The 117,021-nt window shown below is 50.7% G+C and overlaps 1 protein-coding gene across 8 annotated transcripts; it reads right to left on the bottom strand.

The window, feature by feature from the left end:
• Window positions 1-4,662: 4,662 nt before the first annotated feature.
• Window positions 4,663-89,817, bottom strand: PRDM11 (PR/SET domain 11). Of its 8 annotated transcripts, none has more exons than XM_047691739.1 (8): window positions 89,602-89,817; window positions 57,735-57,859; window positions 57,253-57,356; window positions 56,386-56,648; window positions 34,460-34,527; window positions 19,472-19,659; window positions 15,014-15,640; window positions 4,663-13,876 (listed from the first exon to the last, which is right to left on the bottom strand). In XM_047691739.1, the coding sequence occupies exons 2-8, from the start codon at window positions 57,851-57,853 to the stop codon at window positions 11,712-11,714; spliced, it is 3,534 nt and encodes a 1,177-aa protein (XP_047547695.1). In that variant the 5' UTR covers window positions 57,854-57,859; window positions 89,602-89,817; the 3' UTR covers window positions 4,663-11,711. The 8 variants fall into 8 exon arrangements, with proteins under 8 accessions (XP_047547695.1, XP_047547692.1, XP_047547694.1 ...); XM_047691736.1 differs by lacking the exon at window positions 89,602-89,817 and adding an exon at window positions 83,408-83,642; XM_047691738.1 differs by lacking the exon at window positions 89,602-89,817 and adding an exon at window positions 58,987-59,011.
• Between the last annotated feature and the right edge of the window lie 27,204 nt (window positions 89,818-117,021).

The raw sequence follows: 117,021 nt of genomic DNA, 5'->3' as shown, positions 1-117,021 counted from the left end.
TTGCTTGAGCACCAAATCCAAGATCCTACACAGGTGCTGGGATGCCGGCCTTGGTTCTGGCCTCTTGGGGGCTCTGCCTTCATTCTTGAGAAGAAAAATCAGGTAGGAACTAGAGACTTCTTTCTCAGACATCCCCCAAAGAAATACTCCTATCGCTGGAAGATCAGTGCATCAGCCAGTGGTTCTCCTGCACTCTAGAAGGTGGGCCGGAACAAGGGGACTTCTGGAGGCCTGTCACCCTAGGTCCTCCTGGCGGCTGCCACAGCCCAGCCTCTGGAGGCAGAGCCTCTGGCATCAGGCAGAGGGCAGGGCCTGAATTTTATAGTCAGTAGGGATTAAAACCAAAGTTCTCATAAAAGAGAAATGATCCATGAAGAGAGCCATGAGATGTCTTTGCTTTCCAAGTCTGTGTGTGTGCAATTCCTTATTTTATATGCTACACATATTTCTTATACTGTAATGACAACCAGAATTTTTAGTTTCATAATTAAGTAGAAGTCAGTCCTATCCCACAGAGAGCTAAGTATACAGACTGTGTTTCACGGGTAACTATGACTATGGCCCACAGGAGCCTAAAACTAACATCTGAGAGTCCGGAAGAGAGAAGAGTTCATTAATCACTTGATACAGGGCTTTCCACTGAACCGCCTTACATAATAAGCTCTGTCCCTGCATATAAAACCCACTCATGCCTAAAGCACTGCGGGTAGGAGCCAAGAACCTACATCCCAGCGTGGCTGTGTCACTTCGCGGCCTTGGGCAAGTCACTTGTGTTTGGACCTCCGTGTCCACGTCTCTGAAATGAATTTGGATCCAATGATCGCTTGCTTTAAGGTGTTAGGATTCTGTGACCTAGACCGGCAACGATCTACCTTTCTTACATAGTTTCGGTCTCCTGTCTCGTGCATGAAGCAAGAAAACCCACCCACCTGTGTTCCTGCCCTCTTCGCCCTGTGCCTGGGAGGTCCCGCCAGCATCTCTGACAGTCACCCACTCCCTGAGGCGAAACACAATGTCACCTGAGGCTCTGAGTCAGCCTCTCTCCTGTGCTCTACTCTTAATGGAGCTGGCGGTAATTTTCCACCCAAGAGTTTCTTTCTTTTTTTTTTTTTCTTTTTTTTTACTGCCAGTTAGAAGCACCACCATTCCAGAAGCTCAGAAGACCAGCATCTGTTCTGTCTCCCTTCCCCCTGCAGACACCTGGCAAGGCTAGAGCCACGGGAGGTGCTACGGATAAACTTAGGCTGTTCGGCATTTTCTTGGTGCAAGTGTTGAAGGACTGCACCCCCTTCTCCCCTCCTTTTCCTCCTGCAGGTGAGCCTGCACAGATGGTCCTTGGCATGAACCTCAGAAGCTTCCCCAAGCCAGAAATGGAGGCAGACACCTCTCTGGGGGGAGGTGAGAGGAAGTCGGTCTCGGGGCTGGAAGCCAGGCGTCGCCAAGGAAACCAGTTTAGTGGTGACCACCGTGTGCTCCAGTGGTCCCGGACGGTTTGTCTTCAGCTGGGTGTGGTCTTGCAAGCGGCCTAGGCTGGAGCAAAGTTTCCCATTCCAGTTTCCCAGCACTCCTCCTTGGTGTTTCAGGACCGCCCCTTGGCAAGTGGGTGTTGGCAGGAATCCTGCTTCAGAAACCCCGGGGGCTCAAGCCAGGGACAAGCAAGGAGAAACTGGTTTTTCCAGCCAAAAAACAAGCAAAACTTCTCTGTAGCCCCTTTTTTCTTTAAAAGACAGGTGGGGGGCGCCTGGGTGGCTCAGTGGGTTAAGCCGCTGCCTTCGGCTCAGGTCATGATCTCAGGGTCCTGGGATCGAGGCCCGCGTTGGGCTCTCTGCTCAGCAGGGAGCCTGCTTCCTCCTCTCTCTCTACCTGCCTCTCTGCCTGCTTGTGATCTCTCTCTGTCAAATAAATAAATAAAATCTTTAAAAAAATAAAATAAAATAAAAGACAGGTGGGATGTGCTCTGGTGGCAAAAGGAGCACCCTCAGGGTCTCAAGGCTGGGAGGGGAAAGGTGAACCCCCCCATTCAGGTAGAGGCGTCCAAGTCAGCAGGCAGAGGAAGTGTTGGTGGCTATGTATTACAAGTCACAGGCAGTCCCCTCATCCAGGGTAGCTGCAGGAATTCTGGGGGAACCAGGACGGCAGTGGGAAATCACACAGCTTTCTAGCACCTACATCCTGATCTAAGAGGTAACAATATAATGATAATGATGACATACGGCATGTAGTAGCCCACTGCTCTGTGCTGGGCACTGAAGACACAGACTCAGATAAGTGACAGTTTGTAAGAGGCAGGGGGGGACTGAATGGGGTGTTCTCGAACCCTAAGTCCAGGCTCTGATACATGGCCAGTGACCAAGACTCTTCACTGCAAAGGTAATTTAGATGCACTCACAGTGGCTTTCAAATGTTGCCTAGGACCGTGGACTGAGAATTGCCAAGCTGGAAAGAGCTGGAAAGTTCTCTTTCCTGGGGAAAAGAGGGGACACCTGCCTGCATTGGGAGGGACCATTATTCAAGGGACAAGAGCAAGTTGGAGTGGAGTATCACTCAAGGGAGCACCTCAGGGGCCACCGCCAGCATTGTTTAGAGAAGAGGTGGGGTCAAGGTCAGATGTAGCCAGGTCGGGTGCATGGTCATCCTGATCAAATGAAGAAACCAGTGCAGAGACAGAGGAAGTGGAAGAATCCAGGACTTCCCCCGGTGGCCAATACAGCATTAATGGGATTATACTTTTGTCAAGGGGCTGCTTAAAGTCATTTGTTCAACCTTTCACTGAACATTAAATACTTACTATGTGACAGGAGCTGCACACAGTGGGATATTAAAAACTCTCCACTTTTCCCTTGTGGGCTTTACAATCTCAAGGGGGAAGACTAGACCTAGAACAATCACACACACACACACACAGACACACACACACACACACACACACACACACACACACACACACACACACACGGTGGCACACAGAGATAATGTCATGAAAGGAAATACCAGGGGGAACACTGAACAGTGCCTTGAAGGTGGCTATCTAGAGAGGGACCCCAAAAGACGAGAAGAGTTGGGGCACCTGGGTGGCTCAGTGGGTTAAGCCTCTGCCTTTGGCTCAGGTCATGATCTCAGGGTCCTGGGATCGAACCCCACATTGGGCTCTCTGCTCGGCAGGAAGCCTGCTTCCCCCCTTCTCTCTGCCTGCCTCTCTGCCTACTTGTGATCTCTCTGTCAAAAAAAAAAAAAAAAAAAAGACGAGAAGAGTTCAGCCATACAACCATCCTGGGGGAAACCATCCCGAGCGGAGGGTGCGGGGTATTGGGAGGTCCTGAGGCAGAGAAGAGCTTGGTGAGCTTGAGGAACAGAGCAGGGCAGTGTGCCCGGAGCTCTGTGCGAAGGACACAAGCTGAGGCCAGAAGGTAGGCAGGGGCTGGACTACATAAGGCAATGGTCAAGCTCGTGGGCTTTGGAATGCACTCCAAGGGAAATGGGAAACACTAGAGAGGGTTAAACAGAGAGGACACCATGACTAGATCTGTGTTTTCAAAAGATCACTGTAGAAACTGTCCCATGGCGGGAGCTTCTCAGGTCTTTGGGAGACTGGCCAGCAACCTGAATGTTCTCTCTGAGTTGAACTCAACTTGTCCTTTGCATCTTGGAGAGGGTTGCTGGGGAGCTGCTTGGGAGAAAGGGGAAGGAAGGGAGTGGGCTAAGACTTCATGGTCTTTACCCCATCCTCCAAACCCTGCTTTGGGGAGAATGACCTCATGGCCAAGTGCAGATGGACCATCTTTCTGTTCTTTGCTTCCCGGTGATGGAATCATTCACAAACTCCAGACACGGTTGCCAATATGTCAAATCTGGATGGCCAGCCGTGCGGTGCAGGCAGACCCTGGTTCACCTGGGCTGCTCAGACATGGACAGCTAGGCCCCTTTGCTCCTTCCTTTCTTCTTCCCCCTCCTCTGGGAAAAGAAGAGAACCAGAACATTCCATGGGAACTGTGCAGTGGCTTTCACAACAGCCTCTGATTGACCAACTGGAGGGGCTGGGAGGGTCACAGGCTGGGAGGAAGATGGCAGGCGCTAAGAAGACAGAGGTTAAAAAAGGGGGAGAGGGATCAGCTCCTAAAAAAAAAGGCAGACTAAGGGAAGCAGACACTGAGAGTAGGAGAGCTTCGCATCCTGAGAAGAAGGAATAAAAACACTTATCTGTGTCTTTATTGAATTTATGCCGATCTTCATTCTAAAACAATTTGGGCAAAGTGCTGCTGATCGCCCATCACCAGGTCAGTGCCGTTAGCAAACCACCAGGGAAATGCTCTTGAGAATCGAGCAAGGCAGTCGGAGGGAGGGAGAATCAGAACAACAATCCGTTGGCAACAGCTCTGCGTGCTTCCTCCAAGATCTTTTGTGGCGTAAAGGCATGTGGGGGCAGTTAGATTTATTTTAAATGGTTTTAGTTACATCTCCTTTGGGTCAGATGGGTGGGTGAGGCATGTAGGTTACCTGCTGGAAATGGACTCCACTGGGGAAAGAGGAAGGGGCTTCTTCTAGTTCCTCCCAATGGGGCAGCAGGCAGGTTCCCAGCCTGACCCTGGAGCCCTTGAGATGGGACCCATTCTGAATGGCCTAGAGCCCAGGCCTGGGATGGAGGCAAGGAGGCAGAGATTTGACTTTGGCGAGTAAATTTAAATGCTTTTATTAACAATCTTCTTACATTACAAGGATAATATGACAAAAGGAAAGTTTCTGCGTACATATTATGATAAACCAACATAGCTCTATTTGTATCCAGTGTTCTAGGCCCGTCACACAGGTACTATAAAGCGTAGTCTGCAAAATAATAACACCGAGAGGTTTTTTTTTTTTTAAAGAAAGAAAGTATTAACATATTAATATGTATGTGATAATAGACTCCTAGGTATCCCCCCCCACCCCCACTTTATTTTTCCTTTGTGATTGAAATGAACCGGTTCAGCAGCGTGGGGGTGGAGAGAAGGAGAGAGGGCCCGAAAAAGAGCAGATTGGATTGCTGGCTCTTCCCCAGAGACCAAAGTGAAGACGGAGGGGTGCCCGAGGGCAGCCTGGCCCTTGTCTTCTTGCGAGCGGTATTGTAACCGGCTGTCCTCCCCTGGATGGGGGGCCCGGTGCCCGTGAGGTCCAGGCTATGCTCTCTCTCTCTGAGGTACAGTGCATCGTGGGTTGCTCCCCTGGGATGCCCACCCCTGGCCACGGCTCTGACCCACCGCTGTGGCAGGGGCTGGCCTGGTCTCTCTGGAGGCACTGGAGGGTGTCCCGGGCCCCAGCTGGCAGCCAGCTGTGGCTCAAGGAGACCCAGGCAGATGTGGAGGGGAGAAGAGGTGGGCATTGGCAGAACAGACCCGCCCCGGACAACAGGTGTAGGGGTGGGTCTGCTGGAGACTGAGGTACGTTGGTAGATGGCAGGAGAGAGGAGGACGTGGCGGTCAGAGGAGGCTCGGGGACAGAGGTAAGTGCCTTTGGAGAGCTGAAAGGCCTGGGCCAGTCCAGGGAGCAGAGGATGCAGCCAACGCGGGCTGTCTCCCATCACGGGTGGCCCCATCAGCCCCTCCTCTCCTACCTGCAGGGCGGAGAAACGGTAGAGAGAAACCTGGAAGCTACACGGGCTCCTGATTCAGTCAGGGCCGCAGGAGCCCTCCGTCGGTCTGCCAGCCGCACCAGTGCCCCCCACCCTGCCTGCAGGCCTCCAGACATGCCCTTCCCGCCTCGGGTGGCAGCAGGGACAAGCCAGGGATGGCATCCTCCCCTACGGAAGCGGATAAGCTTGGGGCACCCGGCTCAGCCGCTGCCCCGAGTCACAGAACGAGAACAGTGTACATGAACTAAACCTGCCGGTTATGGTGGCGGTGGGCTGCGGGGGTCGTTGGACCTCCACGCGGGAGAGGGGGGAGCGTTGTCCTGAGTACGGCCAGCAGCAGCAGCTGTGCAAAGTGGGCTGAGCCAAAGCCCGGCTTCGGAACTTGAGTTGCCACTGAAGTTATGAGTGTGTGGGCAGGTCTGTCCCACCTTTCTCTGGTGCCCCCCTGCCCGGGCGGAGAGCCCCCGCACGTCAGGCAGCACTGGCTGGCGCTCCTGCTGCCCGCCTCACCCCTGGACGGGGCGGGGGGGGGGGGGGGAGGCCCGAGGCCGAGGGCGGTGGAGGGGGTGCTGGAGGGGGTGAGGGAGGCTGGGCCGCCCTTCCTCCAGAGGCTTGGCCTCTAGGGGGCAGCAGAAGCACCTAAGGTGGGGAGGGCGGCCTCCTCCCTGGGCACCCCCGGGTCCAACTGGCACCTTTCCTATTGCCACCAGTGCTGCTCCTTCCGGGGGGAGGGGTGTGGGATGGGAGGGCATTGGGGAAATTGTGCAGTGGTCCCTCCACCAGGGCCCAGAGACCACGTCCTCGTGCCAAGCGGCACTGACAACCAAAGCGTTGGATGGCGCGGGGGCGGCGGGGGGGGGGGGGGTGACAGGTGAGGAGGAATACGGGGGAGGGGCGAGGAAGGATGGGGGGCCCCTGCGGCTGGAGCGCGAGTCTCCTTCTGCCTCAGCCCAAGCCTGCAGGGAAGGCGAGAAAGTGCATGGAGAGGGCGGGGAGCCGGTCACTGTCCCCTCCTCTGGGGAGGAGGCCCCAGGCCCTGCACACCTGCCTCCCACCGCAGAGGCTCCGCCTCCTGCCACCCCCCCCCACCTCAGCCCGGCTCTGCGACAGGCTTTCCCGTTGCTCTCCCAGCTCTCTATAGACTCTATTTTTTATATCTATTTAAAACATAGAAATGTATAAATATATAGGATATTATTTATAGATATATAGACGTGATTTAATCTCATACTCGCGTGTATCCGTACTGTATATGTCAGTATATACAATATATATGCTGTAATATTTGTATTACACACTGCACACACCCCCTGCTTCCATGCGCTCACGCTCCTAGGGAGACTGGATTGCATAGGTATTTGCAGAAAACACCACTTTGGGGGATTGGGGGTTGGGGGAGGGAAAGCCAGATGGAAGAGGAGGGCCGTACCATTTTCCTCCCCAAAGGGCACTTTTTCTCCCTCTGGCTAACGCACAAGGATCACCTCAGAGGCTCCTTAAAAATATCACAGCTCCATCCACTCAGCTAAAGGACCCTGTGAACAGAGAGCAAGAGAGGGGTCTCCCTCCAAGCAGAAGAAGGGCCCTGTGTGTCTCTGGACAAAATCCTCCCTCCTTAGGACGTGAGGAAGAAACCAGACCACAACCCATGACCCAGCACCACCTCCCCCAGGAGGCTGGTGTCTGGAATGGGACCGTCCCAAAGTCACCTGCCTTCCAAACATGCCACGCCCACCTAAGGAGGCCTGGCCTCTCTGCCCACGGCTACCCCAGGCTGGCCAGGCTAGGGCAGCCACCTGAAGGGGTCAAGGGGCGTGAGGTCCAGTGTCACTGGAGCCCTCATCACAGACTGGGTGTGGGGCCTAGATACAGCACCAGTTCTACTCGGAAATCAACCCAGACCACATGCCAAAACCAGATCCAGATGCAGAATTCTCTTTCTGGAAGGGGGGAGGGAGAAAGGCAGGGAAAGGAATCTACATGTACTACTTCAACTCCCAGGCTACCTCCTGGACCCCTTAGGGCTCCAGGTGACCAGGAACCCTACACCTGCCTGGGCCAAGCCTGTAGTCCATTCCGGAGTCACCACAATCATTTTCGGCATCCAACATGCTTTTTCCCTCTTTTCTCTTTCTTGGTATCACGTCCAAACATAGGGAAAATATTTAAACACGACTTTAAGTAATTATAAGCTTCTTCCTCCAAATGACAGGGTTGGCACAAGTAGGTCAAGGAGAGGGGGCTCAGCAAGACGACTCAACATGGAAACATACAGCGGGGGCTGGGGCGAGACCCCCGAATGCCCTAGACTCAGGGCCAGCACCCAGGCCGGCCATGCAGACACCCTGGAGCTCGAGCCTGCTCTCATTCTCCAGAGAGGATGAGAAAGTAAGGATCTGCCCTGCATTACAGGATGTGAAAAAAAGAAACAGAAAAAGCAAGTGTATTGGATGCCTGGACTCTTACCTTCAACCAGGCAGGCAAAACGTGGGCATTCCACATGGTAAGAGTTGTAGACAGGGCTCGGCTGTCCTCAGGGTTCACGGACACTGGATGGCTATGGTTGTCTCTTTCCTCCATGGAGGGGAAGCAAACCATCTTCGTCACGAGGGCTTGGGGCTCTGCAGTGTATCTGCTTGACATAAATGGCCATGACCCTGAACTCGCTTCCCACCCGCCTCTATGAGCCAAAGAGAGTCACCAGTCAGCCAGCCCTACTAGGACAAGTCTCAACCCCAGAGACAAACATGTCCTTCGAAGCCAGGAGCTGAGCTGCAGGGCTCGATCGCATCTGAAGTGACCACATTCGAGATGCCAGGACCAGCCGGCCACAGCGTTTTATGCCCATCAAAGGGAGATTAGGCTAGGTAAGCATTTGGTTCCCGAGGCTAGACCCCGTGGGTCTCAATAGCCCAGGAGTCTTTCCCAAGGAGGCCGAAGAATGGAAACGCCTAGGCTAGAAATCACAGGCAGCATTCACGGGATGGCAGCACTGCGCCTCCTGGGAGCATCCAGCTTGAAAAAGTCCCTGTGTGAATTGCAGTGGTATGTCACCCAATTTGTTCCCCGGTTACTCCTGTCCTAAGGCACAGTGACCTTCAGAGTGCCTGACACAGCCCAGGCCTGGCTGGATGCAACAGAAGTCCTGAGCTCCCCGAGTTTTAGAGCACCTTGCCCAACTTCAAGACCTGATGCATGGACACTTGCTGTGCAGCGCTGCCAGCAGCTTCTAGCTTCTAGCCCCGAGGCAGCTTACCAGCTCCCAGCTCTCTCAGGAGACACCGGGTGGTTGCTGGCATAGGCCCAAAGGATTTTGTCCTCCACCCCAGATAAAAATTTGAGGTCATTTTGGCCACGGCCGTCTTAAAACAGCCAGAGCCCTGACTAGTGCTCAGGGAGACATAAATGATTGACCCAGGGGATAGCTCCCAGTGTTGGGGGTGAAGGGGGGAAGAAGGGGAAAGGAGAAGGTGTAAGGCATCTGGTGGCTAGAAGAAAGGATCCCAACCTACTGTTTCTGGCCCCCACCAAGGCCCCCTTGCCAGCCATCTCTGCCCTCAACCCAGCTTAGTTACTCTGTGTGATGTTCAAAGAAAGCTCCCACGGACGGGACAGTTTGTGTGTGTGGTGGAGAGGATGTCGAAGAGGGACAGGTGAAACCTTGTGCTTTGCAACAGTATCCATGTGACCACAATTACTGACCCGGATGGGGAAAAGCAGGCAGTGGAGGGAGTTTAGTTGAGTGGGGGGAGGCTCATCAGCTTAAACTAGGGACACAGTACAAGGTTGGGAATTCCAAAGCCTCAGAAAGAGCTCTGGGCGTTTCCTTGCTAGTTCCTGCTCTCTCCTTGTTCAGAGGACAGTGGGGAAGAATGTGGGACCAGGGAGGAGGCTGGCGGGGTGGGGGGTGAATGTCACCAGGCAGGGGTGCATTGATTTGTTGAAGAAGGCAGCATATGAGGCCTGGCAGTGGGACAGTCGGAGAAAACCAGTTTTTTTTTTTGTTTGTTTCTTGTTTTTTTTAACATGCTACATCACTGTTGAAAATGAACAAAAAAGTTTCAAAAATAATATATAATATATATATATATAATATATTTATATAATGAAAAGCTATCGACTAGCAGCAATGATTCTAAAGTTATCTTAGCACCAAGACCATAGGGGTGAGGGAGGGGACGTGTGGGGGGTGAGGGGACTGGGCAGGACAAGGAAGGGGGAGTGACATGTTCAGTGTTGATGACATTTCCACTATGGTTCTCGACAGTGGCATGAGGCCTCGGAAACAAGATAAACCCAGAAGGAAGAAGCCACCACAGTTTCATGTTTGAGCCAGGCAGGTTGGGGACACGTGGGCCTTGCTTGTGGCCAGATCACACCGTCCTTCGCCCGCCCTCTGCCATGAGAGAGGGGCGGGTCCCTGTAGAACTGACCATGGACGACACAGCTCTTCCTCCCTCCCCCACACAGGACCTGTATCCACAATACAAGATCTCTGCATACCCAATATGCATAAATCAGACATGGAAACATGAACAGAAGTTCTAAACAGCTCACGCACATTTTTTTTTTTAAAGAACTCCCTTGCGAGGTATACTGTTAGTTAAATGAACAAAAGAGCATTGATCAGACTCCTCTAGCTTAAACCACTGCTTACCCCAGGGAGTAGGCAAGTGGCTATTTCTAAAGCTTATATCATGGTTGTGTGTGTGTGTGTGTGTGGGTGTGTGTGCGTGTATGCTCACGCATATGTGTGTGTGTATGTGTGTGTAGGCTGATGCCTTGAGAGTCCTGTCTGACCTCTTGCTTATTCCTTTTCCTTTAGGACATCTCTACCCTGTTCAAAAGAAGGAAGCCTTCCCCGGCGTGGGTGCAACGCCTGTTTTCCCACTGCCTTCTGCCAGGTCCAAGGGTTCATTACCAGCCTTGTCACCAAAGAAGGCCTTGAGCTCTAGAGACCCTCCTTTGGGTCACGCATAACCCAGGGCACAACTTGCATTGACATCTCCTGCCACTGAACTAGAGCAGGCATTTGATTATTAAAGGAACAACAACAACAAAAATACCCCCGACACATTCTGTGATTATAAAGACAGCATAAATAATTCATGTAAATGAAATACATACCTTTCATTTTACTTGTTTTTAGCCCCAAATCCCTGCCCTGTTAGGGTCTGGATTTCTTGGCTCTTCATTTCCCCCATAGTCCTGGATCTGACTGGAATTATATTATTTTACCCCACACTACGTAAGAACAGGAATGCAAAAAATCCCCCCCTTCCCCATAGACACACACACCTTGTCCCTTCCCCAGGATTTCAAGCTCGGTGGTAAGGCAATTTTGCCTTCAGGATAACAGGTAAGATCTTTAGGATCGGGGGTTCTGGAAGGAGGGAATCCATAACCCAGGGATGGGAGAGGCTACAGAGGTGGGCAAGTAGTGGGTGTCACAGTTTGACCGACACATTTGTTTCTAAGACAGTGAAGGAACACTCCTCAGGAAATGCATACAGACCTGTTGAGCTGAAATCAGGGGGAGAGGGAAAGAGTCACAAGCCCCGATCCAGATACACCACCCACCCTGTCCCAAATCAGAGATGGGATTCAGCTCCACCAGCGTGGCCACGAAGGGGCCGACGACCCCGTCGCAGACCGAATGAGAAAAGGAAAGGCAAGAACAGAAACCCAAACCCAAACCGCTCCAGCCCCAAGCAAAAACGCACAACAAACCACCTCGACCGGATGCCAGAGACCAGTCACTTAAGCTTCAGGCTGTTGGTTGGCTGTGAGGCGGGAACGCGTGTGGCCCCAGCACGGGCTTCCGTGAGGGAAAAGGATGGCCACAGAGGCTACAGCTGCCAGATCATGTAGAGGAGAGTCCGTTTCCAACATCATTCCTTTCTGAAAGCTCCCAGTGGCTTCTGGTGGATGCGTCACCTTGGTTTTTAAAAATTTTCAGTGTGGGTTTATATATATATATATGTGTGTATATATATATATATATATATATATAATGTAATATATATATTTATATAATATATCAAAGCTTATGAGTATAGATTAAAAAAATATTCAACAGCTTAGTGAACTCTGGGTCGCCGGCCCCCTAGATGTCTGGGTAAAACTCGGACCCGTGGTCCACGGTCTGCAGCACGGGCTTCTGCTCCAGCACCGACATCCTGCTGAGGACCTCGGCGGACAGCGCGTAACTGTTGCCGGACTTCTCCTCGAACCAGCTGTCCAGGGCTCGCTTGGCGTCGAAGTTGGCGATCGGCGGGCCGTTCACAGCGATGGTCAGCAGGTCGCTGAGCTGCTCCAGGGTCAGGCGGGAGCGGTGGTTTTTGCGGACTCGCTGCAGGGCGTTACGGCCTTTCTCGCAGCAGGCAGTGGACGTGGGGAGGACTTTGAGGACCTGGATGATCTTGTTCAAGAGCGGGAAGCGCTGTTTGTACTTGCAGATGTGGCCGATCAGGTCTTTGAAGCCATTTTTGGTATAGTAATCCGCCTTGAGCTCCCGCCACTCCATCAGCAGGCTGCCCCGGGGGTCCAGCCCCTCCCTGCAGACATCCCGGGAGAAGGTCGGGATGGCCTCCAGGTGATCGAATATCTGCACCATGTCCTCCTTGCCGTAGCTCAGGAGCTCCTCGCTGTTCCTGGGCCAGGCGGCCAGGTCGAACACCTGGCAGGCCTTCACGAAGATCCGGCTGCGGGAATCAAACCTCTGAGCCAGGATCACCTGGGTCTTCTGGCAGATCTTCTCCCTGACGGACTGGAACTTGGCCTCGGCCACCCTGAGGTTCTTCATGGCGATCCCGTTGAAGCTCTCTCGGAAGTTCTCCTCGAACTCCTGCAGGTACTCGCCGGGGGAGTCGGCCAGGCGGCTGACCTCCTGGATGGCCTCCTCGATCTTGTCGTCCACCTGCGACACCAGGAGGTACTCGCCCTGGAAGACGTAGGCCAGGCGCGAGAGCACGGCGATCACGTCCAGGAGGAAGTAGATGAGCTTGATGGACTGGTAATCCATGAGGAACTGAAGCAGGGCCAGCGCGATGGCCGACGCGTCGGCCCGCTGCGTCTGGCTGCTGACGTCCTTGAGGTGGGCCACCACCTCCAGGTAGTCTTTAATGAGGGCGTTGAGGACGTTCTGTTCCCCGATGATCCACCTCACGGCGCGGATGTCCCCCAGGAACTCCGTCTCCTCACACAGGGTGGACGCCGTGGACCGCAGCTCGCCCATGAGGCGTGGCGAGTACCGGTAGAAACTCAGCAACTGCTTCAGGTTGTTCTCCAGCTCCTCCAGGCAGGGCAGCTCCTTGCCGCTGATGGCGTCCAGGATCTCCAGGTGGGGCCGGTGCACCATGAAGGGCAGGCACAGCAGCCAGGGCAGCGTCTTGCGGATGGTCATGAACATGCTGGCTCGCAGGCTGGCCGTGACGTTGGCCCCGTCGATGCCCAGGCCCACGGTGGGCTTCTCGTCCTGCAGCCGGATGCCCAGGGCCGAGAAGGCCCGGTCGAGCGCCTGCAGGTAGCTCTCGGTGCTGGAGAAGCCCAGCTCCTGCAGGGACAGGAACTCGGTGGCCGGGGGTCCGTCGCTGCTGGTGTACTGGACGTAGACGGCCACCGTGTCGGCCAGCAGGTCGTCGCTCTGCCCGTCTAGGATGATGCTGAGGCAGGGCGACTGGCGGACGCGCTCCACCAGGTCCTCGCGCAGCGCGCGCGCGATGTGGTGAATGAGGATCTGGCAGTCGCCCTCGTTCATGTACTGGTCCACCACCTTGAGCTCGCACTTGCGCAGGAGCTCGGCCAGCGGCCGGAAGTCCAGGTAGGGCCGGCCCTCGAGCGCCAGGTGGTAGGCGGTGTTGAAGAGCAGGGTCATGTTGCGGCACATCTCCTCCGTCTTCTCGGGGTGCATCCGTAGCTTGTACAGCTGCAGACACTTCTTGTGCAGGTTGCTCTGGCTGTGCAGCTTGATGGTGTGGATCTTGAACTGCTTGGAGCCGATGATGAAGGCCGACGTGCGGGACGACTGCACGGTGTACTGGCGGCATACGTGGCACCACATCTCGTTGAGGGTCGGGGAGTACCGCAGGAACCAGAACTTCTTCAGCCACTCCTGCTTGAAGCGGCGGATGCGGCGCCCGCTGGCGGAGGACAGCTTGGAGGGCTCATCGGCGGCGGTCATCATGTCGTTGGACACAGACTCGTCGGCAGAATCGACCTCCTGGTCGTCGTCCTCCATGAGGGCGGGGCCGGAGACCAGGCTCTCCGAAGCTGGAAGACAAATGGGAAGGAAACATTGAACCCCGAGTGGCCAAAATGGCAGGCGGTTCCAGAATGAGCGGGGGCTCCGGCGAGAGGTCGGTGGCACACCGTGTGAAACAGAGGCCAGATCTGGGGACAGACTGAACCCCAGCCTAGAATTTATTTATTTATTTATTTATTTATTCATTCATTCATTCATTCATTCATTTTAATGCGCACTCCTGTTCTCCGCGTGTGACCTTTGCTTTCCGGGGATCAGGCTTGGTGGCCTTCCTGCTCCAGGCGGCCTGCCTTTACCCTCCACTAGTGGGCGCTCAAAGCCAGCGGGAGAGAACACAGCGCACCCAGCCTGCCCCGGTCACACAAACAGCCAAGTCGTGGAGCTCCGTTTCTCTGGGCGCTAACGTGGTCAGGGAGCTGTGCTGTCCTCCAACGCAGGCAGCTTGCCACGGGCCCAGCTTATTTCCGGATCAGAATGCAGCTGAGTTAAGACGCATGCTTTGAATATCTGAAACACCTCATTCTGAGCTAAGGGATGTGGTTAAAATAGGAAATGCTATGTAAATACGCGGTCTCAGCTGCAGCTGTGTACTGAAAAAAACCTTCCTGGTTGTCGACGGGCTCTAGAACATCCAGGCAGCCAACAGAAAAGGGCCAAGGTGTGCAGCCACGGGTCGTATGTCCCAGGCCTTCTGGAATTCCAGGCAGGGGAGAGAGAACCATGTGTGGCAGAACAGCAACTCGGGAGGAGAAGAACGAGGTCGTGTCCCGGGGCTGAGTTCGAGAAGGCCGGGAGCTCTCCCCACCGACCCAACTGTGAGCTGCCCTGCTTGGGCGGGGGCAGAGACAAAGATTGGGTCTGGAAGTTGAGCATGGGGCTAAGACACCCCCAGGACCGCCAGAGAAGGGCAACGGGTCAAGAACACAGCACACACCCCTCCTGCAGTGGAACTTCCTTTATTGACGAGGAGGATACAAGGGTGAGACACAAAGCACCCCCCGGGGGCTGCGGAGCAGCCTGTCTGAGGCAGGCACCTACGGGTGTGGGGCTCCCCAAAGGTGGCTCCCACAGAGCGTGCCTGGCCCCCTCACACTGGCCACAGGGCGCTCTTCCCTCCGACCACCATCTCAACCACACCAACTTACCTGCAGGGTCCGAGAACTCTGGGAGCTCCAGTACCTGTGTTGGCAATACGGGGGGCTCGGGAAGCTTCCCGGACTTAAGCATGTCTAGTTCGGCCTGGAGTTCCCGGACCTTCTTCTTTAGGCGGATACAGTTAGGGCAAAAGGAGGTGGTGGGAAGCTCGTGAGGGTCGGATGCAAGGGAGGCCTCTGCGGGACTGTCAGCCTTGAAGGACGAAGGCTCCTCCTCTTCATCCTCCAACGGGCCTGGCTCCTTGGAAGCCCCCTGCGGGATCTTCCAGTCCCCTTCCCCCGGGGTCCGGCTGACATTCTGCACGCCATGGGACACGCTCATTGCACACCGACTGTAGGCATCGTCCTGGTACTTGGGGACCTTCCTGATGACCAGCGAGGTGCTCAAAGCCAACTGACGAGCTTCCGCCTTTGCAGACTCCAGTGAAGCCTCCAACACATCCTTGAAAATGAGGTCAATCTTCTTCTTCTTGGCCTGGGGGTGTGCATCCCCCTCATCAAAGCCACGCTTGTACAGACTTTTGCCCTGTCTCAACACGGGGAGCTGAATGGGACCCCTCAGGTCTTCTGGGTTATCCAGAGCCTGCTCAGACTTCTCCCTCTGCAACCTCTTCTCTCCTAGGAAGGAAAACCAGGGTGTGAGGATGTGGGGAAAAGCCCCGAGGTGGGAGAAACCGACAGAAAACAAAGCAGGCCTCCTGCTAGCCAGTTCACTGGACACATTCCTCTGGGGCTGGCCCTGTGGGGGGCAGGTGTGACAGAAAGGGAGAGGCGAGTCACTCAGTGGGTCATAGGATCTAGAGTGGGACCCGAAAAAGTGGGAAGAATTCTTGAAAAAGACCGTTTCAAGGGAGCCTTATGTCTGTACGCTGCACATTTATAGGTCCAGGGAATGCTGGAGGGGAAGGCAGTTGGGAGTGCGGTCACCCTAGAAGCGGACACCCCACCAATCAGACCGGGCAGGTGGGAGCAGACCTCAGAGCTCAGCTCATGTGGATCCCCACCCTCCGGGCTTCTTGTCCAGGCCTGGCAATCAGAAGATGTCTGCTTCGACTTGGTAAAAGGTACGCAGGAAACACTGCGTCCGCTCCTCCCTGCTCCCTGCCTGCTTCCAGATGGCCCCGTAGGGTCAGAGTGGCATGATCGCACTGACCCAAAGCATTCTTGAAATATAGCTGTGTCTCCTTACCTGATCCTTCAAGGGACGTTCCCTTTTCTATCTCTTGCCATCATGTGACTGACTTCAAAGATGTTGGTGAGCTCCCAACAGTAATTTTAGCCTGATTCTTTAAAACAGCCGACATAGTTTCATAAATGGCTACAGAAGTGGGTTCCCTGGGGGGTACAGATGCTCAAGGGGAACCCTCAGAAGGTCCTGACAGCAGCCCATGGGACTGGGAAATCACAAAGCCTTCCTAGATCAGGGCAGGGCCTTGGGAGATGACTCTGGCCAAGGACTTGTCCCAAATATACATTGCCATTAGGCTTCTGGAAGCTGGGTTTGCTAAAAAAAAAAACCTCTGAATGAAGGGCAAGGGGTCTTTGTGAGTGATCCAGGTGTTCCAGAAGACAGAGCCCTGGCTTCCCACAGCTGGCAAGGGGGGCTGTGCCCTGGGCCATGTAGGAAATCCGTGTTTCCTACAGGTAACAGCAGAAAGAGGCTACCTTGTTCAGGACACCCATCTTCTGTCCTCACCAGAACACCTGAGGAGCAGCCTCATGTTCAAGGTCGCTGGAAGTCAGGTGACTCTCACAGCCTACACTTCCATAACAGCTGAGGGGCAGAAAGCGTGAAGATGAACGCTTGTTTAAAAAAAAAAAAAAAAAGCCACGTTTGTATTACACATTAGATGTGACACTTGCCCATTTAGAATCTCTAAACATCAAGGGCCACCCTGTCACTTCTCACGGATCAGTCAGGCAGCAAAGAGCTGAGGATGTCGGGAGGTCAAGGCTACACATCACCAGGGAGTCCTCATGCCTCTCTGCTCAAAGACAAGGTCATTCAGATTTTCTAGGATGCATGGGAGACTTCTTGGGGGCTCAAGCCTTCCAGAAAAATCTAGGGGCTGAAAAAAACCTTGAAGCAGCAATGGAACTGATTTCAAACCCTCCATAAAATATGGGGGAAAACACCACAAAGTGAATCAGTAACTCAAAGTAGATCAAATAACATAAATTTTTTGAAAGCACTGTATCAGATGCGTCCTGTTCTTACAAGATAACCACAAAGGCATAATTTACACTGTCTTCAGGGAACAGTTCTGGGCTCTGAGTAATGTCCCTACTTAAGAAGGACTAATAATTCATGCTCTGGCCTTTCTCAGGGCCCCATCCTCCAATTACAAAGAAAGCTGCTTCCATGCAAGACCTTCAGTGATTGAGGGTAGGAATCCCCTTTCCGGAGCGAGGCTGGCAACAATCTAAGACAACAGTCTAAGCTTCCACCAGCTAGCTATTCAGTCCGCCGAAACTACCGGCTACAGAGCCACCGCTGCATCCAAAGGCCACTGAGCTCACCACTGCTCCCAAGGGCTTTAGGACCAACACCCCCCATCCCCCCTCCCCCTCTCTGGCCCTGACCCACAGGGTGCCTTTTGGTGTCCTTCCTGTTTCCTACTGCCCAGCCTGGCCAGCCTCCTGTATCTTTGCAAGTCTTCATGGATCTCATTTCAAATCTCTCTGCCACGCCTCCTTTGAACCACTCCTGAAAGCTCACTCCCTTCTCTGAGCATTCCCCTTGGGTCTCAGAGCTCTCTCAGGACGACTGCAGCTTGAGGTACTTTGGAGAAGACACTGGGAGGGGGGAAAGAACATTATAAATCCTGAAGAATTCAAGAAGATTACGGCCAAGGGATGAAACCTGTGTCCTCAGATATGACTTCTCTTGGTTTTCTTTTCTTCTGGTGATACGGTTCTCGTGGAGACTTCTTGGATGTCTTCATTCATTTCTTCTTTTATCCATTCGACAAAGATTTATTGAGCTGCTACTAGGTACCAGACATGCTTACATAAGGCATCTTCAGAGGTCAAATGGAAACCGTGGCAATCTTATCATAGAAACATGCCTTCCCGCGAGAAATCGGCCTATGCCCAACCCCCAGATCCGAAGAAGACAAGAAGTGGGTATGTCTACTGGGCCTTGTCACTGCCCATCCAATCACAGATACCTTTTACCAAGTCAGGCAGTAGCTGTGCATTCAATGTCCACAATCTGCTTTATTCTGTTTTGTTTCTAAAAATAGCTTAATTGCAATGGGCCACCCCACTCCCTCTTCCTCGTCTCCACTCACACTCCACATGCAGATTTATTTCCAATAAGTAGGTTGCTCAGGAATGTGATATCGTCGGGCCTGGGGATAGCCCCGGTTCCTGGAACCACATGGACTCTAGGTATTTGAATGTGTGTTTTTAGCACAAGAAAGGTCCCCTAAAAAGAAGGAGCCAGACTCACCAGTTTGCTTTGGCCAGAGTGAGGATATGGTAGAGAGGCAAAGGGCTAGGGGCTGGGGAGTATTTTAAGCCACCTTCCAATGACTCATTTAAATGGAGTCTGGATGGACATCTCACCCACCAAGCCATCACCCACACCTATGGTCTCCTTCCCACCTCCCTCCAGCCTTCTTCTAATAGAGACTGTTCGTGCACAGCATGGGACTTGGCCTTCCAAGGAGACCAGGAGGTAGTAGGGAAGAAACTAGTTTGGTCAGAGAGGCCTATAACACTGTAAGTTAGAGGCTAGACCCTGCACTGAGACCGATGTGCACGAGAAACCCCTCACTGCTCTTCCCAGCCACGTGACCCCGGGGCGGGGGGGGGGGTGTGTGGGGTGGGGGGTCACCGTATTTATCTGGTGCTAGGTTTCTGCAGTTGTGAGATGGGGATCACAGTCCACAGGGGATCATTAGAATCAAGAACTCACAGCTGAGGGCTTACAGGGGTCAAGGTGGACATTGCTCTCGATGTGTTCTGTGTGGTACCTAATTCTCCCGGCATGCTCATGAGGTGAACACTCCTGTCCTGAGAAGCACGTGCACGCTACAGAACAGCAGCTTTGTGCATGGGACCCACTTAGTCAATGTTTGCTACTACTGAGCCAGTGGCACCTTCTAGCACCTTTCCGTCCCTTTGACTTGGGCAAAGAGGATCAATTTTGATGAAACGTACGTGCTTAGCTCTGGGGCCTCGTCTCTTTGGATACTCTCAAACGTCTGTAACAGGGTTTCCGAGGGAGGACAACACGCAGGAGTGCCTGCCGCCCTGCCCAGAGCTGTCGCTCACACCCAGACCAGCTGCCCATCCCCCCACCCCACCCCCTGAAGTCCCTCTGGGTCTCCCCATTGCTGGTAGACTGCGTTTCCCATTGGTTTTCTTAGGAAGCACCCAGAGAAGCTGGCTTCCCCTGTGTTGGGTGGCAGGCGTGGCCCTTGCCTCGGGGTGGGCACTCACCTCTGGCCAGATTACGGTGGATGGTTTCCTGGGACATGCTGTGTAGACGCCTCATGTAGTCCTCGCTGTACCAGACCCGGAGCCGTTCCCCAGGCCGGATGTCCCGGCACGCTCGGAAGTAGATGTGCTCGCTGTGCTGGAAGGCCAGCAGGTTCTGCTCCCTCTCCTCCCGGGAGATGACCACGTACCTGGGGGTGAGGGGGACAGGTGAGAACACACAGGCCACTCATCGCTGAGTGCCTGCCGGGGCCAGGCATGGTGCCGGGCAGGCGTGGGAGGTCAGAGGTCCACCAGCATGTGGCATATGTTGAAAAGTCCAGGGGCAGCTGCCTATCCAAGATTGGGACACCAGCTAGGGGCCCATCCCTGGTCTCAACCTCACCTTTTTGTGTGACCTTGAGCAAGTCTTTGAGTCCCTGAGAATCTGTGTTTTCTGAGCCTAGAAATGACAGCTGCCCTGCCTACCTCCCAGATTCTGGTAAATATACAATTCAACACCAGATACAAAAATGACAGCAAACCGGAAAGATTAGGTCATTTCTTCCTCACTAACTTTTAAGTGCAGGGATTCCCAGACACCCGCAGGCCTCCGATGGTGGGGAGTGTGGGGTTCTCGGACTCTTTCCAGTATTTCACAAAGCCCAGCAGAAATAACTCATGTGATGAGGGTGCCCAAAAGGGCAATTAATTAATGTGGAAGATTAATATCTTTAAAAAGTGGGTGTCCAATCCAGACAGAAGATGGAGGTAGATAAGTGACAAGAAAGGATTAGCAACCACTCACTAATCTATTTTAAGGTAAGGAAACTAAGGATCAGAGAAGGTAAGTGACTTGCCCAAGGTCACACAGTTAATAAATGGGAGGTGGAGTTTGAGTCTATTTTTTCCCCTGTAGAACTCACGGCTCCTCCGTGAGTCTGTGAAGCACCAACCCAGTGACACGCAGATAACATTGAAAGTTCCACCAAACCCTCAGTATCTCTCCCTTCCCTAGCTCTCCCTGAAATCACATTTCCGACATCCAACCTGCCTCCTCTAAAAGATGAGATGACATAACACGTACAGAGAAGTGGAGGCATAGAGATCAAAAGAGGAAATTATTTGACGTCTTAAGGATCTAGGAAATTTGGAAAAATAAACTTTTTTCCCTTAGGTTATGGTTTGTCTCAAAGGACAGGGAAGAAATCAAAATCTGTCTGACTGCCCTAACCCAGAGAGCTGTCTGTAGAGCAGTCCAGGGTAAGGAGTTATTCACAGAAAAATATCCACGGGGGTCATGAACACATAAACAAATGGAAAGTATTCAGCATCACTGATAAGAAACACAAAGTAGCAACTTGTCTCATTGGCACAGATTTCTCTCCTTTTTTTTTTTTTTTTTAAACAATAAGATCCATATTGGCTAGAAAAGCATTTCCCATCCTAATGGTAGAGAGTAAATTGGCCCGGCCCTTTGGGACACAGATTTGGTAATACGGACTCGAACAAGTATTCGACACCTTCCTAGCAGCATGATTCCTTATAGTCGGGTGGCGGAAGCAACCCCTGCGTCCACTAGTGGATACATGGATAAACAGAATGTGGGGTACGCACACGCTGCGTATTACTGGGCTTGAAAAAGGAAGGAAATTCTGATATATGCTAGCACATGAATGAACCTTGAAGATACATACGAAGTGAAATGAGCAGGTCACAAAAGGACAAATACCGTAAGATTCCATTTATATGAGGTACTTAGTCCGAATAGAAGAGTTAAATTCAGGGAGACAGAAAGTACAACAGTGGTGAGTGGGATGGGGCAGGGGTAGGATGTGGGGGTGGGGCGCGGGGGGGGTGGCGGCTGGGGAATGGGGAGTTAGGGTTTAATGGGTATCCTGTCTCAGTTGGACAAGAAGAAAAGAGCTCTGGAGAGGGATGGTAGTGATGGGTGCCCGGTGTAAATGAAATGAATGCCACCGAACTGTACACCTGAAAAAAAAGAGTGGTTAAAATGGTCAATTTTATGGTATGTATGTTTTGTCACAATTTTTGCAAAATTTAAAAAGGGACCATGAGATGCAGACCAAGTAGACAAACTGTGCTCCCATCACCCTGCCTGTGCCACTGTTTACAATCGTGCAAAAGCAAAGACATTGAAACCTCTAATACTGGATAAACATTTCAGTAAACCATGGTATATCCGTACTATGGGATGCTGTTACTCATCTAAAGAAAATGTTAGCAAAGGATTTTTCACGACGTGGAAAGACGGTCCTGATAGAACGCTGGGTGACAACAGTAGGACTGGAAACTGTTTACTTTACGGTTCCAATCATGCTTTCAAAACACGCCTCGGGAAGCTACTTGAAAGAAATACACCGCTGTTTTACCAGTGATTGATTACCCATTACAGGGGGATCTGCTTTATCAGTTTTTTCTCTGTATTTTCCAAGTTTTCCTTGCTAAGCAATTACTACAGTTACTCCCACAGCCACCCCCTAAAAAAAAAGACATGCACGAACGCCAATTCCAGGACTGGTGCCGTCCTGGCGGCCAGCCGCATTGCCAATCTACATTGCCCTGTTTTGTCAGGGACAGTCCCCTGTGGACTCTGTTCTACTCGACCCTGGAGGAGGCCATGAACTTACAAGGGGACAACTAGAGACCAGGGACCAATCCCCCTAGCAACCGGCTGCAGCACGGGTCCCCAGGTTGTGGGAGTAAGGCCAAGGATGGCCGGAGGGCAAACGTGAGTTTTTGGCTGCTTCACCCCTGTTGAGAGAAGAAGCAGCCTCCACCCTGCCAGGGGGCGGTCACACTTGCAGGATTTTTGGATTTTAGATCCCCAGAACTTGCTTGGGTCCAGGAACTTAGCCTTAACGCATCTGTGCTTGTCAGCATCAGACATGAGCACTGGTCTCCCTGAGCTGTGACGATAATACTGTGATATCCACGACGCCAAGGATGAACTTGGGGAAAGGGAAAGAGGACCCCTGGCCTAAAGAAGCCTTTCCGAAAGAATACTTCTGAGTCACAACTCTCTAGCACAGGGGTCTGCTTTCCTCCAGAACTGAGATTTCTTCTGAATGTGCAAAATGTTTTCCAGTCCCCAATTTAGTGAAAGCTTGGGGTTTGACATCCACAATTAATCACCCTTGTGGTTAGCACAGAACTAGGGTAGATCCAAAGTTTCCTACTCCCGGATTCGGAAGGCAAACCATTCATTCATCTTCCCTCACAAGAATCACTTGGACCACAAAGCACAAGGAAAGAGACACTCTTCTCTTTTTTGGGGGATATTTACGCAATCATCAAGCTCTAAAACCTAGAATTATTTTCTCTGGCATTCAACTTTAGGAGAAAAAGAGATGAGGAACATGTAACTCTCAGGCATTTCTTCAAAAGAACAACTTCTAGACTAGGTCCAAAGCTTTAGAAAGATTCAGGTCAATTTCCCTTTCTACGTCTGGTGGTTTCCTGCCCGATAAGAATCAAGGTTTAGAAGAGAACTCCAAGTCTTTGTAGCGATCCCATCTTCCAAGACAGATCAGAATGTATTAAGCATCTGATTGTATTTGGTTGTTCTGAAACTTGGCCCTTGAAATATGACATATATGGCAACTCCCAGCAAATTGTTAACAAACCGTCCCCTCAAGATGGTAAATGGAGCCAAGCTGAGTCCCAACACAAATGACTTCTAATTAGACCTCCCTCTTACCAATATTTTGCAGTAACACCCAATGGTTTGATCTACTCCCAGAATCCTCCTGTCCCCATACGACAATCCCTTTATGAAGAGCCACGCCTGTCCCATTCTGAGAGCCCTTCCCTGGAAGACAAGCCTTATGGAGAGTGAAAATCTCCGGATCTGTTGTTTCCGGGTCACTACTTTGTTGGAGAAAAGGCACAGAGTATGTCAGAAGGAGGCAGAAAATGGCTAACACAGGCCACTCTACAAATGCTAGGGCTCATCTGATGGCTTTTCAAGTCAGACCCAAAAAGCTGACGCCCTTTGAAGCAATCAAGGGGATGGGGGCGGGGGGCTTGTTCTCTGGACTGAACGTTTCATGATGAGAATCGATTGTTTTTATTCTGAACTCCTTGCGGACTTTGGGTACTGGATAGATAAGCACTAAGACAACACTTTTTATACATCACCCACTGAGTCTTATCAAATGCATCGTATTTTCTAGCTGAGTCAGGAAATGACTATCAGTTCCAACAGAAGAGAGCAAATAACCCACGGGGCAGCTGTTTTGTTGGAGTGGGGGCACATAAAGGCCAGGCTCAGACGGTCCTGCTCAGTGGGTATGTCTCTGACAGAAAGGAAACTACACCAGCCACGGAGCCAGAAATGGGAAGGAGGGACCAAGAAGGAGCTGGGTTCTGTTTTCTCACACATCTTTAGGTCTCTGAGCAGGATGGGTCTTTGGGTCAGATGGACACCCAGCCTCCGCCAGAACATCACCCAGCCAGCTCTCAAAGCGGCTGGAGGCATCAGGCCCTTAGGTGGGACTTCCCTATCTTACGCCGAAATTGGCTGTCCACTCACTTCCAACCACTGGCCCCAGTTTCGCCTTCCTGTTTTGATGAGCTAGACCCACAGTCCCCACTAAAGCCAACAAAAAGAAACTAAAGAAACTTCATCTCAAGTTCACAGGCTCTTCATCTCTCTGTCCCCTTTGCTTCCAACTTGATCCCTTCCCTCCCCAGGAAAAGAGGGAGGGGCCTGTCAGTTCCTGCTCAGCTCCTGGATGGGGCTGGAGAAGATCCCAGCTTCCCAGTATCTTTGCCTGTGGCAGAAATGGGATTACGTTTGATTTCCACCGCCCTGCTTTCCCCGAGAACAGAAGAGGATGAGCTGGATTCCAGGAGGTCAAAGGGGCGCTGGAACCTTCTAGAGAGGGGATAGATCCCTGGTCGGGAGTTGGGGATTTCCTGCTTGGGAGGACCTCTCTGTGTGACTGGGAGGAAGCCTGGGCAACACCCGGGTTAGGAGGTCCCTTCTCTTCTGAGAAGGCTCCCAAAGGGACCTGGAGGAACTGCTCTGGCTACTTTGAAAGCCTCAGCTCTCGGTGGGCGGGGTCCTGCCTTGTGACAGATACCAGGATCAGTGGGGAGACGTCCCCCCAAAAAGTTCATGCTGCAGGCTGGTCCCTGAAGTACACTGGCAAATGGATAGCCCCTGACCCTTCTCGAGTCTCCTGTCAGAAATGGTGACTTTTGTTTTTCCAGGACCCCTAACTGTTTTTAAGGAGCAGAAGGTAAAAGTCACTTAGTCACGCCCAGCTTGTGCTGTGCAGAGACTTCAAGCATGGCTGAACGGTTTCCTATGTGGCTGCTTCGTCTCGCTCAGCTCCTCAGTTCCGTTCCTGTCCTCACAGGGCTAGCTAGCACGGCGCCCGATGCAGGGCATCTGAGTCCTTTCGGAACCAGGAAATGCCGGCGGCGCTGGAGCCCCTCTGGCTGGCATGCTTTCCCTCGGTCACCTAACCCCTGCTCTGTGGGCCTTGAGGTTTTCACAGGAAGCAAAGAAAGAGAATATACACCAAAGAAAGATCCTGGAGACTGGGTGCGTTCCAAGTGTGAGATCAATTTCTTTTTATTGCCATCTTAACAAAAAGACTTGGGAAGGCAATCTTGGATTCCAGCATTGGAGCGCAGGGGATGCCAGGCAAGGATCAAGCCACTGGGCTGTCGGTCTGGGGTAGCAGGAGCCCCCAAAGAACCACAGAGTGGGGAGATGGAGCCGAGGACACAGGGACATTGCCGGTGTCCCCCATGCTCTCAACATGGGACAAAGCGTGGTCTGGCTTTAGAAGCAGCACTCTAGGAACAGCCACAGCAGGCACTGGGGAGAGCAGTCCTCCCACCCCCACCATGGCTCTCGGGGGCGGACGTGGGAGAGGGTGGGGGGGCGGGCAGGAGGAGAGCTTCTGCTGGGGTCAGCCTCGGGCCAGGGAGCAAAGAGGACACAGAGCTGAGCTGCACGTGGGGGAGAGCTAAGCTTGCAAGTGCCACCCCACACCCTCCCTGACTCGAGGAACCTGGCTGTCTGTCCACACTCCGCAATGAAACATGAAGCTAGACACGTGGGTAGCTAATGCATATGCAGCCCAAGCAAGCGGAGGCGAGGCATGCTGGAGCTTGGATGGGACAGGAGCCCTGCTGGGTTCTTCTAGAAGCCACAGGAGGAGTCACCCTGTGGGTGCCAAGGCTTGGGCCCTGCCTCTCCCCAGCACCCCGGCCTTAGTGCCAGGGTGGTGTCAGGGACTCACTTCCTAAATGCTGCTGTTGCCTCCTAGGGGCACCCAGGAGAGCGAAGGCAAGGAGCACCACCCCTCCCAACTCCAGATCTGGCCTCTGACCAGGGGAGCCGGGCGAATCCACAGACCCGGCTTCCGGGACTGCCTGCTCCCCACCCCACCGCCCCACACCTGGACTAACTGTTGCGTCATCTGTCATCTATGAAATGCAGGTGATGCTGGTCTTGACGGTGCCGGAAACACCCGGCTCGGCTGCCTCTCCAGCTGTCCTGAGGACCCACTGAGATCACACATCTGCAAATGAGGGAAAGTGGAAGGTGCCCTGAGAATGCCAGGGCATCTTCTCCTTCCTCCGACGCCATCCCATTCGTCTCCCCACTCCACAAAAGGCAAGCGCAGCAGCTGAGCACACGCACCACAAGGGCAAGCGCAAGGCCAAGGCAGGGGCACCCTTGGGCGCGCTCGGAGCCCCAGAGAAGGAGAGCACGGGCCCCTCGTGGCGGGGGCTCCGCTCCCCCTGCCCGTTCTCAAGCTTCACCCCCTTGGGAAGCAGCGGGATCTGGGCGTGGGAGGCGGCTATGGCAGCCCTGAGGCTGGCAAGCAGGATTCCCCATTCAGATGCTGCCCGCTCCTGCAGCCTTCGTCCCCACGAGGCCCGCCGCCACGGTGCAGACCCGGGGAGGCCGCCTCTCCGGCACGAGCAAGCTCCCGCAGGCAGCTTCGTCCACATCTTCAGCCTCGGCCAAAGACGAGGGTGCGGGGCTGGAGCACACTCTGTGGGAGCCCAGGGCCACTGAGCTGCACGTGGGGAGGAGATGGCGGGCTCCCCAGTATCCTACAGGCGCCATCAGTCCCGGACACAAGACGAGCTCCTGTGTCAGAGCCGGGCCCCCATCCTCCGTCTCTCTTCCTCCTCCTGTGGACGGGCTGCGCTACAAATTGTGCTTTCTCTTCCGAGACCTGGTAGTCCGTGCCGGGGCTGGGGCCGGGGCCGGGGCAGCCTGCGGGAGCTCTGCCGGGGGGGCCTCAGCCTGAGCGGTCGAGCCTGTGGGCGCGACCCCCTCGGGGCCCCGCTGAGACGCCCGAACACCGTCTCGGATCTCTGTCAGCGTCTGGCACATCTGACCGACGCGGCTGGTCAGCTCGGCCATGGTCTGGCCGATGGCGTGCATGCTGTTCGCCATGTCCCGGTGCACGGTCACCAGCTCCTGGCAGATCTGCTGGAGCGCCTCAGTCTGCTGGACGTGGGCGTGGAGGAGCTGCCAGTCAAGGCCTGTGCTGGGCGGGCTGAGGTGTGGCCGAGGGGTCCTGCAGGCGGCCTGGGCCTGGGGTGAGGGCCGAGGCAGGGCCTCCGGCTTGGGACCCACCATCTCAGACTGGTCCGAGGAGGAGGAGGAGCGGAGCAGGGTGGGCCTGGCCAGGCGGACCTCTTCCTCCGCGGACCGCTGCAGGGACGCCCGCAGAGGCTGCCTCGAGGGCCCGGGGGCTTCCTCATCTTCATCATCTTGGGGGACAGAAACAGAGAAGGGCAGATGATTACAACAGAAAGACAGGAGGCAGCCCTAGGCTTGGGCCCACCCCCAGGTCACTCTCTGGTCCCCCTGCCCCACCACCCCTGAGGCTCACTCAGCGCTACCCACTCCCAGAGAAGCACCTGCTCCCCAAATCCCTGAGGTGCGGGAGCCAGGCGCCCCCGGGGGAGAAGGGCAGGCACGAGAACTGCCCAGGTCCCCCTCCTCTTGCTGGAGCGGCATCACTCTGGTGGGATAGCCCAGGTCAGGGCTGTCTTGGGGAGCCCAGGTCGATCCTGCGGCTCCCTTCATCTGTCTGGGACTCAGTTTTGGCAGAGCAAAGCTGATACCTGCTCTGTCCACCTAACCAACCACCTGCCCACCTAGCAGGGTTGCCAGGGAAACTAAACAAGAGAGTGGCCAGGAGGGAGCTTGGCAAAAGCCTCAGGAGCCACACCTGCCAAAAGGCTCCAGCCTCCACGCGGCCGTGGTGGACTTGCTTGCGCCCCCTTGTGGCCTGGCAAGAATCTGCAGCTCTAGGTGGTCACAGGGGGCGGATGCACAGGGTGGCGTCGGAGGGAGCTGACGGGAGGGTGTTTAGCAGGGGAGGCACCCCGGCGGCCAGCCCTGATGTCCCCCTCGACCCGCCCCCTTGGTGGGCCACCCAGGAGTGTCTGACAGCTTGCAAGCGCCCTCACACAGACGACTCCTTGCAGCCAGTCACAGGGAGAGGGGCCGCCCTCACACACTCAGGCCTCGGCTCTCTTGGAAGCCGGATCAGGAGCGGGTTCCCATGGCAGGAATAAAAAATATACGGGTTCCCTGGGCATCCCAGGGGGGCTAAATGCGGAACCACCCTCAGGCGAGGTGACAGGGAGGACAGACAGACTCATGCTGACCAGCCACACACACACGGCTCCACGGGGTTCCAGGGCCTCCCTCAGGCGGGCTCGAGAAGAGCCCAATTACTCATACCGTACCCGGTGGGACAGTTGCCATCCTCCCCACCCCGGGGATCCCAGGACACCCATTCTGGCGTGGCAGGGCTGGAAGGAGAGGGTGGGGCTGAGGTGACGGTGCTCTTTCCCTTCCAGGGCCTCCTTCCACAGAGCCCCTGGCCTCGTGCTGTAACAGCTGGTCCACTGACCGGGAAAGGGGGACTAGCCAAGCCTGCAGGGGAGGGGTCCCACGCCCCCTGCCCAGCTCAGGTCACATTTGGTAACCTCATTACCTTCTGTGTTAGAGAGATGGAGGAGAGAGCAGGGCAGGATGGAGGGAATAGACCTCACTGGCTTGTAGGCCCCCTTCTTTTTCTCATAACTGGGCGGAATCACCCCACAATTTAGCAAAACACAGATTCATGGGGAGCTGGCAGACCCGGGCTTGAGTTCTGGTTCAGAATCTAGCTCGGGGGCTGCCTCATCTCTGGAGCTCAGCTGCCTTGTCTACATAGCGAGGAAGTCAGATGGGACGGTCTCTGTTCCTTTCTGAGTCCCGAAGAACTGACCCCAAATGGCCACCTGTCACGAGCGCTAGCCAAACAGGAAACTAGCACAATCCCAATCCCGACAACGGCATGGGGCCTTGGAAGGGAAGCAGGGTCTTTGTGAATCACCCTCCCCAGGCTGGCCAGCCTCTGACTTCCCTGGAGTCCTCCTGCCCTGCTCCCTTTCTCAGAGGCCGGGCTCCCATTGGGACTTTGGCCTGAGGGTGGGGGGCGGGTGTGTGCAGAAGCCAGAACTGAAGGGGGTGAGGCCCCAGCACAGAAGGGTCTTAACTGCTCCCCTGCCCCATCAGGGGAGCCTCAGCTCGAACTACAGCCCCAACTAGAGCCTGCTGGGCCTGGAGATTCCAGTCAAGCCCATGGCATCCAAGTCCATCCTGGGACACTGGAAGCCCAGGAGAATGGGGCAGAAGAGAGGTGGGGGGAGGCATGGGGGCAGTAGGGACAGGGATTGGACCTGGTGAGACAGGCAGATCTGAGAGTGCCTTAGCGGGGAAGAGAGGCAGAGGACCGTGGGGAGTGGGAGTGGGCAGCCGCAGCAAAAGAACGCAGAAGTCAAGACATTAGGAAAAGAGAGAGAAAAGACTGATTCCCCCCACCCCACCCCCTGCACCCTGGCCTGGGCCCTGAAGACTTGGCTGGCTTCCTCCCGCGCCCCCTCCCCCGCGCCTGCTACACTGGGTTTCCCTGGCTCCTCTCAGTCCTGGAACGTGCCAAGCGCCTTCCTGATGCGGGGCCTCTGTACATGCAGTTCTCGGCCTGGAGGCTCCCTGCTCCCCTCCCCGAGCCCCACGCTGCCGAGGCCGGTTAACTCTTACTCACCCTGTGCCTCCCAGTTCCAAGGCTGCTCCTGGGAGCCCTCCCCTGCCCCCAGGGAGAGTCAGATCCCGGGTCCCTGGCCATCAGACAGGGCAGTGAGGGAACTGGCAGGGCCAAATGCAAAATGTGAATGCAGGGCCCCTTGTTCAGAAATGACTATGAACTTCGGGAAGGCAAGAGCAGCCCGGTAAAGTCAGCACTGTGACCTTGTGCGTACAGAGCCCAAGGGACACGGAGCAGGTGGTCTAGGGCGTGCGCCTGGGAAGTCAGCCTCGCTCTCAGGACTTCCTGCGTCCACCCTTGATCTCTTCCTAACGGCTGTCCTTGTACAACGACTTAAAGCTCATGTGTTCCCACGAGTCTAGGGACGACCCAAGGGCAGGGGTGCTGTAGGTTTTATATACAACTCTGTCTTCCCAGCTCCCGGCACAGCTCCTGGCACAGAGTTCAGGAAATATTCTAGAATGAATGAACGGAAAGGGGCGGAGAAGACCAAGGAGGAGAAGGAGGGAAGGGTACACGGGAAGACTGGATGAGATGGGGAGGGACAGAAAAGAAGAGAGGGCCAGGGAACGGGGGGGGGGATGGCCGAGGAGGAGGAGGCCGGGGAGCAGGCAGTGGGGAGGCCGGGAGGGGAGGCCGGCGGTACTCACAGCTGGTTGACGGGCTGTCGGTGCCATCCAGTTCTGCCCTGGGGAAGCTGTGCCCAGAATGGGCTGTGAGCAGGGTTGACTCGATGGCCCTCTCGTGGGCAGTGAGCACGATGGTGGGGGCCCGGCCCCCAGCCCCGGGGCCCGACAGGGACTGCTGCATGAAGGCCAGCTTGTCCTTGGTCCTCCGTTTCATGTCATCCCATCTGTGCTTAATGTCCTTGACGGAGCGGGGGACCTGGCTGACGGAGGTGATTTTCCGAGCTATGCCTTCCCAAATCTTGTCCCTGTCGGCATGGGACAGCCGCATGGTCTCCCTCCCAAAGAGAACCGCTTCGTGGTGGGTCACCTCCGTGACCAGAATGTCCAGCTCCTCCTTGGAGAACTTGGGTTTCCTCTTGCGCTCGGCCAGGGGCACCACATTCCTTGGGTTGAATATCCCACAAAGCACAATTGGGTAAATGACCATCAGGGCTGGTGGTCCTCCTCCTTCCTAATTGCCGGCCCCCAGTGGGGGAGCCAGGAGGCACCTGGGTACCCTCGCCCGCTCACCACCACCACACCCTCCTCCTAGCCAGATGCCCCTTCCCCTACTCCTCAGGGGCAGGAGAGCAGGAGGGGTGTGGCATAGCGGGTGGGAGCCTTCCGTAGCAGGCTCTGCCTCAGCCCTGGCTAGAGGGGAGAGCCCAAGCTGTGCACTTGGCCTCTCCCGGATCCCTCTCCCCGCCGGGTCAGAAGTTAGAGGCGCGCAGACCTCGGGGTCGTTACTAGGGAGCGGAAAGCAGAGCGACATCCAAGAGCTTTAAAGCCCTCCAGAAGAACAAAGCGTCCTTACCGGGCAGACCATTGCCCCTGCAGACGGCTCACAGGGCGACTATTTACAGTGTGGCCTTGCTGGTGACGCCTGTGATTAGGGTGTGGTCACAGAAAACTCACTGTCCTGTGGATCTCTTCATCTCCCTCCCTGGCTCCCCAGTGCCCCACAGGTCCCTACCTCTGGGGGTGTGGACACTCCCCTCCAACCTTGGTGCTGGCTAGCAGCCACTCTCTGGGGGTAGGTCACTATGGCCTTTTGGCAGCTCCGGGGGAGAACGTGAGCAGCCCGTGAGCGCCCACTGAGAGACCAGTTCCACTCTGATGCAGGCCAGGAGTGACCCTGGCTTCCAACTGCACAGAGTAGCCAGGGGCTGTTTGACTGACTGAGACCTTGAGACCACCCAAGAGAGGAACCCCAAGCCTGAGTCCCTCCCCTGCCACTCCCACAACCGCAGCGAGAGGCGGGGGGCGCAAAGATCCTTCAGCCCTCACCTCCCCACCCCACCTACTCAGAGCACCATAGCTCGGGAGAAGGGAAGGCTGGGGCTTCATTACCAGGCCAAGATGGTGACAGGGGCCCGCACCCGCACGCAGACAGACCTGGAGCTAGATGCAGAGTCTCCTGTGCCAACCAGCCTCCCACTCTATTAAATGAGGGCGGTAGTTCTAGAATCGGCTTCTAGGGCTGCCAGGAGGAATTCCTGGGGAAGGAATTCCAGGGGAGGTTTTTAGTCTCTCCACCATTGGCATTTGGGGCTAGAAACTTCTCTGTGAGTGGGAACGGGCATCTTGGGCCATGTGGGATGTTTCTCAGCATCCTTGGCTTCTGCCTGATAGAAACCAGTAGCATTTGCCTGAAGACTTGTGACCACCCAGCATGTCTCAAAGCAAAAGAGTCCCTGGTTTCAGACCACCAATCTCATGAACGCAGAGCCCCCAGCATAGGGAGGCCATAAGGTCAACAATCATTATGTCGATGCCCATTATCTTCCCGGCCCGCCACTTATTTTGAAAAAACTCATCAACTCCATTCAATCATGCACAAGACCCGAAGTTGTCACGGTACAAGAGAGGATGTCTGCACAGTGGAATGAGTAAGCGCAAAAGGAAGTTGTACATTAAGGGGAAAGGCAGGTTCCCAGGATGGAACTGGCTTTTCCCCTCCAATTATCACCAGAGGGACATCTCCGTGGCAACAAACCACACTCCCAACCACCCCTACTCCTTGACTGTTGAAAGAGAGGGGCCCCACCTGGCACCATCTTGCATCAGATCGGGGCTGGCTGACAGGCCAGACCCCATGCCAGCAAGGCTGCAGGAGCAGAACCCCCCCCCCCGCCACAGAGCCCAGGAGGTCCTGCTTTCGCCTGGGCCCTGTGCACAAGCAGAAAGAATGCAGGCCCAGAAGTCCAGAGCTGGGTTCAGGTTCTGGTTCTGCCCCTGACGGTATGACCTTGCGTACGACCTTGCCCCACTCTGGGCCTCAGCTGTACCGCTGTGGCAGGGAAGGGCAGGATAGAGTAGGGGCTCTCAACACGAGCAGTGTGTCAGCCTTGCTATGGCGAGCTTTAGAAATACCAGTACCATGGGCTCATCCTTGGCCCGATGAAGTCAGAATCTCTGGGGTGTCAGAGGATCGTCCAGCTAGTTCAGATGATGTCTTTCCTGGGGGTTGTGGTCAAGCCTGTCCCCAGAGTGAAAGATCAGAGATGGGTGGAGGCATGGCACGGAATCAGCTCAGCTGGCCAAGCTTCCGGTGCAGAAAGGCCCTGAAGCCAGGCTGCACTCAGACACACTCTCCTTTGCTCATCTAGAGCCAGGCGGGAGCCACAGGGAAGATGCCCAGGCCGCCAGTCTGGTCCCCATTTCTGTGTGGCTGGTCACAGTGCCCTCAAATGCAACCCGGCCCCTGGGAGGGTCCAGCTGAAAGGCCCCCTGCTCTGTCCTCTGGGCCCTGGGCCCGTGCCTTCATTCAACAAGTACGGTACAGAAAATGATTTCCACGGTGGAAGGAGGGAGTCAGGGAGGACTGGGAGGGCCAGGCCGTCGAGGGCAATCAAGGGCTCCCCGTTCCAAGGTCAGCTCTGCAAATGGGTGGGGACTTCCAAGGGCCAGGCTGACCGGCACCCAGGGGTCAGGGAGAAGGCGGTTAGGAGTGTGACCATGGCCTTCTTGGAGCCCCCTGCAGGGCACGAGCTCTCCAGATGATGTGAAAGGGCGCTGGAGGGAAGGGTCCACCTGTCCTTGGGCACCTCTGTTTCTGCCCCTGTTAAGTGGCAGTGAGAACAGTCGCCCCGACAAATAAAAGAGGACGAATCCTAGCATGCTCTGGAGAGTGTAAACCACAGCCCCTCTTTCCCTCCCCACCTCCCCATGCTCCCCATCCGCAGCTCTCAGGTGGGGAGCACAGGTGGGCAGGAAGTCTTGGGGAAGGAGACAGCAGACCTCATCATAGCTTCCTCACCTCCAATCAACTTCTTGTTTGCTGGGAAGGTGGCAGAGTTGAAATACAGCACACTCCCTCTCAGGAAGTTCCCGATGGCCCTCCCTCCTGGCACAACCTCTCCCACATCCCCCAGCCACCAAGGGTCACAGAACCGCGCAAATGCCCACAGAAGGCCCAATCCGTGGTGGCCCTGGTCCAGCCACCCGAGCCCCTCCCCTCCCTCCCAACCCAGCTCCAAACCCCCTGTCACAGCTTCTGGGGCCTAGAGAGAGGCACCAGGGAGGTGCCAGTGCAAGTCTGACCTCCCACACAGCGCACAGGGAACCTGGCAACCCCTGCCCGGGGCCAGCAGCACAGACGCAACAGGAGGGCTGTGGGCAGAGTCCTCAGTTCCAGGCTCAGTTCTGCCGCCCCTAAGCAGCCCTGGGCCAGTCTCCTGCTCTCGCTGGCTGGCCAGGAAGGATCCTTCTGGCGCAAACTTCTGTCCCAAACACGCAACACAGTAAAACCACTCTTGAAAGTACTCATGCCTGGGCGGTGAGTACCATCGAAAACTGAACTAGACTGTGCCAGAAGCCTTCTTTTCCACGGGGCCACTTCAACAAGTGCTGGCAGCTGCACTGGGATGAGTCCTGCACCCCCGCAGCAGGAGACGGCCCTGTGAGGGGGTCAGAGTCTCAGGGGAGGGACACCCCCTCCTTGGTGGGAATGCTGCCCAGAGCTGGGGGCCCTGGGCACTCCAGACGCAAGGATGAATGTGCAGACGTTAGGGGTCCATCTGTAACCCACAGGCTTCCTCCAGAGCGCCCTGATGGAAGGCTGGGGAAGCAAAAGGGTCCTCCCAGAGCTACATACATCCCAAACCCTGCAAACAGCAGTCCCGGGGCCTTCAGGGGCCTCCACCGCTGGAGACCTCGTAGGCCCCAGCACACTCCCTTGGCTTCCTTTCTGGAGTTTGGGAAAGACTCCTGGGAAATCAGCAGAAAGCAGGACTCACCTCATCCAGTTGGCTTTAGTCTCGTCTGACCCATCTATAGACTTGTAGCGGTTATTCTTGTCCACAATCTGGAAGACAGAGAGAGAGTCTAGAAGGCGCCACTCTTGAGTGGCTCTCATGTCCCTGGGCTCCTCCCCAAGCCAGGGTCTCCATCCCTTCCGCTTGCCCTCCTGTACAATGCCTCTACTGCTGCTGGACTGAAAACCGAGCAGGGGCCAGGAATCCCATCTCCTTCTCCTGTCCTAACGGAAGACCAGAAACATGGCGGACAAGTAGCACTTCCAGGAGTCCTGTACTACAATGATGAAAGTTAGATCCAGCCCTTCTTCTTTCCCTCTAGCTTCCCCCAGCACTGGATGTCCGAGCACACGTGAGAGGGGCTTCCTCCTCTCCCCAGTCTCAAGCTGGTCGAGAGCCATAGGGATGGGCTGGTCCCTTCTCTTCTGTAAAATGTCCTGATTTCCTCATTACTCTTGAATCAGAGTTCAGCTGGGTATGGAGTTCTAGGCAGACTGTTTAATTGTCTTTCAGCCCCTGGAAGATTGCCCAAAAGGCTGCTATAGGCTGTTCAGGAAACTACCGTTGTTCTTTTGTGGAAAGGCTATCAAGGGTGAAATTTAAGATTTTCCCTTCATTTTTTATTTAGTGCAATTTCCCTCTATTTTTGAAGTGGAGGATTTACTCCCTTAAAATTCTTATTACTCAACAAGCATATTACTTGGTGAGCACATATCTCTTCTTCCATTCTGGAAATTCTGAGAAACTCTTACATTTTTTTTTTAAACATTTTATTTTTTTTTATTTTTTTATTTTTTTTTAAAGATTTTATTTATTTATTTGACAGACAGAGATCACAGGTAGACAGAGAGGCAGGCAGAGAGAGAGAGGGAAGCAGGCTCCCCGCTGAGCAGAGAGCCCGATGTGGGACTCGATCCCAGGACCCTGAGATCAGGACCTGAGCCGAAGGCAGCGGCTTAACCCACTGAGCCACCCAGGCGCCCCAAACTCTTACATTTTTGAGTACAGCTTTTTAGTCATTTTCTCCAGTAATTTTCTCTTTGTGTAGAATTTCTATTAAACATATTTGGGACTATCCCCCGTGTCTTTTGACTAGCTTTTTCTATTTTTCTCTCTTCCCTTTTCTGGGCAGTTCTCTGAAAATATTCCTCAGAACTCTTTTCCGATTCACTAATTCTCTCTTTGACTGTGTCCAGTCAAGAATTTACCCCCTTATTAACGTTCTTCTTTTCTTTTTCCTTTCTTTTTAAATGAGCACTTTTAATGCAATGAATATTTTTCATTCCCAGAATCTTCATATCTATCTTTTCTTCATTCTACCTCTCTGTTTCACAAAATCACGTTCCTTCTGTTTCCCTCTCTTAACAGCTTTACTGAAATGTAATTGACATATAATGTACCATTTGGTAAACTTTGACAACTGTGCACACCCATTGCCACAATCAAGAAAACAAACATACCCATCACCCCCAAATTTCCTTGTGCCCCAGAATCTTCCCCTCCTCCCTCCCTCCATCCCTCCTACCCCAGTCCACAGGAAACCAGTGAGCTTCTTGTCACCGTAAATTACTTTGCATTTTCTAGGATTTTATATAAATGAAATCAAATAGAAGCCATGTTCTCAGCTCAATTATCTTGAGATCTGACCATACTGATGTGTGTACCAGACTTCACTCCTTTGTACTGGGAAGTAGTATTCCACTGCTTGGGTGTGCCATAATTTGCTTTTTTATCTACTTCTTGATGGGTATTTGGGTTCTGTCTAGTTTCTGGCTATTACAAGTAAATCTGGTAAGAGAATTCAGTTATAAGTCTTTCTATAGACACACACATCTCTGGTGGCAAATACCTTGAAATGGAATGGCTGGGTCCCATGGTAAGTATATGTATAACTTTTAATAAACTGTTAAACTGTTTTCCCAAAGTGGCTGCAACATTTTACATTCCCATACAACAGCGTATGGACCCACCAGCTGGTCCACATCTTTGCCAACACTTGGTATGGACAGTCTTTTTAATTTAGCCATTCTGATAGGCATGAAGCAATATCTCTGTGGCTTTAATTTTATTTCTCTGATGATTAATGATTTTGAGCATCTTTTCATGCAGTTACTTGTTAGCTACATATCTTCTCTGGGGAAGAGTCTACTGGAATCTTTGCTCATTTTAAAATTGGTTGTTTTTTTTTCTTTATTATTGAGTTTTGAGAGTTCTTTAAAAATATTTTTTGGATCCAGTCCATCATGAGACATAGGATATATGAATACTTTCTCCTAATCTAAGGCTTGTTTATTCATTATCTTAATGATTCCTTTCTAAGAGCAGATGTTTGAAATTCAAACAAACAAACAAAAATCCACTGTTTTGTTCTTTTTAATGTGTACTATCCTTCCTTTATTTCTTCAAGGATCGTAAGGCTGAGGCTGCTAATTATCCTTCATTATCTATTATCTCCTTTGTCCACGGTAACAGAACCCCTGGATTAGAATTGGGCACCCGGCTATTTGTAATAACACAATACATTTTGGGACACTTGACTGGCTCTATCAGGGGAGCATACAACTCTTGATCTTGGGGTCATGGGTTAGAGCCCCACGTTAGGTGTAGAGATCACTAAATAAATAAATAAGCTTAAACAAAACAAAACAAAACAAAACAAAACCAGAATATGTTTCTTGGTTTCTCTGCTAGCTAAGTTCTGGCCAATAGGATGTAGGTGGAAGGGTTAAGTGTCAGTTTCCCAAAAACTTCTTCGTAAGGCAGCTGATACATGCCTTTCCACCATGCTACTGCCTGGAATGCAGACGTAATGGCTGGAGTTCTAGCAACCAACTTACACTCTGAGGATACACTCTGAGCTGGGGTCAAGCTTGGTTCCCTGAGTGCTTAGTGGGGCAGAGCCATGACACCAGGCCTAGACTATATTCATAACAGAAAATTTAACTCCTATTTAGCTCGAGCTACCATTATTACTCCCAGTCAAACCCGTTCCTGATACAGATCCTAAACAGTTATTTTAAATTCACTTTCAGAATATAATTTTCATTTTAGAGTGAATTCATTTGTCATTGATATTCAGAGGCTGTCTTTTTAACACTGTCTTCATTAGTTTTGGAGATTTGGTTTGGTGGGAGGGTTCATCTTTCTTGGCGGCGGGGGGGGGGGGGACTCTCACTGTAATGTTTGGGGAAAAAGGGGTCGGGGCTGGTCAAAGCATGAACTCTCAGTGCATTGGACTAAAAGCTCCTTTGCCCCTTCCACACACACCTTCTTTACTCATACTGTTCCTCTGGATATTCTCATCCATCTCCAGACTCTCAACTTGTTCATTATTCACAATCCTCAGGCCCTTGCTGTGACTATCTGACTTCCCACGTGACTTCCTTTCCTTGCCTGTCTCAGGGGCACCTCAAACTTACCTCCCCCAAGGTACCCACTCCCCCAGGACTACCCCCAAGCCCGGTCCTCTCCTACTTTCCTCATCACAGTATCTGAAACCACCACACACTCAGGTTGCAAAAAGAAAGCCATCCCTACTATCAAAAACCAGTGAATGGTATACTTCCTATGGGTGAACTGTATAGTATGTGAATTATGTCTTGAAAAGGCTGTTAAAAACAAAAACAAGTTACCCATCATCCCTTGCTCTCTCAAGCCCCCCATCCAATCCCTCAGCAAGTCCTGCCATCGCATGTCAAAACTTCCCCTCTAGTTCCACCGTGTCCTGCTTCCATGCTGGTCTGAGCCGTTAGCTCTCTTCCAGACGAGCACAGGAAACCGTAACTTCCCTCCCCTGATGGGGGTCCAGATGCCCCACCAGTTCTCCTCGGAGCAGCCACTATCATCTTTACGAATGTCACTCACCCAGGGTTGTCTGCAGTGCTTACAATAAAATCTGCACCTGGGTTCACAGCCTCCAAGGCCCGTGTCTCCCTACCTCCCCGACGGGCATCTCCGTCCTCCCCTTCACATGCGGCAGCCACAGGCCCTGACAGTGAGCCTTTGTTCACTGCCTGTGACCTCTCTGTCCCACTCTTAAAAAATTCACAATCACGGGGACGCCTGGGTGGCTCAGTGGGTTAAAGCCTCTGCCTTCGGGTCAGGTCATGATCCCAGAGTCCTGGGATCGATCCCTGCATCCGGCTCTCTGCTCAGTGGGGAGCCTGCTTCCCCCCTCTCTCTCTGCCTGCCTCTCTGCCTACTTGTGATCTCTGTCAAGTAAATAAATTAACAACCTTTAAAAAAAATTCACAATCACGAAATTTTTCACACATTCAGAAATTATAATGTGGCCGCCAACAAGAATGACCTCCAGCTGTATCTATCCCCCACCTCGCTCGCCTCAAGAAAACACCTCACCATAGTTGAAGACCATCTCTGCCTCCAATTTTACCCCCTCTCTCCAAGGTTAACCACCATCGTGAGGCTGGTTGGGAGCCTTCCCATTTTACCACACGAGGAGTTTTCTAGAAAAAATTTACAGAATAGTTTTGCAGGTTGTGCAGTTCAAAAATATGGCATCCCACTGAACCTACCCTTTTGTACCTTTTTCCCACTGACTCTTGCATTACTGGTCCCTTCTTATCTTTTGGGTCTCAGTTACTGTCACCTCCCCTGAAGAAGCTTTTCCTGACCTGAACCTAAAGCAGGCTCTCCCCTGCCATTTCCTGCCTGCCACACACCACCCTCCCAACAGCATTATCTCTATGACATCACCTGTCACTTCCTTTTACAGACCCAATTGAACGGTGCAATTTTGACATTGACAGTGTTTATCTGTAAGCTTGGCCATCGACCGTCTCCCTCACTGGACCATAAGTGAATGAGCGCAAAGCACGTAGCTATCCCATTCACGATGGTGGCCTGGTCCTGGACCCACCCACAGCACATGGCATGGAACAGAATCCTGGTTGAACAAACGAATGGTTGCCTGAAGAGCCTTTTAAGTAAAAAGCAAATTAAAGGGGAAAGAAAGGTCTAAGTTAATATTTTAGGGAAAACGAAATGAGTGGTGTGCTGGAGCTGGCTTGCACTGGCTAATGAGCACAGACTCTGGAATCTTCCAGAATTTTATGAACCAGCTGTTATTAGAAATTTAATTATATAAACTTACAATTCCAGAAATGCTATTTTGAGGGTAATAAATACAACGCTTACCACTTCCTAATTATTTTCTATTTCACTATCATCGGTGTTCTTAAGGGAAATAGGCCTCTGCTGTACCTGCACAGGAGAAATGCTATGGAATAGTGGCTAGCGCCTGTGTCTGCCCACCACCTGCTTCTGTGACCTCACGTGGGTACCCTGAAATCGGCCACGGTGGGAGCATTTACACCACCAAAATTGGCACGTACTCCTCCTACCCCCACCGTCACCACGTGACTGGCACGTGTCTGTGTGTGCACAGAAAGTCTGGGAAACACATTTCAAGCTCTCAACTCTGGTTACCTCTAGGGGAAAGCAAAAGAAGAAAGCAGGATGAGGCTTTTGCTTCATTTGTCTATTTATGAGGTTATACTGCTTTTGTGGTTTAAATTTCGCAGATAGTGCTCCCTTTGGCAGCAAATATACTAAGATACGCAAATAGACCAAAAGAGGGAGCATGCAGCTCAGGCTTCACACTGCCCTGCATCCGTGCCCCAACAGCCTCCCCAGATGGTGCCCCAGTCCTTGGGGACCTTCCCCTGGAATGTCGCAGAGCCCTGTACTTTATCATAATGAGTTCCCCTGACATTATCATTTTCTGATTGTTCCTCTCCCTCCTGGGGAAAAAGAAAAGCATCTCTCGGCCCTGCAGCCAGTAGCGGGAGCTCTCAGCAGGCACTAAGAGCTATGGAGCCAGAGGAATGAGCTAGAATGTTGGCTTCACCATTTACAAGTGAGTGACCTTGGCCTCAGCTTCCACATCTGTAAAAATGGGGTAAAGGCCAACACAGCAACCCTGCCATAATGACCCATGTGGGAGGCTCTCAGTAAACAGTTGTCATGACTGGAATTTGGGTTCTGACTGGAATCACAGTCTCTGGGCTCTTAATGAAGAGATAAATTGTTAATTATCATTAATTCTGGGCAGTGGGAGGTATTCAGGTCAACAATGAGTTGTTGTAATCTGCCTCTTTATGGCTTCAACTGGGCAGAGGGGCTCTGGGGGAGGTGGGAGCTGGGAGGGATGGGGGGACTCCCTCAGGCCTCTGACGCTGGCTGGCTCAGATCTAGAGGTTTGCTGAGGGACAGTTCTGGCCTTATCTTTCCCACCCATCAGGATTTTCTCAAACCAATCATTCATTCATTCACTTAACAGCTATCACTGAGGGGGATGTTACCATGTCTGGCTCTGTGGATAAAATGGTGATCCAGGGAGACAACGCTTTTGCTCTCACAAACCTCACAGTTCAGGGAGCCACAGAAGAGAGACCACTGTGACAGTGCATGGGCAGCACGGTGGCGGGCAAATCTGTGGAAAGGGGAGCTCAGAGCTGTGGCCAGTGTCTGGGAGTCAGTTGAGGACCTTCCTGGGAAATGTGGAATCCAAGAGAAGGTCTTGGAGAAGAGGAAAGTGAGGGTGTTCTGGGCGGAAGGAGCAGGAGGGGCAGGATCTCACAGAGCTTGCAGAGCATGTCACATGTTACTGAGAAACCCAGGCCACCCTGAGTAGACAGCTGAGACCAAGATGGCTCAGGAATGGTCAGCCAGGGTCAGATGCTCAGGTCCCAGACCGCAGAAGGCTGGTCTCCCTGTGCTTCTCTCATCGTAGTAACGACTAACAAAAACATCGGTAACGAAACGCCAGTGGCTACCATTCAAAAAGCCATTTCGAGAGCACCTGGGTGGCTCAGTCGGTTGAGCATCTGACTCTTGATTTCGGCTCAGGTTGGTGGGATCGAACCCCGCATCAGGCTCCGTGCTCAGCAGGTTATCTGCTTGAGATGCTCTCTCTCCCTCTCCCTCTGCAGCCCCTGCCCCTGGCTAGTGTGCAGATGCATGCACGTGTGTTCTTTCTCCTTAAAATAAATAAATAAATAAATAAATAAATAAATAAATAAATAAATAAATAAATATTTTTAAAAAATAAAGAGCCAGTTTAAAAACACAACCAAACCAAAAAATCAATCTCACTGTGCCATGGAGTCTGACACACTGTTTCATGGATTCTCACAACTCTGTGAATGAGCTACCATCATGCTTCCCATTTTGCGGATTAGAAAACTAAGGTTCAGGGCCACTCAGTAATTTGCCTGGGGCCACAAAAGAAATGTGTGATGAAGCCAGAGTTTGTTCAAATTCCGGCCTCTGCTGGTACAGCTTGCCTCTTACGCACTCTGCCTCTTACGCACTCTGGATAAGATGGGCCTTATCCCCTCACTCCCCTTAAGGGCCTCATCAGAATCGACCAGGGAAGTCCTGGGGACCCCCTCAGAATTTCCAGTTTTGCTGCAGGCTTGTGGAATTTGCTGTGTGAAGATCTGCATTTTAACAGAGGAACATTCTGCTTGGTGACAGAACATTCCCTGCCGTCAAGTGTTCACTGTTGGGCTCCTCTGAATGGTGCCATCATGGGATGCTGCAGAGATTAGATTTTCAACAACCTGATTTGCTTGCAACTTTCCAGGAACCCACGGATCCATAAAGCATTCTGATTTTCAGCCCTGCACCTCTTCTTAAAGCAAAGCTGTTAAAAAATGATTGATGAAACTATTCACAGTTGAAAAAGCACTTCTGTGCATCTCAGATGCTCCTCCCAGAACCCCAGGAGGCAGACAGCATCGCCTCTGTTCTCCAGCCACTTTCCAGCCTAGTGAACTGAAACGGCAGAGCCAAAAAGAGGCCGGCCCGAACCTGAACTTGAACTGAACACTTGGGCTGGAAGCAGGGGTTAAGGGGGAAGGCGGGGGGAGTGGCTCTGAGATTATTTAGGCCCTGGCCTCCTAGCCTGATGTCTACAGATGGGCTTTGGCAAGGCGAAGGGGAGGCCCCTTAAAATGTGAGCAGCATTTGGGGAATATTGGTATATAATTTCCTAGGCTACTCTGGGGGCTTGAGTACCAGATCGAACCCACCCTCCCCCGTCTTTTAACTGCTAATGGAGTTAGTGCTTCCTCTTATCATTCTAAAACTCTCTTTTATCAAATTTCAAAAAAAGGCCTAGAGGCCTGATTAATGAGGCATGTTTACATACAACCCCAAATCCCACATCCAGGTTTTGCACTGTAATATCGCTCACCACGCCCCTGTGACACTAACTGAAGGTAACACGGAGATCCCTGATCTGCTCATCACCCACTAGGCACCTGCCTACAACAAGCCTCAAGACTCACAACTCACAAGGGTGTGTTCTGGTGGACTCTGTATCCCCATTTTATGCAGAGGAAATCTAGGGCTCCAGGAGAGTAAGCGCCTAGCCCCAAGATGCACGTCCTGCAAGCGGTAGAAACGTCTTGAGTCCAAAGCCCTGTAAGCAACTCAGACAGGTCTTCCCCACCCAGGTCCAATCAAGGTCCTCCCCACCCCCAGCCTCGTTACCAGCCTCAGGGCCAACTACTCCTTAACTCTGAACAAGCTCAACCTCCATAAATCTGCCCATTGGTGAAACCAATGGGCTGAGCCCTTGGGCCAAAGGACTGGAGTAGCAGCAGGGTTAGAATGGGCCTGTGGCCAGAGGGAAAGGGAATAGAAACCAACTTTAAATATGTCACAGATGTCAAGGGTCTTCCAGATTGACAGGGCAGAGGGAAGCAGCGGACAGGGGTGATGTGAACAGCACCCACAGAATGGTCCAGAGAAAAGCAGCCCCTTCGCCATGGGCGGCTTGCCCCCAATCACCAGAGAAATGAACAAGAGTCAGAAAAAAAGCAGAGAACAAAGCAAAGCTCTGAGACAACATCTCACATCCATGAGGTGGCTAGGATCAAAATGCTGGCCACCTGCAGGTGTCGGCAGGGACGAGAAGGACTCTGTCCTCACAGACAGCCAGTGAGGGGCAAAATGGTCCAGCCCCTCTGGGACACGGTCTGGCAGGTCCTCAGATGATTAAACACACAGTTCATTAACATGGGGTTGATTAACCCAGCAATTCCGCTCCTAGGTAGACGCTCGAGAGGAAATATGTCCACACAGAAACTCGCACACCAGCACGAACAGGAGCAAAGAGCCAAAGATGGAACCAACCCCGCTGTCTGTCGACAGGCAAATGGACGAACCAAATGTGGTATGTCCATGCTGCGGAACAGAAAGGCCACAGAAAGGAACGATAATGCTACATCCACAGGGACAACATGTCACAACAGGGAGGCACCTGGAAAACATCAAGCTAACTGCAAGAAGCCAGTGACGACGGGCCACCTACTGGTTCACATGAATCCCCTGATCTCCTACGATCTCCTTCGTAGGGAAGTCCAGAACTGGGACATCTCTAGAGACAGAGCAAATCAGTGGTTCCTAAGGGCTGGAAAGGGGAGAGGGGTGATGGCTAAAGACAGAGTTTCTTATTGAGGTGATGAGAGGGTCCTCCCGCTGATGGGGGCAATGGCTGCATACAGAGGAGAATATACTGAACGCCACGAAATTACACACTTTAATTAGCAATAATCGCGCCTCGGATTGGCTACGATACTGCCACTGTGCAAAGCTTGAAATTACACACTTTAAATGGGCAAACTGTGTGGTATGTGACTACATTGGAATAAAGTGGTTTTAAGAAATCTGCCAAGCGGCACCCGGGTGGCTCAGTCGGTTAAACATCTGACTCTTGATTTCAGCTTGGGTCTCAATCTCAGGGTCCTGGGATCCAGCCCCATGTCAGACTTGGTGCTCAAGGGGGAAGGGGGGACAGGAGGGTGTGCCTGTCTCCCTCTCCCTCTCCTCCCGCTCATGCTTGCTTGCTGAAATAAATAAATAAAATCTTAAAAGAAATCTGCCAAATATTCATCATCAGCAATCAGAGAAGGAAAAGGAAACCATGTTCTACTATCTGCTTGAAAAGTTCTCCCTAGAGAAACAGGAGTTTCTGTGTGAGTGGGAGTACCAAGGGGATGGCATATGGGCATTCATGTATGGGGTTGGAGATGAGCTCGAGTTTTGGTTTGAGGTCCTGACCCCCACGATTAGCTGCATGGCCTTGGACAAGCAACCTGGCCCTTGAAGCTCCAGTTTCCCAATTGGGACAAAGGGGAAGAGGGACACCTGTCCACTGGTACCGTTCCAAGGATACAGAATTATGGCTCACAAATCCTTCAGTGGCCAATGAACAGACTGGGTGGCTATTAGAGGTATTGCTGTCCGCCAAGCCTCATTAGCTTTTGCTAAGGACCCCCCGGGAGTTTAAGGCTGCCAAATCGGGCTCCAACAAGACCCATCCTAAAGGAATTTTCAAACACCAGAAGACCCCAAGTCCCCTATTATTAAAGCCATGAAGTTCACTAGAAATTAGTGTCTCTCAAAACGAAGGCCTTTGGATATGTTCTCAAGATCCAAAAGCTCACACTAAGAATTTTTAATTCAACGTTTTCATTAAAAAAAAAAAAAAATCAGTATATGGGAATCACTAGGAGATTCCCGTCCCAAAGAGTACTGTGCTTGGAACTCGGTTGGCACCTGTGGTCAAATGAATTCTTGGCCCCGGTTCCTGCCCCTCCCCATGGGCCTCAGCCATGTGATTCTGCACGGGGCTCTCTCTTACAGGTGGTGGGGACTTCTTCTCTAGGTGCTTCAGCCGTGTGACTTGTCTGGCCGAAGGGATGTTAGCACACACCAAGCAAGCAAAGACTGGAAATGTGCTTGCAAGGGTGGGCTTGCCTCTGCGGCCTCTCTGCCTTGACTGGGAGATGAGCTTCCCCAAGGAGCCCCTGCTCCTTCAGCCCATGTTCCAGAACATGGAACAGATTTGGCTTCACGGTGAGGCCACAAGTTCGCCCCGTGGCTTGTGGCTCAGCGGCCCAGCTGCACCAGTGAAATCAGCCCCTCGTGGTCCCCCAGCAGACACCCCAGACACCCCAGACTATAAATGAGGACCGGCAGCTGGGCCAGCAGATACACGAGCAAGCATGCAAGACTGCTACTCTACAGAGTGGGTCGGCAAACTATGGCCTGCAAGGGAAATTCAGCTGCCGCCTGTGTTGGATGGCCAAGCAGCGAAGAACGGTTTGTGCATTTCTCAGTGGCTGGAAATAAACCAAGGGAAGACTATTTCATCATGCAAAAGGTATACGGAATTCAAATCTTGGCACCTGTAAAAAGTTTTACTAGACCACACCAGACCTGACTATTCTCCCGCTACAAGGGCAGAACTGAGGACATGTGGGGTTCATGGAGCCTAAAATATTTACGATCCAGCCCTTTACACAAAAAGTGTGCAACACCAGTTCTAGGTCACCGAACTCTGGACACACAGCTGACCAGACGACAGTATTTACTGCTGTCTGCCGCGAGCTAGCGAAAGAAGAGTAAATGCAAACTTAAGAAACATGAGACCCATTCTGGCAAAGAATAGGTTAGGAACCATTGAGGCAGGTGCACTAAAAGATTCCCCAGTGTTTTAGAGACAAACGAAGAAAATGAGGGGGTCACCCGATAAATGGGAGTTTTGTTCCAGGAAAACACCATCTGACACACTACACTGATTTCCTTCGATTGAATTATGTTGGTTGGTATCGTTCTGTTCATTTTATATTTGTAAGTCTGTCTTGGGTAGTTGTAGCTGTTTAAGAGTTAGAAGAAATGGGGGCGACTGGTTGGCTCAGTCGGTTGGGTGGCTGCCTTCAGCTCAGGTCGTGATCTTAAGGTCCTGGGATTGAGCCCCATATCGGGCTCCCTGCTCAGTGGAGGGCCTACTTCTCCCTTTCCCTCTGCCTACCGCTCTACCTACTTGTCCTCTCTCTCTCTCTCTAATAAATAAATAAAATCTTATTTTAAAAAGAGAGAGAGAGAGAGAAGAAATGTTGTTTCATCTAGATCTATGTTCATACCTTTTCAAATTACGTTAACCTAAGATTAATGTAACATTGGGACACCACCAACACCCACCCCCCGCTACATTAAAAGTCACCTGACCAACAGATACAGGAAAAGGTGCTGAAGTTCTCTGGTCAGGACGGAAATGCAGATCAAAACCACAAAGAGCTACCCCTGCAGGCCTGTTAGAACGGTTAGCATCAAGGTGACAAGGGAGATCAAGCGCTGGCCAGGATGTGGAGAGAAGGGAACTCCTGAGCGCGGCTTTGGGAACGTACACGGACACAGCCACCACGGAAAAGAGTGCAGAGGTTCCTCAAACACTTAAAAATAGAACTACCACGTGATCCAGCAATTTCTTTCTTAGAAACAGAAACACTTAATGTGAAAAGTTTTGTGCCCTCCCGTCTTCCCTGCAGCATTGCTTACTACGGCCAAGACACGGGGACAACCCAGGTATCCCTCGGCAGATAAAGGGACGGGGAAGGTGTGGTAGAGATCTAAAATGGAGTGTCATTCATCCATGAAAAAGAATGAAATCTTGCCATTTGCAACGACACGGATGGACTTCCATGTATGATGCTGAGCGAAACGAGTCAGACACAGGCAAACACCAGGTGATCTCACCTATATGAGGAATCTAAAAAAGAAAAACATCAAAACCCGAACTCCTAGATATGGAGAACAGATTGGCAGTTGCCAGAGGCGGAGGGTGGGGGGTAGGGGAGTGAAGATGGTCAAAGTGAAATAAATAAGCCCTGGCCATGTAACAGACAGCACAGTGACCATAGTTATTCCTATATTTAAAAAGTCACCTCAATACGAACCAGGTGAGAAAACCACCACAGCAGAAGTGCTGAGAAGATGAGGCATGGTGAAGGTCAAGTTAGGAGCTCCTTTACACTGGACATACTGTGCCAGCTCAGAATAGTTTTTCTCGCTCTTTTATTCCAGAATAATAGATTAGGAGAGTAACAGACAGTTCTAGCCAAAATGGGTTCACCAACATAGTACATATTTGTGGGGAATCTTTGGTTCGGTTTGTGATTCATAAACGACCAGCATTTGTCAAATAGTTATATGAGACAAGTCCATTTAATGCTTATGATCTTAAGTGGAATCTTAAGACTCGGGTACATACTTTTTTATTCCTGGAAGAGCTGATATTGAATTGATAGTGTTTTTTTTTTTTTAAGATTTTATTTATTTATTTGACTGAGAGAGCTCACAAGTAGACGGAAAAGCAGGCAGAGAGAGAGAGAGAGGGAAGCAGGCTCCCTCCTGAGCAGAGAGCCCGATGCGGGACTCGATCCCAGGACCCTGAGATCATGACCTGAGCCGAAGGCAGTGGCTTAACCCACTGAGCCACCCAGGCGCCCCTGAATTGATAGTGTTTTAAGGATCCCTTGCATGTTAGAATACGAGAAAAGCAACTTTTTTCTAGCATCATCTTCCACTCTTCCTTCTAAGCACACTCTGTACTTTCACTATCCCTTATCACCTTTCATCCCTCAGTGTGTCCCGTGTCCCCTGCTGCTCACGTCCCTGTTCCCTCAGTCCCCTACGCCATCAGCCACTCACTGCAACTCATCCCTCGACACCTAGTTCAGGCCTAAAAGCCAGGAGAGGGGCACCTGGGTGGCTCAGTGGGTTAAAGCTTCTGCCTTAGCCTCAGGTCATGATCCCAGGGTCCTGGGGATGGAGCCCCGCATTGGGCTCTCTGCTCAGCAGGGAGCCTGCTTCCCCCTCTCTCTCTGCCTGCCTCTCTGCCTACTTGTGATCTCTGTCTGCCAAATAAATAAATAAAATCTTAAAAAAAAAAAAAAAAAAGCCAGGAGACCCCAGTGGCCATGCACACACTTAGTGCCTAGGGATCTGGTGTTCTGCATGCCATTTCCACTAAAACAAATTAGGACTCCTGGGAGAGATGGCCAGGACATCTTGTTGCTCCAGAAAGTAAGGGAAGTATGAAAATAAGGACAAGGAGCCAGTCTGAATGGGCTCCCGCTGGCCAAATCTAGGGCAATTTAAACATCAGAATGAGTAATGACAGGAATGGACTAGAACACACGGAAGAAAAAAAAGGATTCAAGAGTCCATCCTGATGCTAAAAATAACTTTAAATAAGAGGGATGAGGTGGAGGAGAAAGTTGAGCAATTTTTTTTTTTTTTTAAACAGAAGGATGTCCCGTAGTAAATGTAGAATGTAAATCATTTCAAGCCATGAATCATAATTGATGATGCGGGTAAGAATCATCAACAGTTGCTAAAACGACTGGGTAAAAGGTAAGACAAACTGACCTCACAGTGCCTCCTGCTATCTACAGGGAGAAAGACACAACACCCTCCGTGCCAAAAAGCTACAATCTGCATCGATCATGAGGAAACTATCAGGCAAACCTAAACCGGGCAACGTTCTGCAAACCACTGCCCAGGACTTCCCCAAGATAGCAATATCCTGAGAGAGAGAGAGAGAAAACAAAACTAAACTAAACTAAAAAACGACGCAGGGGAACTCTTCTAGAATGAAGGAGACTAATGAGACGTGACCATTAAATGCGGCATGGGATGCTTGAGTGGGTCCTGGATGGGGGAAAGACTATAAAGGCCACTTCCCCAGGGCCACAGGCACGATGGGACTATGGTCTCCAGTTGAGACAGTACCGTAACCACGGTTAAGTTTCCTGCATATAATAATTCTATCGTGGGGACAGAGGACAGCAGTCAGCAAACTAGCCCCCTGTCTGCTTTTGTACAACTGGGAGTGAAGCATGGTGCTTGCAGTTCTTAATGATTACAAAAAAGTTTTTTTATATTAATTTCATTTATATGGTTTTATGTGTGAAACGTAGAGGAGATGTGAGTTGCATTTGAAGTTATAGGATGTTCACATCTGGCGTTCACAAATAAAGTTTTATAGGAACACAGCCACGCTCGTTCATTCACCTACTGTCTCTGGCTGCTTTCGCCCCACGACTGCAGAGTTGCATAGCAGTGATGGAGAGCACGTGGCCCATAAAGCCTGATGTCTATGACCATCTCTCAAGCAGTTCAGAACACAAAAACAAAAAGAAACAAAACACAAAGGAGCATGCGCATGCATGCGCACGCACACGCCTGTCGGTATATATAGGAGAGATTCAAGCAACTCTTACAAAATGTTAGCAATGAGTGAATTAGGTGCAGGGTATGTGGGTGTTTATTATATTACCCTTGTAACTTTTTCATGCAGTCTGAAAATTGCAAAATAAAGAGTTAATAAAAAATGAGCAGACAAGCATGGGAAGTACCTGCTCATACACATACACCCACACACACGTCCACCTGTCTCAGGTGTTCCTTCTTTTCTTCCTGGACAAACCCCTTATTCTTGCCTTCTCAGAGCTCTCCCAAACTCGGTGACACCTGCGTGCTCCCACTGACATCTCGCGGCATTGCTACTGTCGGCTTCTATGTCCCTCTATCCCAGTCACTCGGGGGTTTTCAGACTCTGTTCTGGATGCTGTGTCATGAGCTTCTGCACATTTTACAATGGAACTTGAAATGGAGAACACTGGGAAATACCATTTCACCTCGGTTTCCCCCAGGAATAGTAGGAGCTAGCAAGCAGAGGGGCTGACCGACAGCAGGTGAGGAAGGCTCCCACACAGTGTCCTCATTATAAGGACCCCCGGGAAATCTCCCGTCCAGTATCAGTACCCAGAAGGGAAGACCTCCCCAGGAGCTAACTGGGGACTTTTCACGAGATGGACAGAAGGTGCTGGTAGCTGACCAGGCTTCCCTTTTCCCCAGTGGCTGCCGGCTTGGGACCTCCTAGAGCTAAAAGAGCATACAAGGGTCGTTCTGGTCTGCATTTTTAGCCTCATTCCTGCCTGGTGCTTAGGGTCTCTGTTCTTGCTTTTCTTTCTTCTGTCACTCCCAATTTTAATATGCTATGATGTTCTACTTTATGTGTCCTGCTAAGCTACCCTAAATCCCTTCTGGAACAAGATGGAGTCTAAGCAAGAAATGTAAATAGACACCCTGTGCTGGCCTCCTCTTTCCTCCTCCTGCTTCCAAACCACACGGCTGCCCGCACTCCCAAACACCCCAGGTCTGCAGCATGGTCGCTGGCCGCCGCTGGCCGAGGGCGGCCTGGCAGGCCCAGCAAGAACTTCTGGGGTTTATCATTTCCAATGAGATGAGAAGGCAGAGGAAGGGGGCATTTCTTTTCTAAGCAGCCAGAGGTCCGGGCAGAACTCTGGCAGAGGAGGCCAGGACATGAAGAGATGCGAAACAGACATGGCCACCGAGCTCATCTAGAGACAGGCCCTGGCCTGTGGGACCAGGTTTCCTCTGGGCAGAGGGGAGACAGAGAAGGAACGAGTACTGGGCGGGAAGGATGAGTAGAATAAAGTCAGGCGAGGCCAACAGGGAGGAAGAGGCGAGATAAGGAAGGCAGGCGGAGAAGGCCCAGGAGGCAGAAGAGAGGGCAGGTTCTGGAGTCAAGACTACTAGGTTAGAACCCCAGCTCTGCTACTCATCAGATGCTTAGTTTTGGGCAGACTGACTTCCCTCTCCAGGCCTCAGTTTTCCCAGCAGTACAATGGGTAGAATAATATCACTTCCCGGGGGCATCGTTAGGATCAAATGAGATCATGCTGTCAAGTGCTGAGCACAGACCCAGAAGCTTCGCAAGTGCTCAAGAAGTGGGAACAGGCACGCTTCTCCTTAGCTCTGCCGCTATTTCCACTGCAGTAGAGTGTGCACACTGAGGCCCCGTGGAAGGAAGTGTGCTGGATGAAGGCCAGAGCTTTAGAAGGCAGGCAGAAGGTCAAGAAAGACATCGAGAACGGCTGTGAGACAGCATCTGACCAATGAATGCAGTTTATCTGAGATACCATGCTTCCATATCCCGGTCCAAAATCAGTCGTTCATCCCAACTTTCCCCACCCCCTTCCGTTCAACCAACGCAGCAACTGAACGGGCAGAGCTGTTCCTCATTCCTGCTTTTCCCCAACTCAAAGCCTGACTGAGGACCCGCACGCGCACGCACGCGCGCGCACACACATACACAGGGCTCTGCTTTCTTGAGCCATCTTGCCTATCTGTTCTCTCAGAGCCTCTCACCTCTCTGGATCACAAAGGTCAGAGACTCCACATGGCCCTGTGGCCTCTGGCCACTCCCTACCCTGCACCCATCCCCATGTCACAGCTCACAGCAGCCCCAAGGCCCTAGGAAGGAACCTCTAGCAGGGCAACAGGGCTGCCCACCCCCTGGGCTCTGAACTGCAGGCCATGCCCACTCTCCACTGGTAGAGCTGGTCTACCACCAGGTTGCACACTCCAGGGGTTCCTCCTCTTCCTTTCCTCCAGACCGCAGCCCCATGTTACAAACCGGGGAAGGCTGCTTGCCCAGCTGGGCTGTCCCAAGGTGTAGGTTCTTGTGGGCGGGGGAAGGAGCAAAACCCTAGATTTTTGCCTCTGCTGAACCTCTACCCATCCTTCAAGACCCATCTCCAGTCTGCCCAGTCAAAAGCCACTCCCCTACTCCCTGGCCCCACACCATTCTATAAGGACTACAACCACCGGCGACACTCTGCCTCCATGGTACCTGGTTGGGAATAGAGCTCCTCGCCTCCCATCCTGAAAGCCTGGCACTGTGGAAAGGCGCTATCTTTGTGAGAAGCCACAGTCTACCGTGTGTCAGCCTTGGGAGTTGGGGTCACATGCTTAACCTCTTTAGTCCTGGGCTCCATCCTCAGAACCAGAAGGCCAGCAACCTTCGCCTGTGGGGCTGTCAGAGGAGTAATGTAGCACCCAGCTAGCCTAGAATCCTTGCTTTCGAGCAGCCAGACTTTGAAAACAAGCCAGCCAGCCTTGCTGGCTCTCTCCTCCCCTCCCACTCATATCTCCATCCCCAGCAGCGTGGCTTCCATCTCGAAACTGCCTGTAGCCAGGATACAGAGCCCCGTGCCCTGCGCAAGCCCAGTGGCTTTCAGCACCCCCTGCTTCTCTGCCGCCAGGAAACCACAGCCCATCCTTTCCAGGGGCCTCAGCTGCACCCAGGCAGGTGCTTCGTGTGCCCTCCGCCCAGGCCCCTGTCCTCAGCTGACCCGCATGCGCGGACCTGTCCTTGGACCGGCCACCTGGGCGTCTCCTAGCCATGGGCACCTGCAGCTCACTCACTGCGCCTGAACTCACCTTCGCCACTCCCCTGGCTCAGGCCAGCAATCTCCCGCTCTCTGCATGTGTCGACAGACGTCCCCCCAACCCTAGACACGCAAGCCCACTGCATTCACCTCCTATCCCTTCTTAACAAACTGCCACAACACCGTAGCTTCAAACACTGCCCGTTTATTACCTCACAGTTCCAGAGGTTGGAAGGCCTAAAAATCAAGGTGTTGGCAGGGCTGAGTTCCTTCTGGAGGTTTAAGGGAAGATTCTACTTCCTTGCCTTTTCTAAAGGGAACCTGCATTCCTTGGTTCCTGGCTCCTTCTTCTATCTTCAAGGCCAGCGGGATAACATCTTCCCATCTTTTCTGAGTCTGATTCTCTTGTCTCTGTCTTATAAGAATACTTGTAATTCCATGGGGCCCACCTCCATAATCCAAGATAATCTCCCCATCTCAAAAGCCTTAATGTAATACCCTCCGGAGAGTCCCTTTGGCCATCTACGAGGACATAGGCAGGGATCCAGGGGTCAGGACACGGCCATCCTCAGAGAAGCCATGATTAGGCCTACTACACTCCCCTCCCTCTAATCGCTCCGAGTCTCTAGGATATCCCTCTAGCGACAGCAAAACTGTTGACCTGTCTCCCTTCCATAGGCAATGTCTCCATCTGAACCTTCTTGGTCATAGAAGAGCTTGTCCACCCTACCTCATCGCTCCTCTGGAGTCAACCAGCTCTCCAGGAGGACAGTCCCCCACCAGGTTTTTCAAGGATGTTACTGTCTTTCTCTGAACAAAGCTCTCTGCCCCCGGGTCTGCTTGCAGTCATCTGCTCCCAGCTCCCGTCTCTCCTGCACTGATCTCACCGCTGTTCCAGCTTCCGAGAAGAGAGTCTACTGGTCGCCTGGGTTCTAACAGTGTTCCCACCTTGCCGCTCTCTCAAAGGGCTTCACCACAGCACCATTGGCTACCGAGACCAGATCATTCTTCGTGGGACGAGGCTGTCCCATGCACTGTGAAAGATTTAGCAGCATCCCCGGTCTCTGCCTTCCAGATGCCAGTAGCATATCCCCATCCCAAGTTATGATGGCCAAAAATGTCTTCAGATGTTACCAAATGTCTGGGGTGGGCAGGGCGTGGGGGGCACCAACTCCCCCAGGTCAAGAACCACTGTCTGACCGAGTAGTTCTTGCCAAGGTCGCTGGTGACTTCTCTGGCACTAAATCCAGTGGACACTTCTGAGCCCTTCTCTTATTGGCCCTTCTGGCCTTCCCACCTCTCAGGCTGCAATTCCTATCTCCCTTGCAGGATCACGTTCCCCTCCTGGACCACTAGCCCTAGGCCCTCTCCACCTCTCGTTAACCTGTTCTCCCTGGGGGCTGCCCTCAGTACCCTCAGCCCTACCGACACCTACATCCGGTGACTCAGGAACTGACATCTGCAAACCTCCTCTCCCAGCTCCACACACACGTAGCTAACTGCCTAGTTGACAGGGCCACTGGGGACCTTGCCGTCACTCCAAACTCTGCGAGTCCAAAACCAGAAAGGGGATCTCGCCCTCCGCCCAGGCCCTGCCCTGCATTCCACTTCTAAGAGTCCCCTTCCTGACCTACTGAGAGCAGAACACTGAAGGACTTGTTCCGGCCAATTCCCTCTCCCTTACTTAGGCCAATTCATCTGTTTGCCAGTCAATCTCACTCATCCCTGAACCGGGTCACAAACCAGTTCACCTTTCTCCATGTCGTCACTCCACTCTCGCTCAAGCCTCCACTATTACCAAAGTAGAGAACGAATGTAGCCCTCTAAGTGGGACGTGGGCATCCATTCTCCACCAATGCCCCCACCCCTGATCTGTTCTCCAGGCTGCACCCAAAGTCACCCTTTCAAAACATAAACAAAACTTTTTATTGTTCTTAAAGAGCAGAAGTCCCTGTTTGGTCTACTGGGCCCTAGACTTCCAAGTTTCTCTCTCCCCCTCCCGGCCCCTGGTACTCCAGGGGCTGCACTCCAGGTATGAAGCTGCACTCTGGGTACAATGACTTTCTTCTAATCATGCAAATGTGCCACTCTTTCCTGCCACAGGGCCTTTGCACATGCTGTTCTGTCCATCTGGTGGGCATTCTCTCACAGCTCCACTATCAGGAAACCTTCCCCGACCTCTGGTCACATCCATTCCTCCAGTTGTTCCCTTCTCTCCTAGCCTCACTGTCTCTTCATCTCCTGAATCATGATTTTACATTTATTTATCTTATTGTTTGATTCATTCTAGCTTCCCCATAAGAAGCCCTGTGAGGGCAGGACTGATGTCTGATCTGGCCCATCACTATATCCCCAAGGCCAGTTCAATGCCTAGCACAGAGGAGCCCCACAAGAAGGGTTTAATTAATGACTAAATGAGTGATCTTCCTACTCCCTTAGCCTGACTTTCTCTACTGGCTCTGCCTTCTTCCCTCTCTGTTCAAGCTTGACTCCCGAGAGTCAAGAGTCATCCCTAATAATCCTTCCTCTTCAGATCATTACAAACCCTGTTCCTCACCTCCACATCCCATCCGTTAATAAATCTCGGAGATTCTCCTTCCTGAACCTCTCGCGAATGTGCCTGCCCCCAGCACCCAAGCTGAAACCAGCATCTTTGCCTGCCCATCCCGGTTCTCCATTCTGCTACCTACCCTGCCCATTCTGCAAGGCCTCTGCCTGGCCTGCTTCAGTGTTTTCCCCCAGCCCACAGTAGAAGCACACACTTACCCAGACTCAGGAAATGTAGTGTGATCTGCCCCTGCCTCCTTCTCTGCTGATTTCTCACCACACTGACTCTTGAGTTCATTGCTAACACCACACCGGACCTGCTGGGAGCTTCCCTCACTCAGCTGCTTTTGTGCCTACAGCATTCTTCCATCTCCCGTCCCCTGACTGCTACTCAGTCCTCAAGTCTCAAGCTGAAGGAAATCCTGCCCAAACCCCTCAAGGAGGCCAACGACAACGATAATAATAGCTGATACTCACTGCATGCTTCCCGAAGGCAGGCATGGCTCTAAAAACTTCATAGTATTGACCTATTTCCTCTCCACCATCAATTATAATTATTCTGTTATTCTGTTATAGAACACAGGCACAGAGAAGTTAAACGACTCGTCCAAAGTCACGTTTGATAGTAAAACGCCAGCAAAGCTGGCTGACAGAACGAACTTGGGCTCCAGGCCCCAGATCCCCGAGCACCACGAATACTACCGTCTCCCTCTGCTCCGAGAGTGTCCCGTCTTCCCCCTTCCCTAGCAATGATCATGTGTGCACGTACCTGTCCAGTATCTGTTCTCCCCACCAGACTGTCCCCTCCCTGAGGGCAGGGGCGACTTCCTCCAGTACCCAGCCCAGCACCCAGCATCACTGCTTTTTGGGCTGAATGTCATGCTCTGCATTCCCACAGCCCCCAGACCCAAGTCACCCCTGTGGAGGAGGGCCTGGGTCAACCCTTTGTAAATGCCACACAATGGCCCGCCAGACACACACATGAACATTCACGGGGAAATAGCCCTGAGTTCCGCCTGGCTGGCCGGCCATGGGTTCCCTAGAGCCCCACCGATTCTACTGACGACCCCAGCCAGACGGGCCCCTCAGCATGGCCATCAGCCACCCAGGGTGGCACACCTACTCAGCCAGGGCAAGGGGATAGCGAGATCCATCATCCCCACATCCTGGGCGGATGGCAGGAAAGCTCTCAGGCCAGGCTGGGCCAGCATATGGCTCCCCCTGCTGGTTTCCTTCCATGCTCCTTAGCACCCTCTCCCACGGCACGGGCCAGGGGACACTCACCAGCCAGGAGAAGAAGCCAGCTGATTTGTCCTGGGTGGAGATCTGCCCCTCATAGGGGCCGAAGATGTGGCCCTTGGGGATGACCTCATTTATGCATCGCACGTCATTCTCCCCACTGGCTTCCTTGACCACCTCCATGCCCTGCGGGATGGTGAGGGCAGCCCTGTCTGGGATGCCCACGGGCACTGGCGTGTCGGACACAAACACTGGGGGACCGTGGTTCGGGCACTCATCCACAAAGTACTCCTGGCAGGACTCGCAGACTGAAGGGACGGAAAGAGCGAAAGAGCCTCAGTTGGTGCGGGGAGGCGGGACGCCCACGGCGGAGGCTGAGGGGCTGCAGGGAGGCCCACCCTGAGGACGGCATCAGGCAGTGGAAAGCACACTGCATGGGACTCACGAGTCCCGGCCCTGGCTCCACCCCAGCCAGCCACAGGCCCCTGAGTCTTCAGTGGTAAAAACCCATTCCCCTCCCTGGGGGCTCGGCAGACACGCCTGCCAGTGAGGAGGAGGCCAGGAGCTCCCTTTGTTTCAAGTTCACAGCCTAGCTCTGGAGGCAGATAGGCCTGCATTGGAACAGCAACTACGTGCATCTGAGGGCTGTGGGACCCGAAGCAGGGCTCTCAGCCCCTACCAAGCCCCAGCCAGGGTCCTCACCTGGAAAATGGGACCAATAAGGGCCACTTCAGTGGTTAAGGGTGAGGATTAATGGAAGCCTGGACCGGTCTCTGATACATCATAGGCAAGTGCCTATCATTAGTCCTATGGCTGCAAATTCCCTAAGCAGAGATGGGGTATGGGTGTGGGGGAGCAGGGTGAAGGGGTGAAGGGAGGAGAAAGCCAGGAACAGCCCCAGGCTCCACTTACACCAGAAGTCCACTTGCTGGAAGCTTTTGGGCATGATGAGCTCACGCTTCCCCTTCAGTTTCTTGGGCTCCACTTCCATGGGTGAGGGGTCTGGTCTCCTAGAGCTGGCCAGGCCAGGGGCCAGTAAAGGAAGCAAAGAAGCCATCAGAGAGTGGGAGGCTGGTGGGCAGAGAAGCCATGGACCCGGCCAGGAGGCCACAGGGACGTGGGGATGTGGGGCGGGCGATGGAGTGCCAGCCTGTTCAGGGCAGGGGATCGTGAAAAGGTAGGTGTTCTGAGACCTGGGCCTAGGCCTTCTAGGGCCACCATGTGGGTTCTTTTGGTCTTCTAGGGCCTGTGCTCGCTCACATCTGCTCCCAGGAGCTGCCCAGAGCAGGCGAAGGACTATGGGCCAGGAGTGGGAACTCTTCCCAGGGCGTGCAACCAACCCAGCCCCGAGATTCCCCACTTCTCCCTCTCCTGCCCCCACGTCAGGGCCTCACCAGGGCTGGCCATACTCCTGGTCTCGGAGTGGGGAGCAGACCTCGGTCTTCACCACAGTCACCATATCCCCCACAGCCGCCTTGGTCTGGGCCAGGCACTCCTTCATGTTGTCAGTCATTCTGTCCTGGGGACACGAAGGCGGGACCAGCACAGGAAGAGGATCAAAGAGACAGGGGAAGAAGGGTGAGTGTCAGAGAGGGCAAGCGGGGGTCCCGTGGAGTCTGGTTACCCTCCCTGCCATCCCCAGAGGAAACGCTTGAGAACAGAGACAACAAAAACAGCTGTAGCCCGGCCAAGAGGAAATGCCATTTCTATCCTGGGCTGGTCCTGGGGAAGACTGGAGCCACCAGCCCCATGGGGTCAGAGGCCGAGGGGCAGCTCAGGCCAGGGGGCAGGACTGGATAGCACAGCATGGACCCCAAGACCAAAGGAAGGGCAAAGGATGAGACTTCCACAGAAGCCTCCGCACAAAAGTCTGCAATGGGGGACCGGGAGAGGGACCCACTCGGGTCCAGCTGGGGCCAAAGACGGACTGACAGAGGAACCTGGCCCCTGCGCACCGGGCTGCGCAGCCCCCTCACTCAGGGGCTGCCAGGGAATGTGGCCAAGCCCGCTCTGCCAGCTTAGAGCAGGTACAGGCGGGCCTGGGGGTCCTGGTTCGGGCCGGCAGGGCCAGCCCTGACTCCAAGCCCCACCCGCTCTCTCTAGGGGAGTCTCCCCAGCCCGCCGCTTACCGCCCTCCTCCACCACCGCGCCGGGCTTCAGCCCCTCCCTCGGCACCCCGGGATCCTCATGCCAAGCCCGGGGACACTCTTCGGGCCAGGGCGGCGCGCGGCTCGGACTGGGGCCGCGCTCGCGGCCCGGGACTGGGCGAGCTGCGTGTGTGACTCACTACCCGGGGCCCCGCTGGCCACACCCCTGCTCCTCGGCTAATCAGCCCCCTGCTCCCCACCGGGGCCCCAAAGCCGGCGGCGGCTGGGAGGGGTGCGGGGAAACACGACGGCCTGCCCCCTCCTCCGAGCCGGCGGGGCCTGGGGGCGCGCGGAGGGGGGCGGGGGCTGCCCGGGGCGGGCCGAGTCGCCCCTCCCCGGCCCCCGGGCCGCCGCGCCCCCCCGCCCGCCCCGGCTCCCGCAGCCCCGCGGGGCGTCCCGCCCGCGCGTCCGGCGGGGCAAGTGTGAGGTCCCGCGGCTGGGCGCAGGGGCGGCGCGGGGGGCCGGGGAGGGCGCGGGCCGCTCTCTCCCTCTCACCAACCTTCCCGGCAGGGAGCTCCCTGCCCTGCCCGGCCCGGCCCTGCCCAGCGCCGCCCCCCGCCCGCCAGGCCCGGCATTCCTTGCGGGGGCATGTGGCTTCTTGCCGGCCCCGGGGGCACGCAGTTGGCTGGCGGCCGGGAGGGGGGCGCGCGGGGAGCGGGAGGGACCGGGCGCCCGGGAGGGGCGGCGGCCGGGGGCCCACCCGGGGGTAGGAGGGAGTGCCTAGCCCCCCGCGGGGCGGGGAGGGGGGCGCCCGGCGGGCGTCTGGGGTGGCCGGGAGCGCGGGGAATGGGGGGGGTGGTGCCGATCCCGGAGAGGGCTGGCGTGGGGAGCCGGTTGGCGACGTGCGCGGGCGGCCCCCCGCGCTCCCTCCCTGCGACCGCAGCGGACTCGGAGTGGCTGTGGCGCGGCCTGCGGCGAACCGGGCCACACCACTGATCCCTGCCTGCCCCCCAACCGCCGGGCGCGCGGCACGCCGCCCCTTCCCCACCTGCGCGGTGCGGGGTGGGGAACCTGGGCCTGCGGCTGTGGGAGGGGGACACCGACCTCCTGGCCCACCGAATGGCCCCCAGCCACCTGTCAGGGAGGAGGGTTGCGGTCACCAGACGGGAACCCAGGGCGGGAAGATGTCGAGGGACTCCCCCAAGGTCACGCAGTCCCTTCCGATGGAGTCTAGACTGGAGCTGGGGGCCTGCTCTGAGTAAACTGGAAACAGGAGAACCCCCAGATTCAAGCGTTACGTTTCAGGTCTGGTACACCTCCATGCCACACTCTCAGCCCAGCCTCTTCCAGAAGGATCACCGGGATCACCCTGGGGTGGGATCGGTAGCCCACAAGTCCAGCTGCCAGGCGGGGACAAGGTCCTAAGGATTTGTAAACGATTGCTGAAGGCTTCCTTCCCTGAGGAGCACTTCTCACTGGGAGGGGCAGCATTCACACACAATACATCCCGAGGTAGTGAAGACTGGTGGTTAGAGGCCTAGGTTCCCAAAAGGGCACCGTTTATGTTCAAATCCCAGTGACTGGCTGTGTGACCAGCGCCCCCCCCCAACCCGCAGGTGTTAGGGACTGGAAGTTTGTGTGCTCTCCCACCCCCTATGTTGGTGCCCTAAGCCCTAATGTGACTTTATTTGGAGACAGGACCTGTGAGGAGGTGGTAAAGATTAAATGAGTTCATAAAAGTGGAGCCCTAATCCAAAAGGAAGAGACACCAGAGCCGGCTTTCTCTATGCCCCAGGTGAGGATGAGAAGGCATCAGTGTGCAAACCAGGAAGAGAACTCTCCCCAGGAACCAAATTGGCTTGCACCTTGATCTTGGACTTCCCAACCTCCGAAACTGTGAGAAATAAATCTTGTTTAGGCCACCCCATCTGTGGCCTTTGTTCAGCTGCAAAACGTGGCTAGCGTTAGAGTCTATCACAGACATTGCCGTATGGAAATGGATGAAGATGAATTTGGAGGGGGTTAGGCACAGTATCTGCATACCTGCCCAGGAAGAAAGCTGATCAGGAAGGTAGGTATGAGTGACCTCATTAAGGGGTGGCTTTGAATTCTCTCCATTGGATTGGATTTGTTTTTTTTAAGTCAATCATTTGCAGACTCTGGCAATTTATTAGAAACAGACTGCTTGGGACCATTTTGCATTTCTCCTGTTCTGGCCCCTCCATCCTTCACCAGCACACGCCTCCTCCTCCCCGGGCCCTGCCCCCATGCCACCTCCACCCTGCTGTGGTGCCTGTGAACTTGCTGTGTCCTCTCCTCGGAGCACACCTGAAAAACGCCTACGGATCCTTCAGCTCTCACTGTTGTTCCCCACCCCCCTCCACCCCCGCTGCTATAACACCTCTAGCCCCATGTCCATTTCTGCATGGCACTTGTCACCCTTAGAACAGTCTTTTGTTCGCGTGACTATTTGATTAATACCTGTTTCCCATAATACATGGTAAGTTCCACGAGGGCAGGCACTGACTACTGAAGAGCCAGCACTTGTAACCGTGCCCGGTACCAGGGCAGAACTAGTGAAAGGCAAGCAACGTGCCAGGGCAGAAACTTTAAGGAGACACCGCCTCTCCGGGTCCTGCACTTGTAGGAACGGCACCTGAAAGTGAATGCGTCCTTGAATTTGGCACCTAAGGTACCTTATTGCCGCACCCTAGTCTCAGCCTTGCCTAGCACATAGCTCATTCTCAATATTTACTAAATGATTGACCAGATGGCCCATGTCGCAATTCACTGCCCCCCTCCATAGGTCCTGCTGGCCCCACTGAGAATCTCAGCTCTTAAAGAGATCTCAAAAGGATGGGGAGGTTATTGTTTTGAATCCTCTTCTCTCTGGGGGTGCTATCAGGGATCTTGGCCAGGCAACGTGGGTGGCCTGGTGGGTGAGGCTGGCCTTGAGAGGCAGTGAGGTTCAGCGGAGAGTGTGATGGAATTAGACTCATGAGTCCTGGATCTGAACCTGATAGGAAGAGTGTATGCTGTGAGCATGCGCACATCACTTAAACTCACCAGGCCTTAGTGTCTTCCTGGTAAAATGGAAATCATCATAATTGCCAGGCAATCCCCATGAGGAATAAATGAGGTAAAGGCTGAGGCGAGGCCTTGGGAAGAGCCAAGTGCTACGGATCTGTAAAGGATGTTAGTATTAAACTCGCCACCCAGAGGAAGAGGCAAGGGGTGAGCAGGAAGAAGATGTGTGTTGGGTGGGGGGACCCAACAAGGGGAAGGGAAGGAGGGAAAAGCAGGAGTAAGAGAATAAAGGATGGAGGGTGAGAGAGAGAAGGGAGGGAGAGGAGGAAAAGAGACGTACAGCCACTTTTCTGAGTCTTCAGCAGAAAACCATCTCTTCTGAGAAAAGCATTTCTATCTCAAAGTAGAGATGTCTACTGGCCATTTTCTTTCATGTTTAATTTTTTACTAACATCCCACCTTCATCACGTAAAAAGCATTGTGATGATTTGTAACACAAACAGAATACTTAACGGGACAGAGATTTCATGGAGAAAGGTTGATGCCAATCATACCAAGCATCTGTTATAAGATGGCTAGTCATCTAGCCGCCCATTCACTTCTGAGCCTCCCAGCAGCTAGAGCAAAAAGGGAACTACGATGGGTTACAGAGTACACAGTATTTGATATTTATTTATTGGCCGCACAATTAAGTTCTCTTCATTCTTGGAAGAGTCCGGCTGCCTGGGGGAACCAGAACCGAGTCTCACTTGCATGACTGATGTGCACTACAGCTGCTTTCTGTGTCTGTAATAAAGGCTGTGGGGGCGGGGTGGGATGTGGCAGGACTTCCATCTGGGAAGAGAGAGAGAGAGAGAACGCCACGGGCTAGTGTCCTTCGCTGGGTCCATCTCAGTGGGCACCATAAAGCCTGAGCCAGGAGCCATGTCTGCGGGCCGCTCTGGACCTATTCGTCCAGCGAGGGGCGTGGGGGAGGGGTGGTCAGCAGGCCTCGTGGAGGACTCCGAGCTGCTGGCAATGCTTCCTCTCAGCTGGCTCCTCTGAGTCTGCACACGCAGAGATTAGGCATGTTGCAAACCCAGCAATGAGATGCAAACCCAAGAGGAGGGGGCAGAAGGCAACTCGGGAAGCAGCAGCTCTGTTTTCACCCTCGGCGGGGTGCCAGGGTCCTGGAATGCCCGGCAGCCGATGTAGCCCGAGGACTGGGAATCCATGCCCACTCGGTTTCCCTAGCCGCTGGCACCCTGAGAATGTGACGGGTCCACACCGGGACCAGCACAGCATCCTTGTCCTTCCCTCTGATACCCAAGGGACTGGAGATTAGAAGGCAGGGCCAAGCCACACAGGGACCTGGGCTGGATATCCCTAGCTCTGGGTTTCAGTCGTGGCTGTGCCGTAAACTTTCTAGGTGACCTTGTGCAAGTTCCTTCCTGCCTTGTCCTGAGCCTCGGTTTCCCCTTCTTGAAAAAATCAAAGGTCCAACGTGGTTCTTAACGGTAAACCACGGGGGTAATGGAGGAAGAGCACAGAATCCTTACAGGGAGTTGTTCAATTATATGTCCAGCAAACACTGCCCTTAGAGCAAATATATGCCTTTAATTTACACATAAAACAGATTTGTAAATGTATGGAGATACTTCTAGGATGAATGAATGATACATTTATTTTAAAATGTTATTGAATTCATGGAAGCCGAATGTCACCACGCATTTGGTTAATCAAACGATACCCGAACAACCACTTACAAGCTATGTAACCTGGAGAAAATGAACCACTCCTACCTTAGTTTCCCCATCTGTCCAGCAGAACAGAACCTGTCTCATAAGGCTGCTTTACACAGCATAACGCCTGGCATATAATAAGCTCTATAAATATGTCTATTATATTATACTATATATTATAATAACTCTATAAATATGAGTTCTTGTTATCATTCATTTTACTTGTTGTTTTAAAAGTAGAGCATCAGGTGGGCACATTGATAAAAATTTTTTGACACCAAAAAGGGGGCATTTATAAGCAGTTACTACCTTTAGGAGAGAAACACTTTTAAAAAAATCTATACTACAAAGATGCTCATCCCAACAGAAAAAAATGGGAAATACTATTAAAAAAACAATTTGTAAAAGAAGACAAATGGCCAGTATGCTTTATGGAAAACCACAAAACTTTCATACCCAGATAAATATAGATTAAAATAAACATCATTTTTCCTCTATTAAGTTAGCGAAGATTTTAAAAATCTCAGTAATATTCCAAGTTGGCAAGAGTATGAGGGAAAGACCCCATACTCTTCTGGTCAGAAAAATTAATCAGTATGAACTTTCTGGAAGGCAATTTAGCCACACATATCAAAAGACTTGAAATGAGCAAAAACTTCGTAGGAGCAACCCCAAGTCTAGGAGTTTCTCCAAAGGACGTAATTAAGCGGTGTGCAAAGATGTACCCACAAGGCTGTCCTCTGCAACACTATTTTTAGTAGGAAACAAACAAACAAACAAACAACCCAGGGAAAAATACACACCATGAAAATAGGAGCGAAATTAATATATAGCACACAGTGAAATATTAGACAGCAATTAACAGTGCTTTAGAAGAATATTTATTGACACGGAAACAACACGCTCAACATATTGTTAATGAAAAGTGAAAGTCACTAAGTGAAAGAAGATAATTTGAATGGCTCTCTGCTGTGTGATTCCAACTATAGGACATTCTGGAAGGCAAAACGATGGAGATGGTAAAAAGTTCAGTGGTTACCCAGGGTTAGCAGGAGGGAGGGATGAACAGGCAGGAGCACAGAGGATTTTTAGGGCAGTGAAACTACTCTGTGTGGCAGGATAATTGTGAACCCATGGTCCACAATTGGGTACGTCTGTTTAAATCCACAGAATGTCGGGCACCAACAGGGAGCCTTGATGTAAACCACAGACTCTGGGTGAGCATGGCGTGTCAGTGCACGTGCATGAGTTGTAACAATGTACCCCTCCCCATACTCTCCCACGGCAGGGAAGTAGGGAGGTGCGGGCCGGGGGGGGGGGGTGTTCGGAGGGTGGGAAGGGGTGGGAGGAGGGCCCATAGCAGGTGTGTGGGGACAGGGGGAATGTGAAAACTCTATGCTTTCTCCCCCTCACGTTACTGTGAATCTAGAACTTCTCTAGAAAGTAAAATCTCTTTTTAAAAAATGCAAATTGTGAAAAGATAGATACAAAATAATCCCATTTTAGAAATATATACACATATGGATTTGCACACACAAGTCTGGGAGGATATATTCTGGGGGATCGCTTGTGGTTACTTGGAGCAGCGTGTTAAAGAGAAAGAGTGTCTCTTTCTTCTTTTTGCTTAGGAGGAAAAAAAATGTCACTTAAAAACTGTTTCAGGGAACTCTTTACCATCATTTAATTTAGAAACTGCTGGAGAAGATAATGTTTAAGGTTCTGCCTCTTCACCCACTTGTCCCTGGCTGCTAAGACCCAACCAACTGACTGGAGGAAGGAGAACTCCAAGTTCGAGGCTGAATGCCAAGCATACTGCCCATTTGATGAATGAATGCAAATTGACTAATCGATCAGTAAGGACCCCGATATTTCTACCATGAAAGACTTCTATTTTTACTTTACTTTATGATTCCCATTTTGAAAGATTTCGTCTACCGAAAAGGCTGTATACATTGTATGATCATTCATTCATTTTCAGGGCACCTGGGTGGCCCAGTCAGTTAAGCATCCTGACTCTTGGTTCAGGCTCAGGTCCTAATCTCAGGGTCATGAGATCTAGCCCCGCATTGGGCTCTGTGCTCAGCAGGGTGTCTGCTTAAGACTGTCTGTCCCTCTCTTTCTGCCCCTCCCTCAGCCCCTCTCTCTCGGTCTCTGAAATAAATAAATACATCTAAAAAAAAATTCATTCCTTTTCCTAGCTTTTCCTATACACACTGACATGTGATAACCAGCTACCACACTGCTTACTTACTATCATCCTAAGGAAAAGCAAAGAGATCTGGCCCGCTCATTCATTTGTCTTGCTGATTACAGGGAACTGTACAATATTCATTAAGCTTCTTTATGTTTACAGAATACCTCGATGGGTCAATTACTATGCAGCAACGAGACTGAACAAACCACAGCTCCGTGCTATGGTATGAAGCCGCAATGCTAAGAAGTGAGACCCCAAATGTACATACTGTATGGTTCCAGTTATATAAAGTTAAAAAAAAAAATGGGCCAAACTATGGTGTTGTTGGAAGTGTGCGTGGTCATCCTTGGGAAGAACTAGAAAGGGATAAGCCAGGGGCTCCTCAGAGGCTGGCTCTGCTCTATTTCTTTTTTTTTTTTTTTAATTTTTTTTATTTTTTTTTTAATAAACATATATTTTTATCCCCAGAGGTACAGGTCTGCGAATCGCCAGGTTTACACACTTCACAGCAACTGCTCTATTTCTTTATCTTGATGCTAGTCCACTGGGTGTGTGAAGTTTGTGAAAATAGATTGAGCCGTGCTTTTATAATATGAGGATTTTTCTGTGTGTATTTATACATTGGTAGAAACAAAGGGAAAATATCGGCAGGGGCCCTAAGGGCCAAGAGCTCCCGTGGGGGGGAACTCTGGCCCAGTCAGTGTAGCCCCTGATCATGCAGCTGCAGAACTGGGGTCCAGCCAGCTGGGTTTCAGGTCTTCATCTGCGGAGCAGTTTCCAGTGAGCGCAGCTGGCTGAGGGGGGAGAGGGGGAAGGGCAAGAAAACACATTCTCCCAAGGTGGTCCCTCCTGAGGAACCTTTTCAGGGTAACAGGTTGACTCCATCCTTGATCAGATTTTGACAGAAAGAGGTTGGAAGAGCTCCCTGAGCCAAGCACAGAAGTGGTCAAGGGTGGCACCTTTTATATGTGCGTGCGTGCGTGTGTGTGTGTGTGTGTGTGTGTTTGCTTCACACAGTAGACCCTGCTGGTGGCTTACCTGGATCCCATTCCCCCATTCCTCCCCACTAATAGAACCGGACATTGTTCAGGTGCGACATGTTCCTCCCAGGACCTGCTGAGCCTACCCTCGGCTCCAGGTGTGGGCTTCCAATTAATTTAAGCCTATTACGGTGATACCATCCCCCTCCCCAGTTATTAGATCATGAACCTGGTCTTTCATTCATCAGCACCCTGACATTCCCCTCCCCAGGGTCGAGACACCTGACCTTACTTAGGGCCTGTCCGAGGAAGAAAGGGACTTCTATTTCATGACTTGGACGGGGAATGGCACGCAGCCATTGTCGCGAAATAGCAGCCACGTTGTGCAAAGGCCTTTGGCGGGAAGCCCCCGAGGATGAAGCTGTACCAGCTTTGTGTTGTAACTTATGTGTAATAACCTTCATGTGTACTTATGTTATGTGTAATAAGTAATGTTTGTTCTTTGTCCCAGTTCCTGGCACGAGAGCACCCTAAAACCCCTGGAATTCCCAAGTAATAGGAGTGTCTTTTGTTATTCATAAGGAGCCCCTTTCCAGCTCCCCTGAATTTATGCTGGTAAGTGACTAAGGGTGGGACCACTACAGAGCCCCCGGATGGGACTGCTCACCAGAACCAGGTTAGGGTTAAGAACCGGAAACTCAAAGTTAGAACTTCTGGCCCCATCCGCTGATCTCCTGGGAGGGGAGGGGCCTGGAGATGGGGGTCTACAAAAGTCCTTTGGTTTTTAAATTGACAGATGATGGACATACAACAGTATATTCGTTTCAGGTGCACCACATACTGATCTGCTATCTGTACATATTGCAAAATGATCACAGTAAGTCAAGTTAACATCTATCATGGTTACAGAATTCGCTTTCTTGTGATGAAACACTTAAGACCTACTCTTGTAGCCACTTCCAAATATGCAACACAGTGTTATTAACTATAGCCACCATTGCACATTACATCCCCAGGACTTCTTTATTTTATAAATAAACTAGTTATAAAGTACACTAGAAGTCTGTCCCTTCTGTCGCCCTTCCACCCCTTTCCCCTCCCCCCGACCCCCCACCGGCAACCTGGAGTCTGTTTTCTGTATCGTGAGCTTGGTTATGATTTGCTCTGATTCCACGGGAGATCCCACCATATTGTCTTTGTCTGACTTGTTGGACTTAGCCTAATACCCTCAGGGTCCATCCATGGTGTCGCCAACAGCAAGATTTCATTCTTTCATTTGGATAAATAATATTCCATCATATATCTCTACCACATCTTCATCCATTCATCTGGCCATGGGCAGTTGGGTTGTTCCTAAGCCTTGGCTCCTGCACACGGTGCGGCTGTGATCATGGGGGTGCAGATACCTTTCAAATTAGTGTTTTCGTTTTCTTTGGGTAAATACCCAGAAGTGGAATTGCTGGATCATAGGATATTTCCTTTTTTTTTTTTTGAGGGACCTTCATATCGTCTTCCAGAGTGGCCACACCAGTTGATATTCCCAAAGCAGTGCACGAGGGCTCCTTCCCTGTTACCTCCCGGCCAATGCTCGTGCTCTCTCTCGCCTTCCTGATGACAGCTGTTCGGACGAGTGTCGGGATATTCATTGTGGTTGTGATTTGCAATCCCCCGATGATGAGTGATGTTGACTCGTGTACCTGTTGGCCCATGTGTCTTCTGTGGAAAAATGTCTATTCAGATCCTCTGCCCATTTTTGAATCCGTGTGTTTGGGTCTTTTGGCTGTTGGGTCATAGGAGTTCTTTACGTCTTTTGGATATGAATTCCCTTCTCTGATAGACGGTTTGCAAATATTTTCTCTCATTCAGTAAGTTGCCTCAAAAATTCTTGAGCAAGATTCAGAGACCTTCCTGGGTGGTGAACAGGGAGCAGTGCTGGGAGGGTAGTGGAGGGGGCCTGGAGGGGGCAGGAAAGCTCTACGCAACCCTCCCGCACACCCTCCGCTGCGCATCTCTTCCATCTGGCTTGTACCCTTTATCGGAACGGTTGATTGTTCGTAAAACCCTTCCTCAGTTCTGTGAGTCATTCTGGCAAATCATAGAACCTGAGGAGGAGGTGGTGGAAACGCCCGATTTATGTTGGTCAGAAATACGGGTGTCCCAGGACGCTCAGCTGGTGTCTGAGGTGGGGACTGTCTGGTGGGACTGAGCCTTCCATCTGTGGGATCAATGCTTGGCTCTGGGTGCTAAGGCTTAGAACTGAAAGGAGTCATTGGGCACCTCATTGGTGTCACAGAATTAGAGAATTGGTTGGTGTCAGACTGTGCCTAAGAGACCAGGACTTGAACTGACAACAGAAACGACTACTTCTGGAATCTGTCCTACTTCACTTCCTGTTCGGTCCCAGTGTCACTCAAGCCCCTCCAGGACAGGCCTCTACTAGACACAGCCATCACCATCCGCCCCACAGGGACAGCCTCCCCACAACCTGCTCTGGCTGGGGTCCCGATCTCTGGCTGTGCCTCTGTGAGGAGTCAGCCTTCACAGTGCCTTGACCTCCAATGGGGCAGATCGGGAGGGCCTGCAGCATAGTCCACCAGCCATGGCTCTCCCCAAGCCTGAGGCCTGACCGGAAGCTATAACCCGAGCCCTCTCTCGCTCACCGCGCTGCCGGTGGGAGCAGAAGCTGGTGTATTTATGGAGTGCTCTAGAAGCCTGGGAACCTTTACAAGATGCACATAATCTTCTGTCCTCCAATTTCACTTCTAGGAATTTCACTGAGACACATGTGCAAGCGGATTCACTGCAGTATGGTCTAGAATAGCAAAAGACTGGAAATAACCAACGAGTCCATCTGGAGGCCGGGTAAGTCAACGACAGGGTCTCTGGACAAAGCAGGAAGGGATGGAAGAAACGCCACCACCATGGCCTGAGCCCCTTCTCCCTCAGGCCAGAGGGGTGTAGGGGCAGCCTGGCTGTCTCCCTGGGTCCACTCTGCCCCTGCTGTCCATTCTCCAGCCCGTAGCCAGGGTGAACCCATTCCAACCAGTCCGATCAAATGGGCCCCTGCTCCAAATCCTTCCCAGAGCCCATCACATGCCCAGCACCCAGCAAAGCTGCCCAGAGAGATACAGTCTGCCCTCTGCGACCCCGTTCCTACTGCTGTGCCCCATGGCATGGCTCCCGTCTTATGCCTTCGCACTGGCTGTTCCCTTTGCCAGGAAGGCTCCTTCCCCAGATACCCACAGGGCTCATTCCCTCATCCCTTCAGGCCTTTACCCAATGTCACATTCTCTGCCACCTGGACAAAACTATAGTCCCTGGGCAAGTCCTACCTCGCTTTCCTTGCTGTATTTTTCTCCTGCACTTGACTCACATGGGCAAATTTACGTAGCCCTCATTTATATTCTTTGCCATCTCCCCAGCCAGCATGTAAAGGCCAGGAAGGCAGAGATGTTTATCTTCTGTTGATTGCTGTATCCCCTGCAAGTAGGACAGTGCCTGGTGCAAAGTGAGCACACGATAAACATTTGTTGAATGGATTACATAATCGGTGGTAAAAACAAAACCAAGGTAAAGACCATATGCTTCGTGAGAGAAGAGAGCCAGCAGCGAGTCCTGGTTGAGAGCATGGATCCCAGTGCCCGGCTGCCGGGGGTTCAACTCCCAACTGTTTCACTTAACATTGTGTCATGTTGGGGCGGGGAGCTTAGTTTCTCTGTGCTTGGGGGACATGAATAAACCACCTACTTGGTTAGGCTGTTTGGAGGACTGAATGAGTTAATATTTGCAATATACTTAGAATGGCATCGGACGCAAAGCGAGTAAGCTGGATAAATGTTATATAAAATAAACATGCCCTATTTCCATAAAATAGAAAGCACGTACACAGGTATTTGTGTTCATGTCTGTGCACAAGAGCCATGAGCTATGACAGCTGCTGGGGCTGAGGCCTAGTGGAGGAAAGGGCCTTACTTCTTACCGGGTTTTCCCCAGATGCATGCGTTTCTGATTTAAAAAACAGATAGTAATGCTTCTGAGGTATGGATTATGGAGGAAGTTATTACGCTCTCCTATCTTTTTACCAAACAACAAATTTTAAAAGGCATCTTAGTATTCATGGTATCAAAAGTAAGCTGGGGGCAGTCTTGCTCCCTCCCAGGCGGGGAGCAGAAGGGGAGAAGGCATCTGTTGATGGAGGGGGGCAGGCAGAGGGGGCTCCTTCCTACCACCTGCTGGCCCCTGGAACGGGACTCTGAAGTCCATACCCATTCCCCCCAGGCTGACGTGGCTATAAGATCCCAAGTACCAAGCTGAGCACAGATACATGAGGCTTGGGGGAGAAGAAGGGGTGCTTGTGGAGGGCCGGGGTCCAGCTGCCCCTGTAGAGTCTCCGGGCTGGGGCAGCCAGGGTCTTGGGGAGGCCACACTTGCACATGACACCTCAGGAGGGTAGGCGGCCATGTGTGAAAGAGGCCTGGATGTGTAGATTCATTTAAGGAAGGTCAGGGCCATGCCACACTGATGTTCCCCAGTATGACAGATGCTGGAGACCCCCAGAGCCTCTAGTTTGATTAGTTCCTCAGGTCCCCTCTCCCAGATCCTAATGAGGAAGGCAAGGTAGGGAGTTGAAGCCCTCTGTGCCCAAGTCCCCTCTGGCTTTTAAGGTGTAGGGCTCGGGAAAGCGAACTTGAACTTTTATGTCCCACCACCTCCTCTGGGCTATTGGAGCTGAAAGCCTGCCCCTAGACCACTGGGTCCTAGGACCTCCTTTCCTTGCAAGGAGCTGGAGGTCTGGAGTGGGAGTGACTTGCTCAAGGCCTCCCAGAGGAAGGCGGTGGGAGATAGGAACCCACAGCCATGGTCTGTGCTGGGCAGCTGCCTCTCACCCAGCCCTCCTTTCTCCAGCCCCTGTCCAGGGTGTCCTGCATTTTCTCAAACCTGCACTTTCCCTGCTCCAAGGAGCTGGAGCCTCCATTTAGCAAGGTAGGGCCCTGGGGAAACCCCACATGGTGTTTTTGGCTCCAAGGAAAGGGTCCTACTGCACTGTGAGATCAGAGAGAAAGGCCCAGGGAGGGAGTCGCTTGGGGACTGTGGGGGACCCAGTGGACCTGGCATCCTCCTTTACCTCTCCTGAGGTTTCTTCCTCCTCCTCCCTCACTGCTCCTTCCCGCCCCTGTCCTTCTCCCTGGCTATTGTTCTATTCACCCTGTCTTGCCCAGAATCTCAAAATTAAAAGAAACCTCAAAAGTCACCTAAATCCTGGTTTCTCAGTGTGTGGCCCGCAGACCAGCAGCAGAGGTGCTGCTTATTAGAGGCTGCCCTAGGTGACGGGCACGAGCAGAAAAGTTGGGAAGCACCCATTGCAACGGCACAGTGCCCAAAGCCGCGGCACCTGTCGTCACCAAGCGTGATGACTACCTCCCCCAGAAGCTCACTGTCAGTAGCCAGGCCGCTGCCCCATCTTTGCATAAGTAAGGCATGTGGGGGGTGGGGTGGCGAGGCAGTCTGAGGGTCCTGAGCATCCTGCTGAGTATGTGAACTGTTAAGGCCTCCCCACCTACGACGCTGAGCCATGTTGGTCATGCAGGTAATTAAGTAGGTCAAAGCAACGGCAGCGCGGTGCTCAGGCCCAGAGGAAGGGAACCGGCTTGTTCATTGCCGGCCACCCGAGGTGCCGGGCCCTTAGCACCAAGTTCTTCTGGCACTGTGTGACCCACTGTCCACACAGTCACCGTCTGGGTCCACCATGTCACCCCACGGGACTTGGGGTGCAGTAACCAGCCCCCCCATATAATGACCTTACTCTTCCCCATGCTGGAGTCAATCGTCCTGCTGATCCGTAGAGTCCTGGCCAGAAGACTGGGGTCCTTCCCTGACTCTCTGCATGCACGTATGGGCGTGTCTGTCTGTCTCTCTGTGTGCCCCCCGTGGCCATTCACTAAGGTCACTGTGGAAAGACTCCTGGGGGAGACCTTGATCTGAAGGCATTCACAGGGAACCTGGGCTCGCCTGAGAACCCACTTTGTCCAACCCCTGCGCCCCTGGTGTTCCACCTTTTCATTATGTCGCCTAATCCTCCCCACAGCCCTGTGGTGGTTTATGGCCCCTTTTTACAGCTGCTGAAATTGGAGCTCTACCTGTAGCCCGGTCTCAGAACAGTAACAAACATAAATCATCTGGACATGCGCAGTAAAGAAGGAACGAGAGGATTTGGGGGAAACGATACCTCTGAATGCAAGGGGCTGTGATCACCAATGAGTATAATTATACTTTGTCAGGATGGTCCTAACAAGTGGGTGTCCCAGGGCTCCCCCAGCTCAGCTGGCAAGCTCCGTACTGAGCGGGCCCTGCAGAACCATGACACTCCATCAGACAGGTGAAGCTGGTAAGGGTGCAAGACCATTATCCTGACCCTCCAGGAAGGAGGCAGGAGGGGCATGGTGTGGCTCATGAGAGGCTCTGTGCCAGGGGCTCAATGCACTCTGTGGAGGCTATTCACTCGCTCTTGACTTTCTTGCCTGCCAGGCACTGTCCTAGGTGCTAGGAACCCCAGGGTGAACTGGGTCCTCGCCCTCATAAGGCTTACAGCCTGGGTAGAATGTCTGTAGGTTTTCCTGCTAGCCTCCAATCCCCCCTTCTGGAACCAAGGAGCCTGGTGTCCTTGGAGAGTCCCCTTCTCCAAATGTTCCATTCTGGCATAGGACCAACCAATCAGCACTTAAATCTGCAACTCATAGGGAATGGTGCAAGGAAGGGTAAAGGGCCCAGCCAATCACGAGTGGCGATTTGGGGGCTTTGGAGGAATCTGCTGAGAAGAGGGAGTGCTGAAAAGATGGGATGTCACTATGGATCTGCTTGTAGCCAGCCACCGTGACACCATGGACACTAGCCTGCCTAGTGTCTCCTAGTGACACAAGGAGCCTAGTGACTCCTTGTACTAGAGTCAGTACAAAAAAAAAGCAGAGTAAGATGAACAAACCAAGTCCTGAGGACTCTGTGTGAGCCCTGGATCCAACTGTTCCTGAAGCTGTACCTGATCCTGGACTTTGCATAAATTCCATGTTTGCCTAATCCTGATTGACTTGAGTTTCTGTCTTATGGTCTTTAGTCCTTTCAAAAACCCAGTGAGTACAGTTTACCTTACTTGTTTTTCACACTTTCCTGTGTGGAGAGGCTCAGAGAAGACAAGTGCCTGGAGCAAGGCTGCACAGCAGCCGTCTGGAATCTACTCAAGTCAAAGCCATGCTTTCGCCACTACTCCCAGGTGGCAGTCTTGCATGGAGGGTGACCAACAGCAATCAGGGGGTAGGGTACGGGGCTTTGTGACAGGTAGTGAAGGATTTCCCAAGAGAGGTGACCCATGGGGGGATAATTAGAACCTGCTCCAACCAGAGACAGGTCTGTAGAAGGGATCCACATGTTAAAAACTGGTGGCTGATTTTTGGTTTTGGTTTCCAATTTTTATTTTTGCTTTAGTTGCTAACTCTGAAGAAACAGACAATTTTAGGTAAAATTCCCATGTTCAGCTTTTTTAGGAAAATCGGAAGCCCTGGCAACAGCAGGCAGGTGGTCCCATGTGGCCACCGTGTGCCAGAGCTGGGGCAGGGGGCGGGGGTGCTCCTCAAACAGGCAAGGCGCTAACTCTCCAGATCTCCAGCTGGCTTGGGCCACTCGGATGCGTTCCCTGCCCGGCCCGACATCTGATCTGAGTTCACAGCCCACGTGGCTGAGACCACCAAGCTGTGCAAACGCCCAACTCTGGGCACCTGGCCTCAGGCAAGATGGGTGCTGCGGTGGGACCACGCCAGCCTCCATCTGCTCCGGCTGCTCCCAAATCTCCCTGGAGACAGGAAGGTCCCTGATAACCGGCAGGGGTTCATCACACACTTGGTGAGTGGACGAAACAGATGAGAGGGTGTGAGCAACCTTGTCAGTGCACTCGGTGGGGCAGTGTGGTGCAGAACTTGGGGCTCGGGGGTGAGACAGCTCAGGGCGGATGGTTGCCCACCACTTACAACTGTGTCACCGGGGGCAGCAGGAGACGGGGAGTTCTCCTCCTTTCTGTGCCCTCAGCTACCCCTCTATAAAATGGGAATCACTATAGTCGAGTAAGGTTCTGCGAACAAAGGGGTAAACTGTCAGTAACTAGTAGCCTGACGTCTTCCACTGATCGAACAGACCTTAGACGAATTCCTTCCCCGGTCCAAGTGTCAGTTCATCCAGGTGCTTGGGTTTGATTTCATCAGGGCCTGCCAGCTCTGGCCCTGGGTCACTGTGAAAATTCAGCATTTGAGCAAACTCCTGGTGCTGGGCAGGTAGACACACCTGAGGCCACAGGGGTCTCTCTGCACCACTGCTTTGCCACCGAGGTCAAAGGGACCCTGGGGCCATTATAGTCAGGCCCCATGTAATGCCAAATTCCTTTAGAGTTAGCCCAAGTTCCAGCTCCGGGACCTGCTGTGGCTCACTGACTCCCAATCGTGATAACCAAAGGCCCAGGGACACGGCTGAAAGGAGCTAGCCCTCGGGGGCCCTTCGTGGGGTCCCTGGGTGTCCTGTCCTTGCTTCGGAGAGCATGCAAGCAGGGCCCAGCACGGCCGTTTCACCGCAGCTGGCCCCAGGGGCATCCAGCTGGCAAAGCCGCTGCCATTCCTCTCACGCGCCCCCGGATGGGAAATGATTCATGAAAACCAAGAAGGTAAAATTAGCCCAAAGGCTGCTGAGTAATTTATGCATCCAACAGGCCCAGGAGGGAGGGAAGGCCCACGCTGCCAGCTCAGTGCGGCCTCCTGGGGGCTGGCAGAGGCCGGCCTGGCCATCGGAAGCCTCTGTCTTTGGGGTCTTCTATTTCGGGACTCAGCCTCCGGGGCTGTTGGCAAGGCTTCCAGAACGGTCCCTCCCCCCCCATACTCAGCAGACCTGTGCCTGCCACCAGGGACCTGCGAAGTGTCAGCGGGTTACTGGGGAGAAGCTTGAGCATCCCATCCTCATCTCAACCTTGGGAGGACGGTTTCACTCTCCCCATTTCCCAGGTGAGAAACAAAGGCGCTCAGAGGTCAGGTAGATAGCCAAAGGTCAGGGGCAAAGCCAGAATTCCAACCCAGATCTCATGCACTCCAAAAGATGTGCTTTCCCCCCATGCTGGGTGTTGTCTGCCAATCTTCAAGTTCTCAGGGCGGGCCAAGGGCAGCGGACCCAGCGGGGATTCCCTGGCAAGTCCTCAGACGTTCTTTTCACCATGTCAGGACGAGTCAACACCAGAACCAAGCCCTGTTGTCCCAGCTTGGCTAGGTGGAGGGTCCCCAATATCCCAGTCTCTTAAAAAGGGGTCGAGAAAATGAGGTATAAATCATACCCCTAATGGCAGCACAGAACAGTGGAGATCAGTGAGCCCCATGGACTCACTTTCCAGGGCTGTCCTCCAAGGCCCAGAGAAGGGAAAGGGCTTACTCAAGTCTACACAGCAAACCTGTGGAGCCTGGGATGGAATTGCAGGGAGCCTGCCGTCAAAACTACTTATAAAGATAGCAAATCTGAGTGAGAGGGGTTCCCCAACTAGGGGGAGAGCTGAGGCAGGAGTCATCCCGGAGACCTCCTGGGGCCCCGTGATCTGGTTATGTCTGATACCCACCGCACTTTTGGAGCCCACAGGGGACACATGAGCACCTGGAGTGGGGCTCCTTAGAAGGTCGTTGTTGGGAGCAGACCGGAATCCCACTCTAGGCCTGTGGGAACCTGCAAGTCCCCTCACCTCCTGAGCCTGGATGAGAAACAGACTTGGGAAATTGACAAGAAAACACGTGTGTTTTCCCATAGGCCGCGAGTGCTGAATAGGAATGCAAGGGTCCCTCACGATCACAGTCACAGTGCTCACCCTCAGGCCTCTGGCCCCTGGCTAGGCCCAGAGGAAGCCCGAGGCCAGCCATGGGACCATCCCACAGCCACCCATGCAGAAAGAACTCACCTCTGCCCCCCAATCGCCGGTGCGGTAGCTCAGAGCAGTACCACTCACCCATGGGACAGGGTTCTGAGCAGCTCAGTGGCAGCGGAACCCCATGTCTCCCCAGCGGGACCCGAGCTTGCCATGGCCCAAGCCCTGAGCTCGTCAGCACTCTGCACTATCAACACACTAAGTGGATCCTTCCCAGCAATGCTGGGGGAAAGGCACCTTTGACTTCACTCCGCTGCCATCTGAAAAGACGCGGTTGCTTATTCACTCGACATGTGTATACTGAGCACCGGCCGTGGGTCAGGCACTGCCAGGAAGAAGACAGGTATGATTTGTCCTGGGTGTGGGGAGGATCCTCCTGGTCCTAAGAAGCATTGGAATGGTTCACACACAACCTTGGGGGTCACGCTGCTGGGATTCAAATCCCACTGTCATCCCCATTAGGACTCTGGGGAGTCACTTAGCCTGTCTGTGCCTCAGTTTCCTCAGCTGTAAATGGAGAATAATAATGGTATCCACTTCATGAGGTTATTCTGAAGATTAAGGGAAATGTTATGGGTCAAGACTTGGAATAGCACCAGACACATAGTAAATGTTCATAGTAAATTAATATGAAGTTATTATTGACCCAGGACCCAAGCCCACATCCCCCTGACCCCAACAGCCATGCTCGTAACTCAAAGCTCAAGGTCTTTGGTGTGACTCAATGGCGTGACTGGTAAGGGTTCTATATCTGGAATCGGGAAGTGGGGGTCTGAGCTTCCCCTCTGTCTACTGCCAGCTCACAGCAGCCCCTGCCCTCTTTGAGCCTTGCTCTCTCCAGTCTTAAAAAGGGCCCAAGGATGGCTGAGCTCCTGCTTCTCTGGGGGGAGCACCCCAAGTCCCGAGGGTCACTGCAGTCTTCTGCCTACACCACAGGAGACGGGCTCAGAAAGCAAGCCCTGTCCCCAGCCACACTCTGTCCCCCACTTACCTCGGGCCACCAAGAGGGTTTGTGGCCAGATCTAGGGAAGAGCAAGGCCCTGGGCCAGCTACAGTGCTTCTCCTTTCTCAGGAAGTAATCCCAGCTCTCTGAGCTCACCGACCACACAGGCCGCGAAGGTGTGTCACCTTCTGCCAACACCCTCGCATTTGGTGGCCTCATGACAAAGAGCTGGACACGAAGCCAGAGAGCCTGGGTATATTCTCAACACCACTGGCGCCCCACTGTGGGGCTCTGGGAAAGTCACTCCATGGCTCTGAGCCTTAGTGTGTGCATCTGTGAAATGGCCTCAGCCAGGCTGTCCGTTTCACAGGGTGGCTGTGATGAGCAAGCTGGAGGGACGGTGGCATGAGAGGTGGTTTAGAACCTGCAGGGTGGGAGGAGGAGGGGAGGAAAGGGCAAAAGGGCCATCCTTTCCAGCACTAAACATACCATCACGGGCAGAGACTCGCCTCCCGAGCAGAAAGGCAAACCCAAACCAGGGCCAGTGTGGCCCAGAGGGGCCCCAGGCCTCTCCGGGGAGAGGCTGGCCCCAAGCTGCTTTCTTCTCCTGCCCACCCTGCAGGCCAAGGGAGATCAAATCCCCGGGCCACAACGGGCTCCATTGAGAGCTGGTAAATCTGCCCGAGGTGTGGGGTTACGTTACCCAGGCTCCCGGTCGCCGCCGCCAAGTGAAGGGTCAGGCTGACCTCCTTCCTTCCCTGTAGGTCCTAGTCCAGGACCTGCCGGGTGAGCCAGGAAGGATTCCAATCACCCGCCTCATTCCCAGGCAGCAGCCTCCTCTGGGAAATCAGGGAGTGGACAGTGGGATGAAACCGTTGCTGAGGCCACAGTCATCCCAGGCTGCCCACCGGGGACACAGGGCCCCTACCTGCAGTGTGGGGGCGGGGGGAGGCGGCTGCAGCTAACACAGACCAGAGACCCCAGGACAGAGTATTACTGGGATTTGATGAAGTGCCTGGCACAGCATTCTTCACGCTGCACGTGTTCGCTTCCTCCGTCCTCACGGCGGCTCTGTGACAGAGACACTATTGTCCTCTCCATTTTACGGAGGCTGAAACTGAGGCACACGGAGGTCGAGGTTAAGGAGATTTTCCAGAAACAACCTGGACTTGAACAACCAGGTCAAGTGATCCCAGAGTTCACTTACCAGACAGGCGCGCTCAAGAGATGGGTCACTCCAGAACATGCCCTTTGAGTGAGGGTAGAAGCACCCAGGTGTGAAGGAGAAAAGTCTCCAGGGGCTGCGGCTACTATTTCCAGCCGTCTGGGGACTGCCTGGGGACAGGGGAGCGGCCTTTCTCTTTGCCTCTAAAGAAGAGACCCAGGAATAGTTGGGGCCCTACAGGGAGACATTTGGTTCCGTGCAGAGAAGTCTCCGTGGACGGCTTTTAAATATCGTGCAACCATTTTTTTAAAATGCCACAGGCTCTCATTCCCAGCAATAGCTACTCTAGAGAGAGAGGACAGAGAGAGAGAGAAGAGAAAGAAGAAAGAAAGAAAGAAAGAAAGAAAGAAAGAAAGAAAGAAAGAAAGAAAGAGGATTATGACAGCTTGCTATGTAAAACCATAATTACATTTCCTAGCTCCAATGTTAAGTGAGAAAAGTATTTACAGCATGATCTGTAACCATTTGTTTAAACACACACACACACACACACACACGCATGCGTGCTGGGATGGCATATCTCCCTTTAGGTTCTGTGAGTGGATGTATAGAGAAATATCTAGAAGGATATGTACCAAAGTAATAACAGTGATGGTTAACCTTGCAGAGGAGGCCGGAATATTGTGGTAATGAAGGAAGACGATATTTAGCTTTTTAAATAATATTTGATTTTAGTACATCAAAAATGTATTTGTATATTCCTTACATAATTAAAAACTTAGTAAAACACCATTAAAAAGACACAGTGGGCTGCCTTGGAACGAGTGAGCTACTGGTCCTTGGAGGTATGCAAGCATCTGCACTGGGGTGGAGGGATTCAAAAGAATTTGAAAAACACAGGGGCTAGGTGGGTTAGCTGGCCCTTCTGAGCCTCAGAGGCTTATCAGGCGAGTAGGAGCAACGGCCACATTCTCCCTGCATCAAGAGTGGCTTTAAGGAAGCGCTTAGCATTCCGACCTGGAGCAGGGAAAGCTGCGGGCCCTCCAATGACTTAGGCAAGGACGCACAGGCCAGTTTCTCCCTCTCCCCTTCCTCCCAGTGACTCCTAGTGCCAGCCCTTCAGTTCCAGCAGGCCCCCAGCCCCTGGCCAGCAGACCTGGTATTAGTCTCAGGCTCCCAGGGTCAGGGCTGTGTCTCTGGGAGGACCTCACAGTGGGGACAAGAGTTCAGGAAGGAAGAAGGAGAAGAAATGCTCCTAAGGCTGATTGCTCCAGTGACACTGAGTCCAAGCTGTGACCGTGGCCACACGGTGAGCCCCAATCCCCAACGGGGTGAGCCCCAGCCCCAGCCATAGCCCTGGCCCGTGAGAGTCTAATAAGCAAAGGTCGATGAGCCCTTACCTTACCTGGCGAGACAGCAATGGGGTCAAGGAAAGAGCCAAGAGATACGGGTTTGAGTCCCAGCACCTGCCCCTGACTTCTCATAAGACCTTGACAAAGTCACTGAACCCTGTGGTACCTCAACCTTTCCAATGGCAAAATGGGCAGACAGTATCTAACTCCCAAGTCTGCCACGTTAGACCCCATGGGATGTCATCCACAGAGCCTCTCTGTGGACTCCCACAAAATGTGAGGCTCCCATCCACACCACGGACACGGCACTGAGTAAAGGAGGGGGCCACAACTGAGCTCCAAAAGCAGTTAGACCCGCTGCAGGTCCGGGGGCCTGGGGGCAGCTGGAAAGGGGCCCGTTTGTGGCCCCAGGCGGGGACCAGGAAACAGCAGGCAGAGGGATTCTCCAGCCGGAGACAAGGGCGCACCAGAGGAGACAGGAGTGAGTCCGAAAGAGCAGTGGAGACTTTCTTGGCCACTGTCCTGGGCCGAGGGCCAGGGTGCTCAGGGAGGGCAGGGAGCCACTGGCAGGTGCCAAGGAAGAGTACATTTTCTACCTGAAACTGGGGGCGGGGACCCTGGGAGCCAGGCCAGAGAGTCCTTGCCTCACCGGTAGCCAGGAACTGGGGCAGAGGCAAGCGACAGATCCACACAGGGGAATCAGGAAGAGGAAGAGCGATGCTCAGTCCCGAGAAGCCCACGACAGGCTTCAGGGAGCCCAAGGGCCGGACCTGCCCCTGGGTCCTGGGCACAGCCCCAGAGGATCCGAACTGGGATACAAGTGGCACCGGGCCACACAGAACAGGCTCAAGGTGTCCTGTGCAGGGAGAGGGGCCCCTGAGAAGCAAGGAGGTCCAGCCTGTTGCTCACGGGGAAAAGCACCAGCTCTGGGAAGGGCAGGCAGCAGCACGAAATCTGAGCTAGGAGGCTTAGCGGGCCTGGGGCCACCTCACCCCATCTCGGGGAGACCTGAGGGCTATGGCTGAGCCCAGCGTGGGGCCAGCCCAAGGCAGAGAGACAGGGAGGTCTGAGGACACAAGCCTTATGCCTCCAAGCACAACCCAGGCCACAATCAAAACCCGAGCCCCTCAGTGACTCCTGGTCCTGAAACCGGCAGCCAGATGGGCTGCGAACGCCTCCCAGCCCATCCCGCAGGGTCCTGGGCAGCTGGATTCCCCAACCGAAGGGCAGCCAGACAGTCCCGCCTGCTGTGTGGGGCCCAGCTGATGGGGAGCCGCAGGGAGGGAACGGAAGGCCGGGCTACTCGGAACAGGGGCCCCCGAGGAGGAGGGTGTAGGTGGGGCTGTGCAGGCCGGCCTTCTCTGGAGACCTGTGGCCACATGCAGGCCCAGACACACCAGGGGCTGTTCCCAGCAGCCCCAGATGGGAAGGGTGGGCTCCTCTCCTCCCCAGACTGCCACGGCAGCAGGTCCCCATCTGCTCACCTGAGCTGGCCCGGGACGGGATGTGAACTGTCCCCCTTGACCACGTGTTCACTCCTCTGGCCACAAATGCAGGCTTTAGCCCTGACCCTGACCCGACAGACAGTTCGAGCCGGAGACCACTTCAGGCGGCTGTCCACGGATCACCTCCTATTCAGACCCCACACCAGCACATGCCAGGCCCCAGGCCTGGCCACCCCCACCTCAGCCTTAGAGCTCAGCCTTCCCGCCTCCTGCCCACACTCCCTGGCATGGCTCTGGACTCCTCGGGGCAGCTGGCACACCCCCTTTGACAGCTCACAGCACTGGTGGCATCAGGCAGGGGATAAAAGAACTCCATCATGGCCAGCCAACCACACCACAGGTCAACGCACTGACCAGGAGGACAGCCTGGGAAGGCCGGCTGCTCACACGGCCGAGAACTACCCACCCTGTCCAGCCAGGACTGACTCAGGGGCTGCCGGGCACCAGCAGAACCATGGGGCTGGCTGTCTCAGAAGGAACAAGGATAGGCCCGCTCTCCAGCAACTTATCCCACCGGGCACCAAGAAACAACCTTCCGGAAGGCAGAAGACAGAAAGGAAAACACCACCTGGATGGCCTCTGCGGTCACTTAAAGCACATCCTCAGCTCTGACTCTATCTTCCACCTCCAGGACACCCTGGACTCAGTTTTGTTAAGTCGAGCCTCAGCCTGGCATTCAAGGCCCTCAAAGTCTGGCCCTAGCCTCCCTCTCCAGGGCCATCTCCTCTACTTGTTCTCCAAACACCCCAGACCACTCGCCCTTCCCTGAACTGCCCTATCCTTATGCTGTCTGCCTTTGCACATACTATTCCCGGTGCCTAAAATGTCCTGCCCTCTTCCACCACCTGGCAGACTTCCACTCGTCCTTCTAGGTCCAGCTCCCTGCCTCTTCCTCCGGGAAGCATAACAGGCTCTCCCTCTCCCATCGCTGGTGGTAGAATGACTTGCTCCCCTCCCCATCACATCCACGAGCAAGTAGGACACTTCCTACCTTCAATCACAGTTAGGATCTGGGCCAGAGCTTCTCACACTATTTGGGGAGAGTTTTCCAATCTGTTGCCAACTGATGCTTTTGTAAATTACAATTTTAAAAAATGAGGCAGCAACGGTCAAGTTGCAATAGGAGTTTTTTGACACTTACTTTCAATGTTGTAACTATCTCGCACGCAGATCAGTAACACCCCGCTTACAGGTGGGCGGGGGTCTGCAGACCACCCTTTTCTGGGTACAGGACCCATCAAATCACGTGTTTATGTTTGGCCCTCCAGAGCCCAAGGGGGGCACTCCATGAACATCTGTTGACCCAAATATGGGATGGGAAGGTCCCAACAACCCAGTAACATGGGCAGCACCTGTGCTGGGCCACGCTACCCTTTTCTCAGGTGAGCACACAGATGCCACAGCTGGCCCACGCTGTACTTTCTCGGAACCACCTGGCATCAGGTGCTTGGAGCCTACAAGTCCCCCCCCAGGTGCCCCTCCCACCTTCCCTCCCAGCATACCCTCCAACCGCAGTTCCCATGCAGTGGAGGACTCCGGAATCAGAGAGACATGGGTTCAGGCCCTAGCTCTGCCTTTCATAGCTGTGTGGCCTTGGGTAAGTCATTTCACTTCTCTGGGCCTCACCTTCTCCTCGGTAAATGAAGGCTAATGATACCAGCGGAATGGGGCAATGTGTTGGGACCCATCCACACTCATAAGCTTCATTCAAGTTTGGCTATTACCGATGTTTATAAAGGCCTGGCTCACCCAGCCCAAAACTTGGCCCTGTGTCCTCCCTTTCTGTTTTTCCTCCACCCAAGACCCAAAGTCTTATTTGGGGGGGGGGGGGAGGTAAATTCTTCCCTGGCTGCTAAGTTTGCTGATTTCCTTTGCAGATATCACCCCCCTGGCTCTCCCTGCCCCTGGTCTAAGTGCCCCACCCCTGGCCCCAGGACACCTTGAGCCTCTGACCTCTTCACCTCCTCTCTAAATACCAGCCCTCTGGATGGTCCAGCTTTGCCTCTGCGGTACAGCTGTCTAAAGAGGTTTCTTGGGAAAATGCCGCCCTGTTTGGGTTGGAGCACGGAAGGGCTGGGCTAAGAGGTCAGGGACAGACCCCCGGCTTGCAAAAGCCCCCCCCCCCCACCTCCACCCACCCTCCAGAGCCCACCTTCCTGTACCTTGGGCCATGACAATGCTGAGTCCACCCGGGCTGGCTCCCAGTCAGCCGCCCCCACGAAAGGCTCACTCCCTGCTGGGGCCGAGGGTCCGGTGGGCTGTTCCGCAGGCCCGTCGGCCAGCCCAGAGCCTCCCAAGCCGGCCATCTCCATCCCCCAAGCATCGGGCAGCAGGATCCCTTCCCGGCCCTCACCCCTTTCCCTCTGGGAAAGTGGGAGATAGTGGGAGAAGCCACTCTGGGAAAGCTGACACTGTGGGGGTGGTTCCATATTTACTTGCTTGGTGACGTCCATACCAGCCCAGCTCGGTGCCCAGGTCAAGTTGCTCGCCTTGTCTGCTGGTCCCACTCTGGCCCCCAACCCTGCCAGGAGCCGGAGAAGGCCCGCTGGCCACTCCCCGCTCCCCCCTCCCCAGGTCCTCATGCACATGACCGGGGTCTGTTGCCCCTGTCCCCTCAGGAAGGGGTGAGCTGCTGTCACAGCAGTGTCAAGCATTACCCCCACAGCCACTCCTTCTGGAAAGCAGGGCACAGAGATTGGGCCAAAAGCTCTCAGAATTCCCCATCCTACCCTGATGATTGCAGGAGGACAGTCAGTGCAGAGGAAGGGGTCCTAGATTTGGGGTTTAGCTTGGTCACTCCCTAAACAGTACAACCTCTGGCATGCCACTTCCCCTCTGGGAGCCCCCATCTTCTCAGCTCTAAAATGAGGTTGAGAGCCAGCCCATGGGCCTCACGGAGGGGATCTGGAAAAAGATGAGTTGGGAGGAGCCTGTTGGCCTTACGGGTCGGGTTGGGGGGGTTAGAGAGAGTGGTGGAAGGGAAAGTTCTAGAAGTCACTGAAGGCTGGAGGCCCAGGTGTGGCTTTGCATAAAGGGTCCCTGCCCCTCAGCACCCACCAGGGATCTGAGGCTGATGCTAGGGAGCAGGACAGTCAGCAGCCTTCTGTCCCCTCCCCTCCCCTCTCCTCCTTCAGCCCATGTCATTTCATTGGAGACTCTTGGTCTGTCCAAATGTGCCTGCAAGTTCTCACCCATGAGGTTCCCAGGTGGGGAGAAGGGCCTGAAACCAGCTGTGTAAACCAAGGGCTTATAAATCAAATCCCACATTTAAAGCACCCAGGAGACCTGCTGGGAATCATTAACTAACACAGGTAGGCCACCCCTGAGGCTACATTTATAAATGTGGGTTTCTCAAGGTGACTGGAAAGATTAGATTATAGCTGGGTGATTTGGAGCTAGTCACTTAACCTCTCTGAACTTGCTTGAGCTTCCCCATCCATAAATGGATATAGAAGGGACCTCAGGGGGCACGATATGTGTTCCTCTTAAATCTGGTCATGAGGACAGGGAGGAAAAAAATTTTGTCCAAAGAATGTGGCACTGGACTGATCCTACAGTCTCCACTTATAGGGAGGGAAACCAAACTACTTGAGTTTCTCCAAGCCCTTCTGTGTGCCCAGGCCTTTGCACAAACCATACCCCACATTAGAATGTCTCTCCCCTCTCTACTATCTCCTCAATCCTTCAAAACCCAGCTTGAAGGCCACCTCCTCCTCCAGGAAGCCTTCCTTGACTTAGAGTCAGTGGCCATCTGCTTACATCCTTGTACTAGAATCTTTAACTGCCCGGTTAATTGCTCACCTCCCATGCTGGTCCATAAGTTCTACAAGGGCAGAGACTGGGTTTCCCTTACACCCCCAAGCCCAGCACAGTACCTGGCACAGGGATGGCCCATGAGCCCTGACCACCTGATGAAGAAAGGAAGGACTGAAGGAGGCCCCAGGCCTCCCCTCTTACAGAGCCCTGGCCAGAGACACCACCACGAGTGTGGCTGCACCACGCGAACACTGGGCTTTCTAACACAGATACAAATCTGCAATAGGAAACAGGCTTTTTAAAAATAACAGCACATTTTTTTTCTTTTTTCTTCATTGTTCCCCCCCCCCCCTTTCTGCACAGCTTATTTTTCCGGCGCAGCCCCTGGGCCAGCTGTGGGGAAGCCTCTCCCAGGTCCCACTCTGAGAACATGGGGCTCCGGGGCCTCCAAGGATTCTCGGGCCCCAGCAGGGGTGGAGATGTACCAGATGGTTCCAGACCAGCCCTGGCAGCAAGACCACCAAGCAGCTCTGGGCCAGAAACCAGTTTGCACAAAGCTTAAGGGTAGGTGGGTGTCACCTCCTGGGAACTGAGCCCCCCCAGAAGGGTTTTATAAACCCATGTGACATTTCCAAAGGGGTGTCTCCTTGGTGGGTCTGGGGTTCTCTGCCTTCATCCTAAGAGGGCATCCTCAAGGAGGTGGCATCAGAATGCCAGGGTTCCAATCGTGGCCATATCCCTGTGTAACCCTAGAGCTGTTATACCACCTTCTGGGCCCTCAGTTTACCCATTTGTGAAACGGCAATACTAACACATACCTTGTGGAGTGGCTTTCTACATAGAGACATGCCTAGGACCCTCAACAGCCCTCAATAAACATTCACTCCTTTGTCATCATTATTTTCATCACCCCTGGATCTCCTACCCTGTGGCCCCATCACCTTATCATATACTCTCTAGATCAGCAGAAGCCTCAGGGTTTGTTAAATATCACACTCTTGCCCTCCTGGGTGTCCTCTCAGACCTCCCAAAAACATGGTCCTTGTGGGGCACGGCCACCTGTAAGTATGGGGAGCTTGGTACCTGGACCCTACAGACCAGTTTGTCCACCACGCATGATGCCTTCTTCCAGCGGGACCCACCTGCCCTTACACCCAGGAAGCAGGGTTCATTTACCCTGTCTCTCACCCCCGGCACCCAGTGAACCTGCAATCAATGCTCAGGGAATCTTCAGAAGCAGCCCTTGTGTGCAGACCCTGGAAAGAGAGCAGCAAACCCCAGGCCCTGCCCCTGCAGAGCTGCCGGTCTGATGAAAGGAGGAGACCAGAATCAGTAATCACACCCACAACTGTAAAATCGCTACAGAGACGAGTGCTGCAAAGGAGAGGTACATGGGGCCATGAGAGGCTGTCACGGAGGGTTTGACCTAATCAGGGAGGGCTTCCCCAAAGAGGTGAGTTGGAAGCTGAAAGATGGATGAGGAAGCCTAAGCAGGGGGAATGCAGTGCATGGTCAGGGCTGAGGGGATAAAGCGCCATGTCAGGTGGAACATAGCGAATGGAGGGATGCAAAATGGTGTCCCCACAGGGTCTGGAAGGCTGTTAAATGATTTCTAGCTTTCTCCTAACAGCAATGGGAGTCCCTGAAAGTTTTCCAGGCAGGGGTTGATAGACTCACATTTGTTTGTCCAAAGGGTCACCCTGGCTGCTAATGGTGAGCCTTCCCGAGTCCCTGTATGTACTTGTCTCAGCCTGGAATGTTCCTCTAGTCCTTGTATCGGTCAGTTCAGGCTAGGTTATGCTATAGTAACAAACAACCCCCGAATCTCAGTGGTTGCAAACAACAAAGGTTTAGTTATCATTCAAGCTGCATGTCTATCGTGGGACATCAAGGGGATCTGTGCCACACAGCCACCCAGGGACACAGGCTAGCAAAGGCAGCCGCCATCCTACCTACTGCTACCTGCCACGCCACAGGAAGAGAACACTCTGGAGGCTCGTGCACTGGCCACTAGATGCTTTGGCCCAACCTCATTTCTATCACTGTAGCTCACAACTCACCCACCAGCCACATGGCCCCACCCAAGCACAAGGGTGTCCAGATTCAATCCTACCCTGTGCCTGGGTGAACTGGAAATGTTTAGGGGTTAGTATCAAGAACTACCCAGACACTCTCCTGCTCCACCTTGCCCTTACCAGCCTCAACTCATTCATTTGATCATAAGCGGTCCAGTATTCCAGAAGAAGGGCGGGGCACATGTAGGAGAGAACTAAACTTGGAGCGCAGGGAGATATGGGGGGAGGGTGCGAGGTGAGGCTGAGGAAGGGGCAGGGGCCAGATCACTCCAGAGCTTTTAGGTCATGGGGGCGATTTGGTTCTTTATCTCAAAAGCTGAGAAGACTCTTCTGAGTTTTAAGCAAGAAACGGGAGGCCTGATGTGAGCTTTTTCGGAATGTATCACTCTGATTGCGAGGTGGAGACTGGCAAGGAGGGGAAGCTGCAGGTGGACAGTTAGGAGGCTCAGAATATTTCCTGAGGACGGACAGGAGGCAAGGGACGGCCTTGGGTGCTGTGCGTCGGTCATGACTATGCTACAGCCAAGGGGACGGGCCAACGAGGCAGCTGAATAAACATGTATGACTCCTGACTCCTAGTCCGATGTTCTTTACTTCCTTCACACTTGCCAGTGACCTAGAACCAGGGAAACCCCATCTCCACATCCAAGTCTCCGAGAGGAAAGATTCAAATGACAGAAGTCTTACTGACACCAAAGAAAACAAATTCATGAAACACATCAATCCAAGGGGTCTGGAGGACAGAACTCTAACTCCTGTCAATGCTGGATATAAGTGATGGTGGTGATGGCTGATCGGGGCTCTTGGGACAAGGGAGGGGAGCCCCTTGTCTTTGAGAATGTCATTAGGAAAGAGAACTAGCCCCTGCCCCAGATGCTCCTTGGAGGCCCTGTCTGGAATCGGATGGTCTTGGGCTGGGCAATTCTGATGGTCCCAGGATAGTAGGTTCCACGATAATCCCAGATAGAGAACAAGACTTCTCGAACCATGTGTGAAGCACAGACTAGGCATTTTATCTCTATCGCCTTTAATCTCACAACTGCCTTGCCACACAGGTTCTGTTGGCTCCATTTTCAGGATGGAGAAGCAAGGTTCAGAGAGATCAAAGGTAACCGTGCCAAATCCAAAGTCATACAGTTATAACACGGTGGTGGGGGAAGGACTCCCAACAGAGAACCACTTTCCTTAAACTAAAACAATCATATGGGACTCTTCCCAGCAGGTTCTCAGACATTTGGCCACACAGAACTCTGCCCACCTCTCAGAGAGCTGGTGGGTGAACACCATGTCCCCGCCCCACAGGTAAGGACACCACAGCCTCTTACAGACTCAGACCCACGGACCCCACATCCCTAACACCTCCCTTCCTCTCAAGGGGTACTGCGGACAAAGGCCAGCTTGGGTGCCACTGGCATATGGCTCCACGGAAAATTCTTTTGCCCCAGCCCAGGCAAACCCCCCTAAGTTTATAGGGTTTCCAGGCATCAAGAGCAATCTCTCATTATTGCCTCCTATCCCCGCGCACAAAGAACTGGGTGTGTTTCCTCTCAGCCACTCTAAATTATATACCACAGCCTTTCCCCACATGAAGCCAACGTCTACGAAGAAAGATTGAACATTTTTCTCTCCTAAGTCCCAGCCCATCCCAGGGATTCAAACCCCTCCCGCCCAACCCAGTTCAAGACAGAAGCAACTTTTCAACCAGCATCGCCCAAAGCGCAAGCAACGTGTATGCTCTTTGCGGCGACTAGCTTAGGGCGTGCTGGCCTTGACCGGAGAAAGGTCATTGGCCGCCAAGTTTCTGCAGTTCCTGCAGAAGAGAGCACCTTGGGCATTGCGAGTGGGGGATGGAGGCTACACTCCAGAGAGATTTCCCGAAGAGTCTACACGGCAACTAAGACTTAAAATATATTAAAGAAACGGCCCCCGGCTCGGCCACCTTCTGCGGGAAATCGCCGCGGGCGGCGTTGGAAGAGGCCCCACCGCCTCCTGAAGGGCCCGAGCCCCCCACATCAGCCCCAGGCAGCGAGCCGAAAGTGCACCCGAGAACTAGGCCAGCGGCCGCAGAGAGCCCTCCAGCATTCCGCGCTCCGCCCCACCCCTGTCACCGCGTTCTCATTCCGAACGCTCGGCCCGGGCCGCCGCTCCCATTGGTCGGCGGCCACGTCCGTCAGCGGGCGGAACGTCGGCGCAGAGAAAAGGCTACATTGTAACAAGGCGAGCGAGCGAGGAGCGAGCGGGGAGGAAGGAGGCGGAGGGGCGGCCCCCGAATCCCGCAGCGGCGGCGGCGGCGGCAGCTACCTGCCGAGGGTTAACCCACCTCGGGGCCGGGACGAACCGCCCCCCCAAGCCCGCGCCCGCGCCGCCCCGGGCCCCCCGCTCCGCCCGCGCCGGCCCCCGGCTGCCCGCGCCCCCCGCAGCCTCTCGCAGCCCCTGCACCCGCGGCCCCCGCGCTCGCTGGCAAACTGCCGAGCGCTTTCCGAAGCCATTTTCAATGGCCACATTGGCTACCGGGGCTGACTCACCTTCCCGGGAATGCTGCGGCAGCCGCGGGGCCCGGGCGGCGCGGGCGGCCCGGCGGGCGGCTCGGCGGAGGCGGCGCGGCCCCGGCTGGCGGCCCCCGCGGCGGGAGCGGCCGCGCTGCGGGCGCGCTGGTCCCCGGCGAGGCAAAGTTTCAGCGCCAGCCTCGGCGCGGCGGCGGCGGCGGCGGCGACTCGCTGCTGCTCTCCTCCCCTGCTTTGACCACCATCTTATTAGTACAGGAAATGACATGGAAAACGGAAGAAAGCGGCGTTTGGGGCAGACGCGGACCCCCCAATTCAGGGGCCGGAGCCGGGACTCACCAGCCGCGTCCCAACCCGGCCCGGGAGAAAACTCCCGGGGCCCCCTCGGCCCCCGCCCCGCGCGCTGCCCGGAGGGGGGAACCTAGCTCCTCGAACCCAAAAGGAGAGGGCGAGTTTTATAATCCTGCCCGCGGAGAAATCGAGAAAAAAATAAATGAAAAAAGAAAAGGTTAAAAGAACTTTCGAACTGGGACACTTTTTTTTTTTTTTGATCGGAATTAAAAGTTCTAAAATTTTAAAAAGTCAATCCGTGGGGGGGCTCCCTGGCTCCCCGGCCCCGTTGCTGCCCATTTTGAACCAGATAGTCAGGGGGGATTAAAGCGTTTATAATTTTAACCCTTTCGAGACACCCCCCCCCCGCCCCCGTCACGCGCAGCAGGGCCCCTCCTGGTCCCTTTTAACCCTTTGAACGCCCAGCAGTTTGGAGATACAAACTAAAGTTGTAAAACATAGGAGACCCGCGGCAAGCTGAGGGTAAGGGACGTGGGGGTTCGCTCGTAATGTTAACTGGTTCTGCGGGGCTGCGGTTTTAAGTCGGGCACCGCACGTGTTCTTCAAGTGGAAATTCGTTACAGGGTTTGAGATTCTGAGAATCCGGCAGGCGGGTCCCTGGCTGATTTGGAAAAGACGTTGATTGAAGCCTCCCTCCGTTGCTCGGTTTCTCAGTTTCTCCATCTGTGAATGGGATTCAATATCCCAGAGAGACAAGGTAGCCAGGAAAAGGTGGGGCGGAATTTTCATAAAGACAAAGTGTTGAAAAGTCTGAAAGGCTTCCTTCGGCGCCCACAAAGCCAGTGGGGCGGCGATGGGGCAGAGGACACCGCGGGATGGCGTAACCACGACAACCATTCCCAAAATAACCGCTTTCTCTTGGCATTGTCCACAAGGCTTGTGGCGGAACTGCAAGGTCTCCTGCCCAGGGAGGCTGTGCTACGCTGGCTCTAAAAAGCGAGCCCTAACCCTCCCCCACCCCAAGTCAGAGTTTGCTTGGAGGGATTCAGTCCCAAGAAGGCGCCCAGGTGGGGCGCTGCCCAGTGAGGAGCGCCCCACCCTGCTCCCCAAAATGTCCCATCAATCCGAGCCCTGCAAGAGCTGGCACTGGGGGCCTCTGGTGGGTACCACCCTAGGGAGGCCTCCTCCCAAGGGAATGAAGTTCCAGTCAACCTCGCGGTTGGCTAGGAGCCCTGCCCTAAGACTGGTGTCCATGGTCAGGGCCCAGGATGTGGTGGGGGCTCTGGGAGTCGGATGTTGGGGGGTGGGCAGTGAAAAAACTTATTGTACCACATCATCTTTCCCCCTTAACTTTGACATCAAGAACACAGCTTCGTGGAATCCAGTTTCTAGCTGGGTGATCCTGAGTAAGTGACTTCCCCTTTCTGAGCCTCAGTTCCCTCCTCTGCAAGTGAGGCACACTAGTAACCCTCCAGCTGCCTGCCAGCTCTGTGTGAGGGGCCATGAGAGCATATTTAAAGGGCCCATCACCGGACTGCTCACAGTAGATGCTCAAGGAACGGTAACTAATGCCGTAATTCCATGACAGCCAATATAAATATAAACATTCCCAGAGAGTCTATCTGTTCCATGCCAGGCAGAGTATTGGGTACAGGGGAGCACCAAGATAGTAAAGAGGGATCCTTCAAGGAGGTCTCCACCTGCCCGGGAGATGGAGGCACTCACAGCGAACTCGAAATAATTCAGTGATTAATGCACATCCAACTGCTCTAAGCATTATACTGGAGGCTGAGTGCTTGGGCAGTGAAAGAGCACTGAGGAAGGAGCTGTTTGTTCTCTTCCAGGAGTAGAGTCCACTGAGGAAGAAATGTCAGAAGTGGGCCTTGCAGTGTTGGTGGGGGTGGGGGTGGGGAGGAAATACACTGGTATTTCCACCAGCAGTAAGATGGCATTTCAGGAAGGCCAACAGCAGAAGCAAAGACCTAGACGTCGTAAAGTGCCCAGGGTGACTGGCATGGGGTCATGTGGCTATGGGGCAACTTCTTGAGGGCAGAATGTGGGACCCCTGGTCCAAATTCTTTGTGTCCTGCAGGAAGAAGCTGGAGCCAGGAAGTGGCTAGAGTGCAGAGTAGGTGGGCAGAGGACCTGGAGATGAGTCCAGAAAGCCAAGTGGATAAAGAGAGAGTGTGGTCACGGCCTCCAAAAAGCAAAAAAGGTCTTTAAGGGAATGAGCTGGTAAGTGAAGTAAAGAGGGAATTTTATCTTGTGGTGCCGGTTTTCTATTTAAATCTCCCCATCTGTGTGGCCCAGTCTGGCTTCCCCTTGCCAGGAACACTGGGTCCCAGGGCTGCATCTGTGAAGTGGGGCTGGGTCCTCTGGCATTGCAGGCTGGGGAGCAGGGGCTGCAGGTGTGACCCTCGGAGAGCAGAGAGACACTGCACAGGTCAGAGACCTAGGTCTGAGGCATAGCCTCCTGCCTACACCGTGTCCCCTGGAGCACAGGATTCTTCCTGTGTGGGCTCCAGGTTCTTCCCACAAGACCCAAAGAGTTTGGACCAGGGATCCCACATTCTGTCCTCAAGAAGTTGCCCCATAGCCACATAATTGAGAGTAAGGCACAGGAAGGAATCTGAAACGAAGATGGGACAGTTGCTAGAACCATCTCCCAAGGGACTCCATGGCAACCCAAGGGTCAGCACAGGTGCTCTGGGCAAGTGTGGACAGAAAGTGGCTCTGGGGTCTGAAGGTCATTGCCATGAACAAGTGGTCCGGACAAGGCAGGTCTTGTGAGGCTGTACCTCGGCTTCCCTCTGTGGGCTGAGTTGGGCCTGAAACAAAGAAGTAGGGGTGGGGTGGGAGCTCCACTTGAATTCCTTGGAACTACTAGCAGGGGAGGTGAGACGGGGATGGAAGCAAACAGAACACACTGCACACACTTTCAGGACATTACCATTTGACTCAGTAATCCAAGGCAGATATCGTCATCACTGTTTTTACAGACAGGGAAACCATGCTCAGAGAGGTTAAGAAATTTGCCCAAGGCCACACAGCTAGTTAGAGGTAGGATAAGATTCAAACTCAGGGGGCTTGACTCCCTAGCCCAATGTCTTCTGCTCCTGGATACTTCTGATTTATTGTCCTTTTCCATAATGCAGCTTTTCAACCTAATGGTAAATATTTCCTAAATTTCTCTCTTGGGGGTATCGCACAAAAGGAAGTGACCAGAACTTTGTGGTTTGAGGTCAGGTACTTCATGACCTCCCCCTGACAAAAAAAAAAAGTACTAACTGAGTCACCTCCAGGACCCTGTGAGGAGACAGAGATGCTCTAAGGGAATCAAGCTTGGCTCTTTGGAAAGAAAAGCTAACCTGAGGCCTTTCTTACCTACCAATAATGATATTGCAAAATATACATCCAGTGATATGAGCTGAATAGCCCCTGAGTCACTAGCAATTCCCTTCCACATTTGCTGTAAAACAAGGATGTTGTTTGTGGCATGAACTGTTGATCCCTCCTAAACCCTCAAGGGAGAAATTTCACTCAAGATTCAGTGCCTGGAAAACACAAAACCTGAAAATCAATTGCATTTCACCCATGGAACTGGCAAGCATGTCCTTTGCTAATAAGAAGAGCTCCATAACTGATCAGGTTTCCCTTTTTGCATTGGCTGCCAGGAAGCTCTGAGCCAGATTCCACCCCTGTTCCCAACAACTTTGGCAGTTGCTTCCTCCTTGTTCCATCTTTCTCACTTCTAATCCTACTGACTCAGCTTTGTTTCGTCTGCCTTCTATTAAAGATGCCCCCCCTTTTTAATTGCAAAAAAATATATTTACAATAAATCCACGTTTGGAAGAGTTTCTGAAGGGACCTGGATTCCACCGGCCTTGTGTTAAGCCAGGCCCAGTCCTCTTCTGGTCTGGTCTTGTTCACTTGCCCAACAGCTGAGGGATCCCTCTCTTGGAAGGAAGGGAGGAACTGGCTTAAGACCAAGGGATTCCTCGCCCAGCTGCCGATGATGGCTGAGAGCTAATGCCCGGGGTTAGATCGGCATTGCTATTTTTTGCTCAACTGACAAACAGCTTGCCTCTCCCCAGGAAGCCCAAACCACGATCCCCTACCTATGCCCCCAAAAGTAGCCCCCATTATTTCCTCCCTTTGAGGTATGGCAGGAAACAGACTCTTTGTTTCTGCAGAAGCGAGCACCACTTAGAACTGTTTACCATGCATCCAGGCGATCGGAGCAGAGGTGGGGGACTGTGGGATGGTGGCAGAGGAGCAACTTGACCTCTTGAGGACAGGGGAGGCCACACTGAGGAGGTGGCGTTTCAGTGGGGATCTTGACAGATGAAGAAGCTGGACCCACCGAGAGTTGGGAAGAGTTGCCCGCCCGTGCAGGGGCATGAAGCAGGACCTAGCTGAGGAGGCAGAAGGCCAGTATGCCCAGAATGTGGCATGGAGAGGGACGCAGGGAAGGAGATGGGCGGGGGGAGTGCAGGGATCTGGCCCCATGCTTTTCCCACAGTTTGGGTTGACTGGAGGTGCAGCAGAAACCGCTGGCCTCCTTCAAGCTGGAGAGACGTACAAATGGATTCAAGTTTCACACCATTGCTTTGGCTGCCGTGGGACGTCCTACGTTTACTGAGTGCCCTGTGAGCAGGCTGGCCTCTTGTTTAATTATCCCCACATTAGAGACGAGACTGATGTGGACACATCTCTTTTTTTCTGGCTGCCTGGCCTCTGACGTCCCTTTCGGTGACTGGGGAGCCTCCCACCTTCAGAGGCTTATTTGTGCCCAGGGAGAAACACCAAAACTCCTTTCCTGGGTGCTGTAGACTCCATGTCTGCACCCCCCTCCTTCAATTCATATCTTGAAACCTAATCCCCATGATGTCGGTATCAGGAGCTGGGGCATTTGGGAGGTGGTTGGGTCCTAAGGGTGCCTTCATGAATTCCATCAGTGCCCCTTATAAAGGAGGCTCTGGAGAGATCTTCCACCCCCGCTTGTGCCATGTGAGTGGACAGACAGAAGACAGCCATCTTTGAACCAGGAAGTGCGTTCTCACTGGACACGCAATCAGCCGCCGCCTTGATCTTGGACTTCCAGCCCTGCTCCCAAATTCAAGAATCCAGGCAACTCCCTGCATCTTGGGGGACCTCCCCTGTGTGGGGTGTTGGAACAGATGGCTTCTACAGCTCTCTCTCTCTCCCTAAGTCTTTGTCCTCTCTTCTCTAAATTGGGTTGAGAATGTTGGATTCAATCATCGTGCCAATGATAAAAGATGTTCCCAGCATTGTGCTTTTCTTCTTGTCCATTAGACATCAGAAAGGAGGGAGGGATAGAGATTGGGGTATCAGAGAGGCTGTTTCCCAGTCCCTGCCAACTCTGGGAAAAGACTCCTGAATGCCGCACATTCCAAAACCTGCAGGACCCCCGTGCAGATGGGGGAGCGATTCAGGACTGCTGGGTGCAAATGCATCCAGACAGATGTCAGCTGGGGGTTGGGGGCCAGGGGAGGTCAACGGCCAAAACAATGGACCTCTCCCATCACAAAGGGGACTATTACTGCAAGTAGTGAGTTTCCTGCTACCCGATGTATGGAAGATGTATGGAAGCCCGGGCTGGAACTCTTACGGAGATAATTTATGCCCAGGTCACATCTCAGGTTTGATGAGTTCCAAAGTACCCACCATAGGGAAACAGTCTCAATTCTAGGAAAGTGCAGCCGCGTTGCTGGGTCGCAGATACTGTTGTGAAGACAGCTCTGGGCCAGGAGTCCAGAGATGTGGGTTCTGGTCCCCCTCCTGCTGTTTGGCTGCAGGGGGGACTAGAAACGGTTCAGAGCCTCAGTCTCACAGTCTGTAAAATGACAGACCAGTTTTCACATGCCAGTCTGTGGAGACAGCTCTGCCAGAGAAGAACTTCTCCCTGACTATGGAGAAGATGAAAACCATAAAGCAATGTGGAGCACTTCATAAAGCAAATCCATTCCAGTTAAAGGATCTTATATTTGAGATGATGAATTCCCTATTAGTGTGGTGTTCATGTTCTTTTGTTTGGGAGCTGGTGGTTACACATATGTAAACGATGAAGGTAGCTTCGTGGGTTCCCCCACGAAGGTTCCTCCTGTGACCTTACTTGGCCAAATAAAGTTATCAGATGTATAGCAATTAGTTCCCTCAATTTTTTGGAATTCCTATTAGTATATGAAATTAAGAAATACGAGACTCATTAAACTAGATAACTGCAAATAAACTTCAACATGGTTTCCCCTTCTTTCCCACTCCTTTTTCGTGGACTCACTCATCCATTCGTCTGTTCCTAAAACACTAAGGCCGACCACACACCAGATAGTGTGTGACAGAGCCCCTTCGCATGTGAAGCTCACGGGGGAACCAGGAGAGACCAACGTAAAGACACATAAACAAATGAATATGTGGGCGAATTCCTATTTTTCTATTGTAAAAATGATGAAGTAGATGTCCTTACATGTATAGTTTGTGTGCTTCTCTCCTTATTCACTTTGAATAAGCTTTAGAAGTAGAATTTCAGGGTCAAAGCTTATGCCCAGCCGTACATTCTGGAGCCATTTTGCCAACTTGCCTTCCAAAGATCGAACTGACTTCAGTTCTCACTGACTTTGTGTGAGTGGGCTGGTTTCTCGACACCCTTGAGCTGAATGTCACCCATCTGCTTAAGCTTCAATAATTTGATGCGCCAGTGATGTATTTCCTTGTTGTTTTAAGTGAAATGATTTTGTTAGCAAAATGAACGTAGTTTCCCAAGTTAATCTTTTCTACTTCTTCTGGGAATTGCTTGATCATATCCTTTGTCCATTTTAAATTCAGAAACTTGTGTTCTTTTATTGACTTGTAAGTGTAGTTTACATATGAAGGATAGCAAAAGCCTTTGTTTGAAATGTATAATGCAATTTATTTTCTCAGAAATTTTTTGTAAAAGCTTATTTATGATGTCCTTTGCTATAGAGAAATTCAAATGTTTTCTGTTTTTCCTGTATTTATGGCTTTGTGGGCATAGTTAGAAGGACCTTCAGGAAATTGTGAAAATGTGATCCTCGATTTTCTCCTAATTGACTTTAATATTTTGCTAAATATTTGATCCATCTGGAATTTATTTTGGTGCAGCTAGCACTTGCCCCCATATTTCTAAATTTTATGCTTAGACTGCTAGCTTTTGGTTAATCAGTTTTAGATATTATCTGTTGATTTTTCTGACGTGGTAGATGAGAGTCTTTAACTCATTCGTTTCTTTAATTTTCTTTTCCGTGATGCCCCCCACCTTCCAGCACCACAGGCTCAATGTGGTCAGATCTCAATGTTGAGTTGTGTTCCTACCCAGTATTTTCCTTGTAATGACCACATGAATATTGTGAGCTACTGAGCCAAAGACACACTATAATTAAATTCCTTTATTTTACAGCTTCTTGTTTTTCCTAGAATTTATAAAAGATCATAATAGAATCATCTTTTCTCATTTGCTTATTTTTTAACAGCTGAGATTGTATCCACCCTCCAACACTATAGAGAACACCTTTCACTATAATTTTCAACATCCTCACATCTGTTAGATTATATATCAGAGTTTTAATTTTGTCCTAGAAACATTTTTTTCCTCTAGCAGGGATCAGCAAACCTTCTGAAAAGAGTCAGATAATGAATACTATCGTCTTCATGGGATACCTATGACACTGTTACATATTTTTCTTCTTCTTTCTCCTCCTCCTCCTCCCCCTCCCCTCTTCCTTCCTCTCCTCCTCCTCCTCCTTCTTCTTCTTTCTTCTCCTTCTCCTTCCTCTTCCCCTTCCACTCCTCCTCCTCCATCTCCTCCTCCTCCTCCCCCTCCCCTCTTCCTTCATCTCCTCCTCCTCCTCCTTCTTCTTAAGTAGGGTCCACGCCCAATGTGGAGCCCAACATAGGGCTTGAACTCATGACCTTGAGATCAAGACCTGAGCTCTGATCAAAAGTCAGACGCTTAATTGACTGAGTCACCCAGGAACCCCTCTGTCACATATTCTTGTTATTTTGTTTTCTGACTTCTGCTTGTTCTGTTCATGTTTTTACAACCCTTTGTTCAGCAATATTAGAGATTCATTCATGCTGTTGCTTGAGCCAGCAGCCTGTTAGTTTTTAGTGTGGAGTAGTGTTTTATTCTATTAGTATACCACAATTTCTGCCTTTTTATTGTACTTTCTATGAACTTATCTTTCAACATTTAAACTCTTTAAAAAATTTTTTTCAGTTCTTATATTTTAAATTTTTATTAAGATTCAAAACTTCTTGGGTGCCTGGGTGGCTTAGTGGGTTAAGCCTCTGCCTGATCTCAGGGTCCTGGGATCGAGCCCTATGTCAGGCTCCCCACTCATCATGGAGCCTGCTTCTCCCTCTCTCCATCTGCCTGCCTCTCTGCCTACTCGTGATCTTTGTCCGTCAAATAAATAAATAAATAGATAAAATCTAAAAAAAAAAAAAAAGAATCAAAACTTCTTGTGGTGCCTAGGTGGCTCAATCAGTTAAGCATCTGCCTTCAGCTCTGGTCATGATCCTAGTGTCCTGGGATCGAGCCCTGCAGCATGTCTCCTCTCTCTCTCCCTCTGCTGCTCTCCCTGCTTGTACTCTCTCATTCTCTCATACTCTCTCAAATAAATAAAATCTTTAAAAGGAAATAGAAATAAGATTTCTCGTTCTCTGTTTCTGATAGCTTCCTTTATTTTTAGTGGGTGTCATGTTTTTTCTTCCCTACAAATATCGCCCCTCCCACTACTCTCTGTTTTATCTGCTTCTTTCCTTTATCTGCTTTCTCCCCTATTTATTGCTTTTTCTTTCATGTTGGGGTTTCCTTCAAATATCCAGTGATCTTTGGCTGCCTTGTCCTTTTTAAGAGTGGGACACTAAGTGGGCTCTGTGTGCCTGGTGGGTGGACTTGCAGACAGGAGGCTACGGTGGGCTGGTTTCCTGTGGTCCCTGTGATGCAGGCTTTCCCTTCCTTGACAAACGGTGATCCTCCACTCTACCAGTGGAGGCGGGGGTTGGGGGGAGGAGGCAGAGGTGGGACTTGGGATAATAAGTCTAGTCCTAGGTGACTTCAAAGTGATGCCAGGTCAAAATGACCCTTAATTTCGGACTTGAGTGGGAAGAAGCTGGAGGTCTCCAACTTCTGCTTGAGCATCTGTTTTTTTGTGGTGGTTTGTTTTTTTTTTTTGTTTTTTTTTTTGCTTTTTGTTTTGTTTTTGAGTGGTGGGAGGGGTAGAGGGAAAGAGAGAGAATCTTAAGCAGGCTCCATGCCCAGTGCAGAGCCCAGTGCAGAGCTTGATCTCACCACCCTGAAATCATGGCTTGGGCCAAAATCAGGAGTCAGACACTTAAGCAACTGAGCCACCCAGGCACCCAAGTATCTATTTTTAAATTGAGCACTTTCCCGCCCTCTTCAATGCCCGGTGAAATCAAGTTAGAAGATTCTGCGTCCATTTCTCTAGAAAAGACAGTTCTAGTGGTCTGCAGGTGCAAGGAGAGGGCTAACCCCTTGACTGCCGTGGGAGGGGTTGAGGTGGGCAGTCTGGGGGGTCTCACTGCTTCTTGCATAGGTTTTGAATAAAGATTCCCGTGTTTTTCGGTCATAGACTTGACCTCAACCTTCTGAGGATCCTGGTCCCTCCTATCCCTATGCTTTTCCCGTGGTTCTGGGTAGACAGGTTGTCTTTCTCCTTTCCCGTGGCCCCCCCAACTGGGCACTCACCATCAGTAGCTGATGTGAGCTTTGTCTGCAATGGCATAGGGTCATTGTTTGACTTCCACATATATGCCTTGCCTTCTGAGGCACTAGAGGCATAGGTGAGCTTTACCTCAGCTGCAGAGGGCAAAGGCTGGCAGAGAAGTTCCCTTGAGGGTGCCTGCCTTGTCCAGAAAGCAAACTGGCACCATGGAGAGAAACAAAACAGAGTCATAAGTATTGTACTAAGATGATAATGTAAAAAAAAAAAATAGGTATTAATTCTCACATATCAAAAAAGGCATTGATAAAATTCAATTTTCATTCCTAATATAAAATCCTACTAAAATAGGAATAGAAGGACATTTCCAAAATGTAAGAGATTATTGGAAACATATAGGAAACATCATAAAAACAAGCGAAAGGCTGATGTCAGTGAAAAACCAAAGATACCTCTGTCTCTATTCCTAATCACCACTGCCTTGGAGCTTCTAATGAATGTAATAAGAAAAGAAAATGAACTTAGATGCTTAAATATTTAAAAGAAAGAGGCATAATAATTATTTGCATAAGAGATTCTTGTCTATCAAAAAATCATGAGACTCAATTCGGAACTATCATAAACTCTGCATGAATTTAGTAGGATGGCTAGTCTGAATATAAATTTACAAAAATCAATGGCTTTCCAGAAGACCAGCAAGGATAGTTGAGAAATAAAGTTAATTTAGAAATCAATGTAATTTAGGATCTTTAAAAAGATCCTACTCACCATAGCTGTAAAAGCTATAAAATACCTTGAAATCAACCTAAAAAGAAATATGTTACCTCCACAAGAAGCAAACTATAAAACTTCACTGATGATCGTAAAAGAAGACTTGAATCAGCTGGAGAAATGGACCACATCCCTGAAGGAAAACTCAGGATTGTGGAAATGTCAATTCTGTTCAAATTATCCTATAAATGTAATAACATCTAATCAAACTCCCAATGGCTTTCTCCCCCAAACCCATGACCCCAATCTAACCATGAGAAAAACATCAGGTAAACCACAATAGAGGGACAGTCTATAAATACCCAACCATTACTCCTCAAAATTGAGGTCATCCAAAAGAAGGAACGTCTGAGAAACTGGAAGAGCCAGGAGGAACCCAAGGAGATATGATAACTAAAGTAAGGTCATATCCCAGATGGGATCCCACAGCAAAACATCTACAGGGAAAAACTAAGAGCATCCGAATTAACTCTAGACTTCAGTTAACAAAAATGTATCAATATTGGTTCATTAACTATCACCAATGTATCATATTAATGTCCATGTTGATAACGGGGGAAGCCCAGTGTGGAGTATATGGGAACTCCATAATATCTTTGCAATGTTTCTGCAAATCTGAACAGGTTCTTTCAAAAATAAAACCAGGGGCACCTGGGTGGCTCAGCGGGTTAAAGCCTCTGCCTTCGGCTCAGGTCATGATCCCAGGGTCCTGGGATCGAGCCCCACATTGGGCTCTCTGCTCAGGGGGGAGCCTGCTTCCTCGTCTCTCTCTGCCTACTTGTGATCTCTGTCAAATAAATAAATAAAATATTTTAAAAAAATTAAAAATAAAGCCCATTTAAAGAATCTCAATGGGATACTTTTGAGAGAGGCAGACTAAAGGGGAAATTTTCAACTTTATTCTGAACATTACAAGGAATAATAACTAGATACTGACAGGATGAGATTTCCCTTCCGAAATTCATGGGTGCCTACCAAGTTAAGGCGAAGGGAAGAGAATTCCATCTCCTCTCTTGAAGACCAGCCTCTGACAAGGAGAAAAAACAGAACACCAAATCTGACTTGGGTGGAAGGAGGAAGCATCAGAAATCTCAGATCACAATGTAAGCAGATGGAAGAAATGGAGGAAGAAATGTCTTGACCAAGAAGCAAGAGTCATATGATCTTTTCATGTTGCAATTTACCAGGAACATTTTCACAAGTCCATAACCTTTCATCTATAATAGGATTTTCAATAGTTGCTTTGTATTCAGCATGTCGCAAGACATTCAGGTGTTGTCAAGGTTTTTTTTTTTTTTGACATTGTAATAATAATGACCGTGTGATAATGACAGTGACATTCTTGTGCACACATCTTTGTGTCATGACATCCTCGTGCACACATCTTTGCGTGTTTGTCTAGTTGTAGGGATTTTCTAAGAATGAAATTACTGGATAAACAGCATGTCTGTTATTAAGGTTTTTCTTTCATTTTCCCTCCAAAACTTTGCATGGATTCATAATTATTCCAGCAAAGTATGTGGCGACCCATTGCCCCTTCCCACTGTCATCTACTTTCCTTGTTAGCGTGCTATTTTTTTAGCTTGTCACTGAAGTATAACGTCCATAAGGAAAATTACACAAATCAGGTTTAATGCACACAAACCGTATGTTCCCATATAACCCACACCCAAGTCAAGAAACGGTCAAGCATTTCCATCCCGGAAGACTCCATCCAGACTAAAACCCCAAGAGGCAACCACTATTTGGATTCTATCACCACAAGTTAGTTTTGCTAATTCTTGAACTTCATGACGATAGAATCAGTGTATAGATTTTAATATCTACTCCTTTTGGACATCATTATACCTATGAAATTCACCCATATCTTTGAGAAGAGCAGAAGTTTGCTACTTGCATCGCTGTGTAGTACCCCGTTGTGTGATGATCCCAGGGTTCCATTTTGCTGTTGGTGGGCATTTAAGTTTTGACCAGTTCTTGGCTATTTTGAACAAAGCTACTAGAAACATTTTTGGATGCTTTTTGATGGACATGTGTATAGTAATCTCTTTTGGGTAGTTACCTTTGATTCAGATTGTTCAGTGATGAGCTAGGTATATATGTTTCTCTTTATACAAAGTTGTCCAAAAGTTCCCCAAAGTAATCCTATCAATTTACACTCCTTAAAATATTAGGTGAGAGAGTTCCAAGTGTTCCACATCATCGATAACACTTAGTATTGTCAGTCTTTATTCTTACTCACTCTGGAGGGTGTGTAGTGATATCTCATGGTAGTTTCCATTGGCTTTTTCTTGATGATTAATGATGGTGAGCACCTTCTCATGTGTTCATTGGTCATTTGGACATCCTCTCTTGTGAAGTGCTTACGTTTTTTGCCCAATGTCTATTTGAGTTTTTTATCTTTGTTTTATTGATTTTTCACATATATGTTTTTGTGAATATCTTCTCCCAGTACGGGGCTTGCTTTTTCACTCTCCTGAAATCTTTTAATGAACAGATAGTCTTGATTTAATGAAGCTTATTTTGTGGTTCATGATTTTGGTGTCCTGTTGGAGAATTTTTTCACCTCTCCCAAGGCCATAAACCCATTCTTTTGTGTTTTTAGCTTAAAGCTTTAGACTCTTTTTGTCTTCCACATTCAGATCCATGATCCATTTCAAGTTGATTTTGTGTATGACATAAGGTGAGAATCAAGGTTCCTTATTAGCTGTATGGATAGCCAATGGATGGAAGAACATTGAGTGTTTATTTAAAAAGCTTCCTTTAGGGGCGCCTGGCTGGCTCAGTGGTTTAAAGCCTCTGCCTTCGGCTCAGGTCATGATCCCAGGGTTCTGGGATCGAGCCCTGCATCGGGCTCTCTGCTCAGCTGGGGGCCTGATTCCTCCTCTCTCTCTGCCTGCCTCTCTGTCTGTCAAATAAATAAATAAAATCTTTTAAAAAATAAATAAAAAGCTTCCTTTATCCCTTGAATTGCAGTGGCTTATTGTAAAAAATCAGTTGACCATTAAAAAAAAAAAATCAGTTGACCAAACAAGTGTGGGTCTGTTGCTGGAATCTATCCCACTTCCTTCTCTTATCTATTTAACCTTATACGAAAACTATAGAGTCTTCTTAACCATTGTAGCTTTATATTTTAAGTATTAATATCTGGTGGTATGAGTCTCCTTCAAGACCATTTTGGCTTTTTTGATTGCTTTGAATTTCCATGTATATGGTAGAGTCAGGTTTTTAATTTCCTGCTGGGATTTGATTGAGAGGGTATGGAGTCCATAAATCAATTAGGAGAGGTAATTGATATTTGGAGAGAAACAGTATTGAGTCTTTTAATCAATACATGTGAAATGTCTTTCTGGTTGTTTTAGTCTTCTTTAATTTATCTCAACAATGTTTTATAGTCTTCAGCATGCACATCTTGCAATTTTTTCGTTATTTTCATTCTGAGGCATTTGATTTTTAAAAATCCACTTCTTTTTTTTTTTAAGATTTTATTTATTTATTTGACAGACAGAGATCACAGAGGCAGACAGATAGAGAGAGAGGGGGAAGCAGGCTCCCCGCAGAGCACAGAGCCCGACGTGGGGCTCGATCCCAGGACACTGGGACCATGACCTGAGCCGAAGGCAGAGGCTTTAACCCACTGAGCCACCCAGGTGCCCCTAAAAATCCACTTCTAAATAGTGGGTGCTAAAGTTCTATTTCCAATTCGCCTTAAGGTGATGCAGAAATATAATTGATTTGTGAAGTCACTTTGTTTAAACAAACTCTCCAGGTTTGTTTATTGATTCTAATAGTTTGTTCCCAAATCCTATTGAATTGTTGACATACACCATCTATGCCATATGTGAATAAATGCTAGTTTTACTTTTTCCCTTCCAATCTCATGCCTTTCCTTTTTCTTGCCTTATTCCACTGGTTAGAATCTTCAGGACAATGCTGAATAGAAGCAGTGATATTAGTTTCCTTGTCTTATTTCTAACTGCAGGGGACAGCTTTAACTATTATACTATTAAAAGATGTTACCTATCTGTTTTTGTGGGTACTGTTTATTCGATTAAAGAAGTCCCTTTTTTAATTCTCAGTTTTCCAGTAGTTTATTATGAACAAATATTGAATTTTGTCAAAGAATAAGTCTGTATCTATTGAGAGGATTATGTAAGTTTTCATCTTCATTCTGTTAATGTGGTAAATTACATTGAAAGAATGTTATAGTAACCTTGCATTCTTGGACTAAACCACTTGGTCATGATTTATTTCCCCTTTTTATATGTCACTATATTTGATTTACTAATATTTTAGTTGCAATATTTACATTTATATGTATGAGTGTTATTGACCCGTAATTTTCATTTTCTTTCTTATAATATATAATAATAAAAATGTCGGATTTTGTTACCAGAGTTATGTTAGCTTTATAAAACAAGTTTGGAAGTGTTTTCTCTGTCTCTATTTTCTTAAAGTATTTGTATATGATTGGTGTTCTTTCTTCCTTAAATATTCAGAAGAATTCATCAGTGAAGATATCTGGCCCTAAAGGTTTCTTTGAGGGAGGGTTTTTAGTTAAAGATTCAGTTTTTTTTTAAATGAATATCAGATTGCAGTACTTCTACTTTTTCTTGTATTATAAGTTATGTTTTTAAGGAATTTGCTAATTTAAGTTGTCAAATTTATTGGAATAAGTAAATAAATGGTACTTGATATCACTGTATCTTTTAGTGTTTTAGCAATGATCTCTTTTCTCGGTCACATAATCTGTGTTTCTCTCTTTCTTTCTCTCTTTTCTTGATCTGTATTGCCAGGGGTTTATAGATTTTAGTTACATATTTAAAAGCCCACCTTTAATCTATGTTGACTTTATTATCTATTTTTTTCAATCAATTTGATTTCTGCTTTCATCTTTATAAGTTCTTGCCTTTTACTTTTCTGTAGGTGTAATTTGCTGTTGTTTTTCTAGCTTACTGAGATAGAAATTTAGAAAAGTTGATTTTTCCATGTGTCTTTTTCTCTAATAACTACATCTAAAGTTATAGATCTCTCTGTAATCACTGCTTTATGATGCATTTCAGAAGCTTTCCTTAGCCTTTAGTTCAAAATATTTTCTAATTGTTATTGTGATTACTTCTTTGACTTATGGACTATTTAGGCATGTGTTGTTTAATTTCGAGACATTTGGACATTTTCTAGTTGTCTTTTTGTATAGGTTTTTTACTGAATTTCACTCCAGTACTGATCATATTCTGTATAATTTTTGCCCTTTGAAAATTTTTGTTATTTACTTTATGGCCCATCATATAGTTTATTTTGGTAAATGTTCCACAAGCATTTAAAAAGAATATTCAAGGGGCGCCTGGGTGGCTCAGTGAGTTAAGCCGCTGCCTTCGGCTCAGGTCATGATCCCAGGTCCTGGGTTCGAGCCCCGCATCGGGCTTTCTGCTGGGCGGGAAGCCTGCTTCCTCCTCTCTCTCTGCCTGCCTCTCTGCCTACTTGTGATTTCTCTCTGTCAAATAAATAAATAAAATCTTTAAAAAAAATAAATAAAATAAAAAGAATATTCATTCTGAAGTTAATGAATATAATGTTTATATATGTGCTAAGTAGCTCAATCTGGTTAATAATTTTGTTTAACTATTCCATATTTTTTTACTTTATTGTTTGTTCACTTGTTTTATCATTTACTGAGAAGTGCATTAAAATCTATAACTTTGGGGTGTCTGGGTGGCTCAGTCGTTAGGCGTCTGTCTTCAGCTCAGTCATGATCCCAGGGTCCTGGAATCGAGCCCCGCCTCAGGCACCCTGCTCAGCGGGAAGCCTGCTTCTCCCTCATCCACTCCCCCTGCTTGTATTCCTTCTCTCACTGTCTCTCTCTGTCAAATAAATAAATAAAATCTTTTTTAAAAAAAATAAAATCTATAACTCCGATTTTGAATTTCTCTATTTCTTTTTAAGAATTTTTGTAATTTTAGGGGCACCTGGGTGGCTCAGTGGGTTAAAACCTCTGCTTGTGGCTTGGGTCATGATCCCAGGGTCCTAGGGAGCCTGCTTTCCCCTGTCTCTCTCTGCCTCCCTCTCTGCCTACTTGCGATCTCTGTCTGTCAAATAAATAAATAAAATCTTGAAAAAAAAAAGAATTTTTGTAATTTTAGTTTTAAATATTTGAAACTTTTAATCTGGGAGCATATGAATTTTGAAAACTTTCTTCTTTTTTGCATTTATAATTATACTATATTTATTATATAATTAATTATATATTACATAATGTGATTATATTAATTATATAATTAATAGACATATTAATTATACAATTAATAGACATATTAATTATACAATTAATAGACATATTAATTATACATAATTATCTATAATATAATATAATTAATTATAATTATAATACTTTTTGCCTTTAAATCTACTTTGTTTGGTAGTAACATAATCACCAGGTTTTTGCTAACAGTTTCATGTGATATCTCTTTTCATTTTTTTTTTTAAAGATTATTTATTTATTTGACAGAGAGAGATCACAAGTAGGCAGAGAGGCAGGCAGAGAGAGAGGAATGGAAGCAGGCTCCCTGCTGAGCAGAGAGCCGGATGCAGGGCTCGATTTCTTTTCCCCGGGATCATGACCTGAGCTGAAGGCAGAGGCTTAACCCACTGAGCCACCCAGGCGCCCCTCATTTTTTTTTTAAACTTAACCTTTGTGCTCATATATCGTGTGTGTCTCTAATAAACCACTGAGAGTTGGGTCTTGTATTTGTGGCCCAACTTGACAATTTAAAATTTTAATTGGACCAGTTATCCCTTTATAATTAATCCAATTACTGACATGGCTGGATTTAACACTTAGATATATATTTAACACTTATTAGATATATATTTTTTTCTTCTAATGGATCTGAGTTGCATCCCTGTGTTGTTGTAGCCTACCTTAAGATCATACTTTTACTTCTTGAACAAGGCAAGAACTTTACATCCTCTTGTCTTTCATGCCATTATCACCATTCATCTGTGCTCGTACATTTACTCCAGGCTTAGGATTCATTATCGCTATTGCTGGGTTGAGTAATCAATATTTTTTATGTTCATCTACCTATTTATCTTTTTTTGGTGCCATTCATTCCTTTCTGTGGTTCTGTCCTTCCCTCCAGGATTATTTTCATTCATTCTGAAGGACTTCCTTTTGATTTCTTTCAGTGCTGGTTTGCTGGCAATAGTTCTCTGTTTTTGTTTGTACAAAACTATGTTACTTCACCTCTGACTTTGAAGGACAGTTTTGGTAGGTATAGAATTCTAAGTTGGCAACTTCTTCTTTTGGCGCCTTAAAGATTACTCTACTGTTCCCTAGCTCCCATAGATTCTAGTACAAGTCAGTTGTCTTCTTTTAAGGTAATAGTTCCTTTCACCTCTGACTGCTTTTACTATTTGTCTTTGCTTTTTGGCAGTTTGTTATAAGCCTCCATATGATTTACTTTACATTTAACCTGCCTAGATTTCGCTGTGTTATATAACCGCATATAACTGAATCTGTGGTGTTTGGAAAAGTCTCAGGCATTATTTCTCAAACCCTGATTGTGCCTTATGACCCTCTCTTCTTCGTGGCACCCCAGTAACATGTGTGTTAGAACTTTTGAATGTACCTTCCATATGTATTTCCCTTTATGCTCTGCTCTGTCCCTCCTACCCCTGTGGTTTTTCTCTGCATACTTTAATTTGGATATTTTTCTATTGAGTTCATTTGAATTCACTAATCTGATCATGGACTATGTCCAATCTGCTGTTAAAAATCCATCCAATAAGTTCTTAAATTATGATTTTTTAAAAATTCCAGAGCAGTCATTAGATTTTTTAAAATATTCTAATACTCTATTGGAATTCTCTCTCTCTCTCTCTTTTTACTATTTAATGCATTTTTTCTCCATTTATTTTTTTTAAAGATTTTATTTATTTATTTGACACACAGAAAGAGAGAGCACAGAGGCAGAGGGAGAAGCAGGCTCCATGCTGAGCAGGGACCCCAACATGGATCCCAGGAAACTGGGATCATGAGCTGAGCCGAAGGCAGATGCTTAACCAACTAAGCCACACAGGCGCCCCTCCATTTATTTTCATGTATTAGCTATAGTTATTTTTATGTACTGCCTGCTAACTACACCATCTGGATCATCAGTGGGTCTCCTATTTTTGGGTGACTTTTTCCTACCTCCTTGCATATCTACCACTTTTTAAATTGTCACTGCCAGACATTGTGTATAAAAGGACCATGGAGACTAAATAAATTATATCTTTCAGCATCAAGGATCTCTTCTTTTCTCTGTTGGGAAAGTAGGGGGAGAGGCTGATCATCTCAGTCTAAGACTGAGCCATAGAGTGGATGGATTGCTGTGTGAATAGGATTCAGCCCACTTCTGGTTCATCCCTGTTCCTCAGCGGTGACCCTCCCAGGTTTCTGGTTAAGAACCCAGAAAATCTGTCCTTTGGGTGTTTTACACTTAGCACTTTCACCTTCCACACCACACAGGTCCAAAATATGACACATGTCTTGAGAAAGAAACTAGTGTGTGGTTCTTATAGGCCCCTCCTCTAGCATGAGTTGGTCTCTTAACCACCTAAGCCAAGAGTTTTCATTCTGTCTTTACAGCTTCCTGCCTTAGCTTCCTGTGCTCCCTGGGACACAGCTAATCTCCCATGGGCGAATATTGACCTTGCATTTTTATCTCCTTCAGTTTAGAAAACAGTGTACCAAACCCAGGCGACCACAAACATGGATTACCTCTTCCCTTCACCAGAGTCCTTCTGCTGGGACCCAGCCAGACTCTCAGGCTATGCTCAGAATGGATCATGTCAATCCTATACAAAACTCTTGACAGTTTTCCTTCCTCTTTTTCAATCTCTTTGTGTTCCTTCTCTTTTTTCCTTTTTGCACTAGCTCACTGTACAATATCTGTACGATGTTGAGTAGTATCTAGGAGTAGATAGCTTGTCTTATTGCTAATTCTGGAGGAAAAACATCTAGTCATTCATTCGTAGAAAATTAGCTACCGTCTGACTATCTATCCAGATCTCCTTTATCAGATGGAAGATGTTCCCATCTACTGCTAATTTGTTGAAATTTAAAAAAAAATCATGAGTGGCTATTAAATACTGTCAAATTCTGTTAACAGAATAAACTGGTAAAATGGGTGAATTATACTGATTGATCTTGGAATGTTAAAACAAATTCACATTCCTGGAATGAATCTTACTTGGTCATGATGTGCCATCCCTTTTTATGTGTGGCTGAATTACGTCTGCTAATATTTATTCCTTTTTAATAGATTTTAATTTTGAAGATTTGAATTTAAAGAAAAATTGAAAAGACAGTACAGAGTTCCCATGCCCCTCACCCCATTTCCCCTATCAATGCCATTTCCCATTACTGTGATACAGTAGTTACAGTTAATGAGCAATATTGATGCTTTATTATTAACCAAAGTCTGTAAGTTATACAGAGTTTAGTTGGTCATCTTTTCCTTGTTTCTTCAGGTGGAAATTGACACCACTGGATGTAAACTATTCTCCTTGTCTAATATAAGCAGTTAATGGCACACATTTCTTTCTAAGCATGGCTTTAGCTGCATTCTACACATTTGGAGGTGTTATATTTTCATTACTATTCAGTCTGGAAAATTTTCTGATTTTTCTCTATGATTTCTCCTTTGGCCAATGAGTTATTTAAAGACACATTATTGGGGCGCCTGGGTGGCTCAGTGGGTTAAGCTGCTGCCTTCGGCTCAGGTCATGATCTCAGAGTCCTGGGATCGAGCCCCGCATCGGGCTCTCTGCTCAGCAGGGAGCCTGCTTCCTCCTCTCTCTCTGCCTGCCTCTCTGCCTGCTTGTGATCTCTCTCTGTCAAATAAATAAATAAAATCTTTAAAAAAAATAAATAAAGACACATTATTCAATTTCTAATTATTTGAAGATTTTCTAGGTATCTAATTGTTTTTTTTGTTTTGTTTTTTAATTTTATTTATTTGACACACAGAGAGAGAAATCACAAGTAGGCAGAGAGGCAGGCAGAGAGAGAGTGGGAAGCAGGTTCTCCGCTGAGCAGAGAGCCCGATGTGGGACTTGATCCCAGGACGCTGAGATCATGACCCGAGCCAAAGGCAAGGGCTTAACCCACTGAGCCACCCAGACGCCCATAGGTATCTAATTGTTAATATCCAACTTATTTCCATTATTCATAGAGAACAGACTTTGTAAGATTTCAATATTTTGAAAGTTTTTGAGGCTTATTATATGGCCCACCACACAGACTATCTTGGTGAATGTTCTCTGCGCATTTGCAAGGAATATGCCTTCTGCACTTGTTTGGTGTGATATTCTATGAATGATGATTAGATTAAGGTACAGTTGAACTTGAGCAATGTGGAGGATTAGGGACATTAACTCTCAAAGCAGGTGAAAATCTGCATATAACTTTTTTTTTTAATAAAAATTTTATTTGACAGGGGCGCCTGGGTGGCTCAGTGGTTTAAGCCGCTGCCTTCGGCTCAGGTCATGATCTCAGGGTCCTGGGATCAAGTCCCGCATCGGGCTCTCTGCTCAGCAGGGATTCTGCTTCCTCCTCTTCTCTGCCTGCCTCTCTGTCTACTTGTGATCTCTCTCTGTCAAATAAATGAATAAAATCTTTAAAAAAAATTTTATTTGACAGAGAGAGATCACAAGTAGGCAGAGCAGCAGGCAGAGAAGAGGAGGAAGCAGAATCCCTGCTGAGCAGAGAGCCTGATGTGGGGCTTGATTCCAGGACCCTGAGATCATGACCCCAGCCGAAGGCAGAGGTTTAACCCACTGAACCGCCCAGGCGCCCCTGCATATAACTTTTGACTCCCCCCAAATTTAACCACTAATAACCTACTGTTGGCCAGAAATCTGATAACAAAAAGTTAGTTAACCCATTTTTTGTTGTTGTATGTATTATATACTGTATTCTTACAAAAGCGCAAGCTAGGGAAAAGAAAATATTGTCAAGAAAATCACAAGGAGGGGCGCCTGGGTGGCCAGTGGGTTGTGCCTCTGCCTTCGGCTCAGGTCATGATCTCGGAGTCCTGGGATCGAGTCCCGCACTGGGCTCTCTGCTTGGCGGGGAGCCTGCTGCGCCCTCTCCCTCTGTCTACTTCTCTGCCTACTTGTGCGCGCGCGCTCTCTCTCTGTGTCAAATAAATAAAATCTCTTAAAAAAAAAAAGAAAATCGTAAGGATTCTTGCTCTTTTAGCAAGAGCTGAAAGTCTGATTACCTCTGTTTTTTTTTTTTTTTTAAGACTTTATTTATTTATTCAATAGAGAGAGAATGAGCAAGAGAGCAAGTACAAGTAGGCAGAACCGCAGGCAGAGGGAGAGGGAGAAGCAGGTTCCCTGCTGAACAGGGAACGGGATACGGGGCTCCATCCCAGGACCCTGGGATCATGAGCTGAAGGCAGACGCTCAGCCTACTGATCTACTCAGGTAACCCTAAGCTCTGCTTTTTAATTGGAATGTTTAATTTATTTGTATTTAACATTAATCCCTGATATCGTTGGACGTAGGCCTATCAATTTTGCTGTGTATTTTCTATAGGTCTCATGCATCTTTTGTTCCTTTGTCCCTTTTTTTTCTCTGTTATTTTGGGTTAATTAAGCATTTAAAAAACAATCTTTTCTCTATTGACCTTTCAGCTACACCTCCTTGTGTTATTTTATAGTATTTGCTTTAGGGATTCTAGTGTGAACACTTACCTTCCCAGAGAGATTGTCTCCCTTCACGTTGGATGTAGGAACTTTGTAACAGTCTCCTGTTTCTTTGTGTTCCTTTTTTCATATATATATTACTACTATATACATTATAAACTTTGTGACACAGGATTATGATTTTTTATTTCAATTATATCTTTTAAATCTTATTAAATTATACTTTATATTAATATAAATTATATATAATATGAAATATATATAAATTATCAACTTATATTAAATCTTTTAAATGATATTTTATATCTTTTAAATTAAATTAAGAGAATAACACTTTTTTTCCCCAATAACTACTTCCCTGTTTGCCATTTCTAGAGTTCCCTCCTTTCTCTAAATCTGAGTTTCCATCAGGTGTAACTTCCCTGCAGCCTGAAGAACTTCTTTTGCTATTTTTTTTTTAAAGATTTTATTTATTTATTTGTCAGAGAGAGAGAGAGAGAGCGCGCGCACAGGCAGACAGAATGGCAGCAGAGGCAGAGGGAGAAGCAGGCTCCCCGCCGAGCAAGGAGCCTGATGTGGGACTCGATCCCAGGACACTGGAATCATGACCTGAGCTGAAGGCAGCAGCTTAACCAACTGAGCCACCCAGGCGTCCCTCTTTTACTATTTTTTACAGAGCAGGTCTGCTGGCAATGACTTCTCTTGCCTTTCCCTTATTTGAAAGTAAAAATTTTTTGAAAGTGAAAGTGAACCTTTTTTCCCCCTCATGTTTGAAAGTTATTGTTTTCTGGATATACAATTCTGGATTTATTTTTTCCTCTCAGCACATCAGTGACGCTGGTCCCTTCTGTTCCTGTCTCCCTGGTCTCTGATGACATGTCATCCCTCACTCATAGGCCCAGCTCTGTATGCAGTATGTCTTTTGTTTGCTTTGTTTTTACTAGCTGCTTTCAAGAGTTCCCTCCCCTTTCTCTTTGGTCTTTAGACTATGATGTGCCTAAGTATGACTTGCTTTTGTTTTTATTTTCCTTGGGATTCAGTGAGCTTACTGGATATGTAGATTATGTTTTTCACCAAATTTGGGGCATTTTCAGCCTGTGGTTGTTCCAAATATTTTTTTCCCACTCCAGTATCAATTTCCTTTCCTTCTGAGACATTAATCACACACATGTTGGGACAAATAATAAAGTCCCATGGATTTCTGAGGGCCTGCTTAGTTTATTTCATACTCTTTCCCCCTTAGGATGGAATAATTTCTGTTTATCAGGCCCAAGTTTATGGACTCTTCTACCAACTCCAATCTGTTATGTGAATTTTTAATTTCATATATTGTACTTTTCAATTTCAAAATTTCTGTTTCCTTCTTTAGCATTTCTGTTTCTCTGCCTTAATTTTCTGTTTATTCATTGTGAACATTTTTCCTTTAAGTTCTTGAGCATATTTATAATATGTTTTAAATGCCTTATGCAAATTCTAACATCTTTGTCACACAACCGGTTCTTCTTTTTTTTTTTAATTTTTAAAAAGATTTTATTTATGAGAGAGAAAGAAAGAGAGCAGTAGTAGGGGAGTGGGAACAGAGGAATAGGGGGGAAGCAGACTCCCCACTGAGCAGGAAACCCAACCTTCCTGGGACCCCTGGGATCATAACCTGAGCCAAAGGCAGACGCCTAACCCACTGAGCCACCCAAGCACCCCAAAACCTTGGTTTCTATTCATTAGTTTTTCCTGAAACCTGGGTCATATTTTCCTGTTTCTTCATACATGTCCTGTAATTTTTAAAATTGTGAATGGTATGTTGAGAGAGTGTAAAATCTGTTCTCTTCCTAGGAAGAGCGTTGGTATGCATTCTGGCAATCATTTAACTTGGCTGGACTCAAACTACCAACTGTCTCCTCTCCAAGGGGCAGCGGCTGAAATCTTCCACCATTTCCTTCGGACTTCTATTCTAGCTTTTCGCCAGTAACCTTGGAATCTCCAGGGGCAGCCTGGGATTTTGTAAAGTTTATACCCACTGTGTTGTTCCCCCTCTCATGGCTTCATCCTTTCTGGGATTCACCATCTATTAAAATCTATCAGATCCTATTTGCTCTGGCTGCCCTGAATTCTATCACATGACTCCTCAAGCCGTTTCCAGGACTTGCCCTCCTCAGTGAGACTAGAGTTTTCTGCTTCTGTTTTCACCATCCCCTAGTGCATGGACCAAGGAGCGCGCTCTCAGGTGAAAAACAGACATGATTTTTCAACCTGTTTCCCTTCTTTTGATGGGTCAATATCGCTCATTTCTGACTTCTGTTCACTCTTTAGTAGCTCAGAATAGTTGTGTTTTTATAGTTTGTTCAGAGGGTATAATTACTACCTGAAGGAAGTTTTAACTCAATGAAAGCTATTTCACTGAAACTGGCTCACACTATTTTAATAGCTGTATTTTTGTAATGTATTTTAATAACTGTCATGCAGGTTCCCCTTCTTTTCAATACTTTGTTGATCATTGATGATTCATTCCTCCTGATAAACTTTAGACTTATTTGGTTATGTTTAAAAAAAAATCCTTGAAGGATATTGAATGGAATTTCTTTACATTTGTAGATTTTTTTTTAGAGATTTATTTATTTGAGAGGGAGAGAGAGAGAGAGAGAGCAGGGGGAGGGGCAAGGGGAAAGAGGAAGTACTTAAGATGATTCCCCGTTGAACGCAGAGCCCAACATAGGGCTCAATCTAACAACCCTGAGATAATGACCTGAGCCAAAATTTTTTTTTTAAGATTTTATTTATTTATTTGACAGAGAGAGAGCACAAGCAGGCAGACAGGCAGGCAGAGAGAGAGAGAGGAGAAAGCAGGCTCCCCGACAAGCAGAGATGCCGATGCGGGACTCGATCCCAGGACCCTGAGACCATGACCTGAGCCGAAGGCAGTGGCTTAACCCACTGAGCCACCCAGGCGCCCCGACCTGAGCCAAAATTAAGAATTGGACACTTAACTGACTGAGCCACCTGGGCTCCCCTACATCTGTAGATTTATATGTACAGTCATTGCTTAATATCCTTATAATAGTGGAACTTTCTTCCCCTAATGGTAGAGATCTCCTTCAGTTCTCTCATACTTTATGTTGTTCACAAGCATTTTGTAGTTTTCTTCCTCTAGATGCTAGTCCCTTGAACAATTTACCACAAACTATTAGTAAAAAGTTTTTGTGGGGCACCTGAGTTGAGCAATCAGTTAAGTGTCTGACTTCAGCTCAGGTCATGATCTTGGGGTCCTGGGATTGAACCCTGCCTGTCCTGGCTCAGACAATATTTTTGGAGGAGGCATCCCATGGGGTTGGTGCTCAGACCTCTCTGGAGGAGTTGCTGCCTGGCTGGTATTAGGGGTTTCAGGAACTCAAAAGAAGGGCTCTGCAGAGCCATCACTTTGACTCCTGGAGCAAGGGGGCTGTCGGCTGCTGGTTGCATGTCAAGATCTCAGAGGAGAGCCTCATGTCACTGAGACTCTGACCCTTAAGGAAGGGGCACTGCCCAGCTGTTGCTAGCACCTCCAAGGGGATACAATGAGGCTAATCCTGGGACTGCTGACGGAAGCTGGAAACAGGAACCTGCGTCCTCCAGAGCCAGCGTCACTGCCAAGGTCAACAGCCTTTGCTGGGGTTAAACTGACAGGAATGGATGCAAGCCAGGAGGAAAGGATGCCAGTCCCTCCTTCCCTTCTCTTGCCTCTGCTCTCCAGCTAATCACCCTCAAATGGCAGACAGCCAGCTGGCAAGTGAGAAAAGAAATGTTCAGATTGAGCCTGGCATCACAGAGCAGAAGAGAGAAGAGTGGGCATGGAACAGTCGCAAAGGGGGAGACACTGTCTTAACATTCATCATTTCCAGCCCTGGGGAGACAGTCACAGGGCTCATCCGTGGGAGACAGTAATTAATCCTCAGGTGGAATCATACTCTCACCTGACTATCCTATGACCTAAAGACTAAACTGTGAAACCAACTATCATCAACAGTCCTTTAATGAAATCCTAGGGAGAGAGGGGGAGAGAACGAAAAGAAAATTAACAATATATACAAATATAAACACACACACATAATCAGCAAGAAGCCTGTACACATCATTGCAATCGTCCTTGCTTCCCATACTGGGCACCCACTCAGAGCTGACCTTACAGTTTCCTTCTTCTACTCTCCATGCCACGTTGCATATTAGATGGTTTGTGGCCCAACTGGGCATTCAGCAACATGGGTCCTGCCTTTTTTTTTTTTTTTTTTTTGCTTGCAGTAGCTTTACACTAGCTTTTATTATTGGACGTGGAGGAGTTAAGGGGTGTCCTCACAAAGTCCACTGGGTTTCAGACATAGGCCGTACCTTCATTGCAAAAATCCAAGCAATCTGATGACCAGGATCGATCAGGTGGTAGAATTGCCTCCTCTATGTGCCTGTCAGTTCAATGGCAGGATGAACCCAGAATTCCCAGTCTTACCTGCTAACAGAGTGGAGCCCATTGCTGGGTTCTGCAGTGGAAGCCTTTCCCCGGGGAACAGAGATCTGCACATCAGCTGAGTTCACGGTCATGGGGATAAGCAACAGAAATTTTGCCGGTGGCTATTAGGTATCACAGGGAGAGAAGTCACTGCCAGTCTCTGTTTTCTGATGCTGTTCTTGTGGATGTGTGTGTCGGGGGGAATGCCTTGTGTTGATTGGCTGAGTGAGAGCATATTCTGCAGCTTAGGATAGAGCCGCCTCCTCCCAGGGCATCGTCTCTAGAGCACAAGCAGGACTGAGTCTTCTGAAGGCCATTCCACCCTCTAGTGAGGCCACTGGCTTCCAGATGATGGAGGCTGTGGCAAGACTAGGGATTTCTACGGGCCCAAGTCCATGGTCACTCTTGCCATGCAATGAATATCTTAATCAGGAGCAACATTGGGTAGAAAATCATGATGGCAAATCAGGCATCCCATCTGTCCAGA

Source organism: Lutra lutra, chromosome 10 (assembly GCF_902655055.1).
Source record: "Lutra lutra chromosome 10, mLutLut1.2, whole genome shotgun sequence".
NCBI classification, from domain to species: Eukaryota; Metazoa; Chordata; class Mammalia; order Carnivora; family Mustelidae; genus Lutra; species Lutra lutra.
The sequence above is the reverse complement of the archived record's forward strand: the minus strand, read 5'-3'. Positions and strand labels throughout refer to the sequence as shown.

Excerpts from the sequence above, each read along its gene's own strand:
- PRDM11 (XM_047691736.1), bottom strand. The coding sequence starts at position 83,557 with ATGGAGATGGCCGGCTTGGGAGGCTCTGGGCTGGCCGACGGGCCTGCG. Across the intron at positions 56,649-57,252 it reads CCAGCAAGTGGACTTCTGGT|TCTGCGAGTCCTGCCAGGAG; the intron begins GTAAGTGGAGCC and ends CCGTCCCTTCAG. Across the intron at positions 15,641-19,471 it reads CCACCGTAATCTGGCCAGAG|GAGAGAAGAGGTTGCAGAGG; the intron begins GTGAGTGCCCAC and ends TTTCCTTCCTAG.